The sequence below is a fragment of the Typha angustifolia genome, chromosome 8, assembly GCF_048772165.1.
Source record: "Typha angustifolia cultivar Huaian chromosome 8, ASM4877216v1, whole genome shotgun sequence".
NCBI lineage: Eukaryota > Viridiplantae > Streptophyta > Magnoliopsida > Poales > Typhaceae > Typha > Typha angustifolia.
In genome coordinates this window covers 10,441,322-10,585,500 of record NC_133246.1, presented here as the reverse complement: position 1 = coordinate 10,585,500, position 144,179 = coordinate 10,441,322, and the positions used below count along the sequence as shown (strand labels likewise).

The 144,179-nt window shown below is 38.1% G+C and overlaps 4 protein-coding genes and 1 pseudogene across 5 annotated transcripts; 4 read left to right on the top strand and 1 right to left on the bottom strand.

The window, feature by feature from the left end:
- Positions 1 to 18,593: 18,593 nt before the first annotated feature.
- On the bottom strand, positions 18,594 to 19,506 carry LOC140765306 (transcription factor bHLH149-like). Its single transcript, XM_073104319.1, has one exon. The coding sequence runs from the start codon at positions 19,407 to 19,409 to the stop codon at positions 18,852 to 18,854; it is 558 nt and encodes a 185-aa protein (XP_072960420.1). The 5' UTR covers positions 19,410 to 19,506; the 3' UTR covers positions 18,594 to 18,851.
- Positions 19,507 to 68,745: 49,239 nt separating this feature from the next.
- Positions 68,746 to 86,831, top strand: LOC140764779 (protein REDUCED WALL ACETYLATION 1). Of its 2 annotated transcripts, XM_073103527.1 has the most exons (17): positions 68,746 to 68,988; positions 69,081 to 69,119; positions 72,269 to 72,360; positions 75,185 to 75,307; positions 75,398 to 75,454; positions 75,539 to 75,611; positions 77,516 to 77,674; positions 79,245 to 79,394; positions 79,476 to 79,731; positions 79,817 to 79,938; positions 80,219 to 80,305; positions 80,378 to 80,466; positions 80,582 to 80,644; positions 80,736 to 80,792; positions 86,056 to 86,152; positions 86,231 to 86,389; positions 86,485 to 86,831. In XM_073103527.1, the coding sequence occupies exons 2-17, from the start codon at positions 69,087 to 69,089 to the stop codon at positions 86,488 to 86,490; spliced, it is 1,623 nt and encodes a 540-aa protein (XP_072959628.1). In that variant the 5' UTR covers positions 68,746 to 68,988; positions 69,081 to 69,086; the 3' UTR covers positions 86,491 to 86,831. The 2 variants fall into 2 exon arrangements, with proteins under 2 accessions (XP_072959628.1, XP_072959626.1); XM_073103525.1 differs by having other exon boundaries at positions 79,245 to 79,731.
- Positions 86,832 to 101,431: 14,600 nt separating this feature from the next.
- Positions 101,432 to 102,346, top strand: LOC140764557 (sodium/hydrogen exchanger 8-like; annotated as a pseudogene).
- Positions 102,347 to 105,938: 3,592 nt separating this feature from the next.
- LOC140764415 (protein MEI2-like 2) lies at positions 105,939 to 116,401 on the top strand. Its single transcript, XM_073102970.1, has 13 exons — positions 105,939 to 106,219; positions 106,822 to 106,888; positions 106,982 to 107,125; positions 107,207 to 107,667; positions 110,446 to 110,604; positions 110,695 to 110,811; positions 110,916 to 111,067; positions 113,353 to 113,444; positions 113,570 to 114,554; positions 114,623 to 114,707; positions 114,786 to 114,854; positions 115,097 to 115,276; positions 115,757 to 116,401. Exons 2-13 carry the CDS (start codon positions 106,855 to 106,857, stop codon positions 115,901 to 115,903), a joined length of 2,625 nt encoding a protein of 874 aa, XP_072959071.1. The 5' UTR covers positions 105,939 to 106,219; positions 106,822 to 106,854; the 3' UTR covers positions 115,904 to 116,401.
- A 3,446-nt stretch (positions 116,402 to 119,847) lies between these two features.
- LOC140766251 (uncharacterized) lies at positions 119,848 to 134,468 on the top strand. The gene is made up of 4 exons (XM_073105742.1): positions 119,848 to 120,150; positions 126,724 to 126,791; positions 128,183 to 128,325; positions 133,730 to 134,468. The coding sequence occupies exons 1-4, from the start codon at positions 120,030 to 120,032 to the stop codon at positions 134,274 to 134,276; spliced, it is 879 nt and encodes a 292-aa protein (XP_072961843.1). The 5' UTR covers positions 119,848 to 120,029; the 3' UTR covers positions 134,277 to 134,468.
- Positions 134,469 to 144,179: the final 9,711 nt, after the last annotated feature.

Below are 144,179 nucleotides of genomic sequence, written 5' to 3'. Positions count from 1 at the left end.
TCATAGTGATTGGTTTTGATTCGAGTTTGGATCCGTGGTTTTTTTTCCCGTTTGGGTTTTCCACGTTAAAATCTTGGCGTTCATCTCTACTTTCGTTTTTAATATTTCTTCCGACTTTTACTTAAGTGAACGAGAAGTATCATTGCCTAGAGGTTAGATACATACGTGTGTCTAGGGGTTTTTCAATTGGTATCAGAGCAGGTTCTCTCACTCTTTGAGAGAGATCAGATAGGCATGGATTTTCATAGAGATGGACCCTCATCTATTAGACCTTCTATTCTAGATGGATCAAATTATGGATATTGGAAAGCTAGGATGAGAGCTTATTTGAAGTATATAGATGAGCGAGTATGGATGGCCATTGTGAATGGTTGGAGTCCACCAATGTACATGGTGAATGATGAGTTAGTTGAGAAACCGATTGAGTCATGGGATAAAACAGATTATGAAAAAGTTGGCTGGAATAGCAAAGCAATAAATGTAATTTTTAGTTGTGTTTCCTCGGAAGAATTTAGAAGAATATCTACTTGTGAAATAGCAAAACAAGCCTGGATGATCTTAGAAACAACTCATGAAGGTACTATGGCTGTAAAACTTTCGAAACTTCAGAGGTTGACTACTAATTTTGAAACCCTACGTATGGAGGAGAATGAAACATTTGATGAGTTCTATGCAAAGTTAAGTGATATAGTCAACTCCAGTTTCAACCTAGGAGAGAAAATTCCTGAAAATAGAATTGTCCGTAAGATCCTTAGGTCTCTTCCAGAAAGGTTTCAGGCGAAAGTTACAGCTATTGAGGAAAGTAAGGACATTGACTCTATGAAAGTTGAACAATTAGTAGAAAATCTACAAACATTTGAGTCCAGTCTTTCAAAACCGAGGAAGTCCAAAGGGATAGCTCTATCCACTGTTGAACAAAATTTAGAGGAGTCTGAAGATGAAGGTGATTTAGATGTTGAGATGTTGGCTATGTTTGTCAAAAAGTTCAATAAATTCTTTCGGAAGCCAAACAAGTTGAATACTGAAAAGTTTGAAAAAAACAAAACTTTTGTGAAAAAGAAGAATACTGTGACTTCGAATACAGGTGGTAGCAACAACAATGTCAAACAGAAAAATAAGAATTCTGAAAATAAAGTTCAATGTTTTGAATGTTCTGGTTTTGGACACATCGCACAAGAATGCCCTAATCGTCTTAAGAGAAAGGGCAAAGCTATGAAAGTTACTTGGGATGATTCAGATGAATCTAATGATGATTCTGATAAAGACGAAGAAAACTTTGTAGCCTTTGCCTCTTCTCTGCTTAATACTGACTCTGTTGATGATACTGATAGTACAGATGATCTTGATATGCTACCGGCTGAGGAAGATGAATCTGAAATTCAAAAGGCATATAATGACTTGTACCTGGAGTCGTTTAAACTCAAGAAAAGCAATCTTAGACTACTTCAACGACTCAAGAAAATTGAACCAGAAAGAATTCAATTTGAGGAGAAGTACAAATTGGAGCTTGAACGTGTCAAAGACTTTTCTGAACAACTTGACAATGCGAAAAATAAAATGAAGGCTGATGAAATTGAACTAGAGCGATTGCATAAGGAAGTTACTTTTCTAAAAGGGAAGAACAAACTGGACGAGATTCTAAAAGCTCAGATCTCTGGAAAAGACAGGTATGGTGTTGGATATACTGGTAATTCAAATAATAATAAAACTGTTTTTGTTTCTGCAGGTAAACAAAAGGAAGAATACCTGAAGCCATCAATCGTATTTTCAAAGCAATCTTAGATGAATCCTTCAAAATTGAAGTTGAATCTACAAATTGGTGAATCTTTGACGGCACCAAAGGTAAACTTTAGTCACACTCCTCGACAAAAGGTGAGTAGAAAAGGGTTTGTTCCGACATACTATCATTGCGGCATTCTAGGGCATATTCGACCTTATTATAAATTTTTGCAAAAACCTAGACTGCTTTCATTTATGGGATGAAAACAAAAACCATATGGGTCAAGAAAAGTGATTTGAAATGTTATGTTGTGCATACAGCCTTGAAAGCTTTAAATTCTGATTTATGGTATTTAGACAGTGGCTGTTCAAGACATATGTCGGGTAACAAGTCGTTATTTTCTAATCTTGAAAAACATGAAGGGGGAGTTGTGACATTCGGAGATGGTAATTCATCAAAGGTAATAGAAATAGGAAAGGAGCTTGATCTGGAAATGGAGAATGAGGACGAGGACAAAGTTGAAATGAACAAAAATGACTGCAACGTACCGGAACCATCTGCTAGAGTGAAATCAAATCATCCACTGTCACAAGTGATAGGAGACTTGAATGGACCAATTAAGACAAGACGACAAATCCAAAGTGAGGTATCATTTACTTGTTATACATCTTCTTTTGAACCTAAAAATGTGAAGGAAGCATTGTTAGACGATTCTTGGGTAAATGCTATGCATGAGGAATTAGAGCAATTTTCTAGAAATGATGTTTGGTATTTAGTTCCTAGACCTAAGAATGTGAACGTTATTGGAACAAAATGGATCTACAAAAATAAAAGTGATGAACATGGCAATATAGTTCGAAATAAAGCCAGACTAGTAGCACAAGGATACACTCAGGTTGAGGGTATAGATTTTGATGAGACATTTGCTCCTGTTGCTAGATTAGAGTCTATTCGTATACTGCTTGCCATTGCTTGTCATTTAAAATTTAAATTGTTTCAAATTGATGTTAAAAGTGCTTTCTTAAATGGTATCCTGAATGAAGATGTTTATGTGGAACAATCTAAGGGTTTCGAAGATCAAAAATTTCCTTCTCATGTTTTTAAATTGAAAAAGGCTCTTTATGAGCTAAAACAAGCTCCAAGAGCTTGGTATGAGAAGTTGACCACCTTTTTAGTGGATGCGGGGTTCACTCGAGGGGGAGTGGACAAGACATTATTCATCAGACGTGAAAACAAGAGTTTAGTTGTGGCACAAATATATGTGGATGACATTGTCTTCGGGGCGACGAGTCAATTATTAGCTAAGGAGTTTGCTGATCTCATGCACAGTCATTTTGAGATGAGTATGATGGGTGAGTTGAAGTTCTTTTTAGGGCTTCAAATTACTTAATTGGAGAGAGGGATTTTTATCGCTCAAACCAAGTATGCTAAGGATCTTGTGACTAAATTTGGTTTAGAAAATGCAAAACATGCTAGAACTCCTATGAGTACAACTACCAAACTAGGTAAGGATATGTCAGGAAAAAGTTTTGATCAGACAGTGTATAGGAGCATGATCGGTAGCCTTTTGTACTTAACGGCTAGTAGACCTGACATTGCATTTAGTGTCGGTGTGTGTGCTAGGTTTCAGTCTGAACCTAAGGAGTCACATTTGTTTGCTGTGAAACGTATCATAAAATATGTCAGTGGCACAGTTGATTTAGGTATCTGGTTTACTTATGACTCGGGTGCTATCATATCGGCATACACGGATTCTGATTGGGCAGGTTCGTGTGATGATAGAAAAAGTACTTCAGGTGGATGTTTTTATGTTGGAAACAATCTGGTTGCTTGGCACAGTAAGAAACAAAACTCGATATCTTTATCTACTGCAGAGGCCGAGTACATTGCAACAGGAAGTTGTTGTTCTCAGTTACTATGGATGAAACAGATGGTCAAGGATTATGGCATTGAACAAGATACTATGGTGCTTTATTGTGACAACATGAGTGCTATTAATATATCGAAAAATCCTGTTCAACACTCGCGTACAAAACATATTGATATCCGACATCATTTTATACGCGAGTTAGTTGAAGACAAAACAATAGCACTAGAACATGTTGAGACGGAGAAACAGTTGGATGACTTGTTTACAAAACCTTTGGATTTACAGAGATTTGAGTATCTTCGTACTTCTTTAGGGATTTGTGCTTTGGACTGATTTTATTGGGATGTGTGTTCTTTTTAGTTTGCGAGTTTCTTTTGTTTCGTTTTTTTTTGTTTTCATTTACTCTGAAATTTTCTTTGGTTTTAGTTTCAGATTTATCGAGAGTTTTTGTTATAAATAAAAAAAAAATTTGATGCACTCCTAGATTCAATAATATTCTCTTGACATAAAAATATGATTTTTCTCTTGATTATGAGTTATTATAGTCAATTTTGTCATCTTGTAGTATATTGTTTCAATTTTGAATTTGTCACTCCCTCGACTTCTATAATAATAAATTTTTAATGCCTCATAACGTATGTGTATTCTTGAGTGAGCATGATATCATGAATATTTTTTTTAAATAGCTCTCTATTAACTTTGATTTGCACAGTTTGACCTCATGCTTAGTTATCAAATATATTTTTATAAAAGATCAATGAAAAGGGCTACAATGAGTTAGTGTGAAAGCCGTTTTGTTTCGAGTCCAGTTTGACTCAGTACATTATTTACAAATTTAACAAAAAAAATATGATATATGTGAATTTCTTCTTGCACATCATTTGATTTGTACTACAAGAAAATGGCTACTTACTCATGTGTGAAAGCCATCATTGCACATATATGGTTCAATAAAAAAATTACAGGAAAAATTCCTGCTGTATTATGGAGAATAAGTCGAAAAGTGCAAACTTTCTATACTAAGTCGGTTTGACTACTGTGTTGCATCATTGTTTATATAGTAAAGTTTGTTTAAGAAGATTGGTTCATGTTATCTATGCTCATCTTGCATATGTATATCGTTATGATCAATCAAGATTAATGTAATTTTGAGTGATGCATTCGAATTGATTATAATATGCTTTTGATGATTTGATTGATCTTGTATGACTTATTTCATTTGATTGTCATATTCTATGTCTTGATTATATTTTGGAATTCTAGAAGTGCATCTCCAAAAATATTTTTACCTTGTTTTTAGTTTAAAAATAAAAAAAAGGGCGTTCGAACGAGGATTGTTGAGTTCGAACGCGGCGCGTTCGAACGCGCGGACTGGTACGTTCGAACGCACGCGTGGGTTCTTTAAATATTGCGTCCGAACCCAAGGGTTTCATCTTCCATTCTCCAAACCCTAAAAACCCTTCATTTTCCCCTTCTCAAATCTTCAAGATCTTAGTGTTTTTCATCGAATTTTTCACTTCAAATCCTTTTTGGGGGTCGATCTCCTCCGGATCTAGTGTCTTTCAACCAAAATTTTGAGTTTCTCCCCACATTTGCAAGGTATGATCATCCATTATTCTTTTTCAATAAACTTGCTTGATTTTGAGTGATTTGTGCGTTCTCAACTTTTGATCACGTTAATGTTCAACTCTTGATGATTCTTGTGAGATTGAACGTGATATCTTAGCATTTTTCAAGTGCAAGATGTTTTTCCTTTTGGGGCTTCATGGTTTTTCCCATTTTTCTTTGGATTTCTTGCTATTTTTTTTTGGTTGCTTTCGGAGATGTATTGAATATTGAAACGTGTTTTCTTTTCAAGAATGCCTAAGAAAACGACAGTGACCAAGAAACCAAGGCCGCCTTCCTCGCCATCCTCGGCTCCCAAGTTTTCTTCAACAACGGCTGAGGGTCGTTACAAGCATAATTTTGGCACCCGTCCTGTTATCTGTGAAAGACCCGTAGTTATATCTGATTTTTCTGAGTTGGGGATTGAACAGATCTTTACTGAACGTGGATGGTTATCAGTGTGTCGGATGAGCGGGACTGCTTATGTGGAAGTTGTTCGAGAATTCTTTAGTAATGCCACGATTTATGATCACTGTATACGTTCTACTGTTCGTGGTGTATCTATATACCTGGATTCCGATGTTATTCGTGCTGACCTGAGTTTGCCTGATGGTGAGTTTCAGTATCCGACGTCTGCTCCACTCCCTGATATAAATGACTATGCCGGTACAGTCCTGATCAAAGGGGAACGTTGGAAAGGTAACATGATGCCGCATGCAAGGCTGACATCTGTGGCTCGCATGCTTCACCTCTTTTGTCTATACAATGTCACCCCCAAGACTCGCCATTCCAGCATTAGTTTGGATCGTGCGTTCCTTCTTCATGCCATGTTATCGGGAGTCTCTATTGATTTAGCTGCCGTGATCTATGATTCCATTCTCTCAGCTGCACAGAAAGAAGCACCTCGTGAGGGATTACCTTTTGGCATTTTTCTTACCACTTTGTGCACTCAGAGTGGGGTGCGAGTAGATGCTTCGGAACCTTCTCTTACTTCGCAGAAATCATTGGATCGGATTACTCTGAAGCGGAGTCAAGCTTACGACCAGACGTCTCCTCTCAAACCGTCCTCTTCCACCGCTGGTCGGTCATCGCATCTCGACAGTTCTGATGATAGCTCTGCCGATGACTCATCTCCCACTGAGGGGGAGTTACCACAGTACTCGGACCGGTTCGATCAACTTAGTACTCAAGTGCAGGATCTCTATTCCGCGGTGAATGATCTACGTACTGAGCAAGTCCGTCAGGGAACTGTACTTGATTCCGTGTTGACGATTCTTCATCGTCAGTTTTCTCTGAGTTCCTAGTCTTTGGCATTTGTGCCAAAAAGGGGGAGAGTGTTTCAGTGTTTAAGTGTCTAGGTGTGTAGGGGGAGTATGGGCATAGGGGGAGTTTAGTGGAGTTTACTTGATGGTTGAACTTGGCATTTGAAACTTAACTTAACTTGAAGTAATTGTGATAACGTGTGTTTAATCTTTGTCTGTTTAAATTTTTGCTCTTGTGATAACTTGTGTTTTGATTTTTTTTTATTTCAAGTTATTTTCACTTGATCTTGGATTGGTATATGTTTCCTTGCAGGGATTGATGTGCAAAATATTCTAGACTTGTTGATTGCTCAGTTTGAAGTCATTGTAATATCTTGTAACCTAAGTGTTTTGTCACAAATTGCCAAAGGGGGAGATTGTTAGGTTTTTTATTTATTGGCAATTTTGTACAAAATATTCTAAGTGTATTCTTTCATGTATTTGAGCTTTACACAAGTCTAGAATATCACTGGTGTGAAGAATTGCAAGATCATTGGAGAAAAGCCTCGCGTTCTCACCGCGTTCATAAACGCGTTCGAACGCGGGCACTGCGTTCACACAGACAGAGAGCCGCGTTCACAAGCGCGTTCGAACGCGGACACTACGTTCACACAGACAGAGACCCGCGTTCACAAACGCGTTTGAACGCGGGTACTGCGTTCACACAGACCGAGAACAGCGTTTATAAACGCGTTCGAACGCAACCTGAAGAATTCAAGCTGTCGCGTTCGAACGCACTTGGGCCCGTTCGAACGCACCTAAGATTAAGTTAGGCCGTTCGAACGCACTCGGGCCACGTTCGAATGCACATAGGAAGTTTGCAATTTATTAGATTTTCGTGAGTACGAATATGACTTGGATTTGGCTCTTTCTTGGAGATCATATATAAGGATAGTGTTGCCCTAACCTAGGGTGGTTGAAGAAGATTATTCAAGGAGACTTTTTGGAGGCTACATCGGTTCTTCAACAAACAAGGCCCTTCGCATCTACAAATCTTAATCTTTCGTCTTAAGGGCTATCTAGACGAAAGATCAATCTCGAGGGTTACTGAGATTGGACTTCAATCACAAGAAGCAGTGAATCGTGGGTTCTAGCGATCAAGACTGAGAGGAACAAAGTCGTTTGGATCGACGGGTTGTTTTGTGAGTCAGTCTTGTAACTGATATTATCATAGTGATTGGTTTTGATCCGAGTTTGGATCCGTGGTTTTTTTCCCGTTTGGGTTTTCCACGTTAAAATCTTGGCGTTCATCTTTACTTTCGTTTTTAATATTTCTTCCGACTTTTACTTAAGTGAACGAGAAGTATCATTGCCTAGAGGTTAGATACATACGTGTGTCTAGGGGTTTTTCATCATCGTATGCAGAATTGCCAACATCTCTCTCTCGTAAGTCGATAATTGCTGAGATTTTTGTGATAAAGCCTTGCTAAAGAAGGCAATGGAATGTCCTCTCTGCACTCGTATAGCTCCTATTCCAACTCCCGAGACATCACATTCTACAATGAACTCTTTGGTGAAGTTCGATAGTGCTAAAACGAGCGCCGTTGTCATTGCTATTTTTAGTTTTTCAAAGGCTGTAGTGGTTTCATTCGTTCATTTAAAAGAGTTCTTCTTCAACAAAGAAGTGAGAGGAGCAGCGATCTTACCGTACCTAGCGATGAAGCGGCAATAATATCCGGTCAGCCCCAAAAATCCTCTTAATCCGATGGTAGTAGTAGGAATAGGCCGAGCGGTCATGTATGCAACATTTTGAGGATCCGCCGCTACACATTTCGCTGAAATGATGTGGCCTAAATACTCTACTTGTGGTACTCTCCATAGGCACCTGGACTTCTTGATCTTCAATTGGTTTTGCTTCAACAAATTCAGCACATCCCCCAAATGCCGCCAATACTCAAATTCAGTTCTACTATACACCAAAATGTCGTAAAAAAATATCAAGGCATACCTTCGCAATAGAGGCCGAAATATGATTCATGAGGCATTGAAAAGTAGTTGGAGCATTGGTGATACCAAAAGGTATAGTCGCCCCTGCAAGCTTGTCTAGCAGCTCCTCTATAACTAGAATGGGATACCAGTCCTTGAAGGTAATAACGTTTAGTGCCTGATAGTTGACATAAAAATGCTGCACCAATAGCATGGGGGATGAGTATGAGCTATGACTTGGTTGTATGAGGCCTTGCTCCAACATCTCGACTACCAACTTAGAGATAACTTCCTTTTGCACATGTGGATACCGATATGTGCAGCCTCGGGCACAATCTCAATGCGTGGTCTAACATTCTCCTTCGTGGCAACTCTTTTGGCTTCTCAAACAGTCCAGCAAATTTGTCTAATAAATTAGACAACTCAATTATAGTGTCTAGACTTATTTCAGGCTTATCTCCTGCTGGTCCTAACTGAACAAGATATGCCAAATCACTAGCACATGGCAGCCCCACCATCGACTGCATCGTAGGAATCGGTGGAGATCGAACGCCATCAGGCAGCACATCTTTGTTTTCTTGTTTAAATTTCATCCACATTGCTCCGAAAATCAAAAGTGACGGGTCCCAAGCTTTATAACCACTGAGTACTAAGGACAATGTCCGCTCCTCGCAGTGCCAATGGATACAAGTCCACAATAATATCGTGTCCTTACACCCGTATACTGACCCGGTGACACAAGCTCTCTGCCTTAAGCTTCGTGTTGTCTCCAATAGCAACGTCAAATCCCATGGTCGGTTTGGCATCCTGTTATGATCCCCTTAGGCTAAGGTTCGATCACTTCCAATTCTCTGATCTGGACTAGATCTGGCACGGAACTTTGTAATAAGATCTCAATATATTTTGCCGTCGGATCGATGTGAAATTTTTATATGTGGTAGCCCCAGAAAAGATCTTTCTAACAAATCTAGTTTTAGGCAAATCGGATGTGGGGATCTTGAAATATTATCCGATTAGTGGACGAACATCAGGATGGTCTGTTTAGGATCCGTGGATGGAGGCATGAGATCCTAGGTGATGGTGGTTGGTGGAGGACCGGCATTAATGGGGTGGCACCGGTGAAAAGTGGTGGAGGAAGGGTTATGGTCGATGGAAGGGTTAGGGCAAGTGTCGGATAGATTGAAAGAAGGGGGAGGAGAGAGCCGCCCCTAAGGGTCTAGGGTGATTGGCCGGTCGACGGGGGTTAGAAGCGGCGTCGCCGGGGATTGAGGGAACGAGAGCGAAGAAGACGAAGGAGATAAGGAAAAACTCAATTCTCAATAATCAATAATGACCTCTGGTTACCATCCACACCCTTTTAGAGGCTAACCAACAACTCAAAATTAACCCTAAACAATACAATTGTCGCCGACCGCGTACAAACGCGCCCAATCGCGTTCGAACGCACCTAGTTCGCTTTTCTCTGGATTTGCGAACACGATGCAGGCGTTCGAATGCGCGATCGAACGCGCCTATTTCTTACTTCTCTAGATTTGCGAACGCGATGCAGGTGTTCACAGTGCATTCGAATAAGGCGTTCGAACGCACAATGCACACTCCTCACCCATGTTCACAACCCTGTTCACAACCGCGTTCGAACTCACTTCACCCGCGAATGCGACTTACAGAAAACTTATTTTCATGAAAATTAAACACTAAAATAAGAAATAAAAATACTTCTAAAGTGAATCCATGCTCAAAACGACATCGGTGAAGTCCGAATCGTATCACATCCATGCCCAATCTCCTCACTAACCTTTCGTCTAGAAAGTTGTATGTACTCTCCGAATTAGTGAGGATGTGCACATAATGCTTTCTAACGAGTCTGTCTACCCGTAATGTCCTCGACACGGAAGTACTCGAGTATGCATCGTAACTCATCAATTTGGTATCAGAGCTAGGCGAACCTCAGATCTCCATTAATGGTGGGAACAAGATGACATCAACAAGGAGAGAGCACACTGATAAGGGAAGACTCAATCCACGATAACCCTAACTGTGAGGCCGATTCTTTTGGAGCGACCATGGCAGGACCGAGTCAACCAACGTCCATGGGTATGAATATGGGCTTAGCGGATGAACTTAGGGGCATGTTTCAAACATTGTTGCATAGAGTTGATAACATGCAAAAGGATCACAATGAATTCAAGGAAGTCGTGAATCGATTGGGTTCGTCATCTCCTCGACGACGAACAGAGTTTCAAGAAGGATCAGTGGTGGGACCTCATCAAATCGATACCCCATCGAACTGATACCCCACAGGTCCAAGTACGTCATATGAGTGTCAATGATCTCCTTTTACCTATGCCTACACATCATCCTCCACCTCCGTTACCAAACCCAAGGCCGACGGTGGTGGAACCCGAAAGGCGTGCGGCACCGGTGTACTTCGTTGATGAGGAGGATTGGCACTTTGAGGATGAGATTGATCCCTATGGAGATGGTGATGGACGTGCTCGAGGATTTAGAGAAGGTGATCAACATGCACAAAGGTTTAGACCTGAACCAAGGATCTTTCGCGAACCCGACAATGCTATTCGAGGGAGAACTGCACGTTTGGACTTTCTAAAATTCCAAGGCGGTGATCCAATGGATTAGGTGTTTCAAGTTGAATAATATTTTAATTATCAAGGTACAGCAGGAGATGCAAAAGTCCAGCTAGCAAGCTTTCACCTCCAAGGAATGTCATTGTATTGATATAGATTGGTTATTCGTGGTGGAGGATTTACCGGATGGGCTGATTTTTGTAGGAGGATTACACACAGATTTGAGACAGCGGCATATGAAGATTTTGCTGCCACATTAAGCAAGATGGTTCAGAGGACTACCGTATTGGAGTACCAAGATGAGTTTGAAAGAGTTAGTTGTCGTTGTGAGCCACCGTGTCCCGAAAGGACATTGATGAGTACATTTATTTCAGGGCACTGGGAAGAGATACAAGCGAATGTTCGTGCTCTATGTCCTACTAGTCTTGAGAAGGCCTTTGAGAAGGCCGTGAGGATGGAACAAAAGCATTGGGCTTTAAAGATGGCAACGAAAAATAATTAGGGCAACTGAGATGCGCTGTTTGCACCTAGAACGCCGGCTGGAAATTTTATGGTTTCAAAAATAGTGTCTGCGAGTACTAGACCGCGACAACTTTTGAGACCTTCTTCAGATGTTAGAGGAGGTACTCAACCCCTTGTTCGAACTCTCACACCTGCCCAAGTAGAGGAGCGAAGAGCAAAGGGTCTTTGCTTTCGATGTGATGAGCGTTTCACCCTCGATCGTCGGTCTTCTAAATTGATCGGGAGTGTGATGTTTATCAATATTCTTGAGGAGGATGATGAGGAGTGTCCGGAGGAGGTCCATGAGGAGGCCGTTGTGGAGAGCGTGAAGGAAGATATCCAAGCTGAAATATCAATGCATGCATATTCAGGTACTTCCACGCTGAAGACGTTATGGGTAGACAGACTCGTTAGAAAGCATTGTGTGCACATCCTCATTGATTCGGGGAGTACACACAACTTTCTAGATGAGAGATTAGTAAGGAGATTGAGTTTGGATGCTGAACCGACCACGAGATTTGACGTTGCTATTGGAGATGGCACAAAGCTTAGGGCGGAGAGCTTGTGTCGTCGGGTCGGTATACGAGTGCAAGGACACGACATCATTGTTGACTTATATCCGTTGGCGTTGCGAGAAGCGGACATTGTCCTTGGTGCTAAGTGGTTATAGAGTTTGAGACTCGTCACATTTGATTTTCGGAGTATGTGGATGAAATATAAATAAGGAAACACATATGTGCGGCTTGATGGTGTTCGGTCTTCCCGGATTCCTACGATATAACCTATGGTAGGGCTACCTTGTGTGTATGATTTGACCTATCTTTTTCAGTTAGGACTAGTAGGAGATAAGCCTCAAACGAGTCCAGGTACTACCATTGAATTGCCTAATTTATTAGATAATTTTTGTAGACTATTTGAGGAACCACAGGACTTGCCACCGGGGAGAGCGGTGGACCATTGTATAGAGATTGTACCTAGGGCTGCATCGGCGAACGTGAGGTCATATCGGTACCTACATGTGCAAAAAGAAGTTATCTCAAAGATGGTAGCCGAGATGTTGGAGCAAGATCTCATTCAACTAAGTCATAGCTTATACTCATCCCCCTTGCTATTGGTGCGAAAAAAGGATGGGACATGGTGTTTTTGTGTCGACTATCAAGCACTAAACGCTATAACTGTCAAGGATTGGTATCCCATTCCGGTTATCGAGGAGTTGCTGGGCGAGCTTGTAGGGGCGACTATATTTAGTAAGCTTGACTTGAGGGCCGGATATCATCAAATTAGAGTTCACCCGGTGGATGTGAACAAAACTGCATTTCGAACTCCGGACGGCATTACGAGTTCCAAGTGATGCCTTTTGGTCTCACCAATGCTCCAACTACCTTTCAAGGCTTATGAATGATATATTGCGGCCTCTCTTGCGAATGTATGTCTTAGTATTTTTTGACGATATTTTAGTGTATAGTAGGACTGAATTGGAGCATTGGCGACATTTGGAGGACATGCTGAATTTGTTGGAGTAAAACCAATTGAAGATCAAGAAGTCCAAGTGCTTGTGGAGAGTACCAAAGGTGGAATATTTAAGCCACATCATTTCAGCAGATGGTGTAGCGACGGATCCTCAAAAGGTTGCATGTATGACCGCTTGGTCTATTTCTACTACTACCACCGGATTGAGAGGATTTTTGGTGCTGACTGGATATTATCGATGCTTCATCGCCGGATATGACAAGATCGTTGCTTCTCTCACTTCTTTGTTGAAAAAAGACTCTTTTAGATGGACGGATGAAGCCACTATATTCTTTGAAAAATTAAAAACAGCAATGATGACACCCATTTTAGCGCTACCGGACTTCACCAAAAAATTCATTATGGAATGTGATGCGTCGGGCATTGGCATAGAAGCTGTACTAATGCAAGAAGGATATCCCACTGTCTATCTTAGTAAGGCTTTATCATAAAAATCTCAGCAATTATTAACTTATGAGAGAGAAATGTTAGCAATTCTGCATGCGGTGACAAAATGGAGGCCTTATTTGATCGGTAGACGATTTATTATTCGAACCAATCAAATGAGCATTCCATACTTTATGGGACAGCGTATACATACTCCAGCACAGTAGAGATAGGTAATAAAATTGCTAGGATATGATTATGAAATCCAATATCAGAAGAGAACAAAAAATAGAGCGGCGGATGCACTATCGCGCCAACTTGATACCGCCGAGCTTGCAACTTATTCTTCGCCTACCTTTTCCTTCCTTGACGAGCTGAGATATGCATATATTTCTGACCCAAATATTTTGAGATTGTTACAGGAGGTGTTGGATGATCTAGAGCGCCATCTAGAGTTAGAGAATCGAGGCGGTTTGCTGTTGGATTGTGGATGCATTCGGGTGTTGGAGCATATTAGTCCGATTACATATCGTTTGGAGCTACCGGATGGGCCGAGAGTGCATCCTATCTTCCATGTTTCATTGCTAAGGGTGCGCATTAGAGATTATGAGATCGTTTGATCAATTCTACCGGTGCCATTGGAGGAGATAGAGATTGTAGAGCCAGTTCGACCGAGTACTTGCTAGACGCCGACGATGACATAGTACCAGATTAGAGATGGAGATTCTAGTTGAGTGCCTTGGCAAGCATCTGATGATACGACATGGAAGTTGGAGACTGATATCTTGGAGCATTTCCTTGACTTTTCACCTTGAGGATAAGGTAGGGGAAACGTGGTGGGCTGATACACTTAGTTAGGATCTTTTCTTATTGCATTAGGTGTTTATTTTCATTAAAATAAAATTTGTGTAGGTCACCTTCGAACGCAGGTGGGGTCGCGTTCAAACACCCTTGTGAACCCTTACATTAGGTTCGCAAATACAGAGAACATATATTTTGCGTTAGAACGTGGTCGGGCGAGTATGGAAGGCTCCCTCGACTGTCGAGTCACCCCTCTTCTTTGGATCTTGACCACTTCGTTCCCTTTGTCTACTTCCCTTAATCACTTCCATAATCCACCCTCATCTCCATACCCATCCATAACTCTAACATCCACTTCACCCGTCACCGCCACCATCACCCACGTTATTCCATATTTTCGTTCATTCTACAGTTTGAATCTGTAATGGGCATAAATACAAAAGTTGTATATCAGGAAGTTATGGATCCAACTCAATTGGTTTCGTAATTTTCTGACTATTGGAGAATATCTGACAAATATTTTTCTATGATTGCATAAACTGATTTCTGTAATACATTCAGATCTTGAAGGAATCTTAGCGTAGCCTATCTTTGGTTCCAGATCATATCAATTTGGTATCAAAGCTCATCAAGTGGTATCAAAGCCTATCAATTTGGTATCAGAGCCTATCAGTTTGCTACATGAATGGTAAACATGGGACACTATACGACCATTTGTATGACTATCAACCCCCTCACACACCGGCCACCATCTAGCCTAGAGCCTCACCACCATTGACTATCCTCCTTTCCTTTCCTTGCTCGCCCACCTATCCACTAGGTACATATCAATGGTATCAAAGCCACTTTTCCTCAGCTACATGCTAATGACCAAATCTATGGCGGTCGATCTGAATGCGGGACACAAATTGAGACCTATGACACCACCGGTCTCACTGACGCGATGCGCTAAATCTCAGCCCGCTTTCCAACAAGTATTAGGAGATTTTTTGATCGTGCTCATAATGATGCAAACAACGCTACTCGACATTCATGACATCCTTGTTGTTGTGGACTGAATCTCGGAGGGCAAGTCTAGTGTGATTGTAGAAATGCGATCTGGCAGTCTAGGAAGAATATTTGTTAGATATTCTTATGTCATTAAAAAATTACAAAACTATATGGGTTATCTTTGTAACCTCCCTATAAATATTTTTTATATTTAGTTTTTTTTATTCAGACTTATTTGGGTCTAATCTCGATGAAGGGCCAATGATGGTGTTGGTAGCGGGTAAAGGTGATTGTTTTAGAGGGCAACGATGGTGGATCAACTTGCAGATAGGGATGACAACATTGATGTAGATGGCGGTAGAGGTGGGTCTGATATTAGAGGGGAAGAGGAGGGGGTAGGTTCGGGTCCTAAAGTGAAGACCGGGGTGTGGGTGGGGCGGTGTGTGGTGGGGAAGGAGGAGGGCCGACCAAGGTGGTGATGGTAACTTGGGTTTGAGGAGAGGGCTACGGTTAAGGAGAAGAGCGAGAGACTGAGAGGAAGAAAAATCATTTCAATTCTTTTATATTTTTCTCAAGTTGCACTCCACATTATCTAAAGGAGGCTAACCTAACTGGACTCAAGTTAATCTAACTTAACTAGATTGAGTAAGACTCATACTCTTACTACACTAGTTTACTTGATTAAACCAACTAATCGGCTTAAGACTCCTACTCCTACTACACTAGTTTACTTGATTAAACAAACTAATCGGCTTAAGACTCAGACTCCTAATACACTAGTTTACTTGATTAAACCAACTAATCAGGCTTAAGACTCATACTCATAATACACTAGTTTACTTGATTAGACCAACTAATCGGCTTAAGACTCATACTCCTACTACACTAGTTTACTTGATTAAACCAACTAATCGACTTAGCTAGACTAATTAATCAATTTAACAATTTGAGTGCAAAGGGAGGTTTGTGATGATTTTGAAATCTTTTAAATAGTAGGTATCCATGTCTTGGACTCAACAAAATAGCAAGTTCTATAAATAGTAAATGTCTAAGCTAAAATAAGTAGGCTTGACCCAATGCATCTAATGCCCCCTGATGTGATCCGAGTTAACCTGATTTATATCACTCGAGGATATGTCTCGAACGCTTCTAAAGGCGCTATAAGGAGGCACCCTCTAACGACTAACGCTGGCCAAAGGACAACAGCTAGAGCAGGTTGACCTTATGACCAAGCCATGGCTGCCCCGGTCCGTGCAGCGGTTTCCCCACACAGCCATTGCTGAACTTTGAAGAGGATCTAGATCAGACGCTAGACCCATGTCTAAGAAGGCCAATCTTGCCCACGTCCACACTAAGAAGAGCAATAGCAGCGGCAAACCAATATCGATCTCTAGTAATACTGCACTTTGTGGAAGATAAAATGTGGGCGAATCTTAAGGATCCAGGACCTCGATGGCCACAACTAAGAGTTTTTGGTGAATATTACAGAGGCCAAAAAGCAGATCCACATGAAGACGATCATGGGATGGGGATCTAAGAAAGAACCATGTGACTAAATTTTTCAAAGTTCAATTGGAGAGATATAGTTGATTGGATCTACTGCACTGAACAATTTTCTCTATACCAATGAAAACTAGAGACCCACAAAGTCCTTTACCAAGTGGCATAGTAAGTGCTTCAGATGAGTTTGTGGAAGTCTTATGCAAATTCTCGAGGGTTAACATGTGCAATCAATTTACCATGATAAAAAAAACTCTTTTGGGGATCTTTTCTCTATAGCTGGTCAACATATGGGATTAGTTGAGAGACTTGATCAGTCAGTTTCAGAGGTCGCTAGCACACTCAATACACTTGGCCTTCCTATCAAGCAGCTATTGGTTTATTGAGCTTTCCTAAAAATGTATTAGGGATCTTCTTATATTCATGCTATGTCATGAAGAGTGTTAAAGTTCATCAATGCCTAGTGTTTATTATAATTAATGTTGTAAGGTAAGCTGCATGGACTATAGATCTTGTACTACAGTTGAGGATCTGCGCAATGGAAGGGAGGCATAAATTGATGTTATTTGATAATTTAATGAGAAGTGTAAATTATTGGCTTAATTAAGAGACATGCATGATATTTGAAGTTAACAAAGCATTGCAAGTGAAATAGAATATTGATATTTAATGTATGAGTATCTTCAACGAAAGTCAATGAATAATGGCTAACTTGTGATCATCAACAAAAATTTTAGGTTTGTCGGAATTCTTCTCTGACTTTGAATTTGTTCCCGCTCAGCATCTCTGTCTTAGATGGCCCTTCTTTCTCTGACTATGAGTTGATGTTGGCCTTCTTGCTCCGGTTTATTTCTCCGATTCATTTTGATACTTCTATTATAAAATAGATAATAGCATATATATATTTGCTCCTAAAATGTGAAATACAATAATATGTTAGTCAGAATTTCATGTTGCCTATTTGATTTTGCTTTTGCTAATTTTGTATCCATTAAGAATTTTGGTAAGGTATCAACTAGATTATAATCTTAGATCACGTAGATAAATTAGATTCTATTGTTTGGGTTTGGGTTTGGGTTTGGGTTGGAGCTGAGAAGGAAGAAGGGTTTATATTTGGGTTAGAGGAGGACAAAATATTTTTATTGGGGTTGAGAAGGAAGAAGGATTTCAATTTAGTTTAAACATGTGGAGGAAGAAAAAGAATCAAGGATATTTTGATCATATAATAAAGTAAATTTCCATTCTAGAGGCATAGTTGTTATAAAACTAACTAAAACCTCTCATGTGCATCATATACACGATCATTTTGGATCAAAAAGTAGAACGGAGGTATAAAGAAAGGGCATTAATTTAGGTGATCTAGTTGTGTTTCAAAACTTTAAGGAGTTACTCTGATATTAGACTCTAGTTCAAAAGATGTAAATAATAACAACAACCTAATAATGAGTGCAAGTAGCTGTTGAACTTTTCAAGGAAGATATTGTTCCAATCTCTTTCAATGGAATAGCAGCAGATTCACAACTAAAAAAGATAGTAAAAGAAATAGTTTGCTTAAGAGGGTCATCAAGTTTCCCACGGACCTACAGGGAAATCATGGGTTTCACATGACAAAGTAAGAGGGAAGTTTACTTTGTGTGGCCATGTCCAAGTTCCATCAAGTGTAATTAGCTATCTGATAGGCATCTATTGCAAAGCAAGTAAACCAAAATTGCATTATGCAATCAAACACCCATATTTCAATACATTTCAATTGAACAAACAATGGAAAACAAAAGGAGGAGGAAACTATGCTATACAGATTCTTCAAGAGGGGGAAAAAAAAAGGAGAGGACAAGAACAAGTATCCTAAATTGAGCATCCCAGCATCAACATATAAGACTTTGGAAGTAGTTCAACTATTCCATTTAAGAGAAGCACCTGCAGTACTATGCTAACTCTTCCATTTCACCCCACAAATATCCAAGAGATGATTGGAATTAACAACAATAAAAGAATCCAAGGTACATCTTGTAAGAAGCAAGAATCAGAATGGCATATACAAAAGAAGGTGTCCCCAATTTACAACAACAACAACAACAGCAAAACCATCTAAATCACTTTAACAAGTTTTTTTTTTTTTCAGATTATTCACCTCCTCCAGAATAACAAAGGCATCATCAGTTTTCCGATGGCGGCGCCGCCGCAATAGTCGCCGCTGAGAGCGCGTCGGCGAGTGCGCGCATCGCCTTCACCTGCATCTCCAGAGCCGCCAGGTAATCCGCCGTCTCCTCCAGCAAGCTTGTTGCCGGCAGCTTCCGACACCCCGGCACCAGCCGCGCCAACACCCGGAGCCGCTCCCTCACCTTCTTATCCTTCGACGCCACCGGATCCGCGGCCAACTTCCCGCCGGGGCGCGGCCTCCTACGGCGACGGATGCAGCCGCCGGCCTTGAGGAGGACCTTTCGGCGCCGGCAGCGGCTGAAGAGGATGGCGCGGCTCCAGCGCGACTGGCCGCGGGCGGTGAGGGCGAGAGCGGAGTCAGCGGCAGCCTTGACTGCGCCAGCTCCGGAGCCGGCGGCGGGGAGTGATTCGAGGAGGCGGCGGCCGTAGAGGCGCTCCTGGGCCACCGTCCGCCACTTGATCGGGGCTGGGATTTTCGGATCGCACCGCGGCTTTTTCCGTGCGTCGGCTCCGTTGGACGAAGACGACGGAGTGGAGGAGGAGACGGAGATCATGATGGATTTGGCCGCGGTGATAGAGAGAAAAACTCCCAGCAAAATGAAGGGGGAACGGGGAACGGGGAACGGGGGTAAGGGAAATGCGATGATATATTATGGCAAAAGTCGGGTTGGTGCTTTATTATATGAAGTTATTACACATCACCACCTACATTTTGGTCTTATTGCATTTTATCAATAAGGCTAAATGCAAAAAGACCCACTTCCAATAAAGGATAGTGGTGGGAGGTGAGATTTTTGGATTAGTTTAGAGCATGTTTCTTCCATGTTCGAGAGGAAAGAATATAATTAATTGGAAGCATGAAACTGTTGTTTGATGGGGGCATGTGAATGGAGTGGAGGTCAAGTGGTGGCTCAGTTGGTACCTCAATTAATATATATATATATATATATATATATATATCTTGCCCCAATTCCTCCTGTGGTTTTTACCCTTCTTACATTTGGTTGTTATCTTTTGGTTTCACCGTATGCTAATGGTATGGTTAAAATATAGAGATAATTGTTTTTTGGTGTGATTTATTTTCCATACTATATTAACCCACAATTTGTGAATCAACTGCACAAAATGTGGGTGATGCTAAGGAGTAAGAGCCAAGCAACAGTAGACATATTAACAACTTACACACACACACACACATATATATATATATATATATAATATATATATATATATATATATATATATATATATATATATAACTAAGACGTATAAAATAAAAATATACTTAAGAAGATGGCAAGAATGCTAATCTAAAGTAACAAACCAACCAATGATTTGGATGATTAATAAACCCATATCTATTTGTTGGTTCTTACATATTTATATCTTTTATTTAAAAAGGGATTACTTAACTGCCAAGGAAAAAAGTAAAAAAAAAAAACTCATTTGATATTGGAGCTCAAAAAATTGCAAAAGATGTACCATATACGGATAGAACCAAACTCTGGAGCTAGATTGATTACCTTCTTCTAAACATCTATAGGGAAAGCTTTATGTTATTGGTAATGTCCCAAGCTTGGGTCTCTCTATTTAGGAATCTAATAAGTTTTAACCTGGGGGGTAGTGAATTAGGAAAGAAGCCATCTATCTGTATTTAAGTTAATGAATGTGAGATAGTGCGGATCCCCCTTAATATCAACACAAGTGAGGAGTAGCCATCAATAAAGAAGACAAATATACAAATGGGAGGGTTTGCTTTTGTCACATGAAGCAGACGGCAATGCCCGACAAACCCTCGCGTCTCTCGGCTTTGGTTTTTCCAATCACCTCAGTGCGAGGTGAGCCCTACCATGTTTCTCTCTCTCTCTCTCTCTCTCTCTCTCTTACTTCCTCTTTCCCCTTTGGCGGTCGCTTTACAGAGCTTTTTAAATGGTGTTATATTGCCAAAGTAGTTCGAGTCCTTGCTGTTGTGTTGATGCTGTTGATGTGCTGCAATAGTTTTTTCTCTTTTTTTTTTTTTTAATATTTTATACGATGGAGATTGAAGGGTTTGAGGGGCCACAGTGGGGTTGGATTATGTTTGGTGGGGCGAATGTATGTTGCCATTGACTGGATAAGAACGGATGCTATATCGTCTAAGAATGTTAATAAGGATTGAGTTTACCTGTTCTTGATTTTGTAAGTCTTTTTTCTTTTTTCTTTTTCAACATTGTTATGAAAATTTGTACCAAAAATGCAAATACTAGAGGTTTTTGTTTTTGTTATTTAGGCCCGTTTTTAGTTTTCTTTATGGATGAGGCATTTTTTTTTTTAAGTTTGTCCTTCTACTACTGTTTTAGTGCTCATTAAATATTAATTAGATAATATAATAATAGATAGATGACTCATACCTTTTTCAATTCCTCTTTTGCTGTTTCTTCTTCTTTATTTTCTTTTCCATTGGTGCTTTTTTCTTTTCTTCTATTTCTTCTTTCTATCTATCTTCTACTTTTCTTTCTATTCTATGTGCAAGTATTTCTAATCGTTCTATAATTAATAAAGTAAGAGACTAATTTGAGATAGAAGTGAGATAATTAAGATTAACTAAATAACCAAAAGTTTTATCATCAATCTTTTAAAAAAAAGATAATTGCTTAATTCAAATTTTTTGGTTTCGTCTAAAAAAAAATTTAATATATGTTGTCTAATATGGATAGTATAAATTAGCAAGGTATTATTTTATAAATATCTCTCAGAGATATGAAAAGTCAAAGCCTGAGTCAAAAATGAAAAATTGAATCTAAATTAGTTTAATAAAAATCTATTCCTACTAGCTCTAGAAAAATATTGAATAAGAATTGAACTATGAAGCCGAAATCAATTAGAAAATTTTGAATCTTACTCTAATAATGAAAAATGAACATAAGTCAGGTTTTAGAAAACCATGTAAAAGTAGAAAACTGAAAACCAAATACAAATAAGAAAAATGAACATTGTTAACACAAGACGACATGTTTTTTTTAAAGCATGAATAACTCCTCTCACATAGAGATGAGAAACTCATGGATCGACTCAAAACCGATCAATCTTATTTCACTAAGTAATAAAAATAAAACTTAGTTACAACCCCTCCTAACACTATAATGTGGTAATATTTAAACAACCTTTTGAATATGAACTGCTTGATTAACTATATTTGTGGAGAAAGAATTTTATCTCTTTGATTAGCACTCGAGAGATAGATTAATCTTCTAAAGCACAAGTGTTGTTGTGTTTGATTTTGACAAATGTTTAGGTTCTTCCAATACTATTGGATTGTCCTCACATGTAGCATAAACAATCATGTATGTATAAAAGTTTTTTCACTTATATGATATAAAATCTGGGATTGAAAACTCCTCTAAGATAAAAGTAAAAATTCTAGAATTATCTTCTTCTCAGCCGGTTATCCAACCTGTGACTTTTAGTTTTTAAATAGATATTATAAACATCCTTGATTTGTGCTAAGATAAGCCACCGAAAGAATCTCCAAAACTGTTTTCGAATCATAAGTTTTCTTTGTTCGGAACGCCACTTAAGTTACCTTGAGTGATGGTTTCCAGCCGTCAGGACGCCTTTGACCCCATTTGGATGCGCTTCTAAAACCTAAAACTTTAATCATTTTTCTTTATAATCTAATTTGATTTCTTTGCATGATCTGATCTTTTATAAACTATGTGACTTGTCCATATATGTAAATTTAGGTTGTACAATACAAATAAATATGACTTTGTTTACAAACTTACCATTATAAAATATCGCTCTTACAACCTCCTATTTAGCAATTTCATGATAATACATAATTTATAACTAATTCTCTAGAATTTATAATTTGTCTAATGGTCAAGACATATGACATAAGACATATGACATAAGAGCTTACTTTAGATTTGTTAATAAATCCATACAAACAACAAAAACACTAGAAAAATCTCATGAAATGCATGTCTTAATAAATTGAATAATATTGATATCACAAGGCAAATTTAAAAATATGCAATAAGCTCCTAACATATCAAGTCTATAATCAATAAGCGTAATATGCAAGAGCAATATTAAGTCAAGTACATGCCAAGGTAAAAATAGACAATCATGAGCCTAAGCAATGTACTACTTACTATTCCCTCCAAGTCCTGGAGAGAAAGAGAGAGAGAGTTAGAAATTGACAAGGAATACCTAAATTTTCCTTGGACAAATGAAGGGAGAAAATTAATAAACTATCGAGTAGTAAATGTCTCAGCCAAGCGATGCCATTTGCACGGGTGTATCAACTAAAATTCAAGGCTGGACAAGTGTTGTATCGTCACAAAATTTAGAATTCCTAAAGATTTAACTTTTCAAAAGTCTTAACCCTAATTTTTTAAACAAATCCAAGACTAGAAACCCATAGAAATCACATCGAATCACACAAAATAAAATATTTCAAGTAAAATCCGATACTTGAAATTAAATTTTTTCAATTTTTGTTAATTCCAAATATTTCAAATTTAATCTGTTACGATTCGGCTAGTTATGCCTTTTGTTTAACCTTTATTTTCGAAATAGTTTTTGTTTGGAAGAATAGGATTTCTAGTAGTTGTGTTCGAACGCGACTTCCTACGTTCGAACGCGACTATCGACGTCTACAAACGTTCACAAAAATAAAGAACGTGTTTAGTGCGTTCGAACGTAATCGACGAACTGCATTATCTTAGGAATATCTTTTAATTTTCTTAGAGTTATCTTTTAATTATTTTATTGATAGGTTAACATCTAAATATGTGGAAGGCAACCTAATTGAGGATCATTGATGAAATATTGAAGTTTCCTTCCCAACTCTCTTTGATTCCTCCAACAACATCCAATCTTAGACGTCGTCTTCTTCCTCCCTCAATTTGATTGTGTCGCCTTGCCTCTCAAGGACCAGTCCACTCTCTCTCCTTTCGTCTAACTTAATGCTCTACCCACCATCATAGTCATCATCTTCCACAAAACCTAACCATTATCTTCCTATTTCATTACTCACGTTATCTTATGCCACCATCTGACCTATGGTTAGTATTTGTCCCATAACTTTTGATCTACAAGTCCGATTGACTTGATCTTGGTTGTGTTGGATTACTTACTTACTTCAAGAGGAACATTCTATCCAAATTACAAATCTATTGGATGGTTAGATCTCCCATAACTCTCCTTGAAACTTTCGCGCTAAGGAGAATTTGGGCTGATCTTTAGATTGTTGCAATCTTATTATTCCTGAATCTATCATAATCAAAGATACTTTAAGTAAAATAGAAATATGTTAGACTTGAGATTTCAAAATCAATCAAAATATCTACCGATGAGCACTTTCCTATTACGCATGATAGTAAGTACTAAATTTAACATAGATCATATCATGCCCTACTATGTAAACATTGGTCGATAAATAATTAATTTAGGAGTCGTGCCACTAACATTATGCAATCAAGTAGACATTAATAATAATTTAATGATAATTTACTATGCATGCATTCTAGTACACTTGCTTCAAACATACAATAATAAAATATGAGTCACTATCCATGAAAGTAACATATAACTTATTTAAGAAAAACACACTGATAAAATATATAGGTAATCAATGTGACCCGAAAAGGTAAGTTTCCATCATTTTTCTTTTAATATTTTAATTTTTCTAAAAAAAGAGATCAAAAGGAGACATAAAAAAAAATGGAAACTAACCACATTGTATGATAATAAAATGTGCCGAATTAAAAATAAATTAAACCCTTTGAAATCCATAAAAATTCAATCGAAGGCCAAAATATGAAAACAATAAAAATTGCCCAAAACTGATAGCTAGAGATAAATAATTTTCAAAAAACTCCCTCACGCCGAACTAATCTAAGAGTGGATCACTCATGTGTACTACTTCGAAACGGTGCGATGAGGACTCCTCCTAATTCATGCAGTTTGAGTCCCCAACTTTCAATTATTCATAAAGATAATTGTAGAAATATTCAACTTAGGATAAATAAATGTATTGTCATATGAATGGTAGGCTACAAAACGATCCCTTTAAGATCTGGATTGATTGTAGGAAGCAGTCTGCACAATCGAGAGAAAATATTCATCAAATATTCGCCCATAATTAGAAAATTACAAAACCAAGTTGGATTGATCCGTAACTCCTTGATCTACATTTTTTGTATTTACTCTCTTCACAGATTCGAACCGCAACTGGGACGAAAACATGATAGAGTGGGGATGATAGTGGTAGTGATGAGTGGAGTCGATATTAGGGTTATGGATGATAAATGAGATGAGGGTGGATGGTTGATATAGTTTAAGGGAGACGAAGGGAAAGAAGTGGTCGAGATTCCAAGGAGGAAAGAGGACTCGATAGACAAGGGAGATTAGAAGTTAGAATAGACCTTGCCAATAGTAGAGGTGGCTGGTTGATGAAGACAGAGGAGGGAGATTAGTGTAGAGAGACTAGAGAGAGGATAAAGGAGGATAGAAACCAATATTTATTAAGCATAATAATTTTGGCTGCCATCTACACTTTTATAGAGGCTAGCCAACAAGCCAAAATATTAATTATTAACCCTAATTCTAATGGGCTCCCGTCGATCGTGTTCGAACGAGGTCGACCGCATTCGAACGCATAAAAGATGTTCTCTATGGATGTGAACTGATGCAGGCGTTCGCGCGTGAGTGTTCGAACGCGCCTGACCATATTCGAACACACATCTCATGTTATCTATTTTTGCAAACTGATGTAGGCATTCGAACGTGGTTCGAACACGATCTATAGAAAATTTATTTTAATAAAAATAAATAACTAATATAATAAGAAAAGATTCTAGTAAGGTATATCAATGAACTCATCATAGTTTTAGCTTTGTTTTTTTTTTCTTTTTCGAGACAATTGAGAAGTAGCAAGTATATTATCAAGAAAATATATAAGATGTGTCACATGTGCTAGGTGGAGGGAATCTAAATTTAATGTGATCTTTAGTGCCACAACTATGACAAATAAGAAAAAGAAAATTCTATAAATATTCTTCTCACTCATAGCACACATGATTATGGCCATACATGAGTCTCATAAAAAAAAGTATAAATGACATTACCTAGCTTTCGCGATGTAGAAGATATATCTAAGGAGGTGTTTCCGATGTAGTCATGTCCTTTGTTCCTCCATCCTTTTTTAGCACTAAGTGATCTCTTGCGTTACTTGGAATTTCATTTTTTAGTCAAAGAAGAAACAGATGTAGATGTATCAATTTTATAATTCAATCATTTTTTCTCTTTGCATTCTCTCGGTTGATTCTTCAATAAACCTGTAGAGAATTTTTAGAGAGATAGATTAGCTTTTAATGAATCAAACTCTAATTCCTTTAACTCTTATCTATATTTTTTTTTATGGATTCTTTTTCTAGATTTTACAAGTTCATGAATAATATATTCCAAAAATTTAATTTTATCTAAGGAAACTTTTTCGAAAAGTAAATCTTGAGAGAGAGATAAGGAGTTACTCAAATCTCGCTGAAGCTTTTGTTTTTCTTCTTTGAGTTGCTTCACTTCATTAGTCAAATTTGCTAGTCGTTTCTTCATCTCATCAATTCGGTTTTCACACACTTTGTCTTTCTTATAAGTTTCAAGATCACCTTTTCAATTTGTAAATCTCCTTAAATAAGCTTTGTAGGTAGCTTAAAGATTCATGTTGGTGTTCTCATCATCCTCTCTCTAAATATGTCAATCAAAATATAAGATATCTCACAAAAATTATTAATAGATAACAAGAATCTAGAGCTATATATTCTTAGAATCCATATATAATACTTGAAAATAATAAGCAAACAAATATAAAATAAATCAAATCAAGCAAGTAAATTATCTTTGACAATGATCACACCCTCTTTAATCACAAGTCAATATGATTAATTTGAGGGTGACCCACTTTGATACCATTTGAATGAATTATGCTTAGATGGATTTTGTCATAGATCACAGAACATATTTATTATTTATATTTTTATTATAATTTTAACGAATCAGAAATTTTGTAACAATGAAATGCAAAACAAAAAATGTATAGTAAGGAACATAAATTTTTTTTGTGCAAATTATCTAAAAATAGTTCATAAGAGCTCTAAAAAAAGCCAATTGCATATCCCTTGATAATACAGACTACAGACATCTTTGAGACACTATCACCAAAAAACATGTGCTCCTCACAGAGATAATATCCACATGGTTCTCACATGACATGTTGATATATATTTTCACATAATACTCAAATAGATAAACCAAAATTTACCAAAATAACATAAATAAAAATAAATCTGTTCCAATATCCATAAGCAGCACAACAAGCACCAAAATACATGTTTATACATTTACAAATATATAATAAATAGATAATTAATATAAAATCTATTTATCCTCCTTTTTATTTTGAAAGAAGGTCTGTAAATCAGACTTCATTACTGGGTGTAGTTACAAATCGCTATTAGCTGCTTTCTGTTCTAACAACTTGAAGTCTTGGAATGTTTAGCGAGCTGGGTGAGATAATGAGTGGAAAAATTATTATATTTGTTGGTAAAGCCTAATTTAATCCATGGGTTACTAGAGAGGATGAGCTTACAATCGAGCACCATGTGATAGATATTCTAATCCACATCATCAGCTTGAGAGTTAATCCATCTAACCATGGCTTGACTGTCACTAAATAGCCAAGTCCCATCCCTAGTTGGAAGTTTGCAGAGCTCCTTAAGGCCAACCAGAATAGCTAGAGCTTCTCCCTTAGGAGGCAACAAATAGTTACCGAAAAACACAAATTTTCCCTGTGTAGGAGCAGCCGGTGCAGGAGCAGCCGGTGCAGGTGGAAAGAAAAGATTTTCCTTCACTATTATGGCAATGTCCTAAGTCTAAAAAATGTGCCATAAAAAACGGTAAGCATAAGCCTAGTAAATATAATCCATAATAGCTTAATGTAATACAAAGTGAAAATAAATAAAATATACTTAGGTAATCAAAATCTACTCATAATGATAGCAAATGATTCTCATTATGATATTTGAAAGGTATATGTTATATCCCATTATATGCTCACTTAGAGTCTCAAGAGAATATCATATCAATAAGATGTTCTCTCAGAGCTCAAATATTATAGAATAGATATATAACTAGTGGTAATGTCACCAACATATGCCTTGCATTACTGCATGACCAATAGCCTGTGGCCAATCAGACTAAGGACCCTAGTCACAACTCATAAGTCCATACTCATATAGTAATCATTATAGCACACCTTTGAAGGATTACAAGCCTTTAGCTCAAAAAAGATGCTATAACCTTACATCATCAATTACTACTAGATATATATCTTAACCTTACAATCATAATTTAAAGATCATCAAATGTCTAATCTCTGCAATTGGTAGTGATTACATCTCCTCATACCCTATGTACAATTTGTCTGATTGTTCTCCCTGGAATAATGACCTCAGCTTAAGTCAGTAATATATCTAATATAAATATACACTCTAGTTTTAATCCTAACTAGGAGAGTAAAAGAACAATATGGAAATGAGATTAATGACTTAATGATTTATCATATGGTGCAGTATTTATAATCATAATAGCGTGACATGATTAACATGATCAAAGGACATATATAATGAATTGAGCATGAAATTATACCATATTTAAATTAAGGAATTTATAAATGAGGTAATCATAAATTGTATATAAACATGTTTAATGTCTATGGATAACAACTAATATACTCATTTAAACTTTATTTTCGTTAATTTGGTACACTACTCTTAGACTATAGAAAATTCACTTGCCTAAAGCATATCTGAACTGATAAGCGCTCCTTAAACAATAATGGCTCTTCTCTTTTTTTCTTCCACCATCATTTTCTTATTTGTTGTCTTAATGAGAGCAACCAAAAGGATTATAATTTTTAGACCTATAATCTTACCGAATCTTCTAATTAATATGGTAAATTAAATCAATTGGAGATTATTTGGGGAATTCATGATCAAAATATCATTGTACTATTAAGTAGACAGTTGGAGATGATTCTACTTTTTATTAGATCATTCTCAATTTTCAAACCCTAATATAAATAATAAAATAAACGATGAATAGATAAATTGTAAATCACCAAATAACCTTTCTAATATAAAAATTACATTGTTTCTATGTTACAACCAAAAGTTATGGCCAAAAACACCCATCAATTATCATAAAAGATGTTCAAGATATCCTCAAATCTTCATTAATAATTCTCCTAACTAAAGTTTGTAGACATTTAACTTAGCTTTCGTAACACCCGCCATCAAATACACGTGCCCTTCACGTGGGTAGAACCCACATGGTTATCATGTGACTTGCTAATTAATATTTCAATATAATATATAAGAGAAAACCTACATTTAACACTGAATGCCACAGCAATTCCCAAAATACATATCCATAAATAAATCATAATGCCCACGTAGGGGTTACAAGCCATCTAGCTTAATTTACAAGAATAATTAAATAATAGAATTATAAGCAATTCTTTACTAGCTCCTCTATGGACTCAAGGTCATCTACAAATCTGAAAATATTTTTACCAAACGGTGGTGAGCATAAAACTCAGTAAGTATCTATTTCTACGGTCTACAAGTAGTATAAACAAAGATGCAATAATAGGTAAATACGAATATGCACATCATAATCAAATAAATACATTAGTGCCACATACTCACATATTCTTGTAATGCGTATAAGCATTAGTAATTAATAATATAACATGCATCAATCTGGACTATCAAGTCTTAAACTTGAGCTCACACTAAGCTCCGCCTATGCCTACTACACCACATGAAATGCATCACCTCAGACTATTAAGTCTATAATTTAGGCTCATGCAGAGCTACGCTTGTAGGTCATATCAATACTCACACCTGACCACAGAATACCCACAAAAAAGGGTAGATTCTAATAGTAACTCGCCAGCCTATCACTCGGTGAACAACATGACCCATTATCCACCACCGAAGACTAAGAACCTTAGTTGTAAGCCCATCACATATGTCAATATCGCACATCAGTATTACCATTCGAGCCCTTGGCTTCATATTATCACACTATCGGGCGAAAATGATGAGTTGTTGCTCATAGATGCACTCACCTTGCGTTATCAGGTATCGCTAATTCTACGTCATCCTACTCTTCACTTTCTAACCACAAATGGTTTGACTCTCATTAATCGATATTAAATTGTCTATCCCTTAGCAAAATAGTTGCGTGATTGTCTATAATTAACAAACTGAGACCTCAAGCTTGAACTTTAATATATAAGTATAATAATATCCCCAACCCATAATCCTAGCTAGGGAGGTATTGAGTACTATCAAGACGTATAAGTTACCCCTTTATAATTGTATACGTGTGCAAGTGACATAATATTATATAGCACAATGAGCATAAGAAAACACACATTATTATCATGTATTGCATGCTACCACATATGATCATGCCTAACAGATATACATAGAAATTATAATACGCGTAATCTTACTAAATATTAAATATAATTAATATGCACGACATGCATTACTAACAGTAAAAAAATGTATGTCGTAGCCTAACTTGCCACCAACTTGGGTTGGGCCACACCCAACCCACCACACAGCCTAACCTATCCCCACCTTGGGTTCGGTTACCCAACACTCAATCCAACCTAAGCCCGACGAGGGCTGGGTTGTAGCCCACCCCCAAGCAACCCAACGATGGGCTCAGCCCAGCCAATGCCCTTCCCCTCCCCCGTCAACCCAACCTAGCTAAGGAGAAGGGAAGGGGGCTGACGACAAACACTATTGCTGGCAATTGAGCCATCACGTCGGATGAAGAAGGCACATACGGTGCCGACTAGCCGGTGGAGAGGCCAACAGCCACCCATGATCCACCAAACCACTCGCCAATGAGGTGAGGGAGTTGCCGACAAAACCAACCACCGGCAGTCCCAACCAACCGCACCTAAACCTTCCCCTCAACAAGCTGAAGCTAGTCGAGGGGAAGCCCACATGTTAGGGATAATCGACAACGAGGATTATCCCCACTCAAAAGAATCCACCAAGGGCATCCATGTAAGGAGGGGAAGATTTCTCATTACTCGGGGGAAGGGCTACACTGGCCGAGATGGTCGACAACTAGCTCAAAAATTGTTGAGGGGAGGCTACCACATGTAGCCTCCACCGAGACATTGGATGGTCATTAGAGGGCACCATTAGTAAGAAGGGGGAAGGGGAAGCTAATGGGGCTGGCATAGTGGGGCACAAGGTTGCTGGTCGACCGAAATTTTGCAAAACTAAGAGAAAGAAGACATTAACAGAAAACCTAAATTAAATAACGAATTTTAAATCATACTTACTTGGAAAATTAAAGAGCTTCGACGCTATGGCGAGACGGGATCCCAAAATGGGGAAATGACAGTTGTGGGTAAGAGATAAGAGAAAGAAGAAGAAAAGCCATGGCGCATGTGCGCTCCATTTTATTTATTTTTTTAGGGATGTTACAGCTTTCCAAAGAATTATTAAAACTTAACTAACTAGGATAAGAAAAACATTATTTTGCTATTCCAAAAATGATTCAAAAACTATAAAATATATGATGTTCTATGATATTACAATACAAGCTAGAGGGTCTATCAGAATCATAAAGAAATACTCTTGAGGTTCAGAGAAGTGAGAATTTAATGGTGTTTCACAAAATACCAATGCCACTAAGATTTAAACTCAAGTGTCCTCATACAACTAAAAATCTCGTTATTTAACTTAGCTCTTTTGAATGTACTTGAGAGCATATAGGTTGTGATTTCTTCTACTCGCCAAACAACTCTCTAGCTGTGGGACAAAACATTAAAAAATAATATAAAAGTGGTAGCTTTCGGATCGATTGATATCTCTGTTTCATCTGCCCCATTAAACTATTTGCATTCTCTAAGACGACAACCAGCAATGTTCCATGTGCCAACTAAGTAAGTACCAACCAAGCTGCTATCACGGTCGATCTCCCTCTCAAAAGGGTTAGTTCGTAAAGCTCTATCATGCAAATCTTGTATTCACGAATGCACAATTATGCCTTGAAGTGTGAGTGGTTGTCAATCACTTTTTCTTTTTCTTTTTCTTTTTTTTTCTTTTTCTATTCAAGGAAGAAGAAAAGGAAGCAGAAGCCGAAGCCAATGGGATAGTGCTAATTAAGTTGGTTGAAAGAGCTCATGCATGCTGTATGAGTTAATTTAATAAAAGAAAAAAAGAAGAAGAAATGAAGCATGAGGAATAAGAATCTATAGGTGAGAAATTAAGATAGAAATTAAATGGGTTTTGATGATTATTTTTTACGTGATTTATGCAATTATGAGGGAATGATAGAAGACATTGGAGGCCCACTGGGATTCTCCTATCGTTAATGAAATTTAAGAAATGCCTTAGCAATTAACAAAGGAAGGTTATTGATGTGATTTATGCTATTATGAGGGAATGATAGAAGACATTGGAGGCCCACTAGGATTCCCCTATCGTTAATCCAATTTAAGTGATGCCTCAGCAATTAACTACAGAAGGCAGGCCTTGTTAACATGGCAAAAGACTAGAAGGTCAATATATAAATCATGCTCGTTCACTCAATGGAATAGTACCAATTTTAGGAAAAAGTATTCTAATTTTTAATACTAAAATAAAAGAGAGTATAAGCTATTCTATTATTTAGTTGAATACTAGTATAATAAGTGATAATTATAATTCTGATGTGACATAAAATTGATATTAAAATAATGAATAATAAATTTGTATTGAAAATTTATGATATTTTAAACCAAATGATAAAAATACCCTTAATTGGATATAAATTAGTAGTAGTAATTAGGTATTATCTAATCTTAGAAAAAAAAGTAATTTTGGGTTACTATTAAATTAAATTTTAAAAGTTGTATTGAATAAGAGTAGTGAGAATAACAAATTAGTATGCCATAAGGAGCTAAGCTATTGTTTTGTCTCTTCTCCTTCGCCTTCAAACTTCTTTCAATTCAGCTGACCACCATTGTTGATTGAGGTTCTTCCCTTTTCATATGGTTGCCCCTCTGGTCCCAAAGAAATGACCCACTCTCTTCCTCCTCTTCTTTGCCTTATGTAACACCTTGACCTACCACACGCCACCATTACTCCTCCTTCACCAACCCTACCCGGGCTCCACCACATTCATTACTCGGCCACCATTATGCTGATCCATTATAATAGATTCGATCCTTTATCCTAGATCTATCAAACACTTAAAATATTATTCTGATCCATGTGTTCAATTTCAATGTCCCTCTTAACCTTGAAGTTTCACGATTTATTAGCATTCAAATCAGAGGTTAGATTGTGAATTAGATACCATATTTGGATTTGCATCGTTTATCGGATCGAAGGCAAACCATAATAATAGAAAGTCTCTGATGGATCATTGATCAGAGGCAAACCGTAATAGTGGTATTAGAGTTGGTCAAACTTTGGACCTCCATTAATGGTGGATACAAGGTCAATGGAAGCGAGGAGACAATTTGAAGATGCGCCATTGTAAGGAGAGTACTTGACCATAAGAACCCCAAGCCAAGAGGCTAAGCAAACAAGTGCAACCATGGTTAGCCCTAACTAGACAAATTTGGGAGGAAGTGATCTTGCGGTGGCTCTAAAACACACCAATGTACTGATGGTGATAGGTTACGGAACGATCCCTTCAAGATCTGGATTGATTGTAGGAAGCAGTCCGTACAATCGAGAGAAAATATTTACTAAATATTCTCCTATAATCAGAAAATTATGGAACCAAAGCCGATCAATCTGTAACTTTCTGATATATGTTTTTCGTATTTACACCCTTTACAGATTCGAACTACAACTAGGACGAGAACACGATAGAGTGGGGATGATGGTGGTAGTGACGGGTGGAGTGGATGTTAGGGTTGTGGATGTTAATAGAGATGAGGGTGGATGAATAATGTAGTTAAGGGATAATGACGAAGGGGAGGATAGAGGTTAGAAGAGATCTTACCAACGGTAGAGGTGGTTGGTTGGTGAAGAGGGAGGAGAGAGATTAGGGTAGAGAGACTAGAAAGAGACTAATATTCATTCATCATTATAATTTCGCTGCCATCAACACCTTTATAGAGGTTAGCCAATAAACCAAAATAATAATTATTAACCCTAATTTTAGTGGACTTCCATAGATCACGTTCGAATGGGGTTGACTGCGTTCGAACACACAAAAGATGTTCTTTGTGGATGTGAACTGATGTAGGCATTCGCACGTATGCATTTGAGCACGCATGATCATGTTCGAACGCATATTTCACGTTATTTATTTTTGCGAACTAATACAGGTGTTCACACGGGGATGTTCGAACGCGCTCGACCGCGTTCGAACGCATATCTCGCATTCTCTATTTTTGAGAACTAATGCAGACATTCGCAAAGGCGTTCGAATGCATCCTGTACCGCTTTCAAACATGACCTACAGAAAATTTATTTTAATAAAATAAATAACTAATGCAATAAGAAAAGACTCTTACAAGGTATATCACGTGCCCTCTTTCGTGTTTGAACATGATCTATAGAAAATTTATTTTAATAGAAATAAATAACTTATGTAATAAGAAAAGACTTCTAGCAAGGTGTATCAACTCACCACGCTTCCCCCACCTTGTCCTTAAGGTGTAAAGTCAAAAAAACGCTCCAAGATGTCCATCTCCAACTCCCATGTTGCTTCGTCGGATGGTTTGCTAAGCCATTCGACTAGGACCTCCATCTCCAATCTGCTACCATGACATTGTCGGCGCCTAGCAAGTACATGAACTAGCTCCATAATCTCTATCTCCTCCAATGGCTCTAGTAGAATTGATCCAACGACCTGATGATCTCCAATCCGCTCCCTTAGCAATGAAACATGGAAGACATGATGCACTCTCAACCTTTTTGGCAGCTCCAAATGATAACCAACCGTACCGATACGCTCTACCACCCGAAATGAACCGAACGATGTTGTAACTTCTAGTTTTGCATTAGACGCAAGGTCACCTGTCGATACGGTTGCACTCTCATGAACACCCAACTATCGATGTCGAACTCCTGCTCCTTATGGCTAAGATCATAAACTTGCTTCATGCGATTTTGAACAAGTTTAAGATAGGCATGCAACCTCCTTAATGCAGCGTCTCTATCCATCAAAGCTAAGTTCACCTCCGTCCAATCTAGAGATGCCATTAAGTTATAAGTGCGTAATGTCAGAGCCGTACGCTCATACACCATCTTGAATGGAGTCATGCCAATACTATTATGGTGGGCAGTGTTGTAAGAACACTCTGCCCATGGTAAGAACTGCAACCATTGTCTCAGCATCTCTCCAACAAAGCTCCGCAAGTACTGCTTAATACCTCGATTGACCATCTCGGTTTGACCATCCGTCTGTGGATAGTAGGCCGAACTGAAGTTCAATCGAGTCTCTTGTAATCTGAAAAACTCCATCCAAAAGTCGCTCACAAATACATAATCACGATCCAAGATAATCATGCATGACATGCCATGCAATCGAGCAACATCTCTAACAAAAATTTCAACCATTAACTTGGCTGAAAAGGGATGTGACAATGCAAGAAAGTGTGCATACTTGCTCAATTTGCCAACCACCACAAAAATAACGGAATAAACACGTACCAGTAGAAGACATTCTATGAAATCCATAGAAATGTCTTTCCAAACACAGTCTAGTATCGATAGAGGCTGAAGTAATCTAGCCGGTTTCAATGTAGTTGTGTTAGCTCTTTGATAGACTTTGCAAGCACGGACAAAACTCCTCACATCTCGCATCAGTCCTGGCCATGTGCAGCTCAATGATATCCTTCTATAAGTCCTTAAGACACCCTCATGACCAGCCTTTGGAGTTTGGTGGAAGTGCTCCAATAATTTCTGCCGCAATTCGTCATTTGTGAGCACTCGAATACACCCGCAGTCCAGTAGCAAACCGCTTCAGTTCTCCAACTTTGGATGGCGCTCTAGATCATCCAATACCTCTTGTAACAATCTCAAAACATTTGGATCAAATGTACATGCATACCTTAGCTTGTCAAGAGAAGGAAAAGTGGGAGAAGAATAGGCTGCGAGCTCAACGGTATTAGGTTGGTGCGATAGTGCATCCACCACTCTATTTTCTGTTCCTTTCTTGTATTGAATTTCATAATCATACCCCAGTAATTTTGTGACTTAACTCTGTTGTGCCAGAGTGTGAATACGCTGTCCCATAAAGTATGGAAGGCTCCTTCGATCGGTTCGGATAATAAGACCTCCACTTTTTCACCGCATGCAGAATTGCCAACATCTCTCTCGTAGGTCAATAAATGCTACGATTTTTGTGATAATGCCTTGCTATGAAAGGCTATGGGGCATCCTCCTTGCATTAGTATAGCTCCTATGCTACCTCCCAATGCATCACATTTCACAAACAAACTTTTTGGTGAAATTCGGTAAAGCTAGAATGGGCATCGTTGTCATTGCTGTTTTTAATTTTTCAAATGCTATCGTAGTTTCATCTGTCCATCTAAAAGTGTCATTCTTCATCAAAGAAGTAAGAGGAGCAGTAATCTTGTCATACCCAGTGATAAAGCGACAATAATACCCGGTCAGCTCCAAGAATCTTCACAATCCTATTGTAACGCCCCCGCCCGGCACGGGCACGTGCACGCCCACGCGCCCACACGGCATGCGTGGCGCACGTAACAGGTCGGGTGGGGCCCGTCACGCACAGATACATCACTATGCATATGTAATCATGACATCATCAAATAATACCTGCTGACATATTCATATTCACATAATCCAACATAAAATAGATCATATTATCAACCAAATAAATCTGTTAACATATGAATAACCAAGTCTATAATAATATACACTATACCACTGCATAATCTGGCAGGACCCACACAAGCCACAACAAACCATCAAGATACAACTAAACAACTGATACCTGAATGCACTATAATCTCACATGTACTATACAAATTATCATCTGATACAATAAAGTATAAATATAACAAACAACAATACAACTCAATTTCTATACAACTATATCTATACCGTCTCGCACTTATAGCTCACCTCATCCAACTAACATATCTTCTCAGGATATTTCAAGTCGCTATCACGTACCATAAATCTGAGAGGGTTAGAAAAGAAATAAAAAGAGTCATGAGTAAAAGGCTCAGTGAATAGACCTTACCCCGAATCAATGATGCCAAACAGAGAGTAAATCATGTACTGGATAATATGAATCAGAAAGAGCATCATGTCATGAATGAGTATATGAATGTATCATCAATAATATATAAATGAAAAGTAGATAACATGTCATAACTGATAAAAGTATATAATCCTCGACAATGAGTAAACAAATCTCCATATCATACTACCATCATAACTCTCTCTCAAATATGACACATGATGCATGCCGACTATGACCATGTTATGATATCAAATGCAACCATATATGATATATATTGACCACTTGATAATCAGGTAATCAGATGATAATGAAATCATATGTATTTTTCAACATCTCAGTCATCAATGTCATCTCTATATGTCATCATCATACTAGAAACCTCATGAGGATAACTCGCCACATATACCCTGGCGAACGGCATGTGTCCGAATGTCTGCTACGCATACAGACTAACGACCTTAGACGTAAAGCCAACATGATCGTGACTATATCGAGCGATCAATCATCTCTAGGCACGCCCTAACCGTCGTGCCCACTCGAGTATCCTTACGCTTTCTATCAACTATCCTATCAATCACATTTTATGCTTTCCTTCTAAATGACAGATCATATGCATATATTCAGTACGATAATAAGTCAATGCATAACAGAATTTAGGTGGAATAGGAATCAAGAGAAAAATGATGCAATGTAATCTCCAACTATATAGTCAACACATGCATACTCATGCTAATCTATTACATGCATACCTATACTACAGATCAACTGGACATAACCTTACAACAGTATAATCATCTCTATTTATCATCATCATACTCATATCCAAGATCAGCCTAATTATATGCATGATAAAAATATGCTCGACTGGAATCATCTCTATATAAAGTCATATAATCATGCTGGAGGCCAAAACATGCATGTACATAATATATACTATATATCCTAATTTGAGAAAGGTATCTAGGGGATAAGACTACTCACACTTGATCAGAAGACGCAAACCACGTATCCCTCACATCCGCCAATCAACCGAATAACAACTCATCGCTAGCAAAGTCCACTGGGTCTCAAATAAGGGGTTTAAGATCTAAAAATGTTCAAGTAATATAAAATTAGTTGTTTATCCCATTATAATCCGTTCGAGTAAAATATGATGATTTATTAGATTTTAGAATTTCTACTTATTTTTATAACTAACTAGATTTTTAATTATAAATAAAAATAAAAATATAGATAAAAACCTAATTATAATTAAATTATATCTTGATTAATTAGGGACTATGTAGTCATTACTTTATAAAATAATAAATAAATACATAACCCGATTATTTTATTTGTTACAAAATAATAATGTATAATAAATTATTAGAATTATTTAAAATGTATCTCATATAAATATTAGTATATAAATTTGATAATTATAATTTACAAATCTATATATTATAGAGATATAAATAAATAAATATAAGTATTACCTATATTTATACCTAATTAATCATTACTTATACAAATTATAATTAATAATAATTATATTAAAGAATATATAATATTATTAAAATAGTTAATGTCTAAATAATCTATTTGCATTAATTAAGAATAAAAAATACCTAAATAAATAACATAAATAAAATAATTAATTAATTAATAAATTAAATCTGCCATCAGTGCTGGGCTCGGCCTAGCCCTGTCTGGTACAGTGCTGGGCTGAGCCCAACACTATGTAGAAAGAAATAGAAGGAGCTGAGGAAGGAGAAAAAGAAAGAAAGAAAGAAAGAAAGAAAGAAAGAAAGAAAGAAGTAAAAGAAGAAGAAGAAGAAAGAGAGGAGGTAAGGGAGGAGGTTGCGGACTCGGGTCGGCGGGGAGGGCACCGGTCGCTGTTGGTCAGCTAGTGGTCGGCCTCTCGTCGATGGCTCAGCTCCGTCGAGCCCGGGCTCGGGCGAGAGAGAGAGAGGGGGGGGGGGGGGGGGGGGGAGGGGAAGAGGAAGAGCTTCTCACCGATGGTGGCGGCGGCTTCGGGAAGGTGGCGGTGGGCCTCGTCGGCAACGAGGAGAGGAAGGAGTGCAAGAGAGAGTAGAGTGAGAGAGTGACCGAAAGAGAGATAGAGATAGAGAGTGATTTAAAGAGAGAGAGGGAAGGCGGTGGAGGGTCTTGGCGGCGGCTGCGGCAGCACTAGGGCTCACCGTGGCCAGCTAGCCGCAGCCAATTAGTTGCGGCGACGCGAGGGGGTTATGTTGCAAGTATTTTGCTAAACATGATATAATTAGATTTAATTCATATAAATTAAATACATTAGATTAACTAAACTAATTAAATAATTAATAACATAATCAATTATAATTTAAATAGGCTCAGCCCAGCACCTTAACATAGCAGATGCTGGGCCGAGCCTAGCAGCTTGCGCTACAAGGCCTAGCACCTCACTGCAAGGTGTTACCCGAGAGGAGGAAAGATGGGAAGGAAGAAGAGGAGGAGGAGAAGAAGAAGAAGAAGAAGAAGAGGAAGAAGATAAAGGGGAAGAGGGTTGGGCCGCAAGGGAGGGGTATAGCTGCTGGTGGCCACTCAGTGGCCGGCCTCTCACCGGTAGTTCAAACCTCCGGCAGTCCCGAGAGGAAACCGAGAGAGAGAGAAAAAGAGAGAGGGGAAAAGAAAGAGAGAGAGAAAGAGAGGAGGCTCACCGGTGGATAGAAGGGCCGATGGCGGCTCTTCCCGGCGGTCGGTGACTACTGGTGAACTAGAGGGAGAGAGAGAGGGAGAGAGCTATAGAGAGAGAGATCAAGAGAATGAGGGGAAGAGAAAGAGAGAGAGAGAAAATATTAGAGAGAGAGATGGTCACGTGGCGGCGGCGGAGTGGCCAGTGGGCTGGGTCCCACCTACACGCGTCGCCACGGCATGGAGAAGAGTGGCTTAGTGGAGGTGCGAGGCACCTCCACCACTGCCATGGCATGCATGGCGTGCTGGGCATGAGGTCGGCCACAGTGTGGTCGTTCGCATCGTGCCCAGCAAGTTTTTTTCCTTAGTTGGGTTATTATAGGTACCAAACTACTGGTGGATAGTTTGTGCCATCGGGTTCTCTATCAGTGCGAATGTATATAGGCATTCGCACACATGCGTTCGAATAGGGTCGAGTGTGTTTGAACGCACAATTTGTATTATCTGTCGATGCGAACGTATGCAGGCATTCGCAAGGGGTGTTCGAATGCGACCTCCCCGCGTTCGAACGCGATATCTAGAATCCTTATTTTCTAAAGAAAACAATTAAAACAAAATAAGAAAAAGGGCCCATAGGTTGTATCCATGCACGAGATGACTTAGTGTAGTCTGAATCACATTATTCCACCATGCTTCCGCTCATTTTATCCTCAAAGTGCAAATCTAGGATAACGGTCCATCAATGTTGCCTCGGATTCCCATGTGGCTTGGTCTTGTATCTAATTGACCCAGCTCACCAACACCTCTATTACTATTCGTCCTTTGCGTCTGACTCGCCTTCATGCTAGGACTTTCTCTGGAGTGAGCTTAATAGCCTCCGATCAGGCTTAGTTAGTTCTGCTACAACTTGCTCAACTAGACCAACTCGGGCTCTCAAGCAAGATACATGGAAGACCGGGTGAACTCGAGACGACTCGGGTAAGTCTAGCTTATATGGAACCACTCCCACCTTCCATAGAATCTGAAATGGACCAAAGAAGTGACGTGCTAGCTTTTGGTTCTGAATAGTTCGTACCGAGATTTGTCGATACAGTTGGAATCGAACATAGACCCAATCGCCAACTTCATAGCTTCTATCCTGGTGTTTGCAATCATATACTTACTTCATTTGGTTCTGTGCCGCTTCTAGGTAAAGCTTGAGCCGCTTGAGTACTTCATCCAGTTCCACTAGCACCTCATCTATGTTAGTACGGTCAGGTGTGCTCGGTCGATCATAAGATCGCAATGTTGAGGGCACATGTCCATAGATAGCCTTGAAGGGTGTCATCCTAATAGCAGTGTGGTGAGCCCTGTTGTTTGAGTATTCTACCCAGGGTAAGTAAGCTAGCCATCTCTTTGATTACTCCCCGGCGAAGTATCGCAAATATTGCTCAAGGCAGCGATTAATAACTTTAGATTGCTCATCAATTTGTAGATGATATGCCATTCTCATTTTCATTTTAGTACCTTGCTGTTTGAAGTACTCTTGCCAAAAGTGACTCATAAAAATCGAATCACGATATGAAATTAGTGACCTCAGCATTCCATGCAACCGGACTATTTCTTTTACAAAAATTTCTACTACCTTCTTTGTAGTGTATGGGTGCGGTAGTGCTAAAAAGTGTGCACTCTTCGTCAACCGGTCGATCACCACCATTATCACTGTATGCCCTCTGACATGGGGAAGTCTTTCAATGAAGTCCATTGCCAAATCTTTCAAATTTTGCACCAGAATGGGTATGGGTTGCAGCAGCCCCGTTGGTTTCGTCGAGTCTGCCTTGGCACATTAATAGACTTCACATGCTCGAACGTAGGATAGCACTTCTTTTCTCACTCCTTCCCATATACATAGTTTTGTGTTAACCTCTTATAGGTTCTGAAGGTTCCCACATGCCCTGCCATAGGAGTGTCGTGGAAGTGGTGAATCAAAGTCACTCGCAATTCGGGTTTGGCGGATACTCGTACTCACCCTCGGTCTAGTAGTAGACCATCCTTCACTTCTAACCCGGGATAGCTGGTTGGTTCTTCCTCTACTTTCTTCATGAGTTTCATCATCTCTAGATCTTCCACACATGCAACTCTAATCTTTAAAAGAAAAGGAAAGTTCGGGATAAAAAACATGGCTAGGTCAGTTGGTTCGGGTTGCCGTGGTAGTGCATCAACAATCCGATTCTCTGTTCCCTTCTTGTACACTAATTCACAGTCGTAGCCCAATTTTGTCACCTACCACTATTGTGCCGGAGTGTGGGTCCGTTGTCCAAGAAAGTAGAAAAGACTTTGCTGGTCAGTACTCATCACGAATCGCCACCCAATGAGATACGATCTCCATTTGGTGATGACATTGATAACGGCTAGCATCTCTTGCTCATATTTAGAATTAAAATCTATTTCTTCATTGACAACGCCTTGCTCATGTACGCCACTGGCCTCCCTTCTTGCATAAAGACAACCCCAGTTCTAGTCCCTAATGCGTCGCATTCCACCACAAAAGGTTTGGTGAAATTGAGTAATACCAAGACCAGTGTTGTGGTCATTGCCTTCTTCAATTCTTCAAATGCCTTTGTTCCTGCCTTAGTCCATTGAAATTTCCCCTTCTTCAGTAGTGATGTCAATGGTGCGGCGATCTTGCCATAGTTGGCAATAAATCGGTGGTAATAGCCCGTCAACCCAAGGAAGCCCCGCCATTCTTTCGATGTCTTTGGTATCTACCATTGCACCATGTTCTGCACCTTGGAGGGATCGGCTCCCACTCCTACCGCTGATACGATGTGGCTAAGATACTCCACTCTCGACTGGCCCCATAAACGCTTGGACTCCTTCACCTTCAACTCATTGTCTTTCAAAATCTATAATACTTTGCGAAGGTGAACAAGATGCTCCTTCCATGAACGGCTGTACACAAGGATATCATCGAAGAAGACAAGCACAAACTACCTCAATAGCGCCCTAAAGACGTCATTCATCAACCCTTGAAAGGTGGAGGGGATATTAGTGAGTCCAAAAGACATGACCTTGAACTCATAATGCTCGTCATGTGTGAAAAATGCAGTCTTGTGTACATTCTCGGGTCTCACTCGGATTTGGTGATAGCTAGCTCACAAGTCTAACTTGCTAAAGTAAGAGGCCCCCGAGAGCTCTTCCAAGAGTTCTTCAATGATAGGAATATGATATCTATCCTTCATTGTGATGGCATTGAGTGTATGATAGTCCACGCAAAATTGCTATGTTTTGTCCTTCTTCCGCACTGGGAGCACTAGTGATGAGTACGAGCTCCAACTCAGTTGGATGATTCTATTGTTCAGCACCCTTGTGATCTCGTCCTTTTGCACAAATGGGTACTAGTAAGGTCGTACATTAGCCGGCTCAGCTTTGGGAGTAATCTCAATGTGGTGGTCTTAGGGTCAAGCCAGCAGCATGCTGCGTGGTTCTTTAAACACCTCGTTGAATTCCTTCAATAAGGTAGATAGATCAATGAGTATTTTTTCTTCCTTTGTATGGTATACTTGACTTTGGATTAATTGCATTAGAAGTCCATGGCACCCAGCCCTTGGCAGTCCCACCATGGCTGAAGTTGGGCTCTGAAAGACTACGGAACGATTCATTCAAGATCTGGATTTATTGTAGAAAGCAGTCTGCGCAACCAAGGGAAACTATTCACCAAATATTCTTCCATATTCAAAAAATTACGAAGCTAAGTGGAATCAATCCATAGCTCTTTGATCTACAATTTTTGTATTTACACCCTTCACAAATTCGAACTGCAACTAGGACGAAAATACGATATAGTACGGATGATAATGATGGTGACGGTTGGAGTGGATGTTAGGGTTATGGATGATAATGGAGATAAGGGTGGATGGTGGATGTTGTTAAGGGATAAAGACGAAGGAGAAAAAGTGGTCGAGATCCCAAGGAAGAGAGAGGACTCGACAGACGATGGAGATTAGAAGTTAGGAGAGACCTTACCAATGGTAGAGGTGGTAGGTTGATGAAGAGGGAGGAGGTCTCGGGTAGAAAGAATAGAAAGAAGATAGAAGGCAAGAAACCAATAATCCAATAGCATTCTGATTTTGGCTACCATCCACACATTTATAAAGGCTAGCCAACAAGCCAAAATAATAATTATTAATCGCCGCCATCTATATATTTTAGGCGATGTTGTAAGACCACTCTGCCCACAGTAAGAACTCCAACTATCGTCTCGGCATCTCTTGAACAAAACACCTCGACAGATGAGAGAGATTATTAACTCTACTAGAAGATTTTCGCCGATTGTGTTTGAACCCGCCCGATTGCATTCTAATACACAAAATGCGTTCATTGTCGATGCGAAGGTGATGTAGCCGTTCGAACGCACCCGACCGCGTTCGAACGCACCCGACCGCGTTCGAACGCACCCGACCGCATTCGAACGCGCATTTCGCATTCCCTGTATTTGTGAACCTAATGCAGGCGTTCACAAATGCGTTTGAACGTGTCCCAACCGCGTTCGCACGTGACCTACAGAAAATTTATTTTAATAAAAATAAATAACTAATGCAATAAGAAAAGACCCTAACTAAATATATCAACCCACCACGCTTCCCCTACCTTGTCCTCAAGGTGTAAAGTCGAGAAAATGCTCCAAGATATCCGTCTTCAACTCCCATGTCGCCTCATTGGATCGCTTGCCAAGCCTCTCGACTAGAATCTCCATCTCCAATCTGGTACCATGATGTCGTCGTCGCCTAGCAAGTACACGAACTGGCTCTATGATCTCTGTCTCCTCTAGTGGCTCCGTCAGAACTGCTCCCTCAACAATGAAACATAGAAGACAGGATGCACTTGCTACCCCTCAGGCAGCTCCAAACGATACGCAACCGAATCGGTACGCTCTAACACTCGAAACGGACCGAAGTAGCTATGTGCTAACTTCTAATTTCACATCAGATGCAAGGTCACCTGTCGATACGGTTGCATCCTCATGAACACCCAACTGCCAATGTCGAACTCCTGCTCCGATGGCTACGATCATAAACTTGCTTCATACAGCTTTGAGCAAGTTTAAGATGGGCACCCAACCTCCTTAATGTGGCATGTCTATCCATCACAGCTAAGTCCATCTCTGTCCGATCTGTAGATGTCACTAGGTCATAAGCGCGTAATATCGGAGCTGTGCACCCATACACTACCTTAAAAGCAGTCATGCCAATACTGTTGTGGTGGGCGATGTTGTAAGACCACTCCGCCCACGGTAAAAACTCCAACCATCATCTTGGTATCTCTCTAACAAAGCACCTCAAGTACTACTCAATGCCTCGATTAACTACCTCGGTTTGGCCGTCCATATATGGATGATAGGCCGAACTAAAGTTCAATCGAGTCCCCTGCAATTTGAAAAACTCCATCCAAAAGTCACTCATAAATACACGATCACGATCTGATACAATTGTGCGTGGCATACCATGTAACCGAGCAACATCTTTAACAAAAATTTCAGCCACTCACTTGGCTGAAAATGGATGTGACAATGCGAAAAAGTGCGCATACTAGCTTAACTTGTCAACCACCACAAAAATAACAGAATAACCACGTACCAGCGGAAGACCTTCTATGAAATCCATAGAAATATCTTTCCAAACACGGTCCGGTATTGATAGTGGCTATAGTAATCCGACCGGTTTCAATGTGGTTGCCTTAGCCCTTTGATAGACTTCACAAGCACGGACAAAACTCCTTACATCCCACCTCAATCCTAGCCACGTGCAACTCTAAGATATCCTCCTATAAGTCTTCAAGACACCCTCATGACCAGCCTCTGGAGTTTGGTGGAAGTGCTTCAACAATTTCTGCCATAATCCATCTTTTGCAGGCACCCGAATGTACCCATGGTCCAACAGCAAACTGCCTCAATTTTCCAACTCTGGATGGCGCTCCGGATCATCCAATATCTCTTGTAACAATTTCAAAACATCTGGGTTAGATGTATATGCATACCTCAGCTCATCAAGAAAAGGAAATGTAGGAGAAGAATAGGCTGCAAGCTTAGCGGTATCGGGTCAGTCGATAATTGCTCGGATTTTGTGATAAGGCCTTGCTAAGAAAGGCTATGAGACATCCTCCTTGCATTAACACAGCTCTTATGCCAACTCCCGACACATCACATTCTACAATGAACTCTTTGGTAAAGTCCAGTAGAGCTAGAATGGGCGTCGTCGTCATTACTGTTTTTAATTTTTTAAAGGCTGTAGTGACTTTATCCGTCCATCTAAAAGAGTTCTTCTTCAACAAAGAAGTAAGAAGATCAGCAATCTTGCCATACCCGGTGATAAAGCAGTGATAATATCTAGTCAACCCTAAAAATCCCCGCAATCCTATGGTGGTAGAAGGAATCGGCCAAGCAGTTACATGCTACATTTTGAGAGTCCGCCGCTACACTTTCCGCTGAGATGATGTAGCCTAAATACTCCACTTGTCCACTTGTGGTACTCCCTATAGGCACTTGGATTTCTTAATCTTCAGCTAGTTTTGCTTCAACAAATTCAGCACATCCTCCAAACGCCGCCAATGCTCCATTTCAGTCCTGCTATACACCAAAATATCGTCAAATAATACCAAGACATACCTTTGTAATAGAGGCCGAAAAATATCATTCATCAGGCCTTAAAAAGTAGCTAGAGCATTGGTGAGACCAAAGGGAATCACTCGGAACTCGTAGTGCTCGTCCGAAGTCCAAAATACAGTTTTGTGCACATCCGTCGAGTGAACTCTAATTTGATGATACCTGACTCTCAAGTCAAGCTTACTAATATGTTTGCCCCTACAAGCTCGTCCAGTAGCTCTTCTATAACCAGAATGGGATACCGGTCCTTGATGGTGATAGCGTTTAGTGCTCGGTAGTCGACACAAAAACGTCATGTCCCATCCTTCTTTCACACCAATAGCACGGGCGATGAGTAAGAGCTATGACTTGGTCGTATGAGGCTTTGCTCCAACATTTCAGCTATCATCTTAGAGATAACTTTCTTTTGCACATGTGGATACCGATATGGTCTCACGTTCGCCAGTGCAGCCACCGGTACAATCTCTATGCAATGGTCTGTCGTTCGCCTTGGTGGCAACTCCTTTGGTTCCTCAAATAGTCCAGCAAATTTATCTAATAAATTAGACAACTCGATGGTAGTATCTAGACTCATTTGAGGCCAAATCACTAGCACAAGGGAGTCCCACCATCGGCTGCATCGCTGGAATCGGCGGAGATCGAACGCCATCAAGCCGCACATCTTTGTTTCCTTGCTTAAATTCCATCCACATGCTCTGAAAATCAAAAGTGACAGGTCCCAAACTTTGTAACCATTGAGTGCCTACAACAATGCCTGCTCCTCACAATGCCAACGGATACAAGTCCACAATGATGTCATGTCCTTGCACTCGTATACCGACCCAGCGACACAAACTCTCCACCCGAAGCTTCGTGTCGTCTCCAATGGCAACGTCAAACCTCGCGGTTGGTTCAGCATCCAAGCTCAACTTCCTCACTAACTCTCGTTTAGAAAGTTGTGTGTACTCCTGGAATCGATGAGAATGTGCACACAATACTTTCTAATGAGTCTGTCCACCCGTAATGTCCTCGGCGTGAAAGTACCCAAATATGTATGCATCGATATTTCCACTTGGATATCTTCCTCCATGCCCGTCTCCACGGCCTCCTCATGGACCTCCTCTGAACACTCCATCACCAACAACCTCATCGTTTTCCTCGAGACCGTCGGTGAGCATCACGCTCCTAATCGGTTTGGAACACTGATGACCGAGGCTGAGAGTTCAAACGGCAGGTCTTGTACCTCCTCTAACGTCGGAAGAAGGTCTCAAAGGTAGTCGTGGTCTAGTACTAGCAACCGTTGTCTTTGAAACAGCAAAATTTCCAGTTGGCATTCTAGGTGCAAACCGCCCATCTTGATTGCCCCAACTTGTTTCCACTGCCAGCTTGAGAGCCTTGTGTTTTTGCTCCATCCTCACGGCCTTCTCAAAAGACTTCCTCAAGAGTGGTAGGAAAAAGAGCACGAACATCCGCATATATTTTCTCCCACAGCCCTGAAATGAATGTGCTCATCAATATTGGTTTGGACTAAGGTGGGTCACAACGACTACTAACTCTTTCAAATTCTGCTTGGTACTCCAATACAGTTGTTCTCTAAACCATCTTGCTTAATATGGCAGCAAAATATTCATATGTCGCTGTCCTAAATCTGCATATAATCCTCCTACAAAAGTCAGCCCAACTAGTAAATCCTCCATCATGAAAAACCGATCGATATCAATGCAATGTCATTCCTTAGAGGTGAAAGCTTTCCATCTAGACTTTTACGTCCTTCGTTGTCCCTTGACAATTAAAATATTGTTTCACTTGAAATACCCAATCCGTTGGATCACTGCCTTAGAATTTTGGGAAGTCTAAGCATGCAGTCTCCCTTGGATAGAATTGTTGGGTTCGCGAAAGATCCTTAGTTCAGGTTTGAACCTTTGTGCTTGTTGATCTCCTTTTCTATATCCTCGAGCACGTCCTTCACCATCTCTGAAGGGATCAACATCATCCTCTAAGTGCCAATCATTTTCATCGACGAAGCACACCGGTGCCGCACGCCTCTCGGGTTCCACCACCGCCAATCTTGGGTTGTGTATCGGAGATGGGGTATGATGTGTAGGAATAGGTAAAAGAGGATCATTGACATTAACATATCGCACCTGGACTTATACGATATCGGTTCGGTGTGATCCCATTGCTGGTCCTTCTTGAGGCACCTGTCTTCATTGAGGAGATGACGAAGCCGATCGGTTCATGACATATTGCTTTAAAGAATTATAATCCTTCTGCATTGTGCCAACCCTATACAGCAATGTTTGGAACATGCCCCTAAGTTCATCTGCCAAGCCCATGTTCACACCCATGGACATTGGTTGGCTCGGTCCTACTGTGGTCACCCCAAAGAAATCGATCTCACGATTAAGGTTATCGTGGATTAAGTCTTCCCTTATCGGTGTGTTTTCCATTGATCTCCTTATTGATGCCATCTTCCTTGATTCCACCATTAATGGTGGTCTAAGGTTCGCTTGGCTTTGAGAAAAAATTGTAGAAATGGTGGTGGTGTTCTCCAGTGATCTCCTTGTTTTCACCATAAATTCCTTTAAGATCTGAATTTATTACAGAAAGTAGTTCACATAACTGAGAAAAAATATTCACCAAATATTCTTCCGTAGTTAGAAAATTACAAAATAAAGTGTGATCGATCCATAACTCCCTGTTCTATGATTTTCATTTTTATACCCTTCGTAGACTCGAACTACAACTGGGACGAAAATATGATATAGTGCAGATAATGGTGGTGGTGACGGGTGTAGTGGATGTTAGGGTTATGGAAGATAATGGAGATAAGGGTGTATGGTAGATGTTGTTTAAGGGATAAAGACGAAAGGGAAGAAGTGGTCAAGATCCCAAGGAAAAGGGAGGACTCAACAGACGAGGGAAATTAGAAGTTAGGAGAGACCTTGCCAATGGTAAAGGTGGTAGGTTGGTGAAGAGGGAGGAGGGATATTAGGGTAGAGAGACTAGAGAGAGGATAGAGGAGACAAGAAACTAATATTCCATAAGCATAATAATTTTGGTTGCTATCTACACCTTTATAGAGGCTTCCCAGCAAGCCAAGATAACAATTATTAACCCTAACTCTAATAGACTTCCACCGATCGTGTTCGAACGCGCCCGATCGTGTTCGAACGCACAAAAGGCATTCTTTGTCGATGTGAACGTGATGCAGACGTTCGAATGCCGCGTTCGTATGTGCCCAACCGCATATGAACATGCATTTCGTGTTCTCTATTTTTGTGAACCTGATGCAGGTGTTCGAACGTGACCCCAACCGCGTTCGAACGCGACCTATAGAAAATTTATTTTATTGAAAATAAATAACTAATGCAATAAGAAAAGACTCTAACTAAGTATATTAGCTCTCTGGCTAGAGATGATAAAGACCATGAACTAGAACTACGAACAACTGGTTTAGATCCTGACACCAAAGGTTGCTGCTCGGACAAAGGCAATCAATCGACATCGCGCCCAAATACCATAGCCGAGGCCATCAATGCTGGTTCTAATCGTTCCAGCCCCACCACCGGACCCTCAAGCTTCTTACATTTCTCCATACAAGAATATGGAGTCCTTGTTGCCCCCAACCAGGAGTGGCTAGACAGATTGATCTTTAGTCTTCTTGCAATTGCATGAAAGTAAAAAAAAATTAAAATTGCAATGGAAAGTGCTACCTTGATGGATAAAAGTGAAAGCCAACTTGACATGAGCATTCAAGAAAATTCTTGAAAATTCATGGGAAGATAGGATTCCCAGACCGACTAAGTTGAGAGATGTGAAAATAAAAATCCCAAGAATAGGATTCCTATGGAGTACCTGTCCTCCACTATTGAAACATCTACTACTAAATACACGTGCCTCTCACGTGGATAAAACCCACGGGGTTTTCACATGACTTGTTGATTAATATTTCTACATAATATACCATAAAACAAAGTCCAACATTTTCACAAATAATATAACAAAAGAATCCAAAAAGGTACACAGGCCACAACAAGCCTAAAATATGTATCCATACAACTAGTACAAATGGGGCTATAATATTTTCTCATGAAATTACAAGAATAGAAAAAGAGATGTAAACACTATTAGCTATCCTCGCTAGTCCTCCAAAGAATCAAGATTTTCTACTAATCTAAAAATATTTTCACTAGAAGGTAGCTAGTATAAAGCCCAACAAGTATCTACATCTACTATCTAAAAAATATTGCAGATGAAGACGCAACAAGGATGATAAATATGAATATGCTCATTATAATCACAGTAAATGTATTAGTATCACATATTCATCCTGTTCATGTCAAATGAACACATATATTAATAATCTATAATATAACATGCATCAATCCGGACTATCATGTCCTCACGCTCAAGCTCACGCAAAGCTCCACCCAAAAGCTATTTCAGCACTATACATGAATACATCAAATCAGACTATCAAGTTTACTTAGGCTCATGCAGAGCCATGCTTATAGGTTATAACAACACTCAACCTTAAAGAAGGGTAGATCCTAGTGAAAAATTTCGCCTGTCACTCGAACAATAAATAGACTGACTAATTATCTATATCGTAAACTAAATACCTCAATCGAAAGCCTATGATTAGGGGTCAACATTGGATCTCAATATTACCCAAATACAAGGCCAGTATCACATCTTGATACTACTCAAAATCTAAGCCCTTGCTCAAGGATGCACTCACCTTGTTTCATCGAGTACCTCTAAGTCTACATCATCCTACCATTCACTTTTCATCTATAACACCCAAAAGGGTTTGACTCTCGTCGATCGACAATAAGTTGTTCACTGCTCTGGCATGTCCGATTATTAAAGATCAGCAAACTATTACCTTAGACGTAAGCCCTAACATATAAGTTATAATAATATCTCTCGCCCTTTACCTTAGGTGGGGAGGTGTCGAATACTATCAAGATGTAAGAGCCACTCTTGTTACGGTCGTGCATTTGTTCTAGTGGCATGATATTATACCGTAGAAATAAGCATAATAAAACAATCATCATTATCATCTACTATGTTCTATCATACATCATCATGCTAATAGATATGCATAGAAATCATGATACGTATAGTCATGCCGAACATCGGATAAAATTAACATGCACCATATGTATTAAAAATAGTAGATAAAGATCTATACATGCATGATATGAAGGCATGATGCCATAAGTAAGACAGCTCATTTTCTACACTACTCATAGACTATAAAAGTTTCACTTGCCTGAAATCGCTTTCTTGATACATTAAACCAAGATAAATTAAACCATGAGCACCACATTACTTACACTAATTAATTAAATAGTCTTACAAACATTTACTACAGGCTTGGGTAAGTCCATCTAAGAAACCTGTATATTTAATAAATAAGGAGAGCTAGAAAACATATACCAAGGCTTGACGTGGCATTAAAAGTGTTTTAAAACCATTCACCTCAATTTACCATTCAAAACATTATTATCAATTTACAATAAATCACATAAAATATATTTAATTAATTTGCTTTGTTAAATAAGATAACCTGCTTAACACTATTTCCCTACATTGATCTTTATTAATTCTTCAACATTATCAATTAATACAAATACACTAGATCATCGACTCACTTGCTAAAATTCAATTAAGTAATACTAGATTAATCATGCTACATTGTAATGACGGGCCACAAATTAGGGTCTCACTTGATAAAGTTAACTTAAACCAATTCATTAAGATCAAATAAGAGTAATTAAAGGACCTAGAACTACTTGGACCGATCCAATGGCTAAAGAAAAAAAGTTAGGCTACCACTAACCTAAAGATTCAAACTAATTTTCTCAGCTAGGCCAAAAGCCCAAAGCAATTGGGCTACAACCCACTAACAACACTCTTACTACACTGAGGATAGGCCCAAAGCCCATAATATATAATTGCTAACAAGAATTGGGCTGCAGCTCAAACCTACCTAGAAGAGCCCAAATCTCAAACCCACCAAGACTACGTCTTGGGCTAAGTTGTAGTATACATGTAGCCCAACTCACAACCAACTAAGTTGGGTTGAACTCAGTCCGAACCCAAAACTACATGGGTACGGCTGGAATTAACACAACCCAACACCCACTTGGCTGGGCTGCACCAAACCAAACACACCTAGGCCTAGGTAATAGCCCAAGCCCAGCGCAGCAAGCCCACATAGGCTATCCCACCTTTCATCTTGACAAAAAAGAGGAGGAAAGAATGGCTATTGATGATCACCGCTTGACAGTTGAGGCTGATTCGTTGATCGGCCACACACTAGTGAAGGAAGGAACCCAAAGTGACAACTTGGTGGATCAATGCCCTGCCAGTGGAGAAAGGCACCCACGGTGCCAACCCGACCAACAAGGAAGCCAATCATTGTAGCTAACCAAAAGCCCTATCGATTAGGGGGAGCTACTAGTGATCCGGGGGGGAGCCCAATAGCCAATGGCTGCTGATGATGAGAATCACCCTTGCCAAGGCTGACGGCCAAGGCAAGGGGTTGCCTGACGTCTCCTACCATGAGAGCCCACAAGCCAGCACCAACAGCCACTCCTTGCGTAGAGGAAGCTAACCTACCAAATCAAGTAGTGAAGCTGATTGTGGTGATAGCCGAAAAATAGCCCAAAAGGTCGTTGGGGGAGAGGCCTCGAGGTGCGACCTCACATAGGGGCAAGGAGAGCCCAATGAGGGCAACAACTAAGATAGCTTCACAACTAGGATAGCTTCACAATGTGAAACTCCCCAGGCCAGTATGGTAGTTGCTTTGGTCACAAGCTATCGGAGTGCATCAAGCGGGGAGCCATAGAAGCTCGGGTCAAGGTGGACTTCTCAATTAACATACATCCAAGGCTGTTAGATTTGCTAAAAACCAGCATGCCCAACCTTAGTAGGACCCCTTGCCCACCAAAGACACCACATAGGGGGAGAGGGACTTCCCCTAAGCTAGAAATTGCCATGGCCATGGCATTAGCGATGATTGGACCACACTTGCAAAGTTGGGGCAACACACCTACGTGTCAAGAAAATATGATGCTAATACCTCGCTCTTCCCCAACATATCAAATTCTTCACCTCCATCTTCGGTAAATGTTAACTCAAGTTTGACGGGTGAGCATAGCACTAGCTACTTGATGGGCATGCCTTCATACCAATGCAACAATGGTGTGTCTTCTATAGATTTTGACAACAACCAAGGGTCTCTCGTCACTGTCCATGTCAGACAGTTGGATAGCTTCTCTACCACAATCCCAATAGGTAGATGATAGGTTACGGAACGATCCCTTTAAGATTTAGATTGATTGTAAGAAGTAGTATATGCAACCGAGGGAAAATATTCGTCAAATATTCTCTCGTAGTTAGAAAATTCCGAAACCAAGTTTGATCAATCCGTAACTTTCTGATCATGCCCTTCGTATATTCGAACTACAATTGGGATGAAAATACAATAGATTGGGGAAGATGGTAGTGGTGACTAGTGGAGTGGATGTTAGGATTATGGATGATAATGGAGATGAGGGTGGATAGTTGATGTAGTTTAAGGGATAAAGACAAAGATGAAGAAGTGGTCGAGATCCCAAGAAGAAGGGAGGATTAGGTAGACAAAAGAGATTAGAAGTTAGATGAGACCTTGCCAACGACAGAGGTGGCTGGTTGGTGAAGAGGGAGGAAGAAGATTAGGATAGGGAGACTAAAGAGAGGATAGAGGAGGATAGAAACCAATATTCATTTAGCATCCTGATTTTGGCTGCCATCCACACCTTTATAGAGGCTAGCCAATAGCCAAAATAATAATTATTAATCTTAATTCTAGTGGATTCTCACCGATCGTGTTCGAATACAACCGACCACGTTTGAACGCACAAAAGACGTTCTCTGTGGATGTGAACTGATACAGGCGTCCGCATGCACCTGACTGCGTTCGAACGCACATTTCACGTTCTCTGTTTTTGCGAACTAATGCAGACATTCAAAGGCATTCAAACGCGACTCCTTCCGCGTTCGGACGCGACCTACAAAAAATTTATTTTAATAAAAATAAATAATTAATACAATAAGAAAAGACTCTAGTAAGATGCATCAATGGAGACTCCACCTTAGACCCCAACCCCAAAGCCACCAATATTAAAAACTACCCTAGCTTCCCCAACCTCGAAAGATGCAACACAAACACTATCCTCATGTCCACTCTTTCCATCTCATGCACTCCCATCAACACCTATGCAAACACTACCTCAAACCCCATGTTAGCCCAGCTCCCTCCTAAGCCACACTCCACCCGTACCAAAACAAGCAGCTCCTTCGCTCTACATCAAGACCAAGGCCTTAGCTACCCCTCCACCATCTCCCTAGGAAAGAGAAAGGCTTAGACAACATTTCTCCATTTGCCAAAATGAACCTCTCCAGCCCTTAGCACTTCTCAGGATGTTTAGGGTCCAAGCCTCCCAACCAGTATAGTGGGTAGGGCTGACCTACCACTGGAACAACAATGAAATTATTTGTGTGGAATTATCGAGGATGGGGCGGCCCTTCAACAAGCTGAAACCTCAAGACACAAAGTGCGTAGCTTTCCTTTCGGAGTCAAAATGCAATAAGGACAACTCGAGCTCCATTATCTCCTCCCTCTCCCTTCAAAAAGCGAAAGTTGTTCCCTCGCTTGTCTCCTCTAGCGGACTCTAGCTCCTGTAGAATGATAGCATAAAGGTGGATGTTAAGCTCTAATACCAATTGTTAAGCTCTGATACCAAATTGATGGGTTCTTGTACCAAAAGATCAGCTATGCAACAATTCCTTAAGATCTAAATTTATTGCAGAAAGCAATCCGCACAATTGTAGAAAAATATTCTTCAGATATTCTTCGATAGTCAGAAAATTACAAAACTAATTGAGTTAGATCCGTAACTTCCTGATCTACAAATTTTGTACTTATGCACTTTGCAAATTCGAATTGTAGCAGAGACGAAAATACAGAAGAACGTGAGTGATGGTGGTGGTGACGGGTGGAGTGGATGTTAGGGTTATGGATGGGTATGAAGATAAAGGTGGATTATGGATGTGATTAAGGAAAGTAGACGAAGGGAACAAAGTGGTCGAGATCCTAAAGAAGAGGGGTGGCTCAACAGTCGAGGAAGATTAGAAGTTAGGAGAAACCTTGCCAACTGTAGAGGTGGAAGGATGGTGAAGAGGGAGGAGGGAGAAGTTTAGAGAGAAGATAGGAGGCAAAAAATCAATAATTTAATTCCATAATGAAGTTGTCTACCATCCACATATTTATAGAGGTTAGCCAACAAGTCCTAAAACAATACGAAACCCTAACAAACCAACTAAATCGGTATTCCTTATCTTCTCCGATTACCTCTCGGATGAAACTTTCATTTTGTGGCAAATAAATTCTGAATCTGGAGAAGTCATAAATATCAAAGTTGTAGATCTGGAGGTTGGTGACCTTATCCAACTAGTTTTATATTATTTGGATATATGTAGAATATTCTATGAATATTTTTCTAAAACTGTATAAAGCTAGATTTAGCTAATTAAATAAAATCATAACCTACTAAGACTCTAACTAAACCAAATAACCAAATAATACAATTAGACTCAATCCATTGAGACTAATATCTTTTTGATGTGATCCGATTCGTATCAGTGGACATTCTAGAAGCTAGTAAGAACTGCATCTTTGCTCACGTTCATAGTGTTTCTTGGAATCTCGATTGAGTTTCTGGTGGCATCTACATGAACCCTTGCCACATTGGTAATTGTTTACTATGGAACAAGATCAACTCCTACATGCTCAACTCATCACTTCTGTTGTGTTGCGCAGGGGACTTCAATAGTATCTCTTCCTTAGTTAGAGAAGATGAGGGGTCGGTATCACATCAAGGCATCAAGAGGAGTTTACTAAATGGATTAACTCATCAAGTTTGGTAGACCTTGGCTTTGCTGGGCCTGTGTTTACATGGTCTAACAGGAGAATGCCTATAGCCTTACTAGAGAGCATCTAGACCAAGCCTTAGCCTCTCCTATTTGGTGCTCCCTCTTCCGAAATGCGCATGTACCCTACTTGCCAGCAATATCTAGTAACCACAATCCTCTCCTTCTCAACACCTGCCCAGCAGTCAATTGGGGTCCGCACAAGTTTAGGTTTGAAAATTGGTGGGTTATACTCTCCTCTTTTGTGCCATATTATAAAAAAAGCTTGGCTCTCCTCTAGAAACTCTAGCAAGTTTATTGCGAAAAGCATCTTTCGGTTCACCAAGAAGATCAAGGTTTAGACCAAACCTCATGCTAGTAACATTTGAGTCAAGATTAATAACTTGGAGAAGGAAAGTCTCCAACTCCAATCCCATGCTAACACTAACTTTGATTGGATTTTACAGGCCGTCCTTAGAAGCCAACATGAGAGACTCCTCCAATGGGGAATAAGAATTGTATTTTTTTTTTCTTTCATGCCACTACTACGGTAAGAAAAAGGAGGAATCATATTTAATTCCCAACTAAAAGTCCAAGAGGATGTTTGTACCCAAGATCCAAAAGTTATCAAAGAGTCATTCCTAAAGCATTTTAAGCTTCTATTCTCATCCTCTAAACTCGGTCACTTAAATAAGCAACCTTCCTAGTGATCCCAATCGAGGCAATTAGTGATATGATGAAGATTCCTTTGGATAAGGAGACTGGATCTATTATTAGGAGCCTTGATCCTAATCGTGCTTTGGGGCAAGATGGTCTATCAGAGAATATTTGATAAATATTTTCTCTTGATTGCACAGACTGCTTCTTACAATTAATCTAGATCTTGAAGGAATTATTTTGTAACCAATTATTGGTATTAAAGCCAAGCGAATCTCAGACATCCATTAATAGTGTAAAAAAGGAAGATGACATCAATAATAAGGAGATCAATGGAGAACACACCGACAAGGGAAGACTCAATCCACGATAACCCTAACCGTAAGGCTGATTCTATAACAACCCAACCTTAAAAAAATAAATAAAATAAAATAAAATAAAATAAATAATAATAATTAATTAATTTTGGGCACGACGTGGCTGGCCACAGTGTGGCCGGCCTCATGCCCATGCAAGCTGCTTATGCAGCTTGCGTGGTGGGGCGCCACGTGCCCACTGTCGCTATCGCAGCCAACCGGCTGAGGCCAGCTGGCCGCGGCGGCCCCAGCGCTGCCGCAGCCACCGCCAACCCCCACCGCCTCCCTCTATCTTTTTCTTCTCCTTCCACTCTCTCTTTCGGTCCTTTGGTCTCTCTCTCTCTCTCTCTCTCTCTCTCTCTCTCTCTCTCTCTCTCTCTCTCTCTCTCTTTCTCTCTCTCGCCGAGGCCGGCCTATCACCGCCGCCACTATCCTTGGGTACCCCACGCCGGTGAGTTCTTTCTCCTTCTCTCTCTTCTTCTCTCTTCTTTTCTCTCTCTTTCATTTTCTTCCTCCTTAGCTCGAGTTCACTGGAACCGAGCCGCCGACGAGAGGCCGGCCGCTGGCTGGCCAGCAGCGGCCGGCACCCTCCCCACCGGCCCAGGTCCGTGCCCTTCCTTCTCTCTCCTTCTCTTCTTCTTCTTCTTCTTCTTCTTCTTCTTCTTCTTCTTCCTTCTTCTTTCTTTCTTTCTCTTCTTCTTCCTTTCTTCTTCTTCTCCATTCTTGGTCCCTCCTCCTCCTCTTGCTATGTAGCAGATAGTGCTGGAAGAGGACTATTATTATTTTTAGATATAATTATTTTCTAATGATAGATAACATAGTCTATTTAGGTAATTAATTATTTTGATAATTTATACGCACTAATATAATTTTACTAAGCATTTTAATATAATAATTTACTAATTACAATTATAAATATTGCCTATAAATTTATTTAGAGTTTTAGTTATTATTTATTAGTTAATATATGTAATCTTATTGATAATAATCTTATATTTATATTTAATTTATATTTTATATGCCTATTTTTAGTATATTAGTATTATCTAATAGTTTGTATAAAACGGAATACTAGACTTACAAATTATTTTTGTATAATAGGATAATGATTATTTTACGTATAATTAAGGAGTAGTTAAATAAGAGGAAGTATTACAAAATAACTATTAATAATATTATTTTATAATTATATTTTTATTAAATCATATATATATAATCGTCTTGGTTATTTACAAAAAGGAGATAAATTACTATATACTTATTTTTTATAATTAGCAAATTAGGATTTTATTAAATGAATATAAATAGCATATGAATATTGTCACAATTAAATTTATCCTATAAATCTAATCAATATTAAACCTAATAAAATATCATATTTTACTCGAACAAATTATAATCAGATAAACAACTAACCTTATATTACTTAAACATTTTCAGACTCTGAACCCCCTTATTCGAGACCCCAGGGATCTCATTAGCGTTAAGTGGCAGTTGATTGATGGACCTAAGGGATACGTGTGTTGAGTCTTTTGATAAGATGTGAGTAATCTTATCCCCTAGACGCCTTTCTCAAATTAGAATATTTTATATATTATGTACGTGCATGTTTTGGCCTCCAGCATGATTATATGATTTTATCTAGAGATGATTTCAGTCAAGCATATTTTATCATGCATTTGATTAGGCTAATCTAAGATATGAGTATATTGGTGATATATAAAGATGATTGGAGATGATTCTACTGCCATAATTGTATACCGAGATGATCTCTAGCATAAGTATGCATGTGATAGACTAGTGGGAGTATGCATGTGTTAGATACATGGGTGGGGACTACATTGCAAGATGGTAGCCGAGATGTTAGATACATGGGTGGGGACTATGTTGGCCATATCACTATCCACATGTGCAAAAGGAAGTTATCTCCAAGATGGTAGCCGAGATGTTGGAGCAAGACTACATACAACCAAGTCATAGCTCTTACTCATCGCTCATGCTATTGGTGTGAAAGAAGGACGGGACATGGCATTTTTGTATCAACTAGTGGGCACTAAACACTATCATCGTCATGAATCGGTATCCAACTCCAGTCATAGAGAAGCTGTTGGATGAGCTTACAGGAGCGACCATATTCAACAAGCTTGACTTGAGGGCCGGCGTTTGTGGGGTGGCATCAGTGAAAAGTGGTGATGGAAAGGTTATGATTGATGGAAGGGTTAGGGCAAGTGTTGGATAGATTGGAAGAACGGGGAAGAGAGGGCCGCCCCTAAGAGTCTAGGGTGATTGGCTGGTCGAGAAAGGATAGAAGTGGCATCACCGAGGATTGAGAGAACAAGAGCGAAGAAGACGAAGGAGGCAAGTCAAAACTCAATTCTTCAATAATGACCTCTCATTGCCATTCACATCCCTTTTAGAGGCAAACCAAATAACTCAAAATTAACCCTAAACAATACAATTTCGTCGACCGCGTTCGAACGCTCCCGACCGCGTTCGAACGCACCGAGTTCGCTCTTCTCTGGATTTGTGACCCACTTTTGTTGGGCTGGGGTGTGCACACGTTACTCCATGAAGTAGGATAAGCTACGTTGGTCCGTGCGGATAGTAAACCGTTGGCCAATCAAGTAGGGTCATCATTTGGTGACGGCGTGTAGAATCGCTAGCATTTCGCGCTCGTAGGTGGATAGCTGTCGCAACTTGTTTAACAATGCCTTGCTCATATATGCCACGGGTCTGCCCTCTTGCATCAAAACTGATCCAATGCCCTCACTTGAAGCGTCGCATTCCACCACAAAGGGCTTGCTGAAATCCGGTAGTGCTAGAACCGAAGCGGTAGACATAGCTGTCTTCAAAGCTTCGAAGGCCTCCGTTGCTTTGCTCGTCCATTGAAACCCACCTTTTCTAAGTAAGGAGGTCAACGGGGCAGCAATTTTGCCATAGTTGGCAACGAATCACCGGTAGTACCCCGTCAACCCAAGGAATCCCCTCAATTCCCGCTGGTTAGTAGGAATCGGCCAGTCCACCATATTCTTGATCTTTCTTGGATCGGCTTCCACTCCTCTTGCTGAGATTATATACCCCAAGTACTCCACTCGGGACTCTCCCCAAAGACACTTGCTCATCCTGACTTTTAGCTGGTTTTGTCGTAAGATTTTTAATACCTCCCGCACATGCCGCAAGTGCTCGTTCCAATTCCTGCTATACACTAGAATATCGTCAAAGAAGACGAGCACTTACCGACGTGAGTTCATTGGTGAGCCCAAATGGCATGACTCGGAAGTTATAGTGGCCATCGTGAGTTCGGAACGCCGTTTTGTACACATTTTCCGGATCGACGCGGATTTGATGGTACCCCGCTCTTAAGTCAAGTTTGTTGAAGTAGGCCGACCCTATGAGTTCATCCAGCAACTCCTCGATCGTCAGTATTGGATACCGGTCCTTGACGGTAATTGCATTCAAGGTTCGGTAGTCGACGCAAAATCGTCAACTCCCGTCTCTCTTCCGAACCAGAAGCACCGGCGATGAGTAAGCACTCCTACTTGGTTGAATAATCCCTTACTCGAGCATTTCCACCACCAATTTACTAATCTCTTCCTTCTGGACATGCGGGTACCGATAGGGCCAGACATTTGCTAGTTCAGCCCCTGGAATGATCTGGATGCGATGGTCATGCTGGCGGGTCGGGGGCAGTCCTCGGGGTTCCTCGAAGAGATCCTTGAACTCTTGCAGCAGCTCTTGCATGTTAGCGGCTATTTCCCTTGGTGGTGGATGTTCTGGTTCAGCAATAGCCATTTGCAATAGTAGAGCTCGGTCCCCTACACAAGGAAAGCCCACAAGTGGTTGCAATGTCGACCCTTGCCGCGGTTGATTTCCATCTAGCAACACCTTTCGACCATTCCTCCGAAATGTCAGTGTGAGGTTTGAGAAATCAAATGTTACGAGCCCCAAGCTTTGAAGCCATTGAGTCCCCAAAACAATGTCGGCACCTCGCAAGGCCAACGAATAAAGATCTAATGTAAAAGTTTAGTCTTGCACCTTGAATTTCACACCTCCACAAATAAAATCTGCTTGCAATGTGGTGCCATCTCTAATCGTCACATCGAACCTTTCCGTGGGTTCCGACTCGAGCCCAATCTTCCTAAGGAGCATCTTGTCAATGAAGTTGTGGGTGGACCCGGTGTCAATCAAGATTCTCACTGTGGTTTTTTTTACTACACCGTTCACTCACAAAGTCTTTGGCGCAGCTGTCCCCAAATAGGCGTGGAGGGAGATTTCGGCTATCATGTCCTCCACAGGTTGCTCCCCAGCTTCTTCTCCTTGATGTCTAGCCACACCTGCATTTTTAGCTGCAAACTCATCCTCAGCCTCCTCCAATCCATTGATTAGCATCACCGATCCCATCGGTTTAGCGCAGCGATGCCCGGGTACAAACTTCTCATCACAACGGAAGCATAGGCCTTTAGCTCTTCATTCCTCTACTTGAGTAGGTGTGAGTGCTCATCTCGGACCTCTAGGTGCGTACTTCACATCTTGGGATGGCTTCAAGGGTGCTCGAGGAGGCACCATCGCAGTAGCGATTCTCGGTACTCCAGTAATAGTTCCCACCGCTATGGTTAGTTGAGCTTGATTCCAACTCCCTTGGCTCGTCTAACTTTGTTTCAGGTGTAGCTTCATGGCCCTATGTTTGTCTTCCATAAACACCGCATCTTCGAAGGCCTCCTTTAAGGTTCTAGGCCTTAAAGCCCTCACATCGGCTTGTATGTCACCCCGCAGCCCAGAGATGAAGGTGCTGCGAAGTTGCTGATCCGTCCATGGTGGATGACATCGGCTACTAATCCTCTCAAATTCTTCTTGGTATGCCCCAACCGTGGTCTTTTGCACCGTCTTTGAGAGGAGAGCATCAAAGTCTTTATACCCCGACGCTCCAAATCGCCATGTGATATCGGCGCAAAAGTCATCCCAAATTCTGATAGCCTCAATGGCATTGGCTGCTCGAAACTAATGAAGCATCGCATCCTTAAGGTGGAAGCTCGCAAGCGTCACCTTGTATTCTTCCGCCGTACCTTGGTATGCGAAGAATTGCTCTGCCCTATACAACTAATCGATCGGATCGCCATCTTTGAACTTGGGTAATTCGAGACGCACGATTTGTCCACGGATATCATTTTCTCATTCCGGATCATGTCCAAGTCCTTGTCTAGCCAGAGGAGGATGCACCATGAAGGGTTGATGATCCCTCCTTCGGTTTTGATTAACTCGTCGTGGTTCCGGATCATATTGACCTGCCCATGGATCTTGATCTCCAAGGTGATCTCCATAGTGGTTTGCTCGTCGGATTGGTTCACCTAATAACTGGGCCTGGTGGAACCATCATTGCTTGCCTCTGCCCATAGGGTGGTGGTAGCAACGGCTCTTGTGGTTGCAAATTCTGAACTAGCGACGGTGGGTTCATAGAAGTAGACTCACATTGTGGGGTCGATGGTACGTTCTCGTTCGCCATGGCTTCCCTCGTCGCTCGTAATTCCCGCATCATCTCCATCATGATCTGGTTGTTGATGGCCATTTGCTCGGAAAAAGATCCCAACACAGCTTGAACACTAGGTTCTTTCGTATTTCGATTAGATCGGGCGGTTCCACGGATGGAAGTCCCTACAATCGTTTCCCCCTCCTCTATTGGGAGAATCTCTTCTTCTTCATCTCGCCGTGCAGCTATGGATCTGGTTGTCGTCATAGGAAGTGCGTGTCCGAGGAACGGTGGCTCTGATACCAAAACTTGATACGATTTCCCCTTAGGCTAAGGTTCAATCTCTTCCAATTCTCTAATCTGGACTAGATCTGGCATAGAACTTTGTAATAAGATCCCGAAAGATGCTGCCGTTGGATCGATGTGAAATTTGGATATGTTGTAGCCTTAGAAAAGAGCTTTCTAAAAAATCAAGCTTAAGGTGAATCGGATGTGGAGATCTCGAGATATCATTGGATTAGTAGACAAACATCAAGGTGGTCTATTTAGGATCCGTGAATAGAGGCACAAGATCCTAGGTGATGGTGGTTGGAGGCGGACTGGCGTTTGTGGGGTGGCACTGGTGAAAAGTGGTGATGGAAAGGTTATGGTTGATGGAAGGGTTAGGGCAAGTGTTGGATAGATTGGAAGAAGGGGGAGGAGAAGGCCGCCCCTAAGGGTTTAGGGTGATTCGCCGGTCGAGAAAGGTTAGAAGCGGTGTTGCCGGGAATTGAGAGAACGAGAGCGAAGAAGACGAAGGAGGCAAGGCAAAAGTCAATTCTTCAATAATAACCTATGGTTGCCATCCACATCCCTTTTAGAGGCTAACCAAACAACTCAAAATTAACCCTAAATAATATAATTTCGTCAACTGCGTTCAAACGTGCCCTACCGCGTTCAAACACACTGAGTTCGCTCTTCTCTGGATTTGCGAACACGATGCAAGCATTCGAACGCGCGATCAAACTCGCCTGTTTCCCATATCTCTAGATTTGCGAACGCAATGCAAGCATTCACAGTGCATTCGAACGCGGCGTTCGAACGCATAATGCACACTCTCAGAACCACGTTCACAACCGCGTTTGAACGCACTCCACCCACATTCGAACACGACTTATAAAAAACTTATTTTCTTGGAAACTAAACATTAAAACAAGAAACAAAGACACTTCTAAAGTATATCCATGCTCGAGACGACATCGGTGAAGTCTGAATCGTATCACATTGGTGGTATTTAGAAAATGTGTTAAGTTTGTTGAAGCCAAACCAGCTGAAAATTAAGAAGTCCAAGTGCCTATAGGAAATACTATAAGTGGAGTATTTAGGCCATATCTCAGCGGAAGGTATAGCAGTGGATCCTCAAAAGGTAGCATGCATAACCGCTTGATCGATTCCTACTACTACCACAGGATTGCAAAGATTCCTGGGGCTGACTGGATATTATCGCCGCTTCATCACTAGGTATGGCAAGATCATTGCTTCTCTCATTTCTTTGCTGAAAAAAGGACTATTTTAGATTGACGAATAAAGCCATTACAGCCTTTAAAAAACTGAAAACAGCAATGACACTGGTGCCGTTCTAGCTCTATCGGACTTCACCAAAGAGTTCGTCGTGGAATGTGATGCGTCAAGAGCTGGTATTGGAGCTATACTAATACAAGGATGACGTCCCATAACCTTTCTTAGCAAGGCTTTATAACAAAAATCCTAGCAACTATTGACCTATGAGAGAGAGATATTGGCAATTCTGCATGCGATGACAAAGTAGAGGCCTTATTGATCGGTAGACGATTTATTATTCGAACCGATTAAAGAAGCCTTCCATACTTTATGGGACAGCATATTCACACTCCGGCACAGCAGAAATAGGTCACAAAATTGTCGTGGTATGATTATAAAATTCAATACAAGAAAATAATAGAAAATAGAGTAGCGGATGTACTATCGCGCTAACTCGATACTGCCGAGCTCGCAACCTTTTCTTTTCCTACTTTTCTTTTTTTTGACAAGCTGAGATATGTATGTACATCTGATCCAGATATTTTGAGATTATTACAGAAGGTGTTGCATATACATCTGACCCATGCATAGTTATAATACATGTTACTTTGATGATCATGATATAATAAATAAAAGAAGTCATGACACCACATACACATATCATTATTAGTCTAGTCCCAACTAGGCAGTGCCCTCTCATCTACTTAACCTGGGGTTAAGGGTAGAGTGTATTATATAGTATTATATTAGCAGTCTACACCTAAGGTTGTTAGCTAGTGGAGCATTCAAGTGATTACACTGTCCTATTTGGAGACTAGCCTAAAATGATATTAGTTAGATATTTGAGAGGTAGGGTTATAGCTCTAGCGATACCCGAGGACGTAGGGTCAGGGCGTCTATTGAGCTGTGAGCTCTTTCCACTATTTGCAATGATTCTACTTTATGCGATGATTTAGCTACAAGTAATAATTCTACTCTGTGCGATGATTTTTACTAAAGCAGTGATAATGTTGGCGATGATGGGCTTATGACTGGGATCCTTAGTTTGATAACCATAGACAACTAGTCATATGCAACGTCGCCAGGCATATACAGGCGATAATATCGCTAGATGATTAGTCCCCCTCGTTACTATGTTGCTTTGTGAAATATAATATTATTGACATGGTTGCTATATGAATTTTTATATATTAAGTTATGATGATGAAAGTTTATTGAAAATTATATTATACACATTTACTTGATATGTTGATAATTATGATTATACATTTCTATTTATCATGTAATATAATATTCATAGATTATTATTGGATTATACTTGCTAGGCCCTGTGCTCACCATTATTTTGGTGAAAAATATTTCAGAGCTAATTATGGAGGATGCGGATATCGAGGAGTAGCAGATTCATTTTCCTATTAGCATTATTTATTATGTTATTCCTAGTTGAACTTTAGCCCCTGTGAGGGTTTTTTTGCTTTAAATTTATGTATGGAATTGTATTCCTAGAGGCTTATTGAGGCCTGTGATAATTGTAACTTTGGATTATTTGCTTAGATTATTATGATATTTCTAGACTTAGCTCAGATAATTTGTGAGATTATTACACTGACAGGTTATGTGAGAATCATGTGGATCTCTTCATGTGAGGAGCACGTGATTTTTGGAAGTGGGAGTTTCAACCTCTATTCTCTCTCTAGTTTCTCTACCATAATCTCCCTCATCTTTTTCACCAACCAGTCACCTCTACCATTGGCAAGGTCTCATCTATCTTTTAATCTCCCTCGCATGTTGAGTCCTCCCTCCTCCTTGGGATCTCAACTACTCCTTCATCTTTATCCCTAAAACTACATCAACTATCCACCATCATCTCCATTATCATCCATAACCCTATCATCCTTTATACTTGTCACCACTATCATCAATCCCACTCTAGCATATTTTCGTCCCAGTTGTAGTCCGAATTTGAGAATGGCGTAAATACCAAAATCATAGATCAGGAAGTTACAAATAAACCACTTTTGGTTTCGTAATTTTCTGACTACGAAAAAAAAATATTTGGTAAATATTTTCCCTTGATTACGCGGATTGTTTCCTATAATCGAATCAGATATTGAAGACGACGTTCCTTGATCTATCATACATTCACAACTTCACCAAGCGCGATCGTACCAAAATTTTCACATACATTCATTGAACTTTATTTTTTAGTACACATAGACCCTTAAACTATTAGAAACCTCTAATCCCCTTGATGTTGTTGATGAAATAGGTAAAAACACAAAAATGTCTATATTTATATTTCTCTTTCTTTTTTTTTTCTCAATCACAAATTTACTCATGTGTATGTCATGTGCCAAACTTATAAACATAAAACATAACGTTGAATGGGGATTTGAGAGGTTTCTAATAGTTTATGGGTCTATATATACTAAAAAAGTTTAAAGGTTATACGTAAAAATAGGCAATAGTTAATACGTCTAAGTGAAATTATCTCTATATTCTAATTAGGCTCTTTAACTCTGGTCAAAGTATAATTCACAATATGCAATAAATAGTTATATAATAGCACAACTTCTGTCACACAAATTTTACTATACAGAATATCTTATGGCTAACGCTTCTTTGCAAGTCATACCTTTTTTTTTTCTAACTTTTCCTTTTTTTTTGGTCGTGAATAAATTGAAGTAAAGAAGAAAGAAGTTTGGTATATATTTAATAGAATTTGATATTTTTTTGATAAATTGTATTATTCTACCATTTTTGTTTTAGAAAGATGCAGGTATGAATAAAGGTTTGCTCTATATCTCATATACATTTACACAATATATAAAATAAATGTGAATTATAAAATAACTACACATTAATGAATTTTTAATGTACTATTCTTTCATTTTTATCTGGAGAAAGCACAGACAATAATAAATATCTAGTCCCTTACACATATATTTAAGTAATATATAATATAATTGTGAATTACATAAAAAAAACTATGAATGCCGTTTGATATCTATAAATTATATTCTACAAATTAGTCTGATTTTTTTAAATATACTATTCTGTCACTTTCACCCGAGGAAGATGCAAATAGTAATAAATGCATGCTTTCGCGCACATATATATATATATATACTCTTGTAGTAGGTATCTACAAATCAATCTAACTCTTTTAAGAAAAATTTGCTTATAACGCCTGGCCTTTTAAAATTATGGTTTACATCTTATATTTTTACTATTTACAAATCGAGCTCTAAAATTATTCTATCACTTTTAAGGAAAATGTGAACAATAATAAATTCATCCTCACATGCAAATATTTGCATAATACATAAAATAACTGTGAATTACACTCAATAATTACAAATTAGGTTCAATAGTTGTCAACTACAAGATTAACAACTATAAATTACACAACAATAAACAAACTACAAAGAGTAATATCCGTGAACTACACAAATAATAACTACGAACTATAAGAGTAATAATTGTTAGCATTCGAATATATTATATAGTTACTGTATTTTCTCTAACCAAGGAAATATAAAGGAAATTTTTAATTAATATAGAACATATGACACTTATATGTCCAATTGATTGTTCTTTATAGTTGGAGGAAAGAGGAAAATTTTATAGAACATCACCATGTTTAATAGAGTCTAAGATGCATTTCATGACTTGTATAACTATTTTTTCTTTTTAGATATGTATAAGTGAGTGTTATGTTGCAAACTATATTTGAAGAGTCTAAATTCATAAAGAAATATTTCTTATACGTGAACCAAATTATAATTTCGGATATTTTTTTACTAATTTAGTTCTAACAAATCTTAAAAAAATTGTCGTGTTATAAAACAATTTCATACATTACCTGTATAATTTATACGTGTCGTCTAAACAAAAAGTACATTCTAATTTAAAAATATAATATATATATATACTACCTATACAAAATATATGTTATAATTTTTAACGATATGTGTATCGAGATTTAAGAAAAAATACTACATATCTTACCTATGTAATTTATACGCATCGCTTATGCAAAATATACACTCTAATTTAATAATGTGCATAATTAAACGGCTGACTTAGATTAAAGCACAGGTGAATTAGTTTAAATTAGTAAAAAAAATGCATGGATTTGTAATTAAGAAAACTGCAAATCCCCCCTCTGGCACATCCCTCTCTTAATTCCGGCAACAGAATTAAATGCTCGTCATTTCTAAATTACTACGATAGTGGCAAAAAATGTGTAATTGGAGTAGGTATTACGATTAATCTAATCATTACCTCTCCTCCAATGCAAGTACTATTTATTCAGCCAATTGTGGACCAGATCAACACCTACCGAGTACCAACTCCCCTCTCTCTCTCTTGTTCTTCTTCTTTGTTCTCCTGCAACAGCGACCTCCGCTCATGACATCTCTCCCACCGTCCGGTTGCTTCAGATCCGGTCCATCCACCTCGGTAGCAGTTTAAGAGAGGATCTCGCTCTCCTCCCTCATCGACTGGATTCTCCTCAGAGAGAGAAGAGGGCAAAAGTTGATATAAGAGAAGGAGAAATTCGATCACACTCTTCCTTGTAGGTAAAATTCTTGGCCTTCCCGAGTTGGGTTCCTTATGGTTCATTGGATGTTTGAAGATCTTTGCGATTGATCCTTTCTTCTTTTCTGGACAGAGGAAGATGGTGGAGTCTGGGCCTTGGACTCCCGGGCAGGTGCGGTTTTTGACCCATTCTTTACTTGGTTTCTTACGCGCTCATTGCTCTTGGTTTTTCATTTCTGTATCGATTTAGGTGTTGCCGTAATGTTTGTCTTGGATTTGGTAAATTTTTGCGGATTCATATTATGATTATTTTGATTCATTTCCGTTGACTAGAGTTTATTGCGACACATCAATGAATTAAGATCATTACATATGGATTGAGAGAGTGGTGATCTACCTTTTAAGCAATATAGATTATGAAGATAAATTACCAGAGGAGATGCTTTAAGAATGGTATATAAGAGCGCCTGGATAGGCTGATAGAAAGGATTATCTGTGTGATGGCTTGTAGAATTCCATCTCCCAATGTGGGGAGAACTTCTTGCTCATGCCTAGTCGTACAGGGGAGTTGAAGTGCTGAAAATTGAGATCTCAGAGTTAGTCCTTAGTCTTTATAGGATGTGATTATGCTGAAAAAGAAAGATCCTGTGGTCTGGAATGAGTAAATAAAATGCTAAAGTGAAGCCCTGAAAAGGAGTTCGAGGCATTTGCAGGACCTATTTCCTTTTGCACTTTCTTTATGAAGGTAATTTTAGACTGGCTTGCTCAGATCTAAAGAACAAAGATATTTGTAATCTTTTCTTCCTCTACAACAAATTCAGTACCGTTTGTCTTTGACTCATGTACAATTTCTGGATACATGTAATTCAGTGTTGGTTAACTGGAAAACTCTATGTAATAGTTTTAATTAGTATGTCATTCTCTAGAGCTTCTAAATTCTTGTTGAAATACTAAGACCCCTTTGAATTATGCTCTAGTATCACCTATATCCCCTAAAGCAAAAACATTATGATAAGACCCCCGAGCTATAAACTCTATAGGGGTTTATGCCATTGATGGAAAGTTGATTTTACAAAATTACCCTCTATCTTTATAGATATTTGGGTTGTAGAAGGAAGAGAGGTTGGTAGAGATTGAGAGATTGGGAGAGATTAGAGAGATTAAGAGGAAGAAGAGAAATTGGAAGCAATATAACTTGGCATTGAGTTGGAATTGAGGAAGAGAAATGTGGGAAAGGAGAGGGGAAAGTTTAATAGAGATTGAAAGCTTGAGAGGAAGAAGAGTAATAGAAATCATTGATGTTGCTATTAGGAGAGAATAATGTTGGAAGAAGATGGGAGGAAAAGGTTTGACAAAGATTGAAAAAAAGAGAGTATAAATGTATTAGTATAGGTTTGGGGAGGAAGATGAGACAATTTCAGTAGAAATGTCACATGCCATTCACATGTCAATTTCAGGCGGAATAAAAAACTTAGGCTAATAGAAGTCTCATTTTAAAACATTCAAATAGTCGGGTGGTCTAAGTGTAATTTAGCCTTTTATTTATTAAATTTGACATTTTTCTAATTCTCAGAATAATCTATAGAGATAGTGCAAAGCTGAAAGATTTGGTTGTAGGGGAAATTGTATGAATGCTATAAATGACATCGCATTTTCTTAGTTTAGATCGTTTTGAAACTTTATAGAAACCAATGCTTGCATGCCAAATGCCCATGGCTGACTAGCCGTGCTGAGCACATTCCTTAAGCCATTCCAAACACCATTCATGTCTTTACTTCTAGATTTACTGCCCTTCTATGCTTATCTTAAAACATAATGTGCCCCAACTTTCATATTTCAATAATTAGGGGTTGCATGTGTCCCTTTTGGTACCTTTCAACATCCACCTACTGGAGAGTTAGAAAACTGCATCTTGCCATTCTATGTAGTTTAAGTGTTATATGCTTGATTTTGGAACATCAAAATTGCTTGTTTATTTTTTAATTTTTTAAGAAAAGTGGGTGTCACCTAGTTAAATTTCGTCAAAGGAAGGTAAGAAGGTTAGTTGAGTTACATGAGAGTTTCAAGGAAAGAAAGGGAAAAAACTCCTTAAAGGAAATCAAAGAGGAAGGATGGAACTCCTCCACAACCTCTAAATCTCCGAGAGAGAGATCCAAAGCCTAGTAAATATTCGCCTCCCTGTGGAAGATCCCTCCCATTTCTTCCTTCCAAAGAAGCCAGTTGAGGATACCAAGCAAGTAATTACATGCTTTGCGAAGCCAGTCGTGGATCAATGTCTTCCTCGAAGTGGAGCAGTAGTCTGAGAGGAAGCAAGGGGATACTCAATGTCCCAGAGCCGGAAAGGAACCCCAAAATTGCCTAATGAAGGCACACCTTAGCATAAGGTGGTCCAAGGTTTTAGGTGCATCATCGGACAGTGGACAGAACCTAGCTGAAAATCCTTACGCGCTATGATATCTCCGGTGTGTATCCTGGAGAGGACGGCCAGTCAGTTTGTAAATGCTGGACTGGTTCTTCCATTTATAGTGTGGAGAGCTAATCAGTTTGTAAATGCTGGACTGATTATTATTCCGTATTTAGTGTGGAGAGACAATCAGTTTACCTTATTTTAGTTACTGCATAATTGCATGGTATTATGCATTTTCTTAACCCATGTTATCTATGCATAAATACCTTTTATACTTGATCTCAACTTTCTAGTTTATTTTTACTTAGCTTCAAACTTTTTAAGCACTTATAATTGTGTATCATTGACAAATATTAAAAAATAAAATATTTTTATCTATGTAGCTCGATGCTACTCTAGCTTTCTCCTCCCCTATTTATATTTCATAGTTTCATTTATACTGTAATATGATGCCATTTCTGGAAATGCATGTAATTTTACTCTTGACTCCAAGGTACCCAGTGTGCAGTAGGAGAAATAAGTTGATTAATGTGTTGAATGATATGCTTTCACTATTTGGATGAATTAAATCCCTTAACTGATATGTTAATTGTTAACCCATAAATTGTGGTATTGTTGACCAAGTGATCTTGCTGTGCATATATTTTCCATCCTCATTTGATGAAATATTTTGTTCTCTTTAGTAACATCAATTTTCTTTTTGCTGTTAGGCATGGTTATTCATTTCACAAACATCTCCAATCTCTTTAAGTTATATTTGCACGTGATAATTGTTCAATTTTGGGCCTATCTGTGCTTAGTGAGCACTTTCCATTATATAAAATTTGTATTAGCTATAAGACCATATCTTTCTACTATCAATGTTGTGCCTGTATGGAAATGCTATATTTGAGTTATTACCTTTGTTACTGCAGGTTTCATTTTTGTTTGGTTTCGCTCTTGTATTTATTGCATGGATATATTCAGAAATACTAGAGTATAAGAGATCATCTTCTCCTTCAAAAGTGTAAGCCACTCTATGCATAATTGAAATTATGTACTTGTTATCAGTCTCTTTGCTTTTTTAATGATAATTGAATAATTATTTTCTTTGAGTGATCTAATGTTCATGCAAAACGTGGTGAAGAGAAAGAGATGGAGGAGGAAACAAAGAGAGGAACAGAATGGGGTTTCACACCTTCACCTTAAAAAATAGTTTTACGCCAATTTTTTTAAAGGAGTAAAGTCAAATAATCTTCATTAGTCTTAAAAGAAAATACAATGGGTCTATATATAGACTTAAAATGAAAATAAATAAAATACATCTTAAATAGAAAATAAACAAAATACACATTAAATAAATAAAAATACAAAATCGATCATAACCAAATTCCTATAGAAGGAATCATCAACTGTCTATACCTCATGCGCTGGTACATATGCCGTTGTGTCCTATCAGTAATGTTCACATCAAATATATAGTGTAACAATTGCCTTTCTATAGTTTCAATTTCCAACTTAATAGACATATTTGCTGCACATCTGTAGACAACATATAGTTATATCGAACAATTACGTGTATATATATATGTATGTGTGTATGGACATGTACATATATGCCATATACATGTATATGCACATGCAGGTATTCATCAAAACACATGTTTATGCTGGTATTTCTTGTTCTGCAATTCATTTTTTCTTTTCATTGAATTTTGTAATGTTGCAAAATATCAACTATATTGCTTATTACAGTGGAAGAACAGTCTCATATTCTTTTTCTTTTAAATGACATAGAGCAAAGTGCACCAAAAATTCACTCCTTTTTTCACTTTTATACCTCGGGTCATTTTGAATTTTTTTTTAAATGGAAGACCAAAAGTGCATGTGTAGATATCGTCCTCTCATGGTTTCCCATAGGGTATCATAGTTTACAGCCACACTTGTGCCAAAAAATCTATCAATGCCAGTCTCAAGGTTGGCTGTACTGAACCAACGCTTTTGTCTCAGGAAGATGCACATGGTTTGTTTTAATACTAAATTCAATAATTATGTACATAAAAAGTACATAATACATCATTGGTCATGCATAATTTGCATGTAGGAATTTCAGTGCTAAATGCAAATATTTCATAGGGGAATTGACATTTATTCTGAGTTGTTAGTAGTGACAGCAACGAATTACACATGTAGTAGCAAGATTAGTTATGCATAATCCTCATATGCATTTTTAGGGAGTTGGCATTAACTCCAAGCTGGTAGCATTTTATAACACCGTATTACGTACATACGGGGCATAATACTGTATTGGTTAAGCAATCTGCTTATAGTCCTACCTTTGAAATTGTCTCATAGTACTGCTGCTGTACTGCCTTTCTAGGAAAATGATAACTTTGTATTTACTTGCTGCATTAAATGTACTGCAGCACTCTCTCTCTCTTCTCTTCACTATACCTGGGGTATGGTCTTTACATATCATTAATCCTTCAAAAGATATGACGCTGGATAAATGTATCTTTGTTTTTCCAAGGGATGGTTAATACAGATAGGCAACACATTAGGCCTTGTTTGTTTTGAGTCCCCTAGCCTAATTCAGTAACTAAACACATTTTTAATATCTGTTTCCTAATCTAGTTCAGTCCCTAATAAATAAATAGATAATAATATATAAATTTTAATATTTTTAATATATAAATTTACAAAACAATAAAAATAATAATAATATGTATATGTAAGCCCGCAAATAGGCTTACGTGCTACATATAAGCTCACAAATCAGTATTAAAAAGCTTTTAGTTGATAAAAAATTTTATCATTAAAATCAAAGGACATTTTGGTCCATTAATTTTATATATTATTTATTTCCCTTCAAAACTAATATATCTTTTACTTTTTCACATCATATCAAAAGTAATAATTATACTTTAGCTTAGTTCACAACTAAACACTATATTTTCTTAGCCTAATTTAAGATACCCAAATCACGACTAATAAATGGGGTAGTTCAAGTTCAGGGCATAGCCTCAAACCAAATAAGGTCTTATAGTTTGATCGAATTCATGTTATATTTATGATTTATCTGATTTATGAATACATGAGTTGGCTGATCTTGTCATAAAATCATTACTTATATATTAGAAATGACCAACAACTTAGTTCTATCTAGCAGAGTGGGTATCAATTTTGAAATGTCGATGGAGGATTATTTAGTTTGGTAACTTAGGTTTGGCTATCATTGGGAGCTACACCTTGGTTTATCACTTGTTAGGTGAGTCGAGGGTAATTAATCCAAGGTGAAGATCTCTATGGACAAGCAAAGGAGGGCTCCAAAATTGGAAAACACACTTTGAAAGTATCAAGAATTAGAAAATAGACCATTCATGTTTGAAATTCTACAGATGTAATACAATCTTTGGAAGATAGAAACAAGATACTTGGGATTTTGTGGCCATTACACTCTCAAATTCAACACCCAGTTCTAGGAGCTATTATTTCAGGTAACAAAGTGATTTACATAAGTAACAAGCAATTTAGTTAGATAAATAGGTTCTTTATTTGATTTGTCCATAAAATAAATATGTCATTGTTCCTCATGGTTTATCATGGCTTGGAGTTGGTGATGAAGTAAAATATGAAAGAAAATCAAAGTTATTAAATGGATTTAGCAAATTCACTTTGTTTTATTGAATACAGTATAAACTAAAGTTACCAAACTGAAAGACAATAGTCACTAGACATGATTTGCGTTCCTCTTCTTTTTTTTGTTTTTTAATGCCTAAAGAGAGTCTTTATTCAGATTTCATGTGTTGATCCATTTGTGCCTGTCTGTGATTACCTCATCCATTGTGCAGTCATTCAGATTCAAATCTTGTGGAGTTGGGAAATGATGAGCGGGCTGTTTTGCTTGAAGGAGGGGTAGCAAAATCAGCATCTCCAAAGTTCCAGCATGCATCTTTCCGAGCAAATTTAGTAAGGTTATATCATATGATAGAGAAGAACATATTTGAAGAACATGACTTAAATATAGTACTTGAGGTTCATTGATTCGCAATTGTGTATTATAGGTTCATAAGAAGGGATGAGACATTTTTTCTTGAAAATCGTGCATTATTAAAGGCCATGTAAGATTCTTCTGTTTATATTGCATTACAGTGTTTAAGAATGCATCTGATATCTTATATGACTAAATTGCAAATGCCATATAGGTCGGAAATTGGAGCAATCCTTCTTTACTTCTATCTATGTGATCGCACCAATCTATTCCCGGAAACTAGCAAGGTGATTACTCTCTAATTTTAGTTGTTATGTAACACTTTAATTCTGATTGCAATTATGTTCTTCTGTAGTTAAGCACATACTGATGATCTAAGTTCATGGTATTTGCTACACTGGGCTTTACCAGAAGAATCTAATTGGCATCCTTGGCCTAATCTTCTTGATACATAATCATGCTCGATTATACTTTAAAATTCTCATCTCACAAGAAGTAAAATTTTCAAGAATTCCTTTGTGTTGATCCTTTTTTTCTTTATATACTCTTGTTAAATTTTGTTGCACACTGTTTTGGGATAAAGAAGTTAGTCACTTACTCCTCAATTACAAAAATTCAAGGTCACTTCATGTAAAGATCTATCATAATGATTTCATGCCAATGGAATCGGACGCAAACTATGGAAGATGGCACAAACCACAATCTTGGCACACCCTAAAACTGAAATTTAGGTCTTTTAGAACCTAAATAAGTAAATAGTTTTTAGTAGGTAGATTAAAGTCCTTAAGCTTAGATATTTGTTATTGGTATAATACATGCAATTTGTTTAGAAATAGCCGAAATCAGTATATGTGTCACTGTCAAGGCATAAAAGTCTGTTGGAGCTAAAAATTCCATGCTTGTTGAATTCAAATTGGAGACAAAGTTGTAGCAATTTGAAAGAGATAAATACCTGTCTACTTGAATCATACACCAAATAGATTAAATTTTGACAAATCCTTACTTCCTTAGGTTTTGCGTAAATATTTCTTGCAAGAATTAAGTTATACTTTTATGCTTTTCCATTCTTTCTTTTTTTTGATTTTTTATTGATCTTAATCCAGAGTGGCACGGCATTGTGTATGTGTTGGTCCACACACGTTGAACGAAAATAAGGAACTGGAAAGGACAATAACCAAATCTTGCTTTGGTTTTCTTGTTTTTCTTTCTTTGTTGAGATTGAAATCCACACTCAAAATCTTTTGGAAAGGGGTAGATAGTTTGTACAGAGGCAAAACTTCTGCAATAGAGAGCGTTTCTTTAGAATATATTTAAGTACTAATAGAGAGTTGACCATACTTTGAGATGAAAGTTAAAGTATGTGGAATTGCTTTTTCTTTTTGGTGGGGAGGGTGGGTGGATGTATCTCGTAAAATTAGTCTTCTTATGCAATAGTAAGAATTTTACTAGCCAACTTGTTGCAGCATGGGATAATGGGAGATTAATCATCCTTAGGCATTTTCCCTTGGAATGTCATATGCCATAGAAGTATTAGTCTTGTCTCCTAATTTCATTCTAGTGTTTGTTTTGTTGCATATTTTTTAACACATGAGACAAATAAAATTGAGAAGGAACTTTATATTTGAAATAGAATTACTGCCCCCGGTAAAAGAAAATAACTTTGATCTTATTTTCTTGCGGATAACTCAACTAAAGTTATATCACCGAAGTAGATATTTTGATACTTTTAAACATATAGACTAATAAAACAGAAAGAAAAATTTTTAATAAGATACCAAGACTAAATTATGGTAAAATAAAGAAGGAATTTAAACAGTTGAATTAAAAATAGTAAAAGTTAAATAAAATGAAAGTAATATAAAAATGAATTTTGTAAATGAATACAAATCCTTAGAAATCGAAGCTTCGAAGCACAGGTTTAGAAAATTATGTATTCATTTGCACGTACTTTTTCTTTCTTTTTTTAATTTTATCAGAACCCAACAAAGAGATCCTGTTCATCTGAAATACAAGTTAACATAGAGACCCTGTTCTTTTGCATTTTGTGAACTTGCAGTTTCATGTGTGCTAGATCTGCTATTTTAAACTTGTTGAATATGGTATGTAGAAAATCTTTCTTATTAAGGATGTGCACGTCCATTTTTCTATATTGAAATCTCTGAAATTCTTGATCTGTAATTTGACTTTGCAGAACTACAACCGGGACCTTTTTCTCTTTCTGTATATCCTCCTTATCATAGCTTCATCCTTGACTTCCCTTAAAAAGCACCAGGATAAGTCAGTTTTCTCCGGGAAGTCCTTACTTTATTTGAATCGCCATCAAACTGAGGAATGGAAAGGTTGGATGCAGGTTAGTCATTTGTAATAACAATGCATTTTTTTTTTCTTTCTATACTTTATGATTTTCTTTTTTTGAAAAGAATTCCTTGATATTATATATCTTTATTGCAAAGTTGGTAGTTCGAATTCTAGGATGTTTCATACTTCAGTATTTAGTTGTGCCCATATCGCAGAACGTGGATAGAATTCTACATGAGACAAAAAAATAACTATAATAAGTAGATTAAAGCTGATGCAGGCTTAGCACTAGACTCTGTATTTGCAACTATCTATTTACTATGATTATTATTTAGGTCTACTTTGTTTATATGTTTCTTGCAGTGAATCTCATATTGTTACTATTACAATTTTCATTGCCATCAAAAACTTGTGAATCAAAACTGGACCTTGAATTGGACTGCTACTGTTAGCTAGTGTCATAGTTCAAACCCATGCGGTGCTAATGAGTCACATGCTGACTTGTAAAGAAAATTAGAAGCCTGACTATGCTGCATGGTAGCACCATTATACAACAGTATTTTGTTGCCTGTTGACTGGCAAGCCATGTGCTGTATCAAGTAAATATTCGAGGACTGTTGAGACATAATAACCTTATGTTAATTAATGCAAAGCTATCAAGAGCAAGTGGCCTTGTCTTTATTTTTTTTTCTCATGTTAGTTGAAAAATAAGATTGTTTTCTCTAGTTACTATTTTCCAAAGATTGTCCTAGAAAATTAGTTTTTCGCTGTTGTCTGATATGAATGTTTTTGTTTGTTAGTTACAAATGGTGTTCTATGATTCAACACTTTCTTTTTAATAACTTATCATTCACAAATGCTAGAGTTCTTTTATCTCGTACTTTGGGAGGCTCATAGTTTATATTGAGTCTAGTCCTTTGAATCTCTTATTTCATACTCTTATTTTATTATTTCTTTAGTTTATTAAGTCTATCATCACTAAAGGTAGGCCTTATTGAAGGCGATGCTAGAGGTATCTTGCTTCCTTAACGTATAGCACTTCATTTTGAATTATGAATTGTCGAGATGAAAGTGTGCTAGATTTATGCATTATTTTGATTATGTTTCAGTTTAAATAGATATTTCACAAGTATGTGCATGCTTTAGAAAATGAAATCCATGATGATAAGCCCTTTGAAGATTGATCATGTAGAAAAGTCTTCTCGATCCAAGCAGGTTAAGTAATTGCACATTGAGATTAATAAATTTGATTGGCGTGATGGATGGGTCATTTTTGGCTTTGCACTTAAACATTCTGCAAACCCTTTGAAGAATAAACTAGATTGCTTCTGTTTATCTCCATCAGAGAGTAAATTTTTATATTTGCATTTCTTGCAGATATCAGAACCCTTTCTTTTTTTCCTTCTTGTTTATACTGATTTTAATAGATGGCATCAGTAGTTGAATACATGTTTCATATCAATAAGTGAATGAGATTCTGAAGGTCATGTGAACAGAACTGTAATTCATTTGTTGTTGTGTGAATTGTGATTGAATAGCTGACTTGTCACATGTTGTACTGAGTGCTTTCCTTGTACAAGCTTCCAGGTTATCATTCATTCATAATTTGTGTCTTCTTCCAGGTCCTATTTTTGATGTACCACTACTTTGCTGCAGCAGAGATATATAATGCAATACGTGTTTTTATTGCTGCCTATGTTTGGATGACTGGATTTGGAAACTTCTCTTATTATTACATCAGGAAGGATTTTAGTCTTGCTCGTTTTTCTCAGGTGCCATTATCCTTAAACAAGGTTATGTGTTTTTTATGTCATACTTTTATTTTGTGTATTCTAATGAAAAATCTCTTGCAGATGATGTGGCGACTAAATTTCTTTGTGGCTTTTTGCTGCATTGTTCTGAATAATGACTACATGCTTTACTATATTTGTCCCATGCACACCCTTTTCACTCTTATGGTGTATGGAACACTTGGCATCTTTAATAAATATAATGAGATCAAATCAGTGATGGCTGTCAAGATTATCTCTTGCTTTCTGATGGTGATCATGATCTGGGAAGTGCCAGGGGTTTTTGATATTCTATGGAGCCCCTTAACTTTTCTCATGGGTCTGTACCATACTCTCCTTACTGACATCCCCTTCAGAGTTCATCTGTTAGATCTATAAAAGTTAACTAATATTTTTGGATGCAGGCTACAGAGATCCTGATCCTAGAAAGTCGAACCTTCCTCTCTTACATGAATGGCAGTTTAGATCTGGCCTTGACCGCTATATCTGGATCATTGGAATGATATATGCATACTATCATCCAAATGTAATGTGTTGGTCTCTGATTACACACAGCTTGTTATAATGGGCAATGTGTCACTCTTTTGCTTTGAACATATTATGTGAATTGTCAGGTTTAGAGTTGGTTTCCATATGTAGAATTGTTTTCCATTTGTACTCAATGTCACTTCTTTAACTGTATAGTTATGGGCATTAATTTTTGTGTATACATGCATGTACACGTACATGATCACATATATGCACATACATGTTAGGTTTTTTTCTTAGTTTGTTTAAATTTCATCTTCCTATCTTATCCACTGTAGGTAGAGAAATGGATGGAGAAATTAGAAGAATCAGAAACCAAGCGGAGAGTGACAATAAAGACAATTATTGTGTCTGTTTCCTTGACAGTGAGTTAAATTCCCAGCTCATCCCTATGTCAGTCATGCAGTGGTTTAGTGATGACTTGCCTTTTTCCGTAGGTTGGTTATTTGTGGTATGAATATATATACAAGCTGGACAAGATTTCTTACAACAGATATCACCCTTATACCTCATGGATCCCCATTACGTATGTCTTGAACTTTTTTATATCTGAATTTTTTCTTAGTTGTCAGTAATATATCACATAAAGGCTGTATTGATACTGACTTGCGAGTTGTACATGTAAATTCAATGTATTTCAGTGTGTACATATGTCTCCGAAATTTTACACAGGAGCTGCGCAATTACTCTTTAACTCTGTTTGCGTAAGTTTTTTTTTCCTTCTGTAATCTCTAAATTGTTTGTTTCTGCCAATGAAGTTGACTTTGCGTTTCTCATGGGCTTCTTTCTTTCTAGATGGCTTGGCAAGATCACATTGGAGACATACATATCCCAGATCCATATCTGGCTAAGGTATTGCTTTATCTTCCCCACTTTCTAATCATGCCATTTGTTTATCACTTGAAATGCAAGATAGAACTTTGGGTTCTGCCCTTCAATTAATGATATTATTATCTGAACTAACATCTTGAGGTCTTGGAAGTTCATTTCAAGAAATTTTACATTAATCTAAGAAGGTAATATCACTTACTAAATGCTTGAGAAAACAGTAGGCTTTCCTATTAGAAATGTTGTCCATGTCTTTTAGGCAAGTATTATTTTAGATTTGTTAAAATAAAGCATACCTGCAGATGCAATTATGTCATCTGCTAAGTATGCAGTTTACAATCTTAAGGATAAAATCAGCACCGATTGCATGGAGTGTGGAAGCTCTGCGCAGGCTAAGATTTTGGGAATTTATGGAATTAGAAGCTGCAGTCATATAATGGACTCTGTGTGTGTGTGTGTGAATTCGGACAGTATATTAATCATAGAGCGACAGAATTTCATGTCCTTGAATATTCTGCTCTTTTTTTATATTAGTTCTGAGGAGAGAGAAAGTGGGTACTGAATGCTCTCTAGTATAGAATCGCAGAGAGACAGGATTTCATGTCCTTGATTATTCTTCTTTTTTCTGACATTAATTCTGGAACCCAATATGAACTTAGATTGACATTCTTCTTGCTTGTTGAATATTGTATAGCTTCCCCACTAATGATAGTTGACAAACTAAGGATCTTGAATCATTCAGTCCTTTCTAGCTTAAGAAAGCATGTAATAGGTGCCTCTTTCTGCCAGCCTGACCATTTTCCGAAATATCCTTGTTCTGGGAACTGTCCTTGCCGCTCTATGAGAAACATGCTCTTCGAGTTAGCTTGGTTCAGTGTTGGGATTTGTTACTCACTTCCATGAAGCCAATGGATGGAGTTGGCTAATGAACTGGAACATCAGTTTACTTGTTTTGGGATTTATTTGAGTGTTGTCTTGGTTATAGCTAGAAATGTGTCAAGATAGTTTGTTAGAAAGTTGATTATAGTTTAATTAAGACACCTTTATTTTTAAATATTTTTTGCTAACTAAATTATCTTTCCATGTTTCTACTATCAGTCTTGAATCTTGATATTAAATTATGTATTAGTCTAAGTTGAAGTTATGATAATTATATCCTACACTTTTGTGAGTTCTGAGTATTGGTACGAGATTGACCACTTTGGAAAATGATGCATATCGGTCATATCGACTATTTAAATATTAGTCAATTTTTTAATTATGTAAAATTCTAAAAATTATTTTAAAATGCACAATTTTTTTAAAAACAGAAAAAATGATAGAAAAATAGGAAATATAACTTACTCACAGAGGAAGTCTAAAAACTGAACAAAAATAGTCACTCATAAACCACATTTAATTTTGAGCTTGATCTTTCAAATTTTGTGCTCGTCATCGCCATCATCATGATAAAAAATACTATTATTCTGGACCTCCAACTATTCCAAAGAGTGATTATATCAAATTAGTCATATCAAATGATTGTTTCTCTAGTTGTATCGAAGGATTGGTATAACTAGTATATTTGTATATAGGTCATATCACCCCCTTGAAATGATGAATACTTGATGAATTTAATCATCGGGTGATGACATCCTAGGTAAGTATAGATATCCTCAATTTCTCTGTCTTTAATTCCTCTATTATGATATGTGGGCTCGTTGGGCTGATCTCGTTGATGTCTCTCATCAAATATGAAAGGGATGATATCATCACCAAATATATCATTAGGACCAAGGGTATCACTAGTATTGTTAGTGCTACTATCTCTTGCTATTTATTGGCTCGTCCCAACCTCTTCGCTCGTTGTAATTTCATCTTGTAATGCCTCATCCAGCCAAGGATTATTTCTATTATTCAATTGTCTATCCTCTACATCTTTGATTCATAGAGTTAATAATCTTCTTCATAAAGAAAAACACGATTTAAATTAACTCTCTGATCCACATTTTTCTTATATTTCTCTCATTCACTCATATTATAATAACATAAAACTAAATTCTCCAACCTCTTTCCTCAATATATAGACCACCAGTCAACTAGATTATTGATAGATATAGTTACAGCAACTTCAGTAGTACTGAATTGCCCAATCTATATCTCTCGATCTTAAATATATCATTGCATATATTTTATAAGATAATTTCTTGATTAGGTTGTAACAAAAGGTAATAGAATTATAATTCATAACTACAAAGAAGAGAGAGAAAATAAAGTTCATTAGAGAGAAGAGGTGGGTGGTCTCATCGAAGAGAGTAGAAATGGAGAAAAAACAAAAAAAACACAAAAGGAAAAAAATTCAGCCAAGGTTGCTAGAGTGTGGAATCACCAGATTGTTGAAGGAGCTCGCCAAACATTGTCTACACTGGATCTACCATCAGAGGATCTCAGTAAAGAAGAGAGTTGGTTGGTGGGAGAAGAGAGAGAGAGAGAGAGAGAGAGAGAGAGAGAGAGAGAGAGAGAGAGAGGGAAGACAATGATGCCCACTTGGTCAGATCTGATTAGATCTATTTTGGATCCGACCAAATCTAGGAAGGCATGCACCAAGCCATTGCGGCCAAAATCGACTTGAAACTAGTTAGCTGACTGTTTTAGGGCCTTATTCGGTCTTGATTCGTTTTGGCCGATCCATCCGGATGGGCCGAAACTATGTTTGATGCTATCTTTATATAAAAAGAAACTTCTTTCTCATGCAAGGCATTGTCACATGACTAGTCAGCCCTTAAGTAGTTATAGGACACAATGATATAGCTACGTACTCCTATATGTTTAATGTATGACATCAACTGTGCCAATTGGGGTTTTTTTATATTTTTCTTATTTTCATCCATCATTATCAAATCAAATGATCAATTAATTAATTGTTTAGAAGGCTTAGATAAAATTAATGATAATACGACTAGAGATAATGATGATGTAATGATGATGATAATGGTGATGGTGATAATGACAAAACTTAGTCTTATGGCGGTGATGATGGAGATGACACATCTGTTTATGTTATATAATTTCTTAAAGAGATATTGTTTTAACGGAGGACTTGAGTCTGTAGGTACCAAGACATCAGGAGAGATGTGCCTATAAGATAATGAGTCCATTATCATTATCATCATATCAATCACACTCGTTAGAGTCATAATATCCTTATTTTACTCTATATGCATAATCTGTATATGCTTATGGTGTGCTTGTGCCTATGTTGGTATTAGTTATTCCCATGCATGTTGAATATATATATTATATCATAGGAGAATTATAAAATTTCTATTTATATGAAGACTATGTGAAATGTTACAACGAGCAATACTATTAGTGGATGAGTTTTTAATAATATCGGCAATATGTATGTAATGCAACATTCTCATGTTATTCTTGTATCGGCAAATAAAATTTTTTATCCTCTTTGTCATTCTATATTTGACTAGATATTAGTTTTAATTATTGAATTGTTATCAATTAATATTTTAATTATTGAATTATTATCAATTAATGTTATATGTTGAATGTTATTATGTTTTTAATTTTGTTATAGAGTGTTCGATTATTAATATTAGTTTTAATGAATGTATTCAATCATATTATGTATTGAATAATATTTATATTTAACTATTGCTTTATCTTTAATAAAGTACGTTATTTACGAAAATAATTTAAAGATACAACATTATAATATAAGTTTTAATACATATATTTAAACTAAAATAAAAAAATTGACATACTGAAGGCTCAAAAACATTTCTAAATATCTTAGAATGTTTATTAGAAATATTATAAATACGTGCCAGTGGCACGTAGGGGCATGCCACTAGCACGCCCCGTGCCGACCGACATGTGCCGTGCCGATGGTGGCATAAAACAGCACGTGCCACTGGCACGACCATCGTTGCCACTAAAGGGCATTGACTATTAAATGTTCATCTAACCAACTTACTCAATGTGATCTTCATAAGAGTTAAGACATTCCCATTGGAGTAACCTAAAATCTAACTAGCGTTCACCTCGTCCTGCTAATTCCCTTGAATCGACACCCTCTTGGTGGGGACTTCAAATTGTTCAGATTGAGATTCCGTCATGCATGACAGCCAAAGCATCCCATGCATGCTTTACAATGAGAGAGCTCACGGAATGATCTTATACCTTTGTTAAGATATCTGTTGGCCTAGCATACCATGAGCAAAACCAATTCCTATACTCGTGCCTCAAAATTGTTAATGAACTGAAGGGAATTTACAGATCCATGGTAATGACCAGAGGAATAAGAGAAGAAATAAATACTAGGTGGAGGAGAAATTGAAGTAAAATAGTAATAATTTTTACTTTTTAGGCTTTACTAATTAAAAGTTCCATTGTAGGGAAAATCATGGACCTCATGTCTTTGCTCACCAGTATTTCATTCCAATGCACCAAGATATCATCTTCTCTTTTAGGACTGGCTAAACATCAAAATTGCTCAAGAAATATACAGACGGCATATAGTGTATGAGATCACAGTCCAGATAAAGTATCAAATGGCTGAACTCTGGAAGAAGCAAACTTGGAGTTCTCCAAGTACTCAAGGTGCATGGCATCACTATAAATTATCTCAACCAACCTATAAATAATTTGAAATTCAAATTCAGGAAACCAACCCATATCCAGGCTATTCTTAAGTCCGTAAAGAGTCATCCACCTCACTAGCCTGCCTATGTGATGACACACAATACTTCAATTATATTAATCATTACAAGTAGCATCCAGTTCTCCAGTCATTCACCGGACCATTGGAGGTGGTCACCAAAGTCATTCCTGCAGAAGTAATAGTTTGAAGACATACAGCTTAGACATAGTAAAGAGCAAGCAGGAAATAACCCAATGGTTTCTTTGTTGTAGTGGATTACCTTCTCTGGTGCTTTGCACTGGGAGTATTGGACATGCATGTTTCTGGGCCTTGAATATTTGACTGGAATTGTTTTGTCACTAGTACTTTTGCTATACAACCAGAGGTATTGCCTTCTAATATGAAAGGACTTAAAATGTTTCAGTTTCAAAACTCAATTGCCACATTTTTGTTCATAGATATCTTCAGATCATGAGAATTTCTTTATAGGTCTAAACAGATATGTTGTTTGTTGACATGTCTGCTTATTGATTCACTTGATGTTGATCTATTTCTTGGCAAAGAATTGTTTGATATTGACACATGACACACATCTATTTCCTTTATACCCTATCCAACTTAACTATTGAATTTTTGGTGTGAAATTTGCAGGTCAGGCATGCCCAATGGTCAGCCCAAGTTGCTTCTTTCTTTCATTCCAAATTATCCAATGCTCAACTTCCTGCTTACTACTTCCATTTATGTATTTGTAAGTAGACCTCCCTGAGGTTTCATTGTCTATGAGAATCTTCAATTCTGGTGTTCCCTTACATTGTTCTTGTTGCAGATATCATTGAGGATCTTTGAGCTCACAAATACACTAAAGGTAGCTTTCATCCCCACCAAGGACGACAAGCGTCTCCTGCACAATTTTATCTCCGGAGTAGCAATATTTCTGAGCTTATACTGTATCTCGTCAGCACTTCTTTACATTCCTAGACTATTGGTATGATGTAAAGCCCGTGCCTCTGTGTAAATCAAACATTAATTTAGGCTTTTATTATTTTTGTTGTTGTCCTCATATATCTGGATGCATTGCAGGCCTGACAGCATCCTAAATGAGTGTACCATGAACAGTGGTTTAAGAAATTTTTCATTGTATCCGAAGATACTGATAGCCTTCTTCATATCGTCTTTGAAGCAGTATAGAGGAGGAAAACAAAGGGAGGACAGACAAAAATGTTTTGACTCGATGCTTGGGAGGTTGTACATTTTTTTGGGGTGCCATATCTCTAAAGGTCATTTTAACCCCACCAATGAGACATTTTGGGGTTATGGCGTGGTACATTCTTCTTTTCTTTTTCCTTTATGTTGTACGGTCTTCTGCTTGTGCTACATTCATTTATTTTATATAGGAAGTTTCAAATAAAAGAGGAAAATTATTTTTGTAACTTGTGTCTCATATCCATTCTTTGATGTCAGTCGGTTATTTTTGAGAGATTCAATTAACCGTTGATTGATCTAGAGTGGTTTCAAGTTAATCGCTTATAAATCAACCTCTTGATAGTCTTCTGAGACTATAGATAACTTAATTACAACGCAGCTTTAGAGAGCAACAATCGTCACGAGAAAAGCGTAAGAAGTCCACTTTACGCCAGAAGTAAAGCAGCACTCGGCTGTTGGCTTGACAAAATAAAAGAAATCTCGAGCCGAGGTTGATCATACGCTGGCTCGTAAATATTATATGTATATATATATAAGAAGATTGTTCGATAGAGATCGGAAGGCTAATATGAGTCAAAACTTATTATTCAGTCCATTAATTCAAGAAGAATGATGCGATCAAACTTCATTTAAGATAACAAGGTTGGGTTGGAACTAAGCTCAACTTAGACTTTAGTTAAAATAGGCTTGACTGTGAACGGCTTGCTTAGGGTTGAATGTGGCTCAATTCAAATAGACTCGAATCAACTCCCAGAGATTGAACATAGCTCAAGTTAAGCTTAACCTGATAAAAAAACCCTACTTGGCTGGCTGATTCAAGCTTGATCTGATAGGCCTATCGAAATAATCAAGCCCAGCTTGTATTTAAAACGGCTCAAGCTTGATCAATTGAATCAGATTGGATAAGATTAAAAGAAAAATAAAAATCTAATCATAGAAAAAAAAAACTCTGATAGGAATTAGATTAAAAGACAAGGACCAAGATTGTTAGCAGTAACAATCTGACTTTAAAATCACAAAAAAAAAAATCAATAAAAAATTTTGTAAAAAAAATAATTAAATAAACTTACACAAAATGTAAAATTTTGTATAGCTGAGTTTAGTATTCGACACTATTTTGTTAATACCAATTCGTCCTCCAACAATTATTTTTGGAATAGTAGACATTGATATCCTATGATACAACTACTACCTTACACTTAAAAGAAAACTGTTATTTGAATGCCTTATCAAAGTAGAATTGTACAGTATTCTATCTCAAATACAAACATAAGACTCAAATGGAATGAACAAAATTTCGCGTAAAATAGAAAGCAGGTTGGCGACTTATTTATAGAATTAAACAATCACATCAAAGGGATGCAAATGGTTGGATCAAGGCATCTAGTCATGAAAGAATACACCACTTCATGTCTGAACCGATTAATGGTTTTAATTAGAAGGGATACACCACTTCGAGTTAAACCAACCAATTAACTATTTTAATCTATAGGGACACACCAATTTGAGTTTAACTAGATTTGAACTGTATCGAGTAGTATGTGTGTGTGAGTTAATTTGCATTGACTTTACTCACAAAATAGGTACATCTTTTGAGGCTCAAAACCCATGAGAAGGTTAGCACTTATATATCATACTAATATTTCTTAAATTATGGTATTAAATTCACTTCTCTTTATTTTCTATTACCATCATACCCGCTTAAAAGCTAATTTTTATTTACTTCTCTACGAGGATTTGGCTTTGAGTGAGTTTGGCTTGCCATGATACCAAAGTGAGTTTGGCTTGGACTACGCATGAACCATTTTTATAAGCTTGTTGTGAACATTACAAACACCTGCACTTGACTCGCTCAGTCGAGTCCATCTCCCTTCGCTCAAACAAACAGACATGCATAAACTTACTTACTAGTCTCATGGCATATATAATGTTTGGCCTAGCCATGGTCAAGTATTAAGGCTTCCAACCAATTGACGAGACTTGGTGGGATCACTTACCCGCGCTCTCTAACGTTGGCATTTACCTGAGTGGTATGATGTAGTCGATTTAGTAAAGGGTTACAAAAGGGACTTTGGTTCGCCAATTTAGGCTCAACTCCTTGCTTTACGGTAGCAACCTATTAGATTAGACCGCTATCACTATAAAAGCACAAAAAGAAAACAAGCAATAGAAGCACATCTCGATTGTCCTATCATCTTCGGTTTGTTATTCTTCTATCTAAGAAACAGACAAATAAAAAATATTGTACATGGTCGAACTAGCTTGGCTGGTACATCAAGCATATCGACATATTGCTTGTTCGATCAGCTATGAATAGAAAGAGAGTTGATAGCTATTCAAGTATTCCAATGAAGGGTGGGCCATTCACCATTCAGGCTAAAAACAGGTGATATAGGCTTTACATAACCATGCCCAACAAACTCTAGTTTTCAATTATATAACACTTATATACTCATGCTGGAGATCATCTCGACATAAAGACATAATAATATAATCATATCCAATCTTCTATCAATATATTATCAACATATTCATATACAAGATCAATCTAATTGAGTGAATAATAAATTATGCTGATGTGATGTGATTCAAGCCAGATTGAGTCACCTTGTTCACTGATACGAGATTCATTCTAAATTTCTTATTTATTAGATGAATAAGGTTTTTTAGCTGGGGCGTGCAAACGCCAGAAAGTATCATTTGAACTTAGTGTTAGAATACCTGTATAGCGTTCGCAAAGTCTGAGACCCTATTTTGGCCTCTCAAATGCCTCACGAGGCTGTTAGAATGCCCTATAGCGAGAATGATTGTATTAGAGTTATCTTTTTAGTTGTTTGGCAGTTAGGCTAGTCTCTAAATATATGGAAGGCAGCCTCATTAGGGATTATTAAATGAATTATTAAGTTAACCTTTCTTCTTCTCTCTAATCTAAAATTCCTCCCTCCAAGCTCAAACCCTAGTTATATGCCTCCACGCCATTGGCTACCTCTTCCCTCTTTGACTATTAGACCTGCCCTCCTCCTTGGGCATCGACCACCTTCTCCCCCCTCTTCCGTTACCCAATAGCACCTTGATACGATCTCCCCTTTTGGCCAAGGCTCGATCTATTCCGATTTTCAAATCTGGACAAGATCTGACATGGAACTTTGAAAATAGATCTCGAAAGATTCAACCGTTGGATTGACGTGAAATTTTGATATGTTGTATCCCCATAAAAGAGCTTTCTATAAAAGCAAGTTTTAGGCAGATCGAATGGTGGGATCTTGAGATATCGTCCAATTAGTAGATGAACATCAGAGAGTTCGTCTTAGGATCTATGGATGGAGGCACGAGATCCTTGGTGTTGAAGGTTGGTGGACCGACATTAATAGGGTGGCACCGGTGAGTACGTGGAGATGGAAAAGTTATGGGTGATGGAAGGATTAGGGCAAAGTGATAGATAGATTGGAAGAAAGGGGGGAGCAGGCCACCCCTAAGGGACTAGGGTAATTGGCCGGTCGAGGGAGGCTAGAAGCGGCGACGCCGGGGAATGAGAGAACGAGAGAAAAGAAGACCAAGGAGACAAGGCAAAACTCAATTCATTCAATAATCATTCCATGGTTGTCATCCACACCTTTAGAGGCTAATCAAACAATTCAAAAATATCAATTATTAACCCTAAAATAATAGATTTTCGTCGATTGCGTTCGAATGCGCCTGATTACGTTCGAATGCACATTTTACATTCTCTGTACGTGTGAACACGATGCAAGCGTTCGAACGCACATTTCGCACTCTATGTATGTGTGAACTTGATGGATGCGTTTACAAGCGCATTCGAATGCACTCTACCCGCGTTCGAACGCGACATACAGAAAACTTATTTTTCTATGAATTAAACACTAAAACAAGAAACAAAGACACCCCTAAAGTGTATCTATGCTCAGAACGACATCGGTGAAGCCCGAATCGTATCAATCCACCACGCTTCCGCAACCTTGTCATCAAGGTTTGAAATTAGGGAAGCGATCATTGAACTCTAACTCAAGCTCCTCCATGATTTGATCCTCTGCACTGGTTCCCCACATATCTAAAAATAGAGGAAGAGTTGGTGCTAAAAAGGAGGCGAGCTCACTTGAGTCCGATTGGCGCGAAAGAGCATCGGCTGCTCGGTTCTCGATCGCCTTTTTGTAGACTAGCTCATAGTCATACCCAAGGAGTTTCATGACCCACTGTTGCTGTGCCAGGGTGTGCACATGTTGCTCCATGAAGTAGGATAAACTATGCTGGTCCATACGGATAGTAAACCATTGGCCAATCAAGTAGAGTCGCCATTTGGTGATGGTGTGTAGAATTGCTAGCATTTCGCGCTCATAGATGGATAGCTGTCATGACTGGTTCGACAATGCCTTGCTCATATATGCCATGAGCCTGCCCTCTTGCATCAAAATAGCTCCAATGCCCTCACCCGAAGCATTGCATTCCATCATAAAGGACTTGTTGAAATCCGATAGTGCCAGAACCGGTGCGATAGACATGGCTGTCTTCAATGCTTCGAAGGCCTCCGTCGCCTTGCCCATCTATTGAAACCCTCCTTTTGTGAGTAAGGAGGTTAGCAGGGCAGCAATCTTGTCAAAATTGGCAACGAATCGCCGGTAGTACCCCGTCAACCCAAGGAATCACCTCAATTCCCGTTGATTAGTGGGAATCGGCCAGTCCACCATATTCTTAATCTCGCTTGGATCGGCTTCCACTCCTCTCATTGAGATTATATGTCCCAAGTACTCCACTCGTGGTTCACCCCAAAGGCACTAGCTCATCTTGACTTTTAACTGGTTTTATCACAAGATATTCAACACCTCACGCACATGCAACAAGTGCTCACTCAAATTCCTGCTATACACTAGAATATTGTCAAAGAAGACGAGCACGTACTGACGCAAGAGCGGGCGAAAAAGGTCATTTATCAGCCCTTGAAAGGTAGCCGGTGCATTGGTGAGCCCAAACGGCATGACTCAGAACTCATAATGGCCATCGTGAGTTCGAAACGCCGTTTTGTGCACATCTTCCATGTCGACGCAGAATTGATGGTATCCCGCTCTTAAGTCAAGTTTGTTGAAATAAACCGACCATGTAAGTTCATCCAGCAACTCCTCAATCACTAGTATTAGGTACTGGTCTTTGACGGTGATTGCATTCAAGGATCGATAGTCGACGCAAAATCGCCAACTCCCATCTTTCTTCCGAACCAACAGCATCGGCGACGAGTAAGCACTTCTACTTGGTTGAATAATCACTTTCTCTAGCATTTCCACCACTAATTTGCTGATCTCCTCCTTCTAGACATGTGGGTGTCGATATGGCCGAACATTTGATGGTTCAGCCCTTGGAATGATCTGAATGCGATGGTCATGCCGACGGGTCGGCGGTAGTCCTCGGGGCTCCTCGAAGAGATCTTTGAATTCCTATAGCAGTTCTTGCATGTCAGCGGGTATTTCCCTCGATGGTAAATGTTCTGGTTCAACAACAACCATTTGTAAGAGTAGAGCTCGGTCTCCTGCACATGGAAGTCCCAATAGTGGTTGCAACGTTGGCCCTTGCTGTGGTTGGTTCACATCCAGCAGCACTCTTCGACCATTTCTTCGAAATATAAGTGTGAGGTTCGAGAAATCAAATGTTACGGGCCCCAAGCTTTAAAGCCATTGAGTCCCCAAGACAATGTCGGCATATCGCAAGGCCAACGGATAAAGATCCTTGCACCTTTAATTCCACACCTCCACAAATAAAATCTGCTCACAATATGGTGCCATCTCCAATCGTCATATCGAACCTTTCCGTGGGTTCTGACTCGAGGCCAAAAGAGGCTCTTGTCAATGAAGTTGTGGGTGGATCTGGTGTCAATCAAGATTCTCACTGTGGTTTTCTTGACTACACCATTTACCCGCAAAGTCTTTGGCGCGGCTATCCCTAAATAGGCATGGAGGGAGATTTCGACTATCATGTCCTCCACCAGTGGCTCCTCAGCTACTCCTTGCTGTCCAGCCACTACCTCTTCCTCTACAATCTCATCCTTAGCCTCCTTTAATCCGTCTATTAGCATCACTGATCCCATCTGTTTAGCGCAGCGATGTCCGAGTACAAATTTCTCATCACAGTGAAAGCATAAGCCTTTGGCTCTTCGTTCCTCCACTTGAGCAGGTGTGAGTGCTCGTCCCAGACCTCTAGGTACATACTTCACATCTTGGGATGACTTCAGGGGTGCTCGAGGAGGCACCATTGCATCAACGGTTCTTGATGCGCCATTAACATTTCCTGCCGCAATGGTTGGTTGAACTAGATTGCGGCTTCCTTAGCTCGTTCAGTTCTGTTTTAGGTGTAACTTCATGGCTCGATGTTTGTCTTCCATGAGCACCACATCTTTGAAGGCCTCCTTTAAGGTTCTAGGCCTTAAAGCCCTCACGTCAACTTGTATGTCTCTCCGCAACCCGGAGATGAAGGTGTTGCAAAGTTGCTGATCCGTCCATGGGGGTTGGCATCGGCTACTTATCCTCTCAAATTCTTGTTGGTATGCCCCAATCGTGGTCCTTTGCACCGTCTTTGAGAGGAGAGCATCGAAGTCTTCATACCTCGACACTCAAAATCACCACGTGATATCGGCGCAAAAGTCAACCCAAGTTTCAATTGTCTCATGGGCATTGGCTGCTCGAAACCAGCAAAGCGCCGCATCTTCAAGGTGGAAGCTCGCAAGCGTCACCTTATATTCTTTCGCTGTACCCTGGTACGTGAAGAATTATTCCACCCTATACAGCCAATCGATCAGATCACCACCTTTGAACTTAGGGAATTTGAGACTCACGATTTGCCCACGAATACCATTGTCTCGATCCGAATCATATCCAAGTACTTGTCTAACCGGAGGAGGATGTACCATGAATGGTTAATGATCCCTCCTTCGATTTTGATTAACTCGACGCAGTTTTGATTCGTATTGCCCCGCCCACGGATCTAGATCTTCAAGGTGATCTCCATAGTGGTTCGCTCGTCGGATGGGCTCACTTGCAATTGGGTCTGATGGAACCATTTTTGCTTGTCTCTACCCATAGGGTGGTGGCAGCAAGGGCTCTTGTGGGTGCAAATTCTGAACCGATGGCGACAGGTTCATGGGGGTGGACTCGCGTTCGAACGCGACATACAGAAATCTTATTTTTCTATGAATTAAACACTAAAATAAGAAACAAAGACACCCCTAAAGTGTATCTATGTTCGAGACGATATCAGTGAAGCACAAATCGTATCACACCTCATGCAAACCCTACCTATAATCCAGGTGCACTCCATCTCCACCTTCACCACTACCAACCGTCATCAACACATCCTCCAAATCATTGCCGATTTTCTCCCAAGCTACAATCTAAAGATGTTTGCTATCACCCATGTAGTAACCAAATGGAGACCTTATCTCATCTAGCATCGTTTTACTTTACACACCGATCAATGAAATTTACCATACTTTCTTGGGCAACTGATACACTTAGAGTCTTTTATTATTACATTAGTTATTTGTTTTCATTAAAATAAATTTTCTATAGGTTGCATTCGAATGCGGTTAGGGGTGCGTTTAAACACATTTGCGAACACCTGCATCAGGTGTGCAAATACAGAGAATGCAAAATACGTGTTCGAACGTCTACATCGCATTCGCATCGACAAAGAACGTCTTTTGCGCGTTCAAACGCGATCGGCGAGAGTCCACTAGAATTAGGGTTAATAATTATTATTTTGGCTTGTCGGCTAGCCTCTATAAAGGTGTGGATGGCAACCAAAATTATAATGCTATTGGATTATTGATTTTTTGCCTCTCTATCTTCTCTCTACCTTAATCTTCCTTCTCCCTCTTCACCCACCTACCATCTCTACCGTTGGTACGGTTTCTTCTAACTTCTAATCTCCCTCTCGAATCCTCTCTCTTCTTTGGGATCTCGACCACTTCACCTTGTTGTTAAGTAAGGTGGTCTTTATCTCTTAAACAATATCTATCATTCACCCTCATCTCCATTATCATCCATAACCCTAATATCTACTCCACCTGTCACCACCGCCATCATCTGCAGTATATCGTATTTTCGTCCTAATTGTAGTTCGAATCTGTGAAGGGCGTACATACAAAAATCGTAGATCAGGGAGTTTTATGGATCGATTCCACTTAGTTTTGTAATTTTTTGATTATGAAAAAATATTTGATGAATATTTTTTCTTGGTTACGCAGACTGCTTCTTGCAATATATTCATATCTTAAAAAAGTTATTCCATAGCCTATCATTGGTATTAGAGCCAGGCGAACCTTAGACCGCCATTAATGGTTAAAACAAGAAGATGGCATTAACAAGGAGATCAATGGAGAATACACCGACAAGGAAAGACTCAATCCACAATAACCCTAACCGTAAGGCCGATTCCTTTGGAGTGACCACGGTAAGACCGAGTCAACTAACGTCTATGGGTGTGAACATGGGCTTGGCGGAATAACTTAGGGGCATGTTCCAAATATTGCTGCATAGGATTGACGCAATGCAGAATGATCATAATGCTTTAAAGGAATATGCCATAAATCGATTAGCTTCATCATCTTCTTAACGAAGATTGGTGCCTCAAGAAGGACAAGCGATGGGACCACACTGAACCGATATCTCATAGGTCCAAGTACGATATGTTAATGTCAATGATCTTTTTTTTACCTATCTCTACACATCATCCCCCACCTTTGATAGACACCCCAAGATTGGTGGTGGTGGAACCCGAGAGGTGTGAAACACCAGTGCGCATTGTTGATGAAGAGGATTGGCACTTAGAAGATGATGTTGATCCCTTCGAAGATAGTGATGGACGTGCTTGATGATTTAGAGGAGATCAATAAGCACAAAGGTTCAGACTTGAACTAAGGATCTTTTGTGAACTCAACAATGTGATCCGAGAGAGAACAGCATGCTTGGACTTCCTAAAATTTCAAGGTGGTGATCCGACGGATTAGGTGTTTCAAGTGGAATAATACTTTAATTGTCAAGGGACAGTGAAGGATACAAAGGTCCAAATGGTAAGTTTTCACATCCAAAAAACGGCATTGCATTGGTATAGATCGGCTATTCGTGGTGGAGGATTTATTGGTTGGGCTGACTTTTGTAGGAGAATTACTCGCAGATTTAAGATAGTGGCATATGAAGATTTTACTGTCACATTAAGCAAGATGGTTTAGAAAATAACCGTTTTGGAGTATTATGTTAAATTTGAAAGAGTTAATAGTCGTTGTGAGCCACTTTGGCCCGAACCGACATTAATGAGCACATTCATTTCAGGGCTGCAAGATGGGATACAAATGGATGTTCGTGCTCTTTGTCCTACCACTCTTGAGGAGGCCTTTGAGAAGGCCGTGAGAATGGAGCAAAAGCATAAGGCTCTTAAGATGGCAGCGAAAATAAGTTAAGGCAGCCGAGATAGGCGATTTAAGCTTAGAATGCCAGCTGAAAATTCTACGAGTTCAAAGATAGCGGCTGCTAATACTAGACCATGACTACCTTTGAGATCTTCTTCCAATGTTAGAGAAGGGACAAGACCCTCCGTTCGAACTCTCACATCTGCCCAGCTGGAGGAGCGAAGAGTGAAGGGCCTTTGCTTTCGATGTGATGAACGTTTCACCATCGGTCATTGGTGTTCCAAACCGATCAAGAGTGTGATGCTCATTAACAATCTCAAGGAGGATGATGAGGTTGTTGGTGATGGAGAGTGTTTAGAGGAGGTCTAGGAGGAGGGCACGGAGGAAGATATCCAAGCTAAAATATCGATGCATGTATATTTGGGTACTTCCACACCAAGGATATTGTGGGTGGACGGACTCGTTAAAAAGTATTATGTACACATCCTCATCGATTTTGGGAGTACACATAACTTTCTAGACAAGAGGTTAGTTGGGAGATTGGGTTTGGATGCTGAACAGACCACGGGGTTTGACGTTGATATAGGAGACGGCATAAAGTTTAGGGCCGAGAGCTTGTGTCGCTGAGTCGGTATATGGGTGCAAGGATACGACATCATTATAGACTTGTATCCGTTGGCGTTATGAGGAGCGGACATTGTCCTAGGCACTCAGTGGTTACAAAGTTTCGGACCCATCAGTTTTGATTTCTAGAGCATGTGGATGAAATTTAAGCAAAAAAACAAAGATGTGCAGCTTAATAGCGTTCAGTCTTTGTCGATTCCTGCGATATAGTCGATGGTGGGGCTACCTTGTGCGAGTGATTTGGCCAATCTTTTTTAGTTAGGACCAATAGGAGACGAGCCTCAAATAAGTCCAGATACTACCATCGAGTTGTCTAATTTATTAGGTAAATTTGCTGGACAATTTGAGGAACCAAAGGAGTTGCCACCAAGACGAATGACGGACCATTGCATAGAGACTGTATCTGGGACTGTACCGGCGAACGTGAGGCCATATCGGTATCCACATATGCAAAAGGATGTTATCTCTAAGATGATAGCTAAGATGTTGGAGCAAGACCTCATACAACCAAGTTATAGCTCTTACTCATCGCCCGTGCTATTGGTGTGAAAGAAAGACGAGACATGGCATTTTTATGTCGACTATCGGACATTAAACGCTATTACCGTCAAGGAATGGTATCCCATTCTGGTTATAGAGGAGCTGCTAGACGAGCTTGTAGGGGTGATCATATTCAGCAAGCTTGACTTTCACTTGGTGGATGTGCACAAAACTATATTTCGAACACCAGACAAGCACTATGAGTTTCGGGTGATGCCTTTTGATCTCACCAATGCTCCAGCTACTTTTTAGGGCTTCATAAATAATATTTTTTAGCCTCTACTATGAAGGTATGTATTGATATTCTTTGACGATATTTTGGCGTATAGCAGAACTGAAATAGAGCATTGGCGGTATTTGGAGGATGTGCTGAATCTGTTGAAGCAAAACCAGTTGAAGATTAAGAAGTCCAAATGCCTATAGGGAGTATTACAAGTAGAGTATTTAGGCTACATCATCTCAGTGGAAGGTGTAGCAGCGGATCCTTAAAAGGTAGCTTGCATGACCACATGGCTGATTTCTACTACCACCACAGGATTGTGAGGATTCTTGGGGCTGATTGGATATTAACGCCACTTCATCACCAAGTATGGCAAGATCGCTGCTCCTCTCACTTATTTGTTGAAAGACTCTTTTAGATAAACGGATGAAGCCACTACAGCCTTTGAAAAATTGAAAACAGTAATGACGATGGCCCCTGTTCTAGCGCTACCGGACTTCACCAAAAAGTTCATTGTGGAATGTGATACGTGGGGAGTTGGCATAGAAGCTGTACTAATATAAAGAGGATGTCCCATAGCTTTCCTTAGCAAAGCTTTATCATAAAAATCCTAGCAATTATCGACCTACGAGAGAGAGATGTTGGCAATTCTGCATGCGATGACAAAATGAAAGTCTTATTTAATCGGTAGGCGATTCATTATCCAAACTAATTAAAAGAGCCTTCCATATTTTATGGGACAGTGTATACACACTCCTGCATAATAAAGATGGGTCACAAAATTGCTGAACTATGATTATGAAATTCAATACAAGAGAGGAACAGAAAATAGAGCGATGGATACACTATCATGCCAACCCGATACCGTCGAGCTTGCAGCCTATTCTTCTCCCACTTTTTCTTTTCTTGATGAGCTAAGGAATGCATGTACATCTAATCTAAATGTTTTGAGATTGTTACAAGAGGTATTGGATGATTTGGAGCGCTATCCAGAGTTGGAGAATCGAGGCGATTTGCTGTGGACCACGGATGCATTCGGCTGCTCGCAAATGATAGATTGTGTTAGAAATTATTGGAGCACTTCCACCAAACTCTAGAGGCTGGTCATGAGGGTGTTTTGATGACTTATAGGAGGATATAGAGAGAGTTGCATATGGCCAGGATTGAGACGGGATGTGAGGAGTTTTATTCGTGCTTGCAAAGTCTGTCAATAGGCTAAGGCAACCACATTGAAACTGGCTGAATTACATCAATCTTTACCTATATCGGACCCTGTTTGGGTAGACATTTCTATGGATTTCATAGAGGGTCTTCCATTGATATGTGGTTATTCAGTTATTTTTGTAGTTGTTGATAGGTTGGGCAAGTATGTGTACTTTTCGGCATTATCACATCTATTTTCAGCCAAGTCAGTGGTTGAAATTTTTGTTAGAGATGTTGCTCAATTATATGGCATGCCACTCACGATTGTCTAGGATAGTGATCGTATATTTATGAACAACTTTTCGATGTAGTTTTTCAATTATAGAGGACTCGATTGAACTTCAATTCGTCCTACCATCCATAGACGGACAGCCAAACCATGGTGGTCAATCGAGGCATTGAGCAGTACTTTAGGTACTTTGTTGGAAAGATGTCGAGACGATGGTTAGAGTTTTTATCATAGACGGAGTGGTCTTACAACACTGCCTATCACAATAGTATTGGCATGACTCGATTCGAGGCGGTGTATGAGCACACGGCTCCGACATTACGTACTTATGATCCAGTGGCATCTGTAGATCGGACGGAGGTGGACTTAGCTTTGATGGATAGAGACGCCACATTAAGAAGGTTGCGGGCTCATCTTAAACTTGCTCAAAATTGTATGAAGCAAGTTTATCATCGCAGCCATCGGGAGCAGGAGTTCGACATCAGTAGTTGGGTGTTTGTGAGGGTGCAATCGTATTGACAGGTGATCTTGCGTCTGATGCGAAACTAGAAGTTAGCACATCGTTCCTTCGGTCCATTTCAGGTGTTAAAGCATATTGGTCTGGTTGCATATCATTTGGAGCTGCCAGAGGAGTCGAGAGTGCATCCTGTCTTTCATGTTTCATTGCTGAGGGAGCGGATTGGAGATCATGAGATCGTTGGATCAGTTCTACCAGAACCATTATAGGAGACAGAGATCGTAGAGCCAGTTTATATACTTGCTAGGCGCCGACGATGTCATAGTACTCGATTAGAGATGGAAGTTCTAGTCGAGTAACTTGGCAAGCCATCCGATGAGGCGACATGGAAGTTGGAGATGGACATCTTGGAGCGTTTCCTAACTTTACACCTTGAGGACAAGGTGGAGGAAGTGTGGTGAGCTGATACACTTTGTTAGAATTTTTTCTTATTACATTAGTTATTTATTTTCATTAAAATAAATTTTCTGTAGGTCGCATTCAAACGCGGTTGGGGGTGCGTTCGAACGTATTTGCGAACGTCTGCATCAGGTTCGCAAATACAAAGAACGTGAAATACACATTCGAATGCCTGCATCACGTTCGCATCGACAGAGAATGTCTTTTGTGCATTCAAACACGATCGGGCGTATTCGAACGCGATCGGCAAGAGTCCACTAGAATTCGGGTTAATAATTGTTATTTTGGTTTATTGGCTATCCTCTATAAAGGTGTGGATGGAAGCCAAAATTATAATGTTATTGGATTATTGGTTTATTGCCTCTCTATCTTCTCTCTACCCTAATCTCCTTTCTCCCTTTTCACCAACCAACCGCCTCTATTGTTGGCAAAGTCTTTCCTAACTTCTAATCTCCCTCATCTATCGAATCCTCTATCTTTTTTGGGATCTCGATCACTTCTTCCCTTTCGTCTTTATCCCTTAAACAACATCTACAATTCACCATCTCTATTATCATCCATAACCCTAACATCTACTCCACCCGTCACCACCACCATCATCCGTAATATATCATATTTTTGTCCCAGTTGCAATTCGAATCTATGAAGGGTGTAAATATAAAAATCGTAGATCAGGGAGTTATGGATCGATTTCATTTGGTTTCGTAATTTTTTGACTACAAAAAAATATTTGGTAAATATTTTTCCTCGGTTGTGCGGACTGCTTCTTACTATAAATTCAGATCTTGAAGGAGTCGTTCCATAGCCTATCAGCAACACATCCATACACCGGCATAGCAAAGATGAATATCTAGACTTCTTAGCTATGACTATAAGTTAGTGTACAAAAATGGGACGAAAAATAGTGACGCCAGCACTCTTTCACGATAACCAAATTTAGTCAAGCTAGCTGTAATTTCAACACCAATTTTTCCTTTCTTTTAGCGGCTGTGTGAGGCATATGATCAAGATCCTAACACCATAAAGATTATGTCTAACCTTATTGAAGATCCAAACAGCAAGCCAAGGGTTATAGTAAGAGATGGACTCATTTAGGACCACAATAGAGTGGTTATTCCTACCGAGCTAACAAGAGCTATTCACCTAACTCGGGAGTTAAACCAAGTGAACCTATTTTAGCCCGGATTCTAGCAAGGAGGCACACTCGAGTTCAAGGTAGATTGGTGACTATAGTATTGGTGGAGCGGTGTGGGCGCACCATCGATGAGGCAACTTGGATGGCCGAATACAACTATCTGCTATCTAGATTTAACATCTCGAGGCTAAGGTGGACAGAAGCATGGTGGATCAATACAAACTTAGTTGGATCGGATCCATTCATGACACACTTAGGTCAAGTCTAATTATTTAATTTAGTCATTTACATTTTTTAGCACCTGCTATTTGGGTAAGCCAGAAACTCTGGTACCTATTAATTATGGACTCAACTTGTTAATTTGTTAATTAGATTTAAATAATCAAATTAATTATTTTAGTCGAGTTAAGACATGTATCATGAGTCCTAGTACTACTTGGATATGTCAAGTCGTCCTCGTTGTTAGTGTCCGAATCTAAGTTGGTCAAGGATTTGCCTATAACACCCTACTTCTTAAAAAAAATTAAAAAAAAAGAAGAAAAACTGAGCGCATGTGCCCAACACGCATTGCCTTACCTATTTTCTCCCCTCCCTCTTTTCTTCTTTCTTTTCTTTTCTCCCTCACCCCACAACCGCCATTCTCCTCTTCTCCTTCCCATTACGCTACTCGTGATCGATGTGGCCTTGAGGTCTTAGAGTATGGGACAAAAGGCGGATTAGACAGAATTGGAGCTGGCATTCATCTTTGGGCAAGCATAAACCCTAATATTCTTTTAGTTGTTTTTCTTTCGGCTCTTCTTTTGAGAGCCCTATTTCCACGGAAGTGCACCAAATAAAGGTATATTAACCTTATTTTGAAATGAAGCTTCAATTATCTCCTCCGTCTTAAGAGATGCTTTGTACAAATGCTGTTACTTGTTGGATCTGGTGTGCTAATATCGACATTTTGCCTTGGAACTTTATTAAAGGTCACTTTTCCCTATTTTTGGGATTGGAAAACATCACTGTTGATTAGAGGGCTACTTAGTGCTACTGATCCTGTTGCTGTTGCGGCATTGTTAAAAGAGCTTAGAGCAAGTAAAAAAGCTAAGTACAATTATTAAGGGGCAGTCATTGTTAAATGATGGGACTGCTATTGTCTCTCAGTTGTTTTATAAAATGGTACTTAGTCGAAAATTCAATGTGGGAGAGATAATAGAATTCATATCAGAAGTTTCACTTGGAGCTCTGTAGGTGCGAGTCTAGTCTTTGGCTTAGCATTAGTATTATGGTTGGGTTTTATATTCAATGACATGGTTATAGAGATAACACTTACTCTTGTTGTCAGTTACATCGCATTCTTCATAGCACAAAATGTAGCAGATATTTTCGACATGCTGATTATTATGACTTTAGGAATATTCTATGTAGTTGTAAGAACAACTCTTAAGGGTGATAGCCAACAAAGTTTGCATCATTTTTTGTGAACTCCGTACTATGAAGGATAATTTGTGGTGTAGTTGGAGTTAATTAACTTGGAAACGATGTCAAACAAGTGAACCCTTAGTAGTCTAGGAATAATATAATATTAAAGTGATATTTAACTTTATGAATTCATGATATGCAAATCATATGTGTGTAATATTTATTTATTGTTCAACACAATTGTATTTTTACTACATCATAGTTATTCAAGGATTGTTGGTGCATATATGAGTATGATAGCTTTGATATGCATATTATATGATTGATGATATTGATTATTGCACCATTTGCATGTATTACCACGTAATAAAGTCCTAACTAGGTAGTGCTCTCTACTAACTCAACTCGAGGTTAAGAGTAGAGTTTATTGTATGGTGCCTATGAAATAAATGGTCTATGCTTGAGGTCGTTAGCTTTAGTGGCATTCAGGCGAACACATTGCCTTGTTGGAGACTGGACACCAGTGATCTGAAACTATGATTAAGAGGTAGAGGCCATAAGCCTAACGGTATCCGATGACGCAAGGTCGTAGTCTACTAATGAGTTGAGGGTTCTTGATTATTTTGCTGTGGGTAGTGATGATCTTAGAGAGGGAGATATAGGCTTACGACTAGGATTCTTAATATGTTGGTTATAAACAATCAGTCATATGCAGTATCACTAGGCATGTATGAACAATATTACCACTAAATGTCTATTCCTTCTTGATGTATAAGATAAGTTGTGAGCATGTGTTTATAATGTGGTGGATAGCTCGATAAGCATATAATGATAATTTATGGTTATAGTTCTGTGGGAGTATATGAGAAATGATTTGATGGTTTAAACGATACATATCATATGTTCTCTTATTATTACATGTGAGTTGTAGATATGGACATGATAGACATGTTGCATGGATGTATTATTATGATCATGCTATATATATATATATATTGTGTGACATCTTTTCATATATTACTCTTAGACTATAAAGGTGTATACTTATTGGGCTTTGTGCTCACCACTTATGGTAAAAATAATTTCAGATTAGTAAATAACCCCAAGATCGTGGAGCTAGAGAAGTTTCGTTTATTTTTTCTTTTATCTTTTTTTGTTATTGTAAACTAAGTCAGATAGATTGTAGCCCCTATGTGATGTGAGCATTTACTTTATTGAGATATATGGATATATATTTTGAGGCTTATTGTGGTCTTTGGTATTTTGATTTTATTTTTGTTATATTATTTGTAGAAATATTGGGTCTTTATCTTACTATTGTATAAAAACTTTGACCAATAGGATACGTGAAAACCACGTGAGTCCTACTTATGTGAGAGGCATGTGTATTTGGTGACGGGTGTTTCATAGCCACTATATATACATGTGGAGAGCAGCTCGAATTTTCATTAAGCAAGGATTATTTGGCTAAGGCTTGTTGCCCCCTATCCCCTCTCTTCTTCTCTTAGCTGTTGGTCACAAGTCTCCCTCCCTCCAACCAAGCCACCTTCTTCCATTGGTAAGATTTTCTACTAGCTTATAACCCTCTTCTTCCTTCCTTAATCTCTATTCCCTAATCTCCATTTAAGAGCACATTAATTTTTGCACTAATCTAGCTATTAAGGGTAGCAAGCATGCAATCCGATCCAAGGAGATCTAGTTTGGACCTCGATCCCACAAGTCTATTTCCAACCTTTGTCAACTAATTCGAAGATATTTTCAGATCTATAATATATCCAATTTTCAAGAGCATCTAACTAGTAGAACTCTCAAAATATTCCTCGAAATATCTTATTATGATCTTATCTTCCTCGAGGGTGATAGCAACAAACGAAGAGAAGGAAAGGAAGAAGAAGAATGAGAAGGGAAGGGAGTGGGAGAGGGATATGGGTCGATAGGGTGGGGACTAACTACTGCTGGCCAACCAATGGCCATCCTCTCATAGGCGGCTCGGTTTTGGCGAACCTAAGTGAGAGAGACAAACTCAGAGAAAAAAGGAAGAGAGAAGAAAAAAAGGGAGTGGGGGATCTCATCGATGAGGATTAGTTGGCGGATGGCGAGGTTCCAAAGTGGCTGGTGTCTACAAAATATCATGTGAGAAGGAGAGAGGTTTTGAGAAGAGGGAAGGAGGAGGTGAAGAAAAATGAGAGAGAGAGAGGTGGTGGGGCAGTCAGTGGAGGTTGCAATAGGCCCACCGTAGCCAAATAAAATAGAGGAAAAGAGGAGAGTGGAAGGGTATTTGGTCTATTATTGTTGGACCAAAATAAAATAATATCTTTGCCTCCAAATGAGGGCATTTTAGTCATTTTCCATCTATCATAAATGACATGTATGTTAAGTCTATCAATAAGGTAGACGATAAACTACAAAATAGTGCGATTGAAATAAATTTTTTAAGTTTCAAAGGGGCATTTTAATAAAAAAAAAGTTGGTAATCCTAAAAACCTAGTATAGTTCAAGAGATGCAAGTGTAATTATCTCTAAACTTTATCAAAGTTTTGGAGAATTTTTGACCAAACTAATACTCTTCTAAACCTTTGTTTACTGAAATAGGCTTAATACAAAAAGGGCATATTTCGCTATAGCCATTAGTAAAACGTTAAACTTATCATTATTTTTTTTAAGAAAAAAATGTTAATAAATTCAGCTTATTCTTTTTATTTATAAAATACTAATTTGATTAGTGTTTTAATGTGATAAATAAAAAAAAGATGGACTTAGCTCAATCTATCAGTATTTTGTTTAAAATATTCTAAATCAACCATTGATAAAGTCGGCATTATATATATATATATATATATATATATATATTGCCAATAAGATTAGTATTTTATTTCATAAACTTATAGATATAAATATTGAACTTGTTTGCATTTTTTATTTCTAAATGTAAAATACTAATCTTACAGGTGTTTTTACCGATTGAAATAGAGTCCTTTTGATATTAAGTTTGGATGATAGTCTTTTTTTTTCAGTAAAAATAAATGTAATACAAGGCTAGTCTGGTCAAAACTCAGATTTGTAAGTACTAATTCAACTAATGACAAGAAATTTAAAAACAAAAAGGAATAAAATTCTGGCCCAGACACCAAATGGACCAACCTGAGTCCCCCTACTATCTATCATCCCCTTTAGTTTAGGGCACCCCAACCACTAACTGGCACTAAGTTCCAAATCAAGAGGGATAATAGAATTCAAACAAGGGAAGATTATCTAATTCACATGCCACCTTATCCCCAACCAACCACATCTTTACTCCCAGATTGAGAAGATATGTGCACATCGACCAAATTAAACCAAGAAGAGATGATAGATATAATAGGGGAAAGGAAAACTCAATACGAAAGAAAGGCCCACCTCAGACGTAATCAAAATTTCTTTTTTATTTTTTTTCTTTTTTGACATCCGACTCACAATCATTAGCGTGTAAGACCAATTAATTACACCATCAGGATAAATATCCGAATATTTAAGTTGCTTATCCGCTGACACAGTGAGCACAAGAGGTGTCAACGGACTTGAGTTGGTGGTTTAAATACAGCGAATTCGGAGTATGGTATGATAGATATCCATGTTTCTCCTCCTCTCTCTCTCTCTCTCTCTCTCTCTCTCTCAAATTCACCATCTCATTCTCTCTCTTCCTGTCGCTTTCTACTGCCACTGTTGAGTTCCTCTCCTTCCAATCATCGCATTTCGTCTCCTCTTTCTCCCATCTCTCTCTAGGGCTCGTTAAAATAATAGAGGAAAGGAGGGGGAAAAGGGCACGCCTTTTCTTGGATGGTTGTCTTTTGATCCTGGAGAATGTGACGGAATCTCTTCAATTGGACATCGTTGGTTTTGTTCCCTGGATGGCTCGTTGAGGGCATCTCGCTTTCAATTTTGAGGTTCTTCGGCTGGTAAGCGATTATTTCTTCTTAGATTGGGTGTTTAAGCATTCGGAGGTTGGTTTTCTCTGTTTTTGGTGGGAAATTTCATCTTTTTTGGAGTTTTAGCATGGTTGCGTTCCTTTTTCTGTTATTTGTGGGAAGTTTTTTTTTGTTGGAGATTAGGTCGAGAGCCTATTTTGAGTAGAGAAAAAGTACGAACTGATCAGAATCTCGCTGAGCGGTGACTGTATGCAGTCTTGAAATTTGGGTTTCTGTAGCTTCCCTTGTGTTTATTAGTTTGAAAAAGATTAGATTTTGACAGTTTTTTTCTCTTCTTCTCTCTTTATTTCTTTACGCTGTGATACGTAATTATTGCTGTTTTTATTGATGATTATCCTTGATGCCTTCTAATTCTTGTCACCATATATGATATTCTAGAAAAAGTTCATTTTTAAAATGCTCTCTACCATTTTTGTGTGACAGTTCAATCTAAGTTATGTTTTTTCTATCTGTTGCATGTGCCTTATGTTTCTTTTTAATTTCAGTTGGTTTATTTATTAATTAAATTCTGATCATAAATCAACTTCCTCTCCCTCTCTCTATGTCCATCTCTTATGCTTGCTCGGCCTCAGTTTCTTTTTTCAACCTGCAACTTCGATATAAAAATGGAACAATCCTTGGACCATCCAAAAGTATCAGGTACATTATTGACAAAGGTGTTAGATTTTTTTGTATTAGAAAGAAGTTTCTTTCATGTGAAATTGATAAGTTATATTCAACTGTATCCTTCAGACCTTTCAAATGTTCCATCTGTAAAGGCTTATCAAAAGGTTGGAAGCCATGCATGGGGGATCACATCTAGGTTGAATGCCCATTATGGATCTAGTGATGCTAGCCTATTCTCAAGCTCGTTACCAGTTCTTCCACATGAGAAATGTACCTTCTAGTTTTCTACCCCCAATTTACTGCTAGTTTGTTTTATTAGATTCATTATGAATCATTTTTTTTTCGATGCAGTTAAAGTTTCACAGAATTTGCAGTCAATGGATGATGCTTCTGCAAAAATGAAAAATTTTAATGATGATATGAAAGGAAAGGATCTTATGGATGATCCTGATCTCCCACCGATAGGAAACCTGTTACCTGATGATGAAGATGAGCTCCTTGCTGGGATAATAGATGATTTTGACCTTGTTGAATTGCCAGCTCAACTAGAGGAGTTGGAAGAGTATGACGTTTTTGGTAGTGGAGGGGGCATGGAGTTGGACTCTGATGCCACTGAGAGCATCACCATTGGTCTAGCAAAGGCTAGTTTAGTTGATAGCTATGCAGGAAATGGAATTAATCAGTACAATTTTACAAATGGTGTTGGAACTGTGGCTGGGGAACATCCATATGGGGAGCATCCCTCTAGAACTTTATTTGTTAGAAATATCAATAGTAATGTTGAAGACTCTGAATTACGTTCTCTATTTGAGGTAATTAAATGATTTGTTGGTTTCATTATTGCTTCTTTTTTCTTTAGCTTCATGCAGTTTATATGCAATGTTTGAGTAATTTGTTATTAGGAATTTTTTAATTCACTTACCAGTTTGTAGCCCCACTTGTAGTTGCTCTCTCTTCTTAGTTAATTGTGTTGCTACCTATTAGCTTCGTGTTTTCCTACTTAGCAAGTCAAATTTTTACTAAGAAAATGTTAAAACTTACAAGTGCTCTTCTGATATCTCCTTCAATGCAAGAGGCAACTTGTCATTTTGCACTGTTTATCTAGAACTAGGGGGAGCTGAGCTTAGCAATATGACCTTTGCTTGGTTTGGCTTGAAATGAATAATGTACAATCTCGACTTTGACTTAAGCTTGAGACAAACTGGTTAAGATGGGGGGTTAAGCTCAACTTGCCACAATATCAAGCTAGCTTGAGATTAGCTCGATTGTAAAAAAGTATTGTGCATTCTTCACAATCCTAACCCAAGCTAGTAAGCCAAATTTGACCCATTCAACCACCTGTAGTTAAAGCAGGAAGAGAATATATATATAGCCATTGTCTTGCTACTTAAGTTCCAATATTGGACTAAAGGTACTAGCAAAAATTGAAAAAGTCAAACTATAATAAATGTCTTATGATTTTTGAGGACTCAAACAATGATCTTCGTTCCAGAGAGGAGAATATCTAACCTCCTGCATTAGTACCATGAAGGTTGTAACGTAGTGGCAAAGGATGGGAGCTTTGAAGCTTTGGCTTTGGTTCAGATCTTCTTGCAGCAAGTGTGCTAGAGAGTATTGTGCAGAAAATTGTAAGAGCATAAAATAATAGCCTGTTTGACCTTCTAACAGGAGAAGGCTTGCTCCCTGTTATTCATCCTACTCTCTATAAAAATAAAAAAACACACCTACACTATACTTATTTGAAATTTCATGCTCTATAAGCTAGACAATGTGACTACTAAAACGTTGCAGAAGGAAATAGCTGAAAGCCTTTTTTTGCATTTGTTATTAGATCTCAAGTTTTACTTATAAAGGTCCTTAATTATTCAACATCAATTTATCCAGGATTTGTTAACTGTATAAGAGCAAACTAAAAACTTTATCCTGTACAATGATTACATTCAAGAACAATAGGTTTTCTTGCTTCCTTTTTATTACATGACTTCCGCTAATGATGAATTGAAATTTGGTACTTGAATATGTTTTGCATTTATGCCTACTTCTACTGTCTACTGTGAATTGTGAAATGGTCGTTTTTTTTTTCTCAAGAGAGGGAGGGAGGGAGGGAGGGAGTGAAGTTGTAAATCATTTGTTTGCTGAAGGGTCGTTGAAGCCTCTTTTCAATCCTATTAAAGGTAGCATGTTTGTCTGACCTTACAGATTTTCTATAATCATCAGTTAGTATATTTTTCCCAACCAAGAACCCAACTATTAGAGTTCCCAATTTTCTTTATTCATTAAGATTTTTTATCTTAACAATTTAGTTCCTAAGCATAACTACACCTACACCATGATAGTGGCTCCTATAAGACTAATCTAGCATTTTTATACTATAGTTTCTGAAACTTTTTTGCTCTTCCCTGTATTAAGTTTGATCTATGGGATCATGTAATCTAGCATTTTTATGTCATAATTTTTGAAACATTTTTATCTCTTCGATGTACTAAGTTTGATTTATAGAATCCTAAAGTGAATTTGGTGCGTACTTGTTTATGTCTCTATCTATGTATGAGTACCTGCTTATAGTTAAGAGTTCTTTTGTTTGTTTTGAGAGAATTTGTTAGAGAATTTTTTGTTCCCGAATTTTTTTTTACTTAATGATTTCCATATTCATCTTAATTAAGTGCATCTTTTCATCATTATTTTTAGTTGATTGGACTGAAATGTACATACAACTTTTAAATTTTGTATGTTCTTATTAGCTTCCTTGAGATATGTAAATAATCTGGTCAGCACTAATTTGAAGTTGCTGATCTCCCTAGAAATCTGATGATTCATGACATCAAAATTATTTTTTCTTACCCTTTATATAGTAGAAATGAAGATATCTCTTGCTATTGTCCTTTGAACTGAAAAGCCTCTTTTCCTTTAGTTCATATGTATTTCTATTAATATGATTTTTTTGGGACAGTGTTATGTTGTATCTGCTTTGCAATTGTTCAGAAGCTGTGGGTTTTTAACTAATTGATCATGTAGATTTATGATGTAGTTCATGTAAATGCAAATCAATAGGAATCATTTGGACTTTTAATTAACTAGTGCAAATATGCAAACAGGTTGAATCACATACAAGGCTTAAGCTGTTCTTAATATCAATATTTTACATGCAAAGATGGGGTTTCAACTGCATTAGCGATTCATTTGACACAAAGTTCCATGCTTGTTTCATTAAGTCTTATGCAACCAGACTTTATTTTTCTCTTGTGGAAGTATCCTATTCATGTGGAGAATTTTGCAAGATATAAATCTTTAATTATGCAACCAATGTACAGGCAATAACCTCATTATTAACTGTCATGCTTCTTGTCAGTGAACTAATGTATTACTCATCAAAAGCTATCCTACAAAAGTTTATTTTCTAGTTGAGTGATTCGGTGTGGAGAACATACTCATGTTCACATTGATGTACTTTGTTGGGGCCCTCTCTTGCTGGTTAAAATCAGTCCTTTTTTGAATTAGTAGATGGTGTTGTGCATATCATATTTCACGAATATCATCGTGGTATTTCTTTTTGACTATTTTTAAGCATTTAGCTGCTTTCTTTTTATCAGGCATATGGGGACATCCGGACTCTTTATACGGCAACCAAACACAGAGGTTTTGTAATGATATCCTACTATGATATTCGGGATGCTCGAACTGCTATGCGTGCATTACAAAATAAGCCTTTAAGGAGGAGAAAACTTGACATCCATTTCTCAATTCCAAAGGTCTTTTGCCTGATGACAAGATTGTTCTCATTGTATTCTCACCTCTACAATAGTAATATCTGTTTCTAATTGTTGCTTCTTCTTTTTCAGGATAATCCATCAGATAAAGACATGAACCAAGGGACTCTCGTGATTTTTAATTTGGAACCATCAGTTTCAAATGATGAACTTCGTGAAATTTTTGGGGCTTATGGTGAAGTAAAGGAGGTGAGCCTTTGAATTTTCTAATTTCTTATTTGTCTTCTTTAACAACAAATCAAGTAGATGAACATTTATATTTCTTAAAGACATTTTGTTTCCACCTAATATAGATAAGAGAGACGCCACACAAACGACACCACAAATTCATAGAGTTCTACGATGTCAGAGCGGCAGAAGCTGCCCTTCGGTCTCTAAATAAGAGTGACATAGCTGGAAAGCGAATTAAGTTGGAACCTAGCCGTCCTGGTGGTGCACGACGAAAGTATGGTTGTAGTTGGTTACTAATGTGCTTTTGTTTTTCTGTAGTTAAAGTATGATATAATATGTTTCCTCCTCTTTATCTATCTCTTAAATTTAATATGTTTTCATATTTATATAGTATTCCTATTTCCTAAGAAGCTTCTTTTTATAGATTACAACTTCCTGTTGATTTAACTGACAAGTGTAGTCTTCCTTTGTTACTTAACAGTGCTTTATGCTATTGCTTACTGCCTGGAATTTTGCTCAGTGACATTGATGATTTTTTATTTAGTGACATCTGAACATTTAAAGTATAATTTGACTGTTATCATTATCTATGCTTATTAAGTTTCTCCTATTTCCTTTTTCAAACCTCATTAGCAAAGAATTATATTCCAAAAATTTCTGAATGCTGCATATTTTTGAATTCAGGTGTTTATTATTATTGAACTTCACAGATATAAGTTATAGATCCTCTATATAAATATAACTGCATGTTAGTTCTTTGCTAATCCAAAGAAGCGTTTAATTATGCTGCATTTACAATTTTATTCTTTGGAGGTTTAGGATTAAATTGCTTTCTGTATTCTGCATAGTTTGTTGCTGAAATCTATTATTACAACTTTAACATTAGAATTTATCATGAAGGCTTTTAACTTCTATTCAGATTTTGCAATTTCCTATTTAGATTATTTTCCTTCTGCTTCCAAATAATGGGTACAAAAGCTATCTAATGATTAAGGGTAACTCATTATATTTGGAGCATGAATTTGCTCTGTGCCTTCAACTTGTTAAGTTGAATAATAAGTGAGATGGTTCTAGAGTTAGACTTATACAAGTTTGTGAATTAATTTTGAGTTCCAGATGTTACAAGGCTACCTAATTATGTCTGTTATATGGTAACCTTGAAAGGTTAAGCGATTGAGATTTTTGCACAGAAACAAAATTTGTTGAGATTATGGAGCCCTGCCTACCAGCTTAAATTGAATAACCTTTTGATTTCTTATCAGAAAAGCTACAAGTTCAATATCAATCCCTTGTGTGAATTGGCACCACCTTGTGCTACATAAGACAAATTATTTTTTCTGGAATAATTCCTACTTGATCAAATTTTCCATGGAGTCTAGATCTCAGGGTTTTCAAGTTCCATGTAATTGGTGGTCCTCATTAGTACTGATGAATGCTAGTGCATAAAATGTTAAGGTGCAATGACATGCAAACGTTGACATATCTGATCTTTGCATCTTTTATGTTTATTGCAAATATTGAAGTTCTGTAGATTTTTTAGCTTATGGCTAATAATATAGTCTTATAGATTCTAGTATGAGTAATATATGCTGTCAAGTGTCAAATTGTCTGATAATTGCATTTTCCCCATTCCAACTAGTGGGTAGTGGGTACACAAATGATTACGAGGTGATATGAAACTATGGGTTACACCTTTTGGTGCAAATTAGCACAAATTTTTGTCAATGATTTGTCAGCAGGGTAAACCTCAGCTTGTTTTGCATTCCACAAAGTTAATCTGGTGGACAAGCAAATTTTGGACGTGTCTAATGTAGTAGTTAATGTATTTTACCAGAAAATTTGTGGCAAGATTTACTTTTCAGTAGAGATAATTAAAAGGGACTGGAAAGATCCATGACAAGGAATTGTTGTTGTTGGCTAAGGGGCTATTTCATTTTTCAACAAATCTCCTGCACTTCTTTTCTAGTCTCTTTTCCTTACCTTCATTCCCTGTTTAAAAGGCCAGTGGATTGCGAAAGCAGATTGACATGGTATTTGTGCACTGTAATAATCCAAGTAGATTTAATATTCTCTTCTTGGCTGAGAATTGTTTCAAACAATGAAGCTCCTTTTTCAACCGATTGGAGTTTGTGCATATTGTAGGTTAGGTGAAACTTTTCATGTACAAACTGAGCTGTTGCTATTCTTCATATACTGTTGTTTCCTTCGATATCCCATTACAATGCTATTTGATGATTCAATTTTGATCGATACTATATGACAATGTTGTGAAGTCTAGTATTTACTTGCTGTTCACTTAGCTTTATGATTAGGATGTTAATTTGTAATCCTATGTACAATGCTGGTCTCATGCATATTTTGATTCAAGGAATTACAATCTATAGGGAGAATAAAGCGCAAATCCCCTATTCCCTTATATTGGAAGAGATAGGCCTTGATGGTCTTAATATTCTTTTAGAAATTACATGTTGCTTCCATAGCTGATAAGAGAGCTTTTGTAATGGAACTTTGTTTCAATTTCAAAAACTTCTCCTTATGGTTCTTATTTTTCCCAACCAGCTTGATGCAGCAACTTACTCATGAGTTGGAACAAGATGAACCCAAAATTTATAGACATCATGGTGCTTCGCCTATTACCAACTCTCCTCCAGGTATCCATGCTACAATGTTGTAGCTATTGATGGAATTTAATTCCTGTCCTTATGTCGCTTTTGCACATACCTGTTATCTGCAGCTATTATGCCATATGCTGAGTTGACTGCTTCTTCATTGACAGGTACATGGGCACAGTTTAACAGTCCTACTGATAATAGTCCATTACAGGGGTTCAGTAAATCTCCAAGTGGTGGAACAATGAGTCCTATTGGCAGTAGCCATTTGTCTGGCTTAGCTTCAATACCTCCACTAAAATCCAACTCTTTAAAGATTCCACCTATTGGGAAGGATCCAAATAGGGTTAACTTTGTTGATCGTAGTAATGTATCACATGGAGTTGCACTTCAGGATCAGCGTTCCTTTCCAGATCATACTAGTGGAATTATGTGCTCAAGTCCAAGTACTCCGTTTGGTCCTTCAACGTCAAGTGCATCTGGCATTGGAACATTGACTGGACCCCAATTTCTTTGGGGTAGCCCTAATCCTTACTCAGAGCAGACCAAGACGACTTCTTGGCAATCTCCACCAGTGGGACATTCGTTCGTATCCAATGGCCATGCTCAAGGCCAAGGTTTTTCATATTCAAATCGTCAGGGCTCATTCTTTGGTGCATCAGATCATCATCATCGCTACCATGTGGGATCAGCTCCCTCTGGTATTCCTTTTGAGAGCCACATTGGCTATTTTCCTGACTCACCAGATGTATCTTTTGGCTATTTTCCTGACTCACCAGATGTATCTTTCATGAGCCAGGCCAAGATTGGAAGTATGGGTGCCAGTCGAAATGGTGGAGGATTAATGATGAACTTGGGTGCTCGGACTTTGAGTCCTGCAGTTACCATAAGCGGAAACTCATCATTTGATAATTTATCTAATTTTCGAATGATGATGCCACATAGGCTGGGGCACACATTCTTTGGAAATGCTCCTTATCCAGGACCTGGCTCAATTGGTGTTGAGGGTCTAGTCGAGCGTGGTCGCAATCGCCGAATTGACAACAGCGGGAACCAAACTGATAGCAAGGAGCAGTATCAGCTTGACTTGGAGAAAATTATCAGCGGTGAAGATACTCGGACAACATTGATGATAAAAAATATACCAAATAAGTATGTTCTCATCATACTTTTGCCACTTAGTAGGAGTAGAATGTCTTATGTTATGTTGCCTTTTCTAGGTATACCTCGAAGATGCTTTTAGCAGCTATTGATGAAAATCATGAGGGAACTTACGATTTTTTCTACTTGCCTATTGATTTTAAGGTAATTTCCTTCAACTTGGTGAAACAGTTTTCTTCAATGCCCTTTTGTGCTCCACTTAAAATTGATCTACATCTGCAGAATAGATGCAATGTTGGTTATGCATTCATAAACATGGTATCTCCTGGGCACATTATCTCTTTCTATCAGGTTCTTTCCTACTTCTGTTTCTCTCTCTTCTTTGCGGGTTTATTAAATTATTGAGAACTTGTAAATAGTAATTCTTTTTTTCTCGGATTCGTATCAATAATTCTTGCCAATTCAATAAAACCTTAAGAAAGATAAGTTTTATTGGTTCATTCTGTACTTTTTATTTTGAAATTTCAAATGGAATCTTGATTTGACCCAATGGAAAGCATTTCTGAGCTGTGAGCTCTCTAATTCACATGCAGGCATTCAATGGGAAAAAATGGGAGAAGTTTAATAGTGAGAAAGTAGTCTCCTTGGCATATGCCCGAATTCAGGGTAGAGCTGCACTTATTTCACACTTTCAGAATTCAAGCTTGATGAATGAAGACAAGCGATGCCGCCCTATTCTCTTTCATTCTAAGGGCCCAGAGGCTGGTAATCAGGTAAAAGGCTTGCTGTAACCTTGTACGCAATTTGGGTTGTTGGATGTATGCCATTGGTTTAGGACAAATAGGAACAGTTGGAAAACAATTGTTTGGAGAGACAAATCATAGAAGGGTAGATGTACACACACTCTTCCCGTCAAGTTGTTATACCATTCATGAATTTCCCTAATCTCTATGTTATCTTCTAAAAGTTGAAAATATTCACTATTCTCTAATTTTAGCCAAAAATACTAAGAGTAAAATTTCTCTAATTTTTATTGCTTACTTGGATACCAGATAACAACTCTAATTTTCTGCCCTATGTGTGAAATCATGTAAAATACAGCATTTCTTCTTGGAATTTTAGTGGGCAATGGCAGTGAAATTTTGTCGCATAACTGTAAATTAGTTCTTGTTATCTTCAAAAAATCTCATGGAGTTCATGTTTTCGTATAATGTATCTCTGATATTGTTTCTAATAGTGTGAGTTCTTTCTAGGAATCATTCCCGTTGAATGGTGTTAATGTCTGCATGCTTCAGCGAGATGGGAATGTCATGGGAGAAGATTCAAATGAAAGCCTAACAAAGAGTAATCCAAGAGAAAAGCCAGAAGATAACTCGATACCTGGCAGCATCTTGGAGTAAAGTAGATAATCTCAATTACTGGAGCACTGTCTGCTGACTCATCAATAGGTTTTTAAGTGTATAAAATGAGGAAAATATGGTACCGCAATTGTATGATAGGGCAAATCTACTTCGAAGTTAATGGATGTACCAAGGATACATGATAACTTTCACTGGAAGCTGAGATTTAATAGTGCTCCTCTTTTTTGTATAGATAGACGAAAGTCGATATCTAGGATGGTGTAAAGAATAAGTTTGAAGTGTATAGGCAAATTTTATGTAGGTCTGCTGGAAAGCCATTGCTAAACCAGCTGTCCATGGTTGCGGTAGTTTTCTTTACCTTTTGTTCATATAAAATGTGCTTCTGCAATCCATGATTGTATTTACAAGGGAGATACAATGTGCAACTCTTTTTCATTTAGTGGAGCTTGCCTTTTGAATTGTATAATAGACTTCTACTACTGTCTTCATACTGGAAGATTACTTAAATTAAGACTCTGAACGCTCTTGTGCTCTTTATTTTTCACGTTTACTACAGTGATTATACTGCCTTCTGAGTTTGTATTTATAAGGGAGTTGCCAGCCAGTGTCGAGCAATTGTTGGAGGCAAGATAGTAACTAATTGTTTGTATTGTTGTTTTAGAGTAATAACCAATTAATGCTATTCTTACTTTTTATGCTTGAATATGGTACACCTATATGGATATCTATGGTGTTTGGTTGTAAAACATGCGTAAAAAGTGTAATTACTTATCTCTTGATAAGATATATATTTCAAATTTGATGGGTTGAGTGTTAAGAATATCAAATTGACACAATTACTCTTGGTGGTGGACGGACAGACAGTAAGCCAAAATAATAATATCAAAATGGATGGTTTTTCCCTTTCTTGTGAGGAAAAATTTTCCACAAAAGTTGCATGTGTTTGTGATGGGTGTGAGCATGTCATAGTATCACTCTGTTCTCTTGTTATTTCGATTAATATGAAAATTGCTAACTTTTTTATATAAATGATCATAACACTCTTATAGTATTAATAATCTCATTGTTGGAGTAAATATGAACCTTCTACCTTTACTTTCAAGATGATTGAAATTTATAATTTTGTGATCATATATTTAAAGGAAGGTAGATAATAACTAAAATTTGAAACTGGTAATCTTAGATAGGAGAAAAAATATATTTTATTTTAAATTTGAAGAATAGGATATGATGAATATTGAACCGGCTTGAGCTCGGCTTATTAAGGCTCGATTAAATTTGATTAAACTTGTCGATTAGGTTGGTTCGATAAAGCTTAATATATATTATTTATTTATTTAATATGAGTAATATGAACTATTAGATTACAACTTTCCAAAATAACCCCATTCCATTCTCCTGTCCCAAGTGCCAAATCTATCAGGTTGAGCCAATCTATCACCTCTATGCATTTCTTCCATGAAGGTGGAGAATAATTATGAATCTATCAAACTCTTCAAACATCCTCAGATTGTCAAAATTGATGACTAAGAAGCATGGTTAAAATTATCAACCTCTGATCTTATTTTGTCATCGAGACATTCGTGAAGCTAATCATCTCCAAATTGGTTAGCAATTTTTTGTTTGGACTACTTACACGTCTAAGTTTTGACAGTAAGAGTTGAGAAATCCTAAGCTATTATCCATTCCTTATGAAAGCAAGATAAAAGTTTAGCATTGTCGAAGGAGTTTTTAACTATTTTAAGTTGGCCTCTAATTTTCTAATTATTAAACATGTCTAATTTATTTTGAAATTTAAATAAGAGACTATGTGTGTTCAAAAATTGCTAACCTGATCAATAACTTATATTAAAATTTCAAATCCATTAAAAGATTGACAATTTTGGGGGGAAATTTCTATGTAAGTTTCATTTTGGTTCAAAGACTTCCAATTAAAAATCATTAACTTGTATAGAAATTTTAGAAAAAAATTTATTTAGCATTTTTTTAGAGGATTTAAAAATTTTATGTAACTCATTAATTCAATTAGTGACTTATTTTTAAAAGTTATTACGATTTTCAAACGTATATAGTCTCATGTTTAAATTTGAAATTACTTTAGACATATAAAATAAATATTTAGAATGGCTAGTTTGACGAAAACTCTTGCGGAATTGGCCTGATGTTCTTTTTAAGGCCACTTCGTCTTTTGAATTTTTGATGAAATTTTAACTTGAAAACAAAGAAAAAAAAAAAGAAAAAAGAAGCCTTGTACATCTAGGATAGAGAAATGGGCAACAGTACAAATGATCACACATGCAAGTTTTCTGCAGATTCTATTGAGTTTTTAACAAACTAGGCCACTTCTGTATTTTATTTTATTTATTCACTATTTTGTTTTTGCATAAAAATATCAAAAAGTTTATTTATAAAATGTTAAATTATTCAGCATATTATATTTTAGAAAATGTTAAACACTTCAATATTTTATTTAAGAAAAAGTAAAAAATATTTTCGCAATTATACATTTTATGACTAAAATCGAGTATTATGAAGCTATAAATTTATTCTTTATATTTATGTATATGTCCGATTAAATTTTAATAAAATAAATAATTATTTCGATAGAACCTTTGAAACACGTCACAAACCATATTTTTATTTAATTACTTATTTTAATAAATTTTATTTTTACTAAATTAATAAATTAATGTGACCAGGTTAGATCGGATCACATCAAAGGAAGATTGGGCTCAATGGATTGAATCTAATTATCTTATTTTGTTATTTAGTTTAGTTAGAATCTTAGTAGGTTAAGATTTTATTTAATTAGTTAAATTCAGCTCTATACAGTTTTGAAATAATATTTGTAGAATATTTTACACATATCCAAATAATATCAAACTAGTTGGATAAAGTCGTTAACCTCGAGATCTACAACTTTGATATTCATGACTTCTTCAGAATCTATCTGTAAGGTTAATCCGATAAAATAAGGAAAACTAGTTTTGTTGGTTTTGTTATAACTTAATTGTTTGATTTGTTAGGATTTGTTTGGAGTTGTTTAACTTAGTGAAGGTCCCTAGGGTAAGCCTCTATATATATGTGGAGGAAACTCTAATTAGAGTTGTATAAGGATAATGATCTAATTATTGGAATTAGCTTTAATCTTATCTTCTTCTCTTTGTTTCTAGCCATTGGCATCTTCTCCCTCCTCCGCCCAAGTCTTTGGTCGGCTTCTTCTAACCTTTAACCACCATCTTTTACAACAACTTCTCCCCCTTTCCACCAAGATCTAATCTTAGCATCTATCTAACCATTGGATAGCTATCAAGCTAGGATCCTATTGACCTTTGACCACTATTTGATCGATATCTTGAGATCTAACTGTTTAAATCTCGTGATCTTAGATTCATTGGAAAGATCTCTCCAAGAGCAACAACATATCCAAAATCCAAAAAGATCCGTCAGTTAGATAGCTCGCAAATTCCCTTGGAAGTTACGGGCTTCATCGACTTTAGAACCGTTGCAGAACGGATTTAGCTGATTCGTAACATTAATAATCATATCAAACAAAATAATTATATTTGCTTTTCTTTTATCTTTATAATGATATATTATATATCTAAAATATGCTATAAATTAGAAAATTATGATATTTGAAAGTGAGTAGTTTGGCGTCTTAGCTGAGTACTTTAGTAGTTTTAAATTTTTAATAATAAGACGTTAGACTGTCTAATATTTTATGTGTATCCTTTTTCTTTAAGTAAAACGCATTTTACTCAGTCAAAAATAAAATACTTATTATAAAATACTAAATAATTTAATATTTTATTTTTGACTGAGTGAAACGGTTAACGGTAACTTTTTAGTTATGGCTATAGTAAAATAGACCCAGGTTTTCAGCAAATAAAATATAAAAGAGGGCTAGTTTGGTAAAAAAAACTCGATTGTATTTGTATGTACATGAACCCAATACTAAACCAGCATAAGGAAACAAAGAGCTTCCAAGTTCCAACCCTAGCTGCAACCCCAAAACCCACTCGCACCTTCGCGCCGGATCTAATCCTTGGATCTGCTGCTGCCGCTGCTGCCGCCGCCGCAGCAACTAACTGCTGCTCTGGACACTCCTCACACATTCGCGCTCCAATTCGTGGAATTATATTTTTATGCAATTCGTTAGATCATGTCCACTTCGCTGCCGCAAAGAGTCCCTGGATCTGCTCCGCCTTCGAAGGTGACACTTTCCTTCGACGAGATCTCCAAGCTCTTCTCCCTGCCCATTGCGGAGGCTGCTTCCATTCTCGGTACTCTTCTATTACCGCCCCTGTCGTCTCATTGATTCTCGTCAAGGTTCTGTTTTTATTGGTTGCTTCTGAATTACATGAGAGATAAATGTGGGATTTTGAGGAGCATTGGAGATGAAATATTACTGTGTAACTGATAACAGCAGGGATTTCCAGGTAGTAATTTAGAAGGAAGACCGTAGAGCATGATGTCAGGAATTGCGTAACTAGGAAATTCAAGGGAGAGTCGGTTATTGAAATCTGCTTCTGAAGTAATTAGGGGAGCAGGTTAGTGATCTGGGATGGATGAGTTTTAAACTCTCCGTTCCACATGCTAATCTAGTGCCTCCTATTTTAATTAATATCAAAACCATCCGTGATTGATTGTATAGTCGGTGTGGAATGTTGATACGTGTCTGTTGTATGGCCTGAGCCAAGCCTTGCATATTTGGTGCAATTGGTGAGAATGGTTTGTTGCATATCTGGTCAGATTAATTAAAAGAAGTTTGTTTTGTTACATTAACTTTCCTTACTTTTAAGAGTTGTAACAGGTGGGGATTGATTTGAATGAGTCACCTTAGGTAGTTAAGGAGGATCGAGAAATTGGAAGTAGCCATTGCACATCTATCTTTAGATTCATAGGTTGTCTTGCCATTTGAAAGGTAGAAATTAAATTTCCTTTTAACAAGACTAGAGGTCGGTTATCCTCGAACTTAACTATTACCGTTCTACAACTTTTCTTTCTCTCCCTACCCAATCAAAATAGGGAAGAAACACTTGCGGGTAGCTTGGTTCCAAAATCCTGACTTTGATCCACTAGGGGCAGGACTTGCACCAATTGGTATCAAAGCCAGACATAGCGGATGACCAACACTATGTGAAGTTAGAAGTTGCATTTTTGGCCATGATCCAAAGTAATGAAAAGTTCAAAATAGACATCAAGAGATGATTATGAATCTGCAAATACAATTTTGCGCAACTTTAGAACAATAATGGCGAACCATCCAATGCTCGACGAAGGCCAAGCAGATCGGTGAATCATATTAGTTATAGTCAATATGGAGGAACTCTTTCCTCACTTCCCAAGATCGCTAAACTCAACTTTCCCTGGCATAATGACAGTAATAATCCAACTAGTTGGATTTGTCTACTGGAGCAATTTTTCCATTTTCAACACACTCCAATGGTTGAATAAGTGCCATTAGCTGTGTATCACCTTGAGCAGGATACACAACTGTAGTTTCAGACTTTCAGTTGCTAAAAGATCAAAAACAGGAGGTGACATGGGGGACTTTGATGGCAGGGTTATAGATTGATGTCATATGATGATTTTCTTGGTGACTGAACCAAACTAAAGCAATGTGGTACTGTTTGTGAATATTGAATGCAGTTTAGTGTCTTCTCAGCCATTCGGAGAGGATGTATGCAAGTCAACGAGTTAGTTACTTTACTAGTGAGTTGACGGACGCTATCCGATTGGACGTGCAATCTAGGAGGCTTAGTTCTCTTTTGGAGGCTGTTGGTTTAGCAAGACTTTATGAAGATAAGATGAGTTCTCAGTGACAAATAATTCCCAACCATCCCCATTCCAACCTAGTTCCTTCTAGCTGATCATCTTTTGTAAGACCAAGTCTGATTCCTAGCTTTCTGCTACCAAAAAAATTATGCCAGAACAGATGAACTACCAAATCATGAATGTAAGTGGTCATTCTTGATCCAGGCATGCTGGACAATGGAAGATGAAGTTCATAGGAAAGAAAACATGGATTTGATTGCAGAAGAGGAGATAACACCGACTCTCCATTCTGTATCTTCTAGAACATCTCACCTCCAGACATTGCAGGTCTAAGGCTACTTGTGTAAAGTTTCTATCATGGTTTTCATACATTCATAGCACCCACAATTTCCCTAATGAAAAAGTTTCAAGGAAGGCTGATCTATCTTGCATTCCTAATGGCAACCTTCTAACTCATGGTAGCCAATGAAGAGAAGTTATCTTGTAAAGGGAATTCCCTTGATTGTGGCCGACATGGCATTGGATCCTCTATATCTGCCCATGGATTGTTCTCCACTAAGTGAGGAACCGCCAGGGGTTGATATCGGTTCGCAACTATTCCCACTCTTCTCAGTCGAGTATATGTTTTTAAGCTTTTCTGGTACCTTTATTGTTATTGTAGCATCTAATTTGGATAAGGAATAAGAGGATAAGCTTGTGAGTGTTTTAAAAGAATACAATAAAGCAATAGAATGGACCATTGTAAATATCAAGAGAATTAATCTCGATGAAGTTATGCATCGAATGCATTTGCAGGAGAATGCCAATAAGATCTTGCGAACCACAACAGAGGTTAAATCTTGTGATGAAAGATATTGTTAGGACAAAAGTGTTGATATTGTTGGATGTTAGTATTATTTACTTGATTTCAAATAGTCTCTGAGTGAGCCCAATTTATGCTGTGCCCAAGAAGTTTGGCATAATGGTAATTCAAAATAAGGTTAATAAGTTGGTTCCCGTCAAAAGAATTGTATTGGACGTACTCAAGTCCGGTATGATTTGGCCATGTACAAGTCCATTTCCTAATCCTATTAATTTGGTCAAGAAGCATGATGGATTATAGAGAATGTGTGTTGATTAGTGAGCACTCAACTAAATCAATGTCAAAGACAAGTTTCTGAGCACGTAATGCTTTTAGAAGAGTTGGAAGGAGCACAATATTTTCCGAAATTGGATCTTCATTGTGGTTTATCATGTTTATTCTCCTGATATACATAAAATGACATTTTGATTAAACAAAGGTCACTACAAATATCTAGTTATGCCTTTAAGTCTAACTAGTGCTACTGCTACCTTTCAATTTCTTATGAACATTATCTTTAAAACGCAGTTGAGAAATTTTTTGCTTGTATTCTTTGACGATATTTTAGGGTCTATTCAACATGGGATGCACACCTAAGGCACATGCAGTCAACTTTGCTACTATTAAGGGAAATTAGTTGTATGCAAAATGGGAGAAGTGTTAATTTGGCCAACAATAAATCTGTTACCTTGACCACATTATTAGTTAGGAAGGGTTGACAGTGGACCAGGAAAAGAATTACTGCAATCTTGGAGTAGCCTAAACCAAAGTCCTTAAAAAGAACTAAGGGGCTTATTTGGGGCTTATAGGATATATTGCAAATTCATCAAAGATCATGGTAAGATACCAGACTCACAAATATACTCAGAAAATACCTTCAAGTGGAGTCCAATGGCAGAAAATTCATTTGAACTTCTCTTGGAAGTAAGGACTAATGACCAAGATCACAGTTTAACACCAATTCTTGCATTACCTAACTTCAAGAAAAAAAAAAGGTGGAGTATAAGGTGGAGTCTACCCGGTGAAAAAAATTGGATCACTTCTTATGGATTTGCTGAGAATGATTCTGATCTAGTTCATGGCCTATTAAAAGTAGAAGGCGCTCTAGTAGGATCCTCACGTACAGAAAAAGATTGCAGTCAGTTTGTATTGCCTCTTCTTATTGCCATATTTATGTTTGATGTATCACATCCAAGGTTCCAAAAATCGGTATCGGGATTGGGATCGGCCGTTTGGAAAAACGATACATATCGACTGTATCGGTCGTTTGGAAAAACGATACATATCGGCCGTATCGGCCATATCGACTGTTTGTATCGGATCAGACTATTTTAATTAAATAAAATTTTAAATATTATTTAAAAATATTGAGAAATTTCTATTAGAAAAAATTATAAGAAAATAAGAAATAATAATTACTCAAATATAAAGTCTAAAAAGTAAAAATCTCTCTTCTTCCCTCTCTTCTTTCTTATCACTCTAACTGTTAGTCTGAGCTACCTCACTCTCTCCCTCACTCTCTTTCTTTTTATCTTTTCCTCTCTCTCCCTTGCTCACTGTAGTTATTGGCGGCTGCTGTCAGCAGCCTGCTGCAGCCGCCAGTAGCAGCTGTCAGCCCTGTTGTTGCCGCCAGTTTCAGCTGACAGCTGCCTGCTGTAGCTGTCAGCAGTTGCTGCAGTTGGCCTATAGTAGGGCCCAGATCGGAATCGGCCGAAACTGGGAACTATAATCACATTATGGTATAAGGGCCATTCTCATGCTAGAGGGATGACTTTTTGCTTATCTCTCTCAAGCTCTCAATTACACATGTTTGCATATGATAAGGAATTGTTTTTCTTTATGTTATGAAAGGAATTATTGGCATTTCTCCTTACTATTCAAAAGTGGAGGCTATTTCTTTAATGATCCAGCTTCATTGGTTATCCAAGTTGCTACGGTATGACTTTAAATTGAATATAAACAAGGAAAGGAAAAGTGAGTAGCTTCACTGTCTCGATATCAAAGTTTGGAGTTATTTATAGTATCTAAATTTGTTCCAAGTTAATTGGATTCTATTAAGGAGGAAGTTCGTACTCACCAGATACGAATAGTTGTGGCAGGCTTGTACCAAATGTTTGGTGAGAAAATGAAGAGAAACCAAGTGAGGAGCAGACCTTTCATACCAATATTGTCAAGAATTAGAGAGGAATGCTCAGGATTTGGGGGCAAGAAACTTTTTCTTCTGTTTTTGATCTCCAATAAGGACTTAATTTTTTATTGACAATTATGTTTTAGATGTTTGTTTGTTGTTAATTACTGAGTACTGTTGCTATTACACCGGTAGGGTTTATATAAATAGATGGAAGAAGCACGATCATCTAGTCTCAGAGAAAAAGAAGAGTATGCATGACTTCGGGAGGATTATTGGGGCCAATGTAGTTCATTGATAGTTTTACTTAAAGAACACCAAAATAATGGGGAAGTGAAGGTGTTCATATGTGGGGAGGGGTTTAGCTTGTCTCTCTAGGGAGTTCTTCAGCCATGGTAATAAAATTAGTGTCAGTTTTTGTCTTTATGAAAATCAAATGGTTTTGAGTTGCTTGTTTTGGCGGTTTTGGTTTTAGTTTCGGAACTTTAGTCTCTTCTGATATATAGAAAATAAACAAGAAAAGAGACTACAACTATTTGATGTGATTTCATAAAATATATTGAGCACTGACTACTATTTGATATGATTTTGTTGCAGGTGCTTATAGCTACTATTAAGTTATGTTTGAGGTGGGTAGATTTTTTGTGTTTGAGCTTTAGAAGGGGCAATTTCTCGTCCTTTCGACATCTGTCGCTTATAGTGATCCATTTTTCTAGTTTTGGCCAATTTCTATTGAAACCAAATGAAAACTCACATTTAAGCTTGAAATTGGAACCATTTCCAATTTTGGGCCTTGAACCGTGCCTCCTGGTGGTTATTTTGATATCATACTTTCTCTAGATTCTCATCAAGGTACTATGATACACCTTGTTGGAGTCTTTTCTTATTGTATTAGTTGTTTATTTAAAAAAAAAAAAGGTTTCTGTAGAATGTGTTCGAACGCCCTTGTGAACACCTGCAGGCGTTCACATCGACAGAGAATGCAAATTGTCGGTCGCGTTCAAATGCCTGCGTGCGAATGCTTGCTTATATTCACATCGATAGAGAACGTATTTTGTGCGTTTGAACGCGATCGAGCCCGTTCGAACGCGATCGGCGAGAGTTCACTATTTTAGGGTTAATAATTGTCATTTTAGCTTGTTGGTTGGCCTTTTAAGGTGTGGATGGCAACTAAAAGAATTATGATGAATGAATATTGATTTCTATCTCTTTCTATTCTCTCTCATTGTCTCTCTACCATAATCTCTCTCCTCCCTCTTTACCAACCTGCCATCTCTTCCATAGGGAAGATCTCTTCTAATTTTTAATCTCCCTTGTCTATTGAGCCCTCTTTCCTCCTTGGGATCTTAGTTACTTCTCCCCCTTCATCCTTATCCCCTAAATTTCACAAACCATTTACCCTCATCTCCACTATCATCCATAACCATATCGTCACCTCCACTCGTCACCATTACCATCATCCCCACTCTTGTGTATTTTCGTCCCAGTTGCAGTCCGAATCTATGAAGGGTATAAATACCAAAAACGAAAATTAGGAAGCTACGGAACGATTCTCCTTGGTTTTGTAATTTTCTGACTACAGAAGAATATCTGGTGAATATTTTCCATCGGTTGCGCGGACTGCTTTTCTACATCCGATCTAAGTATTGAAGAGGACGTTCCCTACCTATCATAATAGCTTAACAAAAATGATTTATTTAATATAATGGAATTCTGGAACAAAGAGTTTAAAGTCACTTGTATACAAATTTATGTTTAAAACTTTTTTCAAAACAAAGTTGAAGGCAAAGAGGTAGTCCAAGTCTCCAATTTCATGGTTAAGTTAGTAAGAATTGATGTGCATGTTGATTGCTGTATGGATTAAGCAATGCTTTCCTTATGGTCTTGAAGTTCTGTTCGGATGATATGGAACTGTTGTATATTTCTGTATATCAACTTATTACGGATTTATGTTCCTCTATTGTCAAAACCATGTCTTTTTTACATTGCCCATCCTTGAGGCATTTCATTCTTTTCAATTTATAGCTGGTTTCTGATTTGTCCAATTTCAATCATGCTATGAAAAATGTGTGATTTCTGTCAAGGAGTTCATACAATGTTATTGTGCAGGTGTCTGTACCAGCGTATTGAAGAGGATATGCCGTGAAAATGGTATTGTACGGTGGCCATATCGCAAGGTAGAATTAATAAATATCTAGATATATCGAATTTTAGTTGAGTTCTTTAATGTCCTTTACCCACTTTGAAGTTAATGCACCAAAGTTTGAAGAGTATATATATTTATGATGGTTGTATTGCAAAGAGTAGAAAATGTGGGTGTCTGGATCAGAATATCATCTTATTGACAACAGGGAGACAAACTCTTTAATTACATTATTGAGGAAGAAGACTAAATTTTGCTTTCGAAGAATAGAAAATCATTAAATAGCTTTTGTAATATTCTTAGCATCTTTGATAATTTTAGATAAATTGTTCCTTCATTCAAGATTGATATTGTTATTATTCTTTCTGTTTCATTTTTATCTAGACAATTGATTTAAGATCGGCAATCAATTTGAAGTATATATCAATTCTTGTAGAGCTTTGGTATATATATATATATATATATATATATATATATATATATATATTAATATTAGGAATTAGATTGTCATAATCAGGAGGATGCAGTCATGCTTGTTACCATGGATAGTCATAATTGTAGGCAAATAGAAATCATGATTCTCAGAATGTGAGTGAGAACAATGGAATTGGTGGAGCTTGATCTGGATTAACTGTGTATGAAACTTTGATATTTATTTGCTAACGCATTAATTATTGCATTTATTTCCTGCCTGCATGATCTGATACATGTCACTTTAATCACATCTTACCTTTTATGAAAATATTAAAGAGAAAATTGATAAAATAGGAATTCGACCGATCCTCTGACTCCTCATTTCTAGTTGGGAATGAGCCGGTGACTTGTTTTCCATTTTTCCCTGTTACCTTCAGCAGAGAAGGATATACAAGTGTAGACATCCGAGAGAACACTCCAGTAGTTGAAGCAGATAGGACAAAATGACATATACTTACCTTGAAGCCAAGCTAACCTAGGTAGAAATTAGGGTAATAGATGTACTTGGATTGGGGATTTTCCCTCTTTATATCCTTCAATTTTTGGCCTCTAATCTTAGTGGGGCTTTTAAAACAGTGGGAATTAATCTATTTTAGTACTGTTTGTTTTCTTAAAAAAGACAATAAATTGTTCTTTGAAGTCCTCATTTGCTAGTCTGTTTGTGGCATAGATTTACCATGCCAAAAGACAGTGACTATAAGGTGTCCCACTTTAATCATGCAAATCATTGAAGAATGCTTGAATTATACTTTGCTGCAAAAACAGATTAGATTTTGATTCTCTAACTATTAACATGCAGACAGTCCCCTCTTTAATTTTTATGCCATACATTAGAGAGCTTCTATAACTGCCTGGAGCAAATAAGTTTGGATATAATAACAAAATATACTTTCTTTATTTGATCATTTTCATGAATTTCGATTGCTACACTCACATAACTTTATTGATTAGTTTCTTGCTGGAAAGACTGTTGAAGATATTAGAAGAGATGCTGAAAGAGAGAAAACTAAAGAGCTAAACGGAAAATTTTCAAATAAAAAATCTGATGCTTCAGCAGGGATGCCTTCAAGCTCAGTTGGCTTGTCTTCTACATTGTAAGTAGACCTCCTTATTAAATTCTACAATTCCTGCATTGCTGAGGCCACATTTCTATAAAATAGTGGTGCATGTTGTCCAGATTTTGTGTTTGTATGCATTTATCTCCCTTATGGATAGTCATAAAGATACTAAAATTTTGGGGGAGTAATAAGATTCCTAGTTTGACTAGGTTAATAAGATAAGAAAAATCAAAGAAAAACTTATGTCAAATCTGATTAAATCTGGGAAAGTTGAATCCAGAAATCTAATTATGAGTAGGACAAACCAAACCGAAAATAAAAAGAAAAATTAAAACACGACAAACACATGATCACAATTTTTTTTTAAGTATAAAACATTTCAGTCCGTCGAAAGAAAAAAACTATAGATCTGCCCAAATAGAATTAATCTACATCATACCATTGATAAAAATAAGAAATATATACAACTCTCTAGCAACGATGGCCGTACCACAGGCATGGACCGTGCCAACCACCGGTCGGCACGGCACATACTGTAAGAGGAGAGAAAAAAAAGAGATACCCACCTTTGCCTTCGCCTCCGCTGCTCGCCGATGGCCGCTCGCCGACTTAAGTTTTAACTGATAACTTATCTCTCTCTCTCTCTCTCTCTCTCTCTCTCTCTCTCTCTCTCTCTCTCTCTCTCTGGCTAGAGCATCCGAAGCGCTCGGGTGACAGCGACGGCAAGGGTGATCGGCAACGGGTAGCTCGACGATGAGGTCGACGGCGAGCGACAGAACTATTAGGAGGGGTGCTGTGTGGCACCTCTCGTGCCATGTGTCGGTACGCTGCCGACACGCCCCGTGCTGGTTAGCATGGCCATCCATTCTCTCTAGACACTTCATTGTCTAAGTGTTGAATTCTGTATTTCTTGCTCGAACTCCGTCTTAATTAAGTACTCTATGATTAAATTGTCTTCGCATATGGTTCGTAGTTTGTCGTTTCGGATCACTCCTCATACTCCTCAGTGGTTGTGGTAATCGATGTAGATTACTCAATTCAGCCCCACCTTTGCTCTTGATTAATTTCATATGAAGAAATAACACTAAGATGTGTATGTGGCTCTATTCATGTTTGATATGAAATAAGCTTTGTGAGAGAAACCTAGAACTCTATAAGTATGATTCTTGAAGTCCTTTGAGTTCTCTCTAGCTTGGATTTCTTCCTCTAAGCCTCTGGACCTTTTAAATAGTGGTGAGAAACATTTATAGTTCTTACTAGGAGAATCCACCAAAAGAAACTCTTAAATCTGAAACTGAATCTGAACTTCTCTTCTCAGATTTATGAATGTTGTCCAGGTGCCACTTAGGTTTCCTTAAGCATTCTTGTGCCATAGTCCAGATGCCACTTACTCCAATTCTGGATAGGGTTCTGAAATTACATGCTGAATTTGCTTTTCTTTAAACTTTTGTTTGATGTCTTTACATGATCTGATATTCCATAAGCTATATAACTTGATCACATATTTGCATCTAAATTATTCAACTCTAGTATATGTAATTTTGTCTACGAAGTTGCCTTACTCAAGTATCTTTTAATTGTTCCTAGATCCTGTGAAGGTGTGCTTTAAGCCTTAGGTAAATGGTCCATCTCCATATGCACTTGCATGCTATGCTTTTCGAACATGGCCTGTAGTCAGTCCATTGATCCTAAGGTGACTAATTTGTCCTGTAGCTGAATTTTTTGCCTTGCATGTTGTTAAATTGATTGTGAGGGACATGGTTAGATTTTAAGGTTATGCTTAACTCTGAAGTTGCTATAATTGTACACTCTGTGAGCTATACTTTAGAAATCCTATGGCAAATGTTGAACACAGAAACTAAAATTTCTTATGCTAGAATAGTTATGTCAATCTTTCTAGTTTCTACTCATTAGACTTTTTCAGGTAAGTCAGGAAAATATTCTGAATAGATCTCATTGCATAGCTAAGAGAACACACCTGCGAACTATCTGAATCATAAGAAAGCATTTGCTCAACTTCCATAAGGAGACTAGAAGAAAAATAATAGGCAATGGAGTTGTTCATTTTCAATTAGGTCAAATCCATAGCGGATATGACCCACATTCAACCTGAGGACATCAATAATTGATGTTCCCATCGGCCTCTCTCTCTCTCTCTCTCTCTCTCTCTCTCTCTCTCTCTCTCTCTCTCTCTCTCTCTCTCCCTCCCCAAAGCTTATGCTTTCTAACGTAGAGATTTAGCTCTGGTGAGGTATTTCAAACTCCGGCGACGAAAGGTGTGTGGTTATTTTTGTTTTTTTCCATTCTTTCTCTTTCTCTCCTCTCCTGCACTTCATAAGCATTAGATTTGTTTTACTTAATTTTCTTTTCAGTTCTACTCTCTCTCTCTTTCATTATAGAAGCTCCTTGATAGAAGCAAAAGTTCTTTTTTTCGTTTTGGTTCTTCTGCTCTCTCTTTTCTTCTTCTTGTAGGAGAAGAAAAACAGTGATTTTTAGTCTTTTTCTTGTTTTTTCTTTCGGTTATTCCACTCACTCTCTCCCAATTTTTCTTAGTGAGTACTATTTTTTTTTAGTGCTTAGGCTTTATATGTGTAATTATTATTTTCTAATTTTTCTGTCATCTTTTTTTTAATATTTAGAAATTTTTCTATCTTTTGAAATAATATTTAGAATTTACGTAATAAAAAAATAGTTTGATAAGAAATGGGCGGACAATACAGCCAATATGTATTGTTTTCTGGGAGGCCGATCCCGACCTTGATTCTGATCCCGAGTTTTAAAAATTTGATATTTGATACATTTTGTTATACATGCTGTACCAAGCATAAGATCAGGTGAATGCTGCAAGAACAAAATTAGAAACTTGAGCATTTTATCATATATTTGTATGTGCACTCATAGTTTCTTACTAGTGGGGAGTGGATGATGGTCAAGTACCAAAACTAGTTTTCTTGCACAGAATAAGATGGACTGGACTAGTGAACCAGGAAGGTCTCGATCTCTGAGGGGTCTTAGTTTGGCTCCTTCTAGTGATGAAAGTCGGCATGTGGGGAGGAGTTGCGGCTTAGTGGTTATGAGAGGGATTCAACAAGTGAATGGCTAGAGCATAGGAGATCAAGGTGGGTAATTGCTGCATATGCTGATTATACAATGGGGATCAGCCCTATGTGCTGATTCAAGCAATTAACTGCATCATGCGAGCTGTTACTAAAGCCCATTGATGGAATTATCGATGCCTTTTTATTAGTGTCAATACATAGAATTTATGATCTGATTCTAAGTTTCAAGTTTCAACCTTCATGTATCTTTGTCATGGCAATTGGCATCAGTTATCTTAGATAAAAGGCCATGATAATATATAATACTCAATTATCGATGTGATTCATATTAAAATAGGAAGTCATACCATGATATGTGTCATTTCCTCTCCTTTTTGTGTAGAAAGGTTTTGCCAAAGAAATAACATGACTAGTTATATCTGCTAGCTTGCTTCTGATCATCACATGTGCCCCATGAACCTACAACGGAAGTTAAGAAATACAACAAAATAAAGAGAGCTATAGGAGGACAGGATCAAAATGCTGTCTTAGTGCACAAGGCTTTCTATGAATCAACTAGCTAGTGTGAATCTTGCCAATATTAACAAAAGGTAAGAAAAGAATAAATAGTATGACAAGGTAGATATATGGGAAAGGCCCCTATTTCAGTGGGACATGTTTTATTTATAATTTTGATATAATGGCTGACTACATGCTAATGGAGAAAGGATGATAAAGTTTTCATAAATTAGCAATGTAGTTTTCTGGTATATACCGAACTGGTGAATTGGTGAGACAATTTTAATCCCAATTTTCATCTGGAAGTCTTATGTTGGATTAAAAAATTAAAATGCAGATTCTCATTAAAAGATAAGCAGTTTGGAATGAGAAAGAACAGAATGACAAATAAAAAGAAAAATGATAACTGATGATGTGAACAAGGTGATGAATTAGAAGTGGCTGGTTGAAGTAATGTATTCATTCAGGTACATCAGTCTGTTTTGATGTCAGAACAAAATATTTCTTGGAACTATCAACAACAATAAGTTCACAATAATAGGCTTGGAAGGGGGAATTCTCTGAATCATAGGATCCTTTAGTGTTAAGTAGCTTTGTCATGGGTAATTTCTGATGTTCACCCCTCTCCAGACTTCTTTTGAATCTCCACTCAGCAATCATATCCTTGTATTACATGTTTTAGCATATAAAAGGCCCTTAGTCCTAACTGTTGAAGAATTTGTCTGAAGTTTCTTATCATTTATTTATGGTTAAATGCATTTTTAGTATTTTTACCTCCCTTTAGTTTAAATGAAAATCACTTTAACCCTCTGGAAATTTTTTTGTTGGTATTAATAAGTGCTCCTGAACTTTTAAATGGACTGCATTTGTGAAGTTTTCTGTCCAAGGTCAACAGTATCCGTGCATTTTTCATCTCTGGCGGTGTTGGCAGTTTGGACTAAGGTCGTTGTAGTTTGAATTTGTTTATATATCACTAAGCTACTAACTTTTAATTTAATCAATATTGGCTTAACATGACAAAGTTATTAGGTCCTTTCAGCATCTCCGAAACGATGTTCGTAGTTTAAAGTCAAGAGGGTTAGTGATACATGGGTGCACACACAAAAGTAAAAAGGAAAAAAAAGAAGTAAAGTGATTCTCATCTAGTCCAGGGGCTTAAAAGTATTTAACCCATAAGTTATGATGTGAGAAAGCTGCAAGAGACTTCTGAAGAAAGAAATCTGTTGAGGGCTATCTTTAAGCGATATACTTGAGGAAAGTTGTATGTGGAGCTGCAGCTCCACTGCACTATATAGTCAAGTGGAGTGCTCTTTGCAAAATACATTTGAATAGGGGGTTTTAGAAGACCTTAGTTTGGATGTTGGACTGAACTGAATTTGTCCTGGGGGAAGTTATTACTCATCGTCTGATGCATCTCCATATATTTAGATTCTTTTTGCATTGTAAGTAAGAAACTATGGCTTTTTAAAAGCTGGGCGTCTTCCCCATGTTGATGCGCAGCCTTCTCTATTGCCTGAAGTTCAACCTCGTCAATCACATAAGCTGCTTCTTAAATTCAAGGATTCTAGTTATGTGATCTGCTATGTCTAAGAAAAATGCACCTTTTAAAGCATGGTACAGTGCTATGATTTTAAGATTGTTTGATACATAAGTAACAGAGCTTATCTAGACTGACATCTTTATATTTCCACTTTTTTGATTAAAATCTTTGAAATATACCTAGGTCTATCCCTGCCTATTAATACCCCTGGTACATTGTAACCTTCAATGTAATAATTATACACACATATACACACACACACACACACACACACATATATATATGTACACACACAATAAAAATCACATATGGTTTGCCTAATTCAATCTGAATTTGAATTCAGCGGGGAGCAAGCTCACAGCAGAACACCTGACCTTGCACAGGAAGCATCCAAATCTCAAGAAGGGATTACGATGCCAGGAAACGTTTTGCAGCCACAAGGAAATCGATTCATGCAAAGTGGATCACCTAATATACTCCAGTATAATCAAGGAAAGAACATCCCTACCTACATGGATGAGCTTAAATTTGGGTTTCCAGCGAAGGGCTTGTCATCTGTTTCACTTAAGTGGTGGGGAAACAACAGCCCTGCAGGCACTGCAACTGAAAAAGATGAGGGTCAAGAATCCTGTGAGTTATCAAATGACACCTCTCAGTGCATGATGGATGACGAACCTGATTCTAGTGCCGAGGACAGTGCAACGACAAGTGAGCCGTCTGCCTTGCTGTGCTCTCTTAGAAGAAAAGCTGTAGAAGATGGGCGTGAATTACTGAAATGTGATACCTCTAAGGGAGGTGAGCTTTACAACTTGAGTAAGAAGCAGAAGTTAGTCTTACTACAAGTATTTAGGTCATCATTACCTGAACGACTGAAGATTAATATTTCTTGATTTTCTTCATCATTCATTTTCTCAACTTCAAAATAACTATAATACTAAGAAATATTGTTCAACTAAATTTGACTTTTCATTAACATGCTTAACGTGCTTCACATTAGTAGCATAAGTATGGCGTGTGTGAAGTTAAATTTTGACCATTGATGGGGTAACATTCCCAACAGTAGGAAGTACCATTACACTGCATGACATGTTCAACCATGCTTCTTTTTTTTTTTTTTTTTCTTTTTTTAGAATATGTTAATACACTGCTTTTGTCTCCTCTGTTTGTAACCATAAATGGAGAGGTATAATCCAATGGGAAAAAAAAAATATTATCAACCGATTGAATCATCATGCCCACAGAAAGAGCAGATTCACAGTAGAGGTGTTATTTTACTACTTGCAAAGTGTTCATGCGTTTCTCATGAACGATCCGAACCTTGTGGCAATACAATTCAGCTTTTTCTTATATACTAATTTATCATTTTCTCTTTTCTTATTCCATAAAAATTTTAAAAATTAATTAAATTATTATTTTGCTCTTAGATTAGACAACACTTAGATACTACTACTACTTTACATATAATTATAATTAAGTGTGTTTTTATCATTTAGTTTAAAATATTATAAATTTTCAATACAGATTTTCTTTTCTTTGTTACTTTAATATTAAATTTATGCCACATTGATATAATTATTACATCTTATACTAATATTTAACTAAATAATATAATAGCTAGCTTATATTAGCTTTTTGTATTAAAATTTGATTATATATATTTTTTAAATTAGTTTTATTCTACAAAGTGAATAGGGCCAAAGGCCAAAGCTTATTTCTTGTTAACAAAGCTATAAAGAAAGAAAGATACGTGTAAAGAAACCTTGTTCTTTATTGCATCGTCCTGTTTCTCCAGTCGGATAGTTTTTCTTTTTTCTTTTCTCTTTCTAAGGATTAGTTGCGTGTCACCACCAATATTTGTGGCTCGTGGAACCTCCTCCACCTTTCACATATTTGCAGGTCCACTCGTTTTTTTTTGGTTACATTGCAAAACGCCTCTTACTATACTATTATCATCTGTTTAAAAGATGTAGGCAGGGGAGGCTCCTTTCTACGCCACTAGAGCAAAAATACTCTTTTGATACTAAGGCACTTGCTCTAGCAATATCCATCACAGGAGAAAGAATAAGAATAGTCACAACACAAGATATTCTTAGTTCACCCAAAAACCGGGCAACCTCCTCTAGCATGAAGAAGTACAAATTCACTATTAAGAATAGTCAATGAGATAGTTTTCAAGTTCTTTCGAGGGGGCCCATGTTGTATGAAAGAATATATTTCGGTTCAAATCAAGTAGCACCAGTATAATTGGGAGACTATTAAATTTTTATTTCACACAAGAAATAAGAAAAGAAACGAAAAATCACTATTAAGAATATGAGTACATTGAAACGGAACTCTTCTTGACGGAACTCTTCTTGCTTGACATCCCCTGCAAATCTTGTTTGCTAAGTATCCTAGTCACCGTCTCTAGCCAAGCTGGCTACCTTAGGCAAGCAATAAGGCATATATATATATATTGAGAGATAGAGAGAGAGAGGCCCTTCAATCCCTCTTCTTTCTCCACCAAGGAGAGAGAATCTTGCCCACCAACCCCTCTTCATTTGGATAATAGCAACCCTCTTGTGCATGACCTCTACGTAACCCAAATCGCGTGAGTCCAATGAACCCAAACTAAGTCATTCCGAAACGAGCGCATGGTTTAGTTGGCTGGGTTTGATATCACAAAACCAACAATCTCCATCTTAAGCAAATTCACCAATTCTAAATTTCTGACAGTATGTACGCCTTCATATCCATCTCATCCAGTTCTTTGGTAGACATGTTCTTTGATTTTCTTCCTCCTTAGAGTTGTTGAAATTTTGGGGAAAATGGGAATCTAAGTCCAACTAAGATAAGATAGATATGGAAAGTGAAAAGTCAAAGGCAAGGTCGAGATCGAGTTGGAAATAGAAAGTTAAAACAAAAACTACTTGAACTATGAAAATCAAGTATAAGTCGCAATTAGTACTGAAATCAAGTAGAGGAGAAAACCTGAGTATGAGTAGTAAAAGTAAAAGCATAACAAAAATCACTACACAAATTTTTTAATGTGAAAAACCTCTCTTACCAAGAAGAAAAAAAAAAAAACCATTGATCCATTCGAACTAGATAAATTCTATTTTACTTAAATCTTAGATACAAGATTTATTTATATCACTCCCACCACATCATCAATTATTGATTAAAGTCCTCTCGCTCAAACAATTCCACGGAATTAGATTGTCTTAGTCTAGTTCACACTCGAGCTATGGATCGCTGTTTCAAAAACATGTGTCATTGTAGATGTTCGGTGACTCAATTTATCTCCTTTGAGTCCTTTAAGACATATCCAGAAGAACAAACACCCTGATAAAATAACTCCTTGCATCTTGGTAGAAAGTAAAATTTCTTTAGGTGAGAGATTGTTGGATGTGATGGATGCCTTGAAAATACCTCTAGATCTCTTATAATAGAATGTGAGAAACATCTCTAATTTGCACTAAATGAATTTGATGTGGTTCCGACCCATGTGAACCACTTCACAGGATGTTAGGCTTGCTAGGTTGAGCCTAGTTATTGTAGGAGCCTTTCTTTGTAGTATTGGTGGTCTCGAAATGGGGTATTCAAACACTCCATTCAAACAGGCTTACAATGCTTAAGCACTAGAATGCAGTTTTGGAGTTTCAATGATGTGTTCGAACACCTCATTGGGCCATTCAAATGACCCATGCCGAGAACATTTCGTGTTAGGGTTAATTTGAATATTTTTGAATTTCTAGCTAGATTCTAAGTATGTAGAGGACAGCCATATTTGAGACCATCAAGGAAAGTTCATTTTCTTCCTCAATCTCTCTCTCATCTTCTCTATTACTACTACTCCCCTCTCTCAAACCCTAGCTGCTAGCTAGCTCCTCCCTCCTTATTCGCGATCCCCATCCGTCTTTAGAGCCGACTACCTTCTCCCCTTTCTTTCTTGCTCCATTCCAATCAGCCATCACCATGCCCCACCAGCACGTCCATGCCACAATCATCATCCCTACTAAATCCACCCTTTCTGACTATTTGCGAGTTTATTTATAAAAAAATTATCTTAGGATAACTTATGTCTGAACTAGTTTCTAAACTTTCCTTCTTAGTTTTGGTCGATTGGTCAAAACCAATTTGAGCTTGATTTGCATTTGACTTATGTTATGACCCAAGCCCAGGCTGATCTAGCCTAGTCAAGCAAAATCACTTGATCTATTATTGGATGCATACACTATCTATCTTAGATTTGCTTATTTCTTTTAAGTTGTTCAATTAAGACCTTATGGTCTATTGCACTTGTTTATTAGACCTAGTTGGTCTAAGTTTGTTTATTAGCATTAGTCAGTCCAGATGAGGGTTAACTAGCCTAATTCGGATTTAGCCACCTATAAATTGTGATGTGCAACTCTTTTGCTCATTATGAAATGAATTAGCTAGTTTTAGCCCTACGAGTAGCCATAATCTAAATAGCCTCCTCCAACACCTCCAAAATTTCCCTCTACACCTCCATTGCAATCGTCCACCACTTCTCCACCAGGTCATGGCCACCCTCTCTCAACCCTAAACGAGAGAATTACCACACTTTTCTAGGATTTGGGCTGCTACAATTGGTATCTGAGCCCTTCCTTCCTTGAAACGTTTGTATGGCACAAACCAGATCTAGAGCAACAAGGACAGTAGTATATGAAGTTCCCCGCACATTTGAATCATCAGGTACTGAAGACACCTCTCCCCTAATGTCAACACCATCAAGAGATCAAGCAACTCTGACTATGGTGGCATCACCTTCGGTAGCACCACCACCACTAGCACCACCTAAGTGGTTGGCCTTCCTTTTGCAAGTGCATGATGTGAGAGAGAAGGAAAGAGATGCATGATTAGAAAGGAAACTCAAAATGATGTTTGTCCTTATTTCTGGTCGTCAAGGATCTCCTTCCACATTTGCACCAGCAGCAGCGATGACTACAACAAATGCTTAGGAGCCCCTAGGATTTTATGTAGACCAAGACCTAGGGCGCACTCCCCAAGGCCCAGCCCAAGATGCACTTGGTTCATCTTATTGTGCAGCCTATGAGCCATATACAATGCCTAGGGTTCTTAATGAACTAGTTCAGTCTTGGGTTCGCTCTACTAAACCAGTCGTGCGAATTGAGCCACAAGTTACATGATTCAACATCGAACAAGAAGAAGAAGATCCATGGGCTAGAGGGCCAATGGAACCCATACCAAAGAGTTCCACCGGTTCAAGGGTATAGAGCGCATAACTAGCCTTGGGCTCAAGTGGGTCGAGATGAAAACTATATCCCCGAAGTTCAAGTTCGCACTTTGCGACTTGAATTTGCTACTTTTTCAAGTGGAGATCTGCTGAATTGGTTGCATCGAGTTGAGTAGCTATTTGACTACCAAGCGACCTCGGTGCACCAACAAGTCCATCTTGCATTGTTCCACTTACAAGATGAGGAGTGTGATTGGTTTTGGGCAGCCAATAATACCGAACCATTTCAGACCTGGGTTGAGTTTGTTGATGCCATATGTAGGCAATTTGGTCCAACCCATTACAAGAACTTCGAGGAGGCACTATACCAACTCCAGCAGAAAACCACGATGCAAGCATACAAGGCTGAGTTTGACCGAATCAGTAATCGAACTAGAGAATGGTCTGACTTGCAGCTATGCTCTGCTTTCATTGGGGGACTCAAACCTGAAATCCGAGCCGAGGTGAGAGCCATGAATCTGATGACCCTCTTGGACACCTATACATGTGTAGAGATCATGGAGGAGAAGTTGCAAGAGATGGGAGGACTAGCAGATCAGGAATGGCCTCCGATTAGAATAGCACATGTCCTATATCAAGCTTAATTTCGTTCAGACCTAGCCCTAGGTTTGGAATTGGATTAAGTCGAGGAGTGTAAGAACCCAACCTTAAAAAATTAAAAAATAAAAAATAATAAAAAATAAATAAAAATTTTATTTTTGGGCACGAGTGTGGCCGGCCTCGTGCTCGTGCGGCTAGCTGTATGAGGCAGCTTGCATGGTGAGGCGCCACGTGCCCACCGTCGCTACCGCAGCCAACCGGCTGCAACCAGCTTGCTACGGCGGGCCCTAGCATTGCCGCCCTTTTCCCCTCCACTGCCTCTCTTTCTCCCCATATATATATCACTGAGGCCGGCCTACCGCTGCCGCCACCGTCTTGGAAACCACCGCCGCCACCTCCTCAAGTGTCGGTGAGCTCCTTTCCCTCCCTCCATATTCTCTCTCTCTCTCTCTCTCTCTCTCTCTCTCTCTCCTCTCTCTCTCTCTCTCACACCCGAGCTCGAGCTTGTCGGAGCCACTGGCTGGCCAGCAGAGGCCGGTGCCCTCCCCGTCGGCCTGGGTCCGCACCTCCTTTCTCTCCTCTTTCTCTTCTCTTCTTTTTCCTTCTTTTCTTTCTTTCTTTCTTTCTTTTCTTCTTCCTTTCTTCTTCTTCTCCATTCTCGGTTCCTCCTCCTCTTGGTGCAGCAGTGCTAGGCTCAGCTCAGCACTATAGCAAAGAGGATTATTGTTATTTTTTTTTCTTTTATGTTAATTATATAATTATTTTCTAATGTTAGGTAAATTAGTTTATTTAGATAATTAATTATTTTTATAATTTACACTCACTGATATAATTTTACTAAGTATTTTTTGTATAATAATTTATTAATTATAATTATAAATATTGCCTATAAATTTATTTATAGTTTATTTATTACTTATTAGATTAATATATGTAGTCTTATTGATAATAATCATACATTTATATTTATATTTTATATAACTATTTGATGGGTTACGGTACCAAAAGATAGGCTACGGAATGATTCATTCAAGATCTGGATTTATTATAGGAATCAGTTCGCCTAACCATGGGAAAATATTTACCAAATATTCTCCGGTAGTCAGAAAATTACGAAACTGAGTTCTTGGCTGAAAATGGATGTGACAATATCAAAAAGTGCGCATACTTGCTCATCCTGTCAATGACCACAAAAATAACTGAATAGCCACGTACCAGCAGAAGACCCTCTACGAAATCTATAGAAATGTCTTCCTAAACATGATCCGGTATAGGTAAAGGCTGTAGTAATCCGACCGATTTCAATGTGGTTGCCTTAGCCCTTTGACAGACTTCGCAAGCACGGACAAAACTCCTCATATCTCACTTCAATCCTAGCCACATGCAACTCTAAGATATCTTCTTATAAATCCTCAAGACACCCTCATAATCAGCCTTTGGAGTTTGGTGGAAGTGCACTAACTTTCTACCGCAATCTATCATTTGCGGGCACCCGAATCCATCCGCGGTCCAGCAGCAAACCGCCTCGATTCTCCAACTCTAGATAGCGCTCCGGATTATCCAACACCTCCTGTAACAATCTCAAAATATTTGGGTTAGATGTACATGCATATCTCAGCTCGTCAAGGAAGGGAAAGGTAGGAGAAGAATAGGCTGCAAGCTCGGCAGTATCGGGTTGGTGTGATAATGCATCCGCCGTTCTATTTTCCGTTCCTTTCTTGTATTGAATTTCATAATCATACCCCAGCAATTTTGTGATCCATTTTTACTGTATTAGGAGTGTGTATATGCTGTCCCATAAAGTATGGAAGGCTCCTTTGATCAGTTCGGATAATAAATCGCCTACCGATCAAATAAGGCCTCCACTTTGTCACCCCATATAGAATGCCAACATCTCTCTCTCGTAAGTCGATAATTGTTGAAAGTTTTGTGATAAAACCTTACTAAGAAAGGCTATGGAACGTCCTCCTTGCATTAGTATAGCTCCTATGCCAACTTCCGATGCGTCACATTCTACAATAAAATCTTTGGTGAAGTTTGATAGTGCTAGAATAGCAGCCATCGTCATTGCTGTTTTAAGTTTTTTTAAAAGCTGTAATGGCTTCATCCGTTCATCTAAAAGAGTCTTTCTTTAACAAAGAAGTGAGAGGAGCAACGATCTTACTACACCTGGTAATAAAGCGGCGATAATATCCGATCAGTCCCAAAAATCCTCACAATCCTGTAGTGGTAGTTGGAATAGGATAATTAGTGAGAATACCTAAAGAGGTAGGTATCCAGAACATCACCTTATCCAGCAAGCTTGTGGTGGCCGGACCCATGCATTTACTAAGAATACATCTAGCTACCTCAGGAGGAAATAAGCTTCTGATCAGGGTAGAGTTCCATTTAGAGCCTCTTAGGAGATCATGAACCATACAAATATGGCTAGGGAGAGAGAGATTCGATAGCTCAGTATAGGGGAACCACGATCCTTCAAATTTTTGATAGTTTATCATCCCTATAGACCAAGATATATTATCCTTCAAAACCTTGCGTAGCTTCAAGATAGCAGCCCAAGTCTAAGAAAGATCTACGAAAGTATCTAGCTTTGAGAAGTTGAGCCCAAGAGCTCGTAGGGTTGCGCACTAGCCTTCGAGCTAGCTTGAGCACGAGGCTTTAGTTGGTGAGCTCAGGAGAGCGCTCGTGACACCCTCATACACGATGGGTCAACAAACCTGATTTTAGCTTCTGATATAGATATGGGAGCTACTCGACTGAAAACCCCACCAAAAGTCCCTCATTGAACCCTTGATTTTGTTAAGCAAGGTCTTAGGGAAGATAATGGCGCTCTAATAGGGCTACGGTACCAATTTGATAGGCTCTGATACCAATGATAGGATTACGAAACGATTCCTTCAAGATCTAGATTTATTGTAGGAAGCAGTCCTCACAATTGAGGGAAAATATTCACCTTGATCTACATGTTTTGTATTTACGTACTTTGTAGATTCGAACTACAAGTAGGATGAAAACATGATATATTGCGGATGATAGTGGTGGTGATGAGTGGAGTGGATGTTAGGATTATGGATGATAATAGAGATGAGGGTAGATGAGTGATGTTATTTAAGTGATTAAGACGAAGGGGAAGAAGTGGTCAAAATCCCAATGAAGAGGGAGGACTCGACAGACGAGGGAGATTAGAAGTTAGGAAAGACCTTGCCAATGGTAGAGGTGATAGGTTGGTGAAGAGGGAGGAGGGAGATTAAGGTAGAAATAATAGAGAGAAGATAGGAGGAAAGAAATCAATAATCCAACAGCATAATAATTTTGGCTACCATCCACACCTTTATAGAGGCTAGCCAATAAGCCAAAATATAATTATTAACCCTAATTCTATAAGATTTTAGCTAATCGCGTTCAAACGCGCTCGATCATGTTCGAACGCACAAAAGACATTCTCTATATGTGCGAATGCGAAGTAGGCGTTCGAACACACATTTTGCATTCTCTATTTTTGCGAATCTGATGCATCTGTTCGCAAAACGTGACCTCTCCCATATTCAAATGCGACTAAAAGAAATTTTATTTTAATGAAAATAAACAACTAATACAATAAGAAAAGATTCTAACCAAATATATTAGCCCACCACGCTTCCCCCACCTTGTCCTCAAGGTGAAAAGTCGGGGAAACACTCTAAAATATCAGTCTCCAACTCCCAGGTCATCTCATTGGATGGCTTGCCAAGCCACTCGACTATAATCTCTATCTCTAATCTGGTACCATATCATCGTCAACGCCTAGCGAGTACACAAACTAGCTCTACGATCTCTGTCTCCTCCAATGGCTTCGGTAGAACTAATCCGACGATCTTATGATCTCCAATCCACTCCCTCAGCAATAAAACATGGAAGACAGGATACACTCTCAATCCCTCCGGCAGCTCCAAACAATATGCAACTGGACCAATATGCTCTATCACTCGAAATGGACCGAAGTAGCGATGTGCTAACTTCTGGTTTCGTATCAGATGCAAGGTCACCTATCAATATGGTTGCACCCTTACAAACACCCAACTGCCAATGTCAAACTTTTGCTCCCTATGACTGCGATCATTAACTTACTTCATGTGGTTTTGAGCAAGTTTAAGATGGGTATGCAACCTCCTTAATGTGGCATCTCTATCCATCAAAGCTAAGTCCACCTCTATCCGATTTGCAGATGCCATTGGGTCATAAACGTGTAATGTCAGAGCCGAGCGTCTATACACCACCTCAAATAGAGTCATACCAATGTTGCTATGGTAGGCGGTGTTGTAAGACCACTCCGCCCATGGTAAGAACTCCAACCATCATCTCGGCATCTCTCCAACAAAGCACCTCAAGTATTGCTCAATGCCTCGATTGACTACCTTGATTTGACCATCCATTTGTGGATGGTAGACTGAACTAAAGTTCAATCAAGTCCCCTGTAATATAAAAAACTCAGTCCAAAAGTCGCTTATATATACACGATCATGATATGAGATAATTATGCATGACATGCCATGTAATCAAGCAATCTCTCACAAAAATTTTAGCTACTGACTTGGCTGAAAATGGATGTGACAATGCCGAAAAGTGTGCATATTTGCTCAATCCATCAACCACCATAAAGATAACGGAATTACCACGTACCAGCAAAAGACCTTTTATAAAATTCATAGAAATGTCTTCCTAAACACAGTCCGGTATAGGTAAAGGCTGAAGTAATCCAACCGGTTTCAATGTGGTTGCCTTAGCCCTTTGACAGACTTCGCAAGTACGGACAAAACTTCTCACATCTCGCCTCAATTCTGGCCACGTGCAACTCTGAGGTATCTTCTTATAAGTCCTCAAGACACCCTGATGACCAGCCTATGGAATTTGGTAAAAGTGCTCCAATAATTTCTACTGCAACCCATCATTTGCGGGCATCCAAATACATCCGCGGTTTAGCAGCAAATCACCTCGGCTCTCCAACTCTGGATAG

Coding starts and splice junctions, on each gene's coding strand:
- LOC140766251 (XM_073105742.1), top strand. CDS start 120,030: ATGTCCACTTCGCTGCCGCAAAGAGTCCCTGGATCTGCTCCGCCTTCG. Junction 126,792..128,182: donor TACGGTGGCCATATCGCAAG/GTAGAATTAATA, acceptor TTTATTGATTAG/TTTCTTGCTGGAAAGACTGT. Junction 128,326..133,729: donor GTTGGCTTGTCTTCTACATT/GTAAGTAGACCT, acceptor ATTTGAATTCAG/CGGGGAGCAAGCTCACAGCA.
- LOC140764779 (XM_073103525.1), top strand. CDS start 69,087: ATGGTGGAGTCTGGGCCTTGGACTCCCGGGCAG. Junction 77,675..79,244: donor AATGGAAAGGTTGGATGCAG/GTTAGTCATTTG, acceptor GTCTTCTTCCAG/GTCCTATTTTTGATGTACCA. Junction 80,793..86,055: donor CAGATCCATATCTGGCTAAG/GTATTGCTTTAT, acceptor TGAAATTTGCAG/GTCAGGCATGCCCAATGGTC.
- LOC140764415 (XM_073102970.1), top strand. CDS start 106,855: ATGGAACAATCCTTGGACCATCCAAAAGTATCAG. Junction 110,605..110,694: donor TCCATTTCTCAATTCCAAAG/GTCTTTTGCCTG, acceptor CTTCTTTTTCAG/GATAATCCATCAGATAAAGA. Junction 115,277..115,756: donor GCCCAGAGGCTGGTAATCAG/GTAAAAGGCTTG, acceptor AGTTCTTTCTAG/GAATCATTCCCGTTGAATGG.
- LOC140765306 (XM_073104319.1), bottom strand. CDS start 19,409: ATGATCTCCGTCTCCTCCTCCACTCCGTCGTCTTCGTCCAACGGAGCC.